Source organism: Nuphar pumila, chromosome 4 (genome assembly GCF_984573655.1).
Source record: "Nuphar pumila chromosome 4, dmNupPumi1.hap1.1, whole genome shotgun sequence".
NCBI lineage: Eukaryota > Viridiplantae > Streptophyta > Magnoliopsida > Nymphaeales > Nymphaeaceae > Nuphar > Nuphar pumila.
The window spans coordinates 143,837,614-143,981,792 of record NC_143252.1 but is presented as its reverse complement, the minus strand read 5'-3'; the positions used below and the strand labels follow the sequence as shown (position 1 = coordinate 143,981,792).

Below are 144,179 nucleotides of genomic sequence, written 5' to 3'. Positions count from 1 at the left end.
TGTTCTATTTTTTTTGGATCAGGTATTGCTAGATGTATTTTGGATTTGGATTCAATCTAGCCTCCTGGATCTGATTTGTATTCTGATCTATTGTTTGAATTTTGAATTTGGATTCAGATCTAACAGGATTCAATCCAAATCTTACCCATTTGGGTCAATATTGTACTAGATTTGAGGCTTGGACCGAGCAAAAGAGTCGATCTTGATTGGCGTACTAAGATCGATAAGGCTCAGTTACGTTTTTTATGGCTTTCAGACCTACTCCACCATGCCTTTCTTCCTCTTTTTCCTTTCTTGCTCTCTCTTTCTTTTTCTTTTTTTTCCCTCTCTCTTCTCCTTTTCCGCTCAGGTAGGAGGACAAGGAAAATGAATAATATGAAGAAGCTAAAGAAGGAAGAAGAAGAAAAGGAAAGGCAACACCGTTGGCAGTGAGTATGCTCTCTCTCTTCCTGTTGAGCTCGAACTGAACACGGGCCAGCTCCATCCATTTTTGCTTAATGTGAAAACACTGATTGAGCTCGGTATGTACAAGCTCAGCTCCACCCGAATCGAGCTCGACTCGTGTGCATCCTGTAAAACATTAACCCAGGATGAGCTCAAGCCGAGCCTGAACACCAGTGGTTCAGACTCAAGTTGAGCCTATACACATGTTTGCTTGGGTGAGCTGAGCTTGTACATGCCCGTGTGCATCCCTAATGTTAACCTATTAGTAGAAAAACACTCTTTACTTTCACCCAAATGATGTCAGCCCCACACGACATTCGGCTAAGGCGACAATGAACATAAACAAAAATAGCAACTTATTGTACCCAAACTCACATATACACAAATCAAAGTGAAAATTTAACTATAGAAACATGATGAAATATTCACTCAGAGTATCTTGGATACTTGGGAAAAAAGTTAAGACTTCCTTTTATTTTTGTGACGAGTAACAACAACAACAACTACGCCTTCATCCCAAAACAATTGGGGTCGGCGATATGAACCAAAAAAGAAAATCATTCTAGGTCTTCCACATGAATCCTTCTCCTCCAATCATTTATATCCAATGCCATGTCCTCGGTGAGGTTCAAAGCATTCATATCATTTCCTATCATCTCCAACCAAGTCTTTTTAAGCCTACCCCGACCTCTTTTAACTAATATATTTTCCCATTTCTCCGTCCTTCTAACTGGAGTATCATTAGGCCTTCGCCGAATATGTCCAAACCACCGTAAACGATTCTCTCTCATCTTATTTTCAATGGATGCAACGCCTACCTTCTTACGTATCTCCTCGTTTTGAATCTTATCTTTTATTGTATTTCTACACATCCATCTAAGCATACGCATCTCAGCAACACTCTTTTTTTTAATATGACGTCTCTTGACAGCCCAACATTCCGTACCATATAGTAAAGTGGGCCTAATTGTCGTCTTATAAAACTTTTTTGTGAACCGCAATGGCATTCTAAGATCGCACAACACTCCAGTTGCACTTTTTTATTTAATCCACCCAACTTTTATCCTATGATTTACATCTTCATCAATTTCTCCATATTTTTGAATGATAGATCCCAAATATTTGAAATAATCATCCACCGATATTTCTTGCTCACCAAGCTTCACTACACTCCCATCACTACTCTGTTGCTTACTAAATTGACATTCCATATATTGTCTTACTCTTACTCAACTTAAAACATTTTGTTTCTAATGTCTGTCTCCATAATTCTAACTTAGCATTAACCCTAGCTCTAGACTTATCAATCAAAACAATATCATCAGCAAACAACATACACCACGACACATTTTCTTGAATTGATCTCGTAAGCTCATCTATTACTATAGCAAATAAGAAAGGGCTTAATGCAAATCCTTGATGTAACCCCTCCACAAGTGCGGACATTGGTTACTACTCCTTCGTACATATCTTTAATTATACTAATGTACTTGAGAGAAATACCTTTCTTCATCATTGTCCACCAGAGAACATCCCTAGGTACTCTATCATATGTCTTCTCCAAATCAATAAAAATTATATGCAAATCTTTGTTCCTCTCTCAATATCTCTCAATAAGTTGTCTAAGAAGATGTATAGCTTTCATAGGTTATCTTCTAGGCATAAAACCAAATTTGTGACCATTAACCCTCCTCAATAATCGCATCAATTAACGCCCCCTCCCCTCCTGCAAGGTAAAGCCTGAGTAAGGTTTCAGGTGTCCACTAATTAAAAGCACTCACACACCTAATGGGAGTTGAACTTGAGACTAAGGGGTCAGAACCTTCTCCTCAGGTCTGCTGCCACTGAGCGACCTGGGTGGGTGTGTTAAGTTGAGACTTCATTTGAATCAAACCAACCAATTTTGTTCACTTTTTAAAAAACCCTGGGTGCATTTGCCCTTGTGATTAAGCATACAAAGAACTCGAAGCAAACCAATGATTTGAGTTACTCATTCAATTTGATCACCAAGAAACCCTCACTAAGGACCACGTCACTTAATAGGCCCGCTCCACTACGAGGTAAAACCTTGAATGAACTCGATTCGGACTGTCTTACTATTTTTTTTTAATTTATAATTCAAAGAAACTGCATTCGGCACAAAGACCTGATTGCACTGACTCAGCCGGTCACACCTACTGTCATTGTGCATAAATTCTGAGGTTAGGACCTCTACCCTCAAAGCTTATGCTACGAGTTGACTTATGCAGAGTGGCGACACTTATGAGAATCGAACCTTGACTGCCCATTTAGCAGGCATGGCCTCACCCTACTATGCTAACCACACTTGGGGGCGACTGTCTTACTTAAACCGACTTTTCCTAACGCTTGATGGTGTGACAAACAAGCGAGTAATCTCGCCTGGGCTCATACCAACCCATCTGTCCACTAAGTTATCGCCATGCTGCTACGTGGATGAACCCGTATCAGGTGCCATAACATTACGCTTGCCGCTTCACCCGACAGCTCTTCCTCTGTAAAATACAGCCTGTCATCTGTGGGGCCCAACAAAAGATGAACGGCCAATAGTCTGATGTCCGTCTTACTCGGACACACCACGTGTAAGAGCGATCGGTCCCCTACGCCCCCCCTTGTGTAAGAACAAAGAACACGGAACGCCTTTGGACTATTCAATCTCCGGAATCGACGGTGCAACAGCAACACCACTAAGAAGCGAGCGGGCACGTTTTGGTCAGTCTTTACCCTCCCGTTCCATCCCTTTCCTTTGCTCAATAATTTCAGTATCACTATCATCCACGTAGGGATGGCAATGGATCGGGGAAAACGGGATTTTGTCTGGTTTTGCTTTTTTTGGATCCGAAATGAAGAACATAAAATGAGGATGGAGGTAGGGATGAAGGTTAAAATCAAAACTCGTGCCAAATGGAAGCCGGGATGGACTTACTCTTTTTTCTGCCTCACCCCAGCCCGATCCCATCCTCAATTCTTCTGAAGGATAGTAATGAACCGAAGGAAAATGAAGCTCACCCCGACTCACCACCGTTTCGATCTATGATGGAAGACATGAAACAAGCATTGAGGGAGGGAGGGAGGGTGGGTGGGTGGGTGGGTGGGGTGAGACGGGGCAAGAATGAAGACCTTGTCCCCTGCCCCAGTCCATTGCCATCCTTACATCCATGCGAGTAGGGATGGCAGTGGACTGAGGGAAAATGGGGCCCTGTCCCGCCTCGCATGGATCGGGGATAAAGGGCATGAAACGGGGATGAACTTACACTTTCTCCTGCCCCGCCCCGCCCCACCCCATCCCATCCTCACTAATAATATTACTAAAATACTTAAACTTAACTAATAAAATTACAAAAAAAAAACACAATAATATATACTAACTTACCAGAGCCGTACCTGTGTTTCATGGGGCCTGAGGCCGAGGGAAAAAATGGCCCCCCTATTAATAGTGAGTTCTGGGGCAGTGCCTTCGAATCAAAATAACAATAAAATTTGCATTCACGTTAAACAAATATAATATTTCAAATATTTATATTATATTAAATAAAAATATATAAAATATTTATATAAACTACCTAGACAATAGTCATTCGTCTTAAAAATGGGTCCCTAAATTTTTTTTGGGCCCTGAGGCCCAAGCCTCATTGGCCTCTTTACAGGTCCGGCTCTGTAACTTACTAATCCTAATACTAACCTTAAATCGTTCAGCACCACGTTCATCGGCCCTCGGCCTTCTTTCTCTGTCCATAACTCTTATTGTCGGTGTCAGATTCATCCACCAACGACGATAAAGGTTCCTCATCACCGTTGGTGACCATTATCATCGGCCCTCTCTCCATCCATCATCAATGCCAAACACTTTCATCGCACTTGTCTCTAAGAATAGATTGGGATCAGCCATCACCTTCATCGCACTCATCCACTATGGACGCCATCACCTTCTGATGACATTAAAATGAGGTAAAGGAGGTCTTACTGCGTAAACAAGTTTGGTAAAAACCTTTCTCTTGTTTTTTTATTTTTCTTATCTTATGTTTTTTTTCTAAATTTGTCTTTCCTTCCACCAAATTATCGCTTTTTTATGCATGTATAATGTCCTTCTTTCATCCATGTATTGACCTTTTCTATTACTCTTTATAAAAGCAACTCGTTATTATCCTTCGTTACTATTATTTTTTTTACTTCTGCTATTCTTAAAACTTTTTGTGTTTCTGTCACTTAAAAATAATAACATTAGCTCGGATATCATTCTTGAAATCATTGGGCAGCATCGGGGCAGAACAGGGCGGGAACAAGGACGGGGCGAAGGCGAGGGCAGGAATGAGAATAATTAGTTTGAGACGGGGCGGGGGTGAAGGTCCAAAGTCCTCTCACCAGAGGGATAGACCTGAGATGAAGGTTAACTTTTTGAGACGGGGCGGGGTGGAGACCTTGGCCCTGCCCCCACCCAGATCCACTGCCATCCCTACGCGCGAGCTCTGCTCTAGCCTCTCCCTCTCTCACTGAAACATAAGCAGCCAATTTAAGAGCCACCGCCATCGCCATTTCTTTAACACCTCCCCTTTTTATGCGTGCCCTTCGCCCCAGGCACACAGAAAAGCAACTCCTCCCCTTTTCTTCTTTTTGGGAGTGAAGGATCCGAGAGAGAGAGAGAGAATATGGTGCCTCTGTGCCTTATTTTCTTCTTCTTCTCAATGGTTCTGTCCGAACCATTCTCCCCTTCCACGCAGACCTTCCTACCGATCTCTCAGCCCACCACGGTGCCGGCATTGCCGGAGCAGTCGGACATGGAGGGGTGCCAGCTCGACCTGACGGAGGAGCTCTTCAAGGGGATCGGCGCGGCCTGCGGCGGCCAGCAGCCGGACCGGAGCCGGTGCTGCCCAGTGCTGGCGGCGTGGCTCTACGCGGCCTACGCGCGGACGGCGCTCTCGCCGGCCGTCCGGCAGCCGGAATCCGTCTTTGATATGCCAATCTTGCCGGACGACTCGGAGATGTGTGTGGACAACCTCCAGAAGGCGCTCAAGGGGCGCGGGTTGGAGATCCCGCAGCCCAATGCGACGTGCGACGCGTATTTCTGCTACTGCGGGATCAGGCTTCATAGGGCCAGCGCGGCGCCGGTTGGTTGTCCCGACGCCTTCGGGGCCTCGGAGAACGGGAAGCTCGTCCCGGCCCCGGCTGCCGTCCGGCTTGAGAAGGACTGCCTCGGCTCCGGCTTCGCCGGTTGCACCAAGTGCTTGCAGAGTCTCTACAAGGTAAGATGGAACTCGTCATCGATTGCTGAAACAGTGACAACTCTCTCTCTCTCTCTCTCTCTCTCTCTCTCTCTCTCTCTCTCTCTCTCTCTCTCTCTGAAACAGTGACAACTCTCTCTCCCTCTCAAAAATGTCTAGCTAATGGCTCATGGTGGTTGAGCCAATGACCGTTTCTCTCTCTCTCTCTCAAAATGTCTAGCTAATGGCTCATGGTGGCTTAATCAATGACCGCCTCTCTCTGTCTCTCTAAATGTCTAGTTAATGGCTCATGGTAGCTGAGCCAGTGACCATTTGTGACTCTCTCTCATTCTCGTCTTTAAATGTCTAGCTAATGGCTCATGGTTGCTGAGCCAATGGCTGTCTCTCTCCCTCTCCGAGAATGTGTAAGATAATGTCTCATCATAGCTGGGTGTGCGAGAGAGGAAGAAGTTCAAAATACAAGCAAATTTTAAAAATCAACATGGGGCAGCTTGTTCAGGCATTGTAACCACTACGTTCTAGAGTTAGAGTGGTCGCTGCTGTTGAGGTCTCATGGAGTAAGATAATGGCTCATGATCAGTAGGCCAATGACCCATGAGCCATTAGCTAGACATTTAAAGACAAAGAGAGAGAGTCACAAATGGTCACTGGCTTAGCTACCATGATCCATTAGAGAGAGAGAATGGGCACCTCAAGTGCTCAGTGACCCAGTAACTTGGGTTGACTGCTTGTGGTTACGGAAGGGGGGGCTTCTCCGTTTAGAATTTGAGCTAAAAGTTTTGCTGATCGGAAAACTTGATGGGGTGTTTCGTTCGGTTTCAGTTGAACGGGAACGGGAGCGCGACGGGTATGGACGTGGGCAGCGGCTTGAGGAAGGGCAAGATGCAGAGCAGGGAGTGCCAGATGATGGGGCTGACGTGGCTCCTCTCCAAGAACAAGACGGCCTACGTCCCGACGGTCGCGGCGGTGCTCCGGGCGTTCATGACCGATGTCTCCGGAGGAGGGCGGGACCCGCAGACCTGCAACTTGGACCAGGACGGGATGCCTCTGGCCGTCGATTCCGCTGAGCTGGGCGCATCGGACGCCTCCCACCTTCCGAGGCCAGCTGCGCACCCTTTGCTGGCCTTTCTCTGGTCCTGTAGTTTTCTCCTCGCGTGGAATCCTCTCTTTTATTACAACTCGTTTGTTTCTTTCTTTTGAGGTTGGGGGTGTTTTGGTCGTGGACATGATTAGACTTTGACCTTTTTATTGTAAATACAGATGAATCTAGCTTTTCGCCTTTCCCTTGGTCCTTGTTTGGCGTTTTGGTCGTGGGCATGAATTTTGAGAGCATTGGGAGTTGGTACAAGGGATGGCATTTGATAGGGGGCAAAACTAGCTCCGCGCCTCTATGCCTTTAAATGGTGGGCTTCTTAAGGGCTTGGGTGTCGGTGACTCCACCCCGGGTTTACCTTACAGGAGACGGGGCCCATTAACTGACTGGGCGAGGGTTCTTTGTCATATAAAAAAGAAAAAGAGATAAATTGATATTTAGGTTTTCTATAAAAACATAAACATAAAATATCTCTAATTTGATACCGAAATAATATTTGATAATAATGCCATTACTTACAAATGCCTCTGGATCTCCGTGGCGATGGTTGTTTTGATCCAATCCGACCTCATCAACGGATTCGGGAACTGCCTTTTTTACAAAAAAAAAAAGTGATTTTATAACCAGCGAAAGTATCACACATTGTAGGCCATTGATTTTTTTAAGCCTTATAAAAACCCATTTATGTAAGAGTCGGTTCTCCTCTAAAAAAAAACATGTATATCACATCCGTAAGGTTAGCTTCATGAAAAACAACAACAAAAAATTTAAACGGCATTTATACCTCGTGTCCATTGCCAAATATTATCCCTTTAATACCTGTTTTTCACTAAATAAATTATAGAAATCATATTTGTAAGTTTGATTTATAAAACATGCGATAAGGCATTGAAATTAAGTGGTCCAAACATTGACCATTGTGGTTAGTTCTTAAACTCCTTAGGAGGAAACAATTACTTGGTATTGGTACTTGGCCAATTTTGTCATTTAGGTAACAATCATACGGTGCCTAACTTTGTGTTCTTGGATTTTGAATTTCTTGGTAATACCTCTAAGAACAATACATAGACACATCTATGTGTCACTCACTTAACAACTGTATTAATAAAGCTGCACTATCTAAGACTTAGGTGTCTTGTGTACGAATAACAGTAGCAGCCTCTGCCTGCTTGTCAGAAAGAAGATCCAGTATCTTGTAGATAGCAGATACATCAGGATCATATCTGGCTTGGCACCCCCATACTTTTTTTTTTATAGGCATGCTGAGTTAGGCAGACCTCTACTAAATATCTCTTAAGCCCCATGTGGCAGAGGGATTCGAGCCTGGGCCTTCAGCTTGGCACAGGACTCGGCTTGATAACCGGGAACCCTGACCTAAAACCGGGTCACTTAATGGACCTGCATTCATGTCTAAGTAGAGCCGAAGTGAGATCACTCACACAACGAACCAAACAGGGCACGTTTGGGATCTGCTCGTTTACTAGTGAATTGAGCTTGTTGAGCGGCTTGTGTTTGTGTTTAGCAGAGCTGAGCTCAAGCTTGTTTCGTCCTTGAATAAGAAGAGCTGTGAGTTGGCTCGTGTAAAAATATTTTATGTTATTTATACATAGTATATATATATATATTAAGATTGAAAATATATATAGCTTTTTATAAAATATAATTAATAGTTCATATTTTGTGTATATATTTTTTAATTCATTCTTCTTTTTTATATATATTTTATGCATTCTTCTTTTTATATATTAGACAAAATATATATTATCCATAAATATATATTATCTATACGAGCACTATCGAGGCAAGCTGAACACCTTGCGTTCGGGTTTAAGCTAAACGAGCTGCTCATGGCTCGGGCTCACCAACTATACCAACAGATCACGAACTAGCTCGTGTCGAGCCGAGTCACTGACTGTTTGCTTCGTTTACCAGCCCTACTCACACCCAAGCCCTCACCGAGCCCAGCAGTTAAAGACATCCATTTGCAGGGTTTAAAATCTAATGATGAGGCTTAATTGAGTCCTGAATCTACGATGCCAATTATTGCTTTCCAAGTTTTAAATGTGCGAGACTAATTTTTGAGATTGCAAATATGCCGAATTGCTTTCCAAGTTTTTGTTGGCTTTTGTGTTATAAGGCTCTATTTGGGAGACGTGAAATTCACTGAATCCCATTCCCTTCTGCTGTTTGGGAGATGAGAATCAAGATGGCCTCACATCTCCTCCTTTAAACTACTACATCCTCAGTTTACGTCACCTTGTGTTGGAACATTGCAAGTTTCAATCCGAATGGTAAGGTTGTATCTACCTAACCCCAGCTTTTTCTGTCAAAAAAAAGAACTGAATCACATTGTTTTTTATGCGTCAGCTTGTTGATATTTGGCTAAATTGCTACCGAGACTTTTTTTAGTTTGAATTTTACTCGGACAAATCGCTCTTGGCGCATAGACCTAGCTGTGCTGACTCGGCCTGCTGTACTACGGTCTCTGTCCATGTCGGCGTAAAACTCTGAGGATTTACTTAAATGTGCCAATTCACAAGGCAACTGTGCAACCGTCATCGAGAGGGACGACCACGTTCTATTAATTGAACACCACCACCCTTTATTATCTGTCCAACAGGACAGGTTCATATGTGATCCATTAAATAATCAGGTACTGTTCACGTGAAAACCAAAGATAAATTGTGAATGAAAAAATTGGATCAGGAAAGCAATACAAACTTGGATCCCATGTATTGCTAACTCGATCTATCATTGGATATGGCAGCCAATTCTGACACGTAATTATGTGGGCCATATTTATTTAGCAACAAATCTATCTTGCAAATATGATAGGAAAAGTATAGGATGACTCTTCAATTGACACGGCCAATTTGCAGTATATTTAACTTCATTTGACTATCTAGTATTGGCTTTAAATATTGGCGCATGTGAGGGTAAGAGAGATTCTCTGCAACCTGCAAAAATACTAGACGATCCTTTAATATCTTGGCTTTGAATATGGGAGATTCTCTACATTATGAATATTATTTATTATTATTGATTTCATATTTTCATCATTAGGTAATTAGATAATATTTCTAGTTAAGGGGTCCACTGTTTAAATTTAGAGGAGGGTCTCCCGAGAGAGAGAGAGAGAGAGAGACTTGCCTATACAGCTGAAAAGACAAGAAGGAAAATGATGTTTCTTTTGATGAGATATTTTTTATATATACGTGCAATCTGTGACCACAGATATTTATCTCCTTTTTTTTGAGATGGAATTTACTAAAACACCACAATGCAAAACCCTAGCCTTAGAGTTTTACCATGTCGCACGAGGACCGTAGGTATGACAGGCTGAGCCAGTCTTCATGCCGGGTGCAGTTTCTTCGAGTTATAAATTAAAAAATAAAAGAAAAGAAGGCTTGGTCGAGAAGGTAAAGCCTTCAAGGAAAAATCAAAGGGCTTGTCATAATTAATTTCACGTATTAGACAGTGGAGACGTTATATCATAAACTTCACCTTCCTGGTTAGGGACGATCTTGGTTTGTTACCTAACATGGGGGCATCCTTTGCCGTAAGGTGGAAGCTGAGCTTAATCCCGACGGTCGGTGGACATCAAGAGTTTTACCAATTGAGAGTCTGCCAATATGTGGCCGGCTATTGAAGGGAGACTTAAGAGTTTTACCAATTGAAGGTCTGCCAATGTGTGAACAGTGATGTCTCCTTTGCTCTAGTTAAAAAAAAAATCGTGACTAAATTATAAGAGTTTAAATAGGCACAATATCATTTTCATTCTGGTTTCTACAGGAATCAATAACTGTTATCCAGCTTGATGATGAGAGTGTATATATATATATATTTTTGAATCATGTTGGCGTGCTTTTACCCATGTGGTGCCCATTTCAACTCTGAAAAAAGAAAATAACAGGAATTGGAATGAAGGACTCCTTGGGTTGGGTGTTACAAGGGTGGCAGTGTTTACAGTACACATGCATCGGATGCTTTTGTCAATGGTGTCCTTCAACATGCATTATTGTTGCTAGGCTTCACATGATTTCAAAATGAGAACTTTTCCCCAAGCAATGAGGACGGGCATGATGTTGAAAGCAAGTCTAGACTCCGGTCAGGTCACATGGCATTGGACTTCTCTAATGTATTGGTCCTACTCTAAGAAAGCTAAGTAAGCTAAGCAACCAAACACTTGAAATGGTTCTCAAAAAGGAACTTGTACTCTCTCTCTCTCTCTAACATGACATTTCAAAATAGGCAATAATTTGAAAAAATATCATTTTTTCAGCATTATATAGGCCATAAAAATATCACATTCAAATATTGATTATGTTTGTGATTTTCCCTTCACATATATGGCTGCTCCTACAAATCATTTTCTTACTATGTATTCCATATGCCACAAAAGTACATGTATGACAGGTTGGGATATGACTTGGTAAATTTTTTAAAAAGGGGGACACGAGGCATGGGTTGTTAATTTTTAATCAATAAAAACTTTTTTTGATATTTTAATGTATATAAAAATAGTGATAAGCTGAAAATATAAGAATAGTGAATAAGCTGACTCCAAAAGTTTACAAAATTCAAACCAAGCATTGTGGAGTTGCCAAGGGGTCCGGTTTGGGCATGGAAAGTGCCCGTCCAAATATGTTCACCCGAGCAATATGTGGGCCAGGTTTGAGTCATGATTTTTGCTGGGCACCTGACAATGCTGACATGATCTGACTTGAGTATTATATATATATATATATAATTTTAAAATTATACAAGTCTAAGTTTAGGATTCTATTTTCGTGAGAAAAACCCTAATCTGAACTTAAACCCGGTTATTAGTTATATGAGCGGGTCCGGCTCAACCATAACCCAGCCCTGACCCGGCTCGTTGATAGCCCTATAACAGAGACGTAGCATCTTTTGTCATTCACAATAAAGGAAACATTTTCCATACGAGTATTGGCATTTTAGGAGTTGGTGAAAAGATGCGGGAATTTGAAGTGTTATATTAATACTTTTAACTTTCACGTAGTATCCCTTCACACACAAGTTTGAATTAAAAAAACTGGTCACTCAATCATCTTCCTTATTTGAATGATATTATGAGATTGAGTTCTAGTGTTTATTATGGATTTGTTTGTCCTTCAAACACATCATTGCTAATGATGAAAAGCCCGTGCCCGGCAAATCTTTTATCCTCCAAAGAACAAAGTTAATATTGACTTTATTCGTATGATCACACTCTTAACAACCATGATTTGTTTTTAAATACTTGGGTAATAATACTGAGTTTTTCTTTGAGGATAACACCAAACCCACCTCACTCACGAGCTCATTAGTGTAAAATCTCCATGTTTTTCCTGTTTACCAAGGAGTACACTCAACTTCGTTATCGTGGCATGAAATATGCACCAATAGGTTTCGAACTTGTGACATTTCTTGAGCTTGATGATGTAGGGCTGGTAAATGGGCCAAATTGGCACAAACTGAATCAACTCTTGAAAAGGCTAAGGCTCCATCTTCAAGGAGCAACACAACAAACATCGGCCCGACTAAGAATTTCAAGTGAGGGATTATGTGCTACTAAAACCATCGCCCCATTGGCAGTTGACCTGCCGACGGGTCCACAATTAGAAACTATCCTCAAGATTCTATAGATCCTATTCAATTTTGGAGCATATCGGCAATGTGGCCTATAACCTTCAACTTCTCCTGAAGCCAAAAATACACCCGATATTTCACCTCTCTCTGCTCAAACCTTACGTGGGTACACCTCCTGAGGCCCCTCCAGTCCCACATGACCTAGGAGAGCTAGCAAAACCAATTCTTCTTTGCATCTTTAAAAAGAGACGGAGATGAATCAATGTCGTGTCACTATGGATGTTCTGGTGCAATGTAACGAGTCAGGGCCAACCAATGTCACACGGGAAATAAAAAAACCATATGCAAGAGTGCTTCCCTGTGTTTCTGATTTAAAAAGGGTGAGATTGATAGATGCTTATTTTGTTTACAATATTTGCTTTTGTTTATATCTAGATAATCTTCCTCACTGGGATTATGGATCTGATGATCCATTTAAAGGTGTAGTTGAAATAAGGGTTAGAATGTGGGGTATGCCTATCTTTCATACTCCAAGAGGTTTTCATGGGATAATTTGAATTGAAAAGGGCATCACAGACCTTCTCCAAGGCTAGCTCAATGCCCCCAGGGGTAAGGTGGTCTTTAGCCAAACCAAAATGCCTCCTCAAGGGCATTTTCATTTTTTGGCTGAGGAAAGAAATCCTCATCAAGATTCTAATGTCCAAGTGGTCCCCCTTTTTCTATTTAAGCATTGTAAATGTTTCATTTTAATTATGTTATGAATTTGATTTTGGATTGATTTCCTTCCATCTTGGCCTATTCTTTTGAGTATGATGGCTTATTTTTTGGAAGGAGATTTGACTTTGGTTTTTTGCCTAAAAGGATAACCACCCACCTCATTTCCCTACTCCTTGTCACTTTTCATAACCACTCAACGGTTATGACTATTGTCTATGGCCCAAACCATCCTTCCCTTCGACCCACAGTATGGTTCGATTTGAGTAGAATTATTGATTCTTTTGAGGAGCTGCACCTTTTTATGGGGGACTTTAACTGCTTGTTGTTTATTCATGACTCAAATCCTTCAGTTTCTCTAATTGTCTCTATGCGGGGTTTTCAGGATTTTGTCCAACAACAACAGCTTTACCCTGTTCCTCCTACTGACGAGCCTTTCTCTTGGTCGAATAAAAGGTCTCGCCCGTGCTACAGGTTGCTAGACCGAGTGCTCATCTCCCCTGATCTGCTGAAGATCCTCCCCGACATCACATGCTTCCTGCTTCCTCCTTCTGTCTTGGACCATAGCTAGGTTGTCACTCGTTGGGGGAAAGGTTTTACCACTGCAAGGACTTTCGTCTTTGAAAAGTGGTGGCTGAAGGAGCCCGACTTCGAATCTATGGTCCATCGTTCGTGGAGCAAGCCTTCTACTACGGTCAGGGCCGCCGTTCGGTGCAATAAGAAGCTTTTTCGCCGCAACCGCGACATCAAAGCTTGGCTTCTGAATCATAATATTAGTAAATTCCAGCAAATGGATATCTGGGAGCAAGAGATGTTGAACATTCATCATTCTATGTCTTACCCAAAATCCCTTTCCGATTCAACTATTCATAACTTAAAGGCCAGGTCCATTGAGCTTTCTTTGCTTCTGCAAACATGGCGGATCAATGATGAAATTAGATGGAAACAACGAGCGAGGGTGCATTGGCTTGCGGCTGGTGACAGCAATACTAACTTCTTCCACTCCTGCGCTTTGCACCGCCACAGAAGGAACATTATTCCCTCTATCTCTATTGGGGGAGTCAGTTACTCTGCTGATAATGTCCTTCCCACGATTTCTCAATATTTCAAGACCCTTTATACTGCCCAGACCTCCTCCAACAACACTATTAGTCATCTTCTCGTCCGGGCTATCGATCAATCTCAAGCTAGAACTATGCAATCTAAGTTCGCTGACGCTAAAATCATTTCAGCTATCAACGGTCTTTCAGGATGGAAAGCTCATGGCTACGACGACTTTTCCATGGATTTCTTTCGTATCTTTTGGTCTTGCATTTAGCATGACGTTATCAATGTCTTCGTTGAGTTTCATCGCAACTGTCGGTTGCCGGTTCACACGCACTTAGCCATTGTCTCTCTCATTCTGAAGGACGTGACAACCTCTGATATCTTGAGGTTTCGTTCGATTTCGATTATGAGTGCGCTTTACCGCATTATTGCTAAGGTTTTGGCCAATAGGCCTAGAGCCATAACTGCTCAAATCTTCTCAGACTCCCAGTTCGCTTTTATCCCCCACAGGCGGATTCAACACTTATTCATCTTGGCATCGAAAGTCCTTCACTCTTTGCATCTCAGCGGTCAGCATTTCTTCTCTCTCAAGCTCAACTTCCATAAAGCCTTCAACTCGGTCCATTGGCCTTTTTTATTCCACATGTTTACCAACTTCGGCATCGGTCACCATTTCTCTCGATGGGTGCATGAGCTGGTATCAAATACTCACTCTTTGATTAAGCTTAACGGAGCAAGAGGTAGGCAGTTCAAGCTTGGGCGCGGTATTCAGCAAGGTTGCCCTCTCTCCCCTTTGTTATTTAATGTCATCGCTGAGGGTCTTGTGGTCTTGTTCAAGAGGACAACGGATAAAGGCATAATCAATCACATCGGCATCCAGGAATTTCCCCATCATATTCTAACCTATGTTGACGACATGATCCTTTTCGACCATGCTTTCATGCAACAAATATTGAGATTTAAGCTTGTCCTTTAGTTTTTCTTCTCTCTTTCAGGTTTATCCCTTAATGACAGTAAATGTTGTTTGTCCATGTTCAATGCCCCATCTTCTTTGTTGGCCGCCGGACAACAAATTTTTTGTTGCGCAAGCCGCTTGGACTGCCACTATCCAAAAAGTTCAGACAAAACTTTCTTCCTGACAGGCATCCTACCAATCCATCGCTGGCCAGCTTACCATTATTAGGCACATCTTGTTCTCTATCCCAGAATTTTTTATGTCCATGTTTCTGATGCCCAAGGGTGTGGAGAAGAAGTTCTTCAGTTTGATGGTAGATTTTCTTTGGTCTGGTTGCCACATTCGGACGAAGCGCCACCTAGTTGGTTGGAACTCTTTGGTGTTACCAAGGCATATGGCGGTCTGGGGATCTCCGCTCCCAGACTAAGGAGTATTTCTCTTATCGTGAAACAATGCTAGATGACGCATCATTCAGGCAATCTGTGTGCTCCTCTGCTCCATGTTAAGTACGGTTCTCTTGAGTCGATCCATTATATCTGTCGTCCCTACAGGCTACATATCTTGCACTTGCATCGCATGTGGCTTAAGGCCATGTCTTTTGTCCTCATGACAGATGGTGATCCTGGTTCTGATGCACAGTTTTTATAATGGGCAATTACGCCTAGCAGTGTTTTGTGCACCAGAACTCTGTATCGGTCGCTTCTTCATCCTGGGGCTGACTGGCTTCCTGAGCATCTTTTATGGGTGAATGAGCCAACTCCCCACTCTCAGTTCTTAGCCTGGTTAATTTTACACGATAGGGTACAAACAAACAACTTTCTTAATAAGGTGGGTTTTCAGTATCCGAGTAGGTGCATCCTTTGCCAAGCGACGGAAGAATCAACCTACCATCTGTTTTGGGCATGCTCAATCTTTGTGAATCTCTTTAAAAGTACGTGGAATCAACTTGAAGTAATTGTGAGACATGAATCCTTCTCGCTCGACCTTCTGTGGGGTCCACTGCAGGTTCGCAGTTGCAAGCGGTGGCGGCTGATCTGGAGAACTTGGCTTCTTACTTCTTGGTGGGATGTGTGGATGACTCGCAACAATGCAATCTTTCGTCAAATTGTGGTTGCTTTCAATAAGCTCATCCATTGCATCTTGGCTGATGTGTACGCAATTTTGCGCTTCTCTTGAGATGTTATCAGTTGCCTTCTCTTCCTCAAGACCATGGTTGATCTCTGTGTTCTTCTATTTTTATGTTTTGCCTTCATGCATTCAGCCCCTTTTTTTTTTGGTCTGTTGTTTTTTGTTTTCGCGGGCTTAACTTTTTGTTGATCCCATGACTTAGTAATGTTGATGTTTCTTTCGTCTCTCTCTCTCTCTCTCTCTCTCTATATATATATATATATATATATATATATATATATATAACTCACCTTTGAGTAGGATGGTTTTTTCTTCTTGCAACTTTTGCCTTTTTTTCTTCGCGTTGTTCTTTCACTTTCACGAATACAATATTTCTTTTCTTGTCCCTTTCTTTTCTGCCTCTTTTTTATGGTATCCCAATGCTTATGATTCTGGACATCTTTCAAGGATGATTGTCTTTGATATTCTTTAATTTTTTTTTTAAATGGTGGATTTAGGCAAGGTGGGAGAGGAACCCTCTCATAAAAGTTTTCTAGCTAGTAGATTTTCTTCGATTGGCTTACATGGCCTACCTCTCTGGCTTTGTTTGGACTTGTGGGCTACCATTGGAAGACTTTTGGTCATTGGTTTTTGAGAATTATCTAGTGGTGCACCCTCGGTGATTCTCTTGGTGTTTTGGTCTAAGTAGATGACATTGATTCTGGTCGCATACCCTTGTTTAGGTTTCTAATTGGGACTATACCCAACTTCTATAATAAGGACTTGAGTCCATTTGAGAATGACTTTCGCTTGGTCCTTTGGGCCAACAAAAACTCTTATAATGATTTTGATGTTACTTGGATATACATTTTTTTTAAGGGACCTTTATTGGGCTCTTTCCCTTTGAGATCACCTCTTCATCTAAGTCTATCATTTCATCTTTATTGGAACCACACAACTTTGCCTAGATTGGTTGATGATTAACTAGGTAAGTTTGGACCTTTCTTGGGGATGGTGGTGGTGTATTTAAATGATAATAGGAGGAAGATGGCATGTTAGAGGGTTTTATGCATAAAATAAGATGTATGTGAAAAGGCTTTCCTCTTTTCCCAAGAAGTTTGTAGGGTTTCTTGAGAAGTGTGACTGAGAGAGTTTGGTTAGAGACTTCAATTATTTCAAAAGAGACTGCGATTGGTTGGAGGGACTTTATGAGAAGATGAGACCAATATTATTTCTTAGGGTTTCTCAAGTTAGGGCCAATTTTCAACCTTTTTAAGTGTCCCTGCATCTATCTATTGGACACTTTGTTGTTTATAGAATGGATCTTGGTAAATGCCTAGATCTTGATTTGAGGTAGAAATTTTACACCTCTCATTGTCAGGACCAATTCTCCCTTATCTAGATTGTCTTGGATAATGTGCTTCAAGATAATACATTTCTCAATATCGTGTCCAACCAGACTATGAAATTTATATAATTTAGTCAGATCTCTTCCTTTTATTACAGGTGGATCTGGACTGGGTGAGAATTTTAGAACTTCTGCTTAGATCACGATATTCATGACCTCTTCATAGCTTTGACAACTTTTTGTGAATTTCATGTCCTTTGTCCACTGAGTGTCGTAATACTTTTGTCCTAATTGTTGAAAATTGTTTGCCATCATTGGTACACTTTTATCTTTTTTTCGCATTGTGTCATATAGATGCCTAATAGTTGAAAGTGCCTCAACATTGTATATGAATTTGTCAAGAAATGCTTTTCTCAATTCTTGAAAGGTCTTGATTTTCTGCAGGTCAACTGTGAAAAACTATGTTAGGGCATCACCCTCTAGGCTAAGCAAAAACCATTTTATCATGAGTTGATCATTATCATATTACTCTAAGCATTCATTTATGAACATTATCACTTGAGAATGGATTCCCTTATTCTATTAAACTTGATAAAAAAAACAGAGCTTCTAATGGATCTTCTTCTCCATATAGGAGATAGTTTCAGAGATTGAATTTGTTCTTGGCATCTTGACTTTTTATTTAAAGAGTCAATTGTTTGATTGAGTTTTGTGTTTCCATCATTTGCTAACTTTGTTCACAAGCTTTTGTCAATTATGAAATTTCAAGGATTTTCTTTTATGAGATTTCTACTTTCTTCTCTTGTTCTTCTTCTTTCTTATGGAGAACAACCTCTTTTTTTTCTTCATCTCTTTCTCCTTCCTTTTAGAGGAACTCTCTCATCTCCTTCTTATATACTCTATCTTGGACTCTAGAGACCTTCTTTTGAGAATATATTTCTACCCTAACTCATATTATCGTACTTGGGCTTTTTCTTGGGTGCTTTGGCCTTATCTTCTCTCCTTCCATGGTACTTTCATTCCTTGATAATTGCCACATCATTGGAAGAATAGTTATGATATTTCATGTGCCTTTTTTCTTTCATTTCTCATGTATCCTTATTCATATTTTTGTCTTGGGTAATATTCTTCATTTCAGGATACATTATTCTCTCTTTCCATTTTTCTTTTGACTTTTTTAGTCATCTTGCTTATGATAAGATCTTAGATAAAACCTTTTCCCCTTTGGGCAATATTTTCCTTCATTGTCAGATGACTCTTGGCATTTCATGTATTCTTTGGTTCAGAGTTTAACCTCCTTGCTCCTCTTATATGAGGATTGAACTTTTTAAACGATATTTTCTTTCATCATCTGAGGATTTATAATATCCCTTGTTCTTGGTTTTCTAAAACTTTTTTCTTTGGTGATATTTTTTTCTTATGAGGGTAATCATTAGAAAAATCAGAGTACTTGTTGTATTCCTTATATCTAAACATAATTTCTTTCTCTTTCTTTCTTAAGAATTTTTCTTCCTTGGAGTGACATTCTGTAAAACCTATAAATTTTGGATATTATTAACAAATAAATAATTCATCTTTATCTTCAAGTTAGAAATGTATTTCTATCATTTAATTTTCATTTATTGGTGTTTAAATACTCAATTACTCATTTTTGACTAACAAGGGTAAAATTAATATTTTTAAAATTATTTCAGATATTTAACAATCAATTATATTACTTCTAATCAAAAACATGTTTTTAAGAGTTTTGTAAAATATTGGTGTGGTATCATTGAATTTTAGAATTTATTAGATAAATTTAGCAAGTTAAAAATCTTAATTTTTAACCAAGGGGTATTTTGGTTATTTAATCTATGTTTTGTAGTAACCAAATTCGGTGAGATGGAGATGTTGGTGTATGCATTGTTTTCTGCTCATCAATTAATATTTATTGGTGGTTCACCTTATCTTTCTGGATTTTTGGAGATTTTATATTTTTAGAGCTTTTGGCATTTTTGATAGTGCATCAAGTGTTCGGTGCATCGTTACATGAGCGGTCTATACAGATTTTAAAACCCTTCAGTCTTTTGAGTTTTGATTTATTGTTCTTCATATTATTAAAGTAAGTTTCTTTAATTAAACTTGTAGAGAGCATGTTTAGGCACTAATTATGTAAGCATGATGTTTTGCGCTAAATACTTTACTGAATTGCAAATAGAAGTTATACACACACACCGCACGTAGTTGTTGATATCTAGAGATGCTATGGTTGCCTATATATTTAACTGATTTGAGTGCATGATATATTAAAAATATGATACTTACACTAAGTATCAAAACAACTATAAGCCAGTGTGCATTGAATGCAATGCAATGCGAAATTCAATTTGGGTAAATGCTTGTGGTAAGTACGTGATGCAAATGCATCACCCAATAAATTTATTTTTATTGTACGCAACACTTTCTTGCTCATAAACACCACTTAGTTGTAGATATCTAGGACTTTTATGATTGTAGATTAGAGATCATGCTGAGCTGAGCATGATTTGAATGTATGAGAATATAAGTGTTCTTCTTATCGTAGTTCAGAGATCATGCTCGTCATGATTTTAGATAACGAAATATATAGTGTGTTTGTTGCAGGTACATGTTTGAGCATGCATTTGTGTAAATGAATGTTGCATAAATTAATGTGTTCAACATAAATATATTGAATGCTAGTGTGAAATAATAATTATGTAATCATGCACGAAAGCATAAGCGATAGAATCATGTTCATGATAGGATTATGCAAATACTGTTATGCATGGACTGTTATATCCCATGCTCTCATGAATGAATCATGATTTATGTGCATGCTATATATATATATATATATATATATATATATATTATGTGTGAGACACATTATGCATGAAATGCTTATTTTGTATATTGATTCATGTGGTGAACCAATGCATATATGACTTGAATCTTGTGTGCATAACTTGAACTATGTAGGAGTTACGTATGTTGAGGTTTAGTTGTTTCGTATTATGAAATGTGCATGTTCACGTCTGCATGCATAAAACTCATGTTTTGTTTACGCATGCTTCGATGCTCAATTTACGAAATGCAATGTTTCTTATGGTGATGATATGATACGTAGGATAATATGTTTTTGTATGACATGATTTAAATGCCACGTGATATGAAATTATGAATACATGCTATAAATATTTAAGTTTAATAGTAAACTATAGTTTATGTCACCTTATTGGTTAAATATGTGATTTTATGATTTAAGTGTCATATGAAGTGATGATATTGATTATATACATGCTTGTGCCTATGTTGGCGGCTATCGACTTTAAGAGTGGTCAATTATATTGATGCATGTATCACAATAATTTTCACTATATATGGTATTCATTGAGGAATTGTTCTCAAATGATTCTTTGTGAGGGTATGCATGACTAGATCAGGCAATCCAGCTAGAGCAGTAAATCTCTATGAGAAAGTGCATTGTTCAAGAGCAAGTAGCCCGCAAAGACAATATATTTTTGTGAAGAAGTGCATTGTCCAAGATCAGACATACCATCCGTCTAGAACGGTAACTCCTTGTGAGGTTATATATTTCTCTAACCAGGCGATCTGACGTGGATCTTGTGAATATTTATATAATTAAATAAAATGTTATGATGAATTGTGATAATTTTAGGAGTTGATTGAGATAACTAGTTATGAATATATAGATTTGACTTTTTTGTTATAGCATGATTATATATTGTACTCAGATGTGAGAATCAAGTCTTTACTGATTTTAGATTGTGATATGAGGTTATGATTGTGCTGCTTATGTTAGCGTATAGGTGAATGACAAATCATGCCTACAAATGACTAGTTTTGACTTATTAGGTGAATGATACATCACGCCTACATAGTTTCATTGAAAATGATTGCATTATGATTGTTTGAGTGAATATATCACATCTATCTATCATGATTGATGTGTATCATAATTGATGTGTATCATGAATATCTAACTAAATTAAGTATGTGCGTGTGTTTCACGTTAAAATGGTCAAATATGATTTGAATTATTGTTTATAAGAACTATGAATGCATATGAAAATAATGCAATGATCTAAAGGTCTTATATATATATATATATTTTTTATGCGATGACTTGTATGACTTGAATGCATATAGATTATACTTTATTATGTGAGTTAAGGTTGAATAAAGTATTAAGTGATAAAATGCTTTTAAATTCTTTATGTTCAAAAGCTTGAAATGAATGACTTATAGAATATTTGTTTTCTTGTCTATCACTTAATGATTGATGAATAATATATCATGTCTTTACCTTTGAATGCTTTATATGTTTTCTTTAAGTTTGAGTTTGGGTTGCTTTACTAGACCTTAGCGAGTCTGACATTGTTTTATGGAAGATAGGTAATGCAATTAAAGTACGATGACTAGTTGGAGCGAAGGACTGGTCGAGCTGCATTCTCGAGGGTTCACTCTTACCTTGCAGTCTTGGTAGACATGATCTTTTCGTTTTAAGTGCTTGGTCATGTAGAGACTGAACCATTATTTTTATACTTTGATTTGAAATAAAATTAAAATTCTTCATATTTCAGTCTTATATTGTACTTGGTTTGGAATGTATATATCTCGTATATTTTGATTTGATTGTTATCTTTGGTGTAACCCCGCCCAAAGTCTTAACCATTTTTTAAAATCGTTTCTACATTATAAGATCTGATTTACTTATACTTATAAAAAAAAAGTTGCTCTCAAAATTTCAATATTTGAACAATAATTAAGGTTAAAATTTTGAGAACATTACACATTCTCTTTCATTATTTTCTAAAGTCTCCCACTCCCCTCCTTAAATCCTTTTTCTTGAGTTTGTTTGATTTCTCTTTTCTTGATTTTCTTTTCTTTTCTCAGTCTTCTTTCTCATGTTCTATGATCCATTTTGCTCTTGATTCATTTATTCTCCCATTTTTTTGGTTATCACCATCGCTGGTAGCTTTTTTGGTGCTTCTTTTTTATTTTTCCTCGTCATCTTAGTTATCATAAACTTTTCTATGCTCTTGGGGAACTCTTGGACCTCATATCTTATCATCAGGGCCGACTGTCCTCTTTGAGATTTGAGACCGACTGACCTCTTTGAAATTTGAGGCCACCGCCTAGGGCCTCAAATGCAAAAAATATATAATGCTTATACTTCACATGTTGAGGGTCTCCAATGAAACATGAAATATGCTTGGGGCCTCTAATGAAAAAAAAATATGAAGAAATATGGGCCTCCAATGAAATATGCTTAGGGCCTAATTCTCTTGAGCCGATTGTGCTTATCACCTTTGTTTATGAGCCTTAGTAAGTATTGGTGAACAAGTCTAACATTCTCTATTCCAATCCAAATTCCTAATATATGTCACTCGTACCCTTCTTGGACATACTTATGGCTTAGTACAAAAAACAATGATGGAAACAAGGACACCTTTCACACATGCCAAAGTTTTAGAAAACAAGTTTTTTTAATTATTATTATAGTTGAGTAGGTCTTCTTCTTTGTTCCATAATACAATATTTTTCATTTTGGGGTTACTTACGATATACTCGAGCTAATACTCTTGGTACATGTAGGCAGGAGTCTGAGTCCTTGGTTCACCACCAATATTCCCAAGTTAATACTCCTGGTATGTGTAGGCAGGAGTCTGACTTATTGGTTCACTACCAATATACCCAAGTTAATACTTCGGGTAGCGAATCTGAATATCCAAACACTAGGATTTGGATAGGTTTTTTAAAAACTGTACACAAGAAAATTGAGGCTCTAAATGAAAGTCCTAAGAGTTGAAATAAAAAGATGAGAAGAAACAATCATGATGCAATCATTGTTTTCCACCGAGGCTGTTTCCTAGAACTTGGAGGCTGAAGGTTTTAGACCTAGATCTAGTGAGATTCAAAGGTCCAACAAGGGTTTCTACCTGGCTCATTCTCATTGGCTTGTATAGTGGGTGTGATATCTCATCACATTCACATCACTGCTCTCCTAATTTACTGTAATTGAGCCAATTATATATGAAATATACTTTTTTCAACAAAAGAAATTCAAAAATCAAGAAATTAAAAGTTATTCTAAGTAAGCTTGCACACAATAAAAAAGAAACTAACCAAGGGTTTCTACGAAAAACTATGTGGTGAAAGAAAATGGTCTTGAGATCAGGATCTCTAGACTCTAAAATAAGCCATTTTTAAAAAAATGGATTGAGCTTATGGATAATCTAAATCCAATCCAAGCACCACAATCAAAATTTTAAAAGTTTGAGGAGAGAGAGCGAAAGCTTATGCAAAGATGATCCAACATCTTAAAAAAGCTCAAATATGGATAGCTGGTCCTATCACAATCACCAAAAATATATGGTCTCCTGAGATGGAGAGAAATGGAGATCTCTCTAAAAAGGAAGGAGATCCCCCATCCACTTCTCTCTTTCTTGGTTTTCTTGTTTTTGAAAATGCTTTGAAAATAATGATTTTTAACTTGCCTTCGTTTTCAAAAGTGATGAGATCCCGCGTATACGAGTTGGGGTCGTTCCTCCTCCACTAACGAGGGATAACTTCAACAAGACTTGAGCTTCAATTATACCTGGATCTTCTTTGTGCTTCATGTGCCTCAAACTTTGAGTACCTAGGTGAGCCCCTGATGGTTTGAGATACACCACCGTTGCTCAAAAATGGAAAAACATAAAAGAGTGCGATTAATGAGAGATCTATGGTGGAAAAATATTAAGCAAGAGCTTAAAAATCAAGATCTTAAAAGAAATGACAGACACTCGAGTAAAGATTTAAGGAATCTTTAAAATGGGATGTTTGAGAGGCTAGAGAGAAGCCTAAGGAATCCCAAGCCTGCCTATAAACTCTATGTGTGTACCAATGTGTTGAGACGTTGTACGGTTGTATAACTGGTGGGGGTCTGCCTAACCCCAGCCTGCCTATAAAAAAAATGTTGTGTGGGGACTAAACATTTGTTGCAAGGTTGAAATTGGGTGTAATGTATGATGATGAAAGGGCTTAGTGTTTTACACGACTGAACTCGAGGGGGTGGTTTTTATTTGGTTATCAAAAAAGAAACAAAGAAAAAGCAGAGACACACTGATATAGCAAATCATATACTCACAAGTCCAGAAAATAGTCTAGGCCCAAGGGGTTTGGCTTAGTGAGAATGGGGACCTAGAGGCAGTCTAGGTTCAAATCCCATGACGGTTACTCCCCTGAGTAAGCCAAAGCGTGGCGGCGACTCCCTAAGGTCAAAGGATAAGCTTACCCATGGAGTTTTACGTTGAAATGGATAGAGGCAGTGTAAGTACGGCAGGTTGAGTCAGCGCAGCTAGGCCTCTCTGACTGGAGTGGTTTCTCGGAGTACAATTAAAAAAAGAAGTGCAGAAAATATTCTGCTGTTGTCTTCATAGTTATTATACAAAAAACATATTTTATATATCAAATTCTTATATTTTTTGGTGTTTATAGTTTTATAAATTATTTTATTTATCAATGTTTCTTGTGACCTTCTCAAAAACCAAAACTTCACATTTATCATTAGATTTTCCTTGCTCAGATTTTCCAAGAATGAGATTTGTGATGTGCATGTTCCGGTTCAAAATATCATGGCATCACGACATTAACACTCCTTTCGATTTTGACAATTCTTCCATTATAAGCCTATGCATTTTCTTCTTACAATTTTATGTACATGGACAATTTTCATATTTTCTTGAGAAAATCAGATTCTTTTCCAATGTTATCGCGGGATTTTCCTCTTCTAAAGAGGCAGGAGGCGTGTGTAAAACGCTGTTAGTATCATCATCCAAACGCAACTTCAAAATATCAGGGTCTGGTCAGAACGAGACAAGACCAAATCCCACCCACCGCTCATTTAAACGGGCGGGATAATACGTAGACCCCGCTTCCGCTTCAGAAGCGAGAGGAAGCGCGCCATCCTGAGGAGGGTGTTTTAAAAGAGCGGGAATCGGGATACTGGAAAACCCGCTTCGGAAGCGAAAGAAAGCGCGCCATCAGGTAAAAAAAAAGGCTGTTGGTCTTCCGATTCCCATCCCTCCTCCCTTCCCTCCTTTTCTACTTTTCCAACGAAAACCCAAAATACGAACCAGTTCACGAACAAACTGGCTTCGGGTGAACTCTCTCTCTCTCTCTCTCACGGCTATGGTTTTGCAGGGGATTGGTTGTATCGTTTAAATTAGGGCTCATGTGGGAGCCATGGCGTTTGCAGCTTCTCGTGCCCAAATTCGGAGTATGGTACGCTTTTTGTTGATTCATTTCTTCATTGAAACCCTAGTTCGCAGTGAATTTGAATATCGGTAGAGCCCGACGATTATTACGATAATCTTGATGTTCATGTACGGCGTATCGGGGCAAATAATGAACGGATTATTGATTCGATGCAATGCTTCGAGGACAAGCTTCTGGAGTGTCGTCGATTCGATGCTTGAACTCGTTCCAAGTCGACGGGAAATTTGTGTTTGTAAGTATTGAGGCGACGTCGGAGGAATTTCTGATTCTTTTTATGGAATCATGGTAATGCCTAGGCGGATTATGTGTTATCGTGTCCTTCCGTTGAAGTTCGTCGAGCGAATTGTGGTCGACTGGTCGCTGGCGGCGAGGACGGAGATTCCCCCATTCGACTAGGCGTTGCCGAGATTGGCTTTACAGTTCTTTGTGAGGTTTCGTTGAAGAATACAGCGAACATGGTTCATTTTATATCTGTTATGCATATAGACTATCCGTTTTACCATCTCAGAAGTTTTCGTTCGATGTTTGCAATGCAAAATTACGTAATCTCAGTGTATGAATGAGGAGATTTTGTCTTGATTGTGTTGATTAGCTCGGATCAGTAAAATTTTACCTCGTGCTTCAAAAAGAAGGGCCTTATTAGTAGAGCGTTGGTTGAACGATCTACTGAAATAGCTTGATGGCAATTGGAACCTCTTTCAGACGTTACCTTGGTCTTTTAGGTCTCTTATTCGTTCAGAGCCTGCTTGGCTTACTTCTGCTAGGAAAAATAGGAACTGCGTTATTAACCTGGAGGTTACCCCATTCAGACTGTCTCCTTAAGATAACCATCCATGCGGATTGTATTTTGGGCATCTTACTGTCTTACAAATCACTTGTGAATAACATCCAACACAAGAACAAGGTGAATAGCAGTGGGCGTCCTCCCTAAGCGGGCATTTGCATGCCACAGTAAATTTCTTCGCGGTGAGAAATTCTACAGAGAGAAAACGTTGCGTCCCCGTCCTTTCTCTCTAGTTTTTGAGGGGGATTACTCCTCAAAGCGGAAACCATGGGGAGAAATTTTTATGTGCGTTTGATGGTGCGTACGGAAAACGTAAGGTTTCTCCATGGCAGAGAAATTTACGCTGCAATCAAACATGCCCTAAAGGTAGAATTGAAAGAAAGACCTTCGAGTTGGTTGTAGCCTTTTGCAGTTAGTCTTGACTCTTGCCTTAATGCCACCACCTTTTAAATATTATGAGTTTGACATTGTTTGGCAAATTGCACGTGAAAATGACTTGCATATTTTCTCAGGTTTTTAGCGACATGCATTTGAAAAATACTATATATTGTGAAGCAAGAAGTGGATATAGAGGCACCATTGGTAGGAATATGAGGTAATTGCTTTACCTTCATCTCTAACATTTCTCCTATCATGATAATATAAATTCTGCATTTTTTTCCTCATATGAGGATATTTGATCACTTCAGGTTCAACAGGTATTTGTATTCAAGGCTTTTGAGCTGGTCTCGTAAATCCAAACACGAATCTGCGCAGAAGCTTTTGGAAGAGGTGAACAATTATGGCAATGCAAGCGTGCTGGATAGCTCAAACGTTCTTGATAAGGTAGGATTTTACGATGGTATGTTTAGAACTTATCCATATAAATGGGATAAGCTGATATATTGGCTTCTGGACCATGATGCAACATCCCAGCTTCCCTCACTTTTCATGATAATTGGGTGCATACAAAAATCCAGTATGGAGCTAGATTTGTTTTTCCAATTCCATGGACTTGGAGTACCACAAGATCAAGAATTATCTGGTTGGAACAGAACATACAATAGATTGTACATGTCTTTAGTACTTTGTCTTATATCCTTGGGGTCACAGGTTGTTGCTTATCATATATCTGTTTTCTCTTTTGCAATAAAAATTTCCTTTTTGTTTAGGAAAAGAAATAGATAAAAAATAGTCTTTTTTGTTTTTTGGTGTTTATCTGTGGCATCTTTTGATATACTAAAAAAGTGACATTTTGTTAACTTGGTGGGGCATCTGCCGACAAAGACTTCAATGTGTCATTATCATGCCTTTGACGTAACAAAATCTTCAGTTTTCCAACAAGTTGTTTATCTATTCATGTTCTTTTTTATTACACAATAATGTTTAGTTTCCATACCTTCTGTTCACACTTCACAGAACCATTTGGTCCTTTTGCTTTCAGCTTTGTCTGTCCTCACTTTGTTTGGTATCTTGAATATCGCTCTTTTATTTTATCCAGCAGTTGTGCTACAACTTGCAAGTGTTAGCCATATTCAAATGCGAGTAATATTACCTATGGAAGCTATATTTAGATGATTATTCAACTGGGGCAAAGATTATCCCTTTATGAACCAATCCAACAAACCTGCAACATGATGCTAAAATTACTTGTTTTAAGTGCTTCCTGCTTCCTATACCAGAGGCTGCTGTTTTCTATTTTTCCTGATGACCTCATCTAGCGTAGTTGGGGTTTGCTTGAAAGCCTGAGAGACAATATGAATGCAAATATGAACTCTTGAAATCCTGCTAGAGTTTCCACATCTTGGCTAAGCACTTGCAAGTTCACATCCCCACTTTTTCGTGAATCCTAATGTAAAATATGACCTTATTTACTAACTAAACTTGTTACACTTGTTTTGTTATTTCTTTAAAGTTACGGGATCTCAAGTTTGCTTTTCCCTTCTTTTGGGATTAGTTTTTCGTCCCTTTTCATGCATGATGGCATATTCCGTACTCCATAGTATCCACCTTGAAATGTTGGGCTTGTGTATGTATTATTATTTGACAATTTTTTTTCTTGCCGAATATATCAATTTCATCCCATGCATTAGATGCTTGGTTCCTTTACAGGTTTCTGTTTTGATGGGTTATGATAATTTGCATGACTTAATGGAGCATGAGAAGGTTAAACCCGATTCCAATGATGATCTGAAAGGGATATTGACTGAGTTTGACATCTTAGTGTCTTGCTCAAAGTTTCCATCTATCAAGCTGGGTAGCACATCAATTGTTGAATTGTACGGTGAGTTTCCAAGCCTTTCAGATGAAAAGAACCTTCTCTTAGCTGAAAGCTGTAAGGGATGCCTACCAAGCTCCGGAGGCAGTGATGGCATGGGACCTGAAAAGCTAGATACAGCACGGGACATTTTTGTTAATTCTCTTTCTAGTGTGACTGAATCATCATTGAATCACAGCGAGAAGTATACGTTCCCATGTGTTACTAAGATTCCTGCTCAAGGGGTCAAAGAAATTCCAGAATTGGCATGTGCTGTGAGTGTGACAGAAGACTCTGAGAAAATCATCACAGAGGATTTTTTGATTGATTCCATGGATAGACCGGAACATGCTGAAGCTGCTATCGACAATATCTTTGACAAACCCATCAATTCCATGCCTGGAATAAGCAGCAGGCATAGCCGCCAGCTTGAAAAAAATGGGTTTCATACGGTAAGATGCTTGTGTTAGTCACTCATTTTATTTCACCATTCTTCTACCTTAGGATGCAACCTGATTTATTCCCCGCTAAAAGATCAAGTGGTCTGGCAGTGATGAAAAGAATCTTTTCCAATAAAAAAGTTACTGATCTGACTCTAACACTCCCTGTTACTCTCACACATTTATCAGTTATGCTGCATTTTGCTCAATTTTTTTCTTCCTAGTCAAAATTTTGGAAAAACTAAGATGAGAGGATTAAATCATAGTGCTAATTGAGTCTTTTCCTCCACCTATCATTTGACAGATCCGGAAACTGCTAAAGCACTTTCCTCGAACATATGCTGATCTTCATAATGCCCAGGGTACAGTTGATGATGGCCGGTACTTGACTTTTGTTGGTAAAGTTTCATCTTCTAGGTAACAAGATAAAAACTTTTTCCTTTTTTCAGTATCCTACATACCTTCTTCCTTTTGTTTCCCTTGGACTTACTATCTTATAAAAAATTTTCCTCGTGGCGCGATGACAACATTGTTTGCCTTAAGACTTGATATTGACATCTTTGATATTCCAAATATGCTTGATGAATCATCTCTCGTTCACGTGGTTTGGAAAATATTTGATTTCTGGAATAAATCTACTCAGCAAGGGACGAGAACATATAGGAGCATGTTTTGTTAACTTGGGGAATTTTTTTTAGCTAAATCATTATCTGAAGCCGATCAGATTGGTTCACCTGCTTAAAGTAATGGCCATATTGGTGTATTTAACATCCTCCTCTCTACAAGTACTTGATGGATCAGGCTTACTCGTTTATATTGCACCTCCTGATATTACACAAAGAATTGGTAGTACATTCACTTTTCCCCTGTTCTTTTTGGGTGCTTTAATTGGTAGTGTATTCAAATTTTCACTGTTCTCTGGGGGTTTATATTGCTTATGTTTAGCAACTCCTACTGGGTGCTCTATATGTTATTTGTGTATGAAGTATGGTTACCAATATTGTTCTTGACAGTATCTTGGTGAGTTTTTTTTTTAAAGAAATTTGCAAATAAGTGAATTGCTTGGGAAAGTTTTGAGGCTTTTATAAATAAAAATAATGTAAATTGAGCAATACTAAATAATAAAAAAATAGAAAATGAATTTCTTTAAAATGATCACAAAATTATTGTATTTTTATTAAACAATATTTTTCTCATTGCCAATGGCTGTGACTACCATAAAAGGCACGTGTAAAAGCTTTATGATTATCCATTATTGTTGTGTATGTCCATCATATCTGGACAATGTTTTTATCTTCGTTAGAAAGATAAATGAATCAATGCCTCCACCTGTCACATTTGGGATAACTCTACAATTGAATATCTTTTACTTTTTAGGGGAATAAAGGCTAGTGCTCTTTCTTTCCTGGAGATCGTTGTAAGCTGTGAGATCCCTAATGGGGAAGAAATCTCTGAAGTGCAAAGTGGCTCTTATTCTGAGAAGAATATGAGAAAGATTCAGTTGCATTTAAAGAAGTTTTTCCGTGGTCCCCGGTTCACAAGTATGTCCTTTCTTAAAAGCCTTGAATCAAAGCATAAAGTGGGGGACATTGTTTCAGTTAGTGGCAAGGTACAATTTATGTTTATTCACTTTCTTACAGCAACATGGAATCCCTGTTTTTTTTCCTCTGAAGGATAAGGTTGGGACGGAGTCATTCTGTTAAAATTCGAGTGCTGCTGTTTTCATTTGAATTCTTGGTCATAGACTGCTATGAAGCTTTTCCCCTGGAATTGGGATTACCATTTGAAAGGTGGTATTGACAATTCCGAGAATTGTGGGAGCCACCTCTTTTTTTCCCTAAAGAGTTTTCTGTATATCTGAATTGAGTTTTACCTGTCACAAGAATTCATTATCACTGGAACCAACTCTTTCAGTTTTGTGCCTAAACGAAACTCCTTGCTTTATGTTTGCTAGCATTCCTGTAAAATAGACACATCTATCATTTCACCCATGCACGAGCTATCCTCATGGGATTTTGATATTTGGTAACCTTTTATGTTGCTTAGGACCATCTGCCTTATAAAGTTGAAAGGCTGTCTCAGCACCTTACATACTGGGATATGTAAATACTTTTAGGCTCTATTTGGGAGCTGGTGTTGGAGATGAGATGAGAGGGGTGATGGGAGTGGCGAAGAAGATGGGGGTTGAGGCTGGAGTTGTTAACTACATCCTTGTGAGGATGTAGTTGAAAATGACCCATCTCCACTCTCAACACCATTCTCATCTCCCAAAACAGGGTTCCCAAACACCTATGGATGTAGGTGGTATTAATTAGACCCTCATTAAATATCATCTCCCCTCCCATCTCCTGCTCTCAAACAGAACCTTAAGCTAAGGGTTAAGCTTCAAGTTCATGATTGTGTTGGATCTTCTCAGAAGTTGGTCTATTGACAGGTCAGTTGAATGATTATGATTTCTGAATTCCAGTGTTGCTGGAGTCTAGTGGGTCAAGATGAACTTGACCCCTCATGCTTTGCTGCTAACTTTCAAGAATTTATAATCTCTTATTGACTACTAAGCAGAAAGTGGTCGAGTCTATGGTTGTTAAATTACTAGAGGGGCCTTTGTTTCATTAGTTTGAAATTCTCTTGCCATCGCCAAAATTTACTTGTAGATTTTTCTTTTGATGATTTACGTTTAGGTGAGCACAATAATCATGAAAGGTCATTTTCAAGTTGTGATTAAATCTGTTTTTAATAGAATTTTCTTTTGACTATTTAGGTGAAAGCACTGAGCATGAAAAATCATTTTGAAATTCGTGAGTACAATATTGACGTGCTTGAAGAGGACACATTTGCAAAGCAAGGTGCTAAGGTAGAGGAGAGGCCTTATCCTATTTATCCTTCTAAGGGGGGCTTAAACTCCAACTTTCTCAAGGGTCATATAACAAGGTTTGTGGATGTCTGCTCATCATCCCTACCCTTCTTCCGCCTTGTACTTATTAACATATCTATCTATGAAATCAATTTTTTTTTCAGCATGGTCATATCTCTAAATAAATTTCCTGTGTAATCTTTTGTTCTTGATTGTCCAAGGGTGAGAGGATACCGTATTGATTTCTGTCCTTGTTCTATGGAGGTTCACTTTAAGCATTGTTACTAGTTGAGTTTTTGAAAGGGTTGGTTTCTGCCAGAGGTGGGGTCTATTTTCTTCTTCTTAATGCTAGCAGTATGATTATCTCTTGGAGAGCCAAAAGGAAGACTTTATCAAAAGCAGACAAAAAGTGTGACTAGGTCACACTTCAAAGAATAGAAAGTCTAGAACAAATCAATGCAGCAAAAGGCAAGGAGAGAAATTATTCCCTATTCAATGTGTGCATGTTAGGGGCTTGCCCATTGCTCGCCCTTTTAAATCTCACAAGTTCTAAGCTCATGCTTCTGAGATACTGTAATGGGAGGTAGTGGCTGGAGTTTAGGTGCTTCCTTGATGAATAGGCCATTTCTTTTGAAACTGCTGGCCATGTGGTACAAGTCCATGCCTCTAAATCATTTGCCAATCACAATACTTGAATAATTGTTTATTTTCCCATGTGTTTTAATGGGGTGGGGGAGAGAAGAGGTTCATTGAAGATCTTAAAATGTCATTGTATCATTGTCTGAATGAAAACCTGATGATACATGACTCAATCTGTTTGGTCTCAACTTTTGATTCAAGTGGGTCAGTCTTATTTTACTATAAAAATACTGATAAGAATACCCATAAAACTGAAATACTTTGTATATAATGTCCAATATGTCTGAGGGACTAAGTTTGTCTAAAAAATACATCGTCAACTAACAATGTGTAATTAATACAATGAAATGGAGCCTGAAAATTTGCGAAGCTAATAAGTAATAAAATTTTCATTATAAGTGAAACACCCCAAAATTTCGAGCTTGTAAAATTTTTAGAAGAGCTTAAAGGAAACTAGAAATCCTTATTTTTCATAGTTTTGACTTAGCGGATCAGCGGAAAAATGATTTTTGAAATAACAAGTCGGCAAACCTTGGGCGCATTACTGTGGACTTTCCGTTTCATAACGAATTTGCATTTTCGAAACAACATTTAAAACTATATGCATTAAAAGGAAATTTCAAGTTTATACAAAATGAAATTTCTCGAGGAAACCCTTATACAAAAGTTAAACCAAAGGGTTATATTCAAGATGCAGAATGCCTGAAGAAACAATGGGATCTTGATGCCATAATGCAATCGCGCCATCACTCCAACCTAATCATCACCTGTAGCTGTAAGATGGGTCAATTTGATGAAAAACTGGTAGGTGCACAAGTATAACAATTTAGAACAAAACTAACACATGCTTTATTTCATACATGATATGCAAATTAACATAAGTGAACAAGAATAACTTTGTTTCAATATTAACTGTCCCGAGGTTACGCACATGAGAAACGTAGAAACAATTGAGATTTGCCTAGGGGTTTATTATGCTTTGTATTTTGATACCTCGGGTAACTAGTTGAGTTCGCTCCTAAGGAGACGGTCGGTGACCGAGAGAGGATTCTCCAAAGGCATTCGTGGTAAAGGATGCATCCAACTTCTGCAGAAGTCTAGGGGGTCTATCACCTAAGATAATATTCGATAGCCCCATCCCCTTGTGAAAGTATCTCCAACAAGATACTACGAACAATATTACAATATTATTGAAAATAAATGCGTATACAAACGCCCAACAAGAACACTTGAAACACTTGTACACACAATGCACAACACAAAGTCATAAATGCACAAATACGAACCCAAAAGTCATAAGTTCCACTAACACAAGCTTGGGCTATAATCCCAAAGCCTTGCAAAATACAATGGAGGAGAGCCCTTTTTATAGGACTTGGAGAGACCCTTGGAGGGGCTCCCACATAGTCGTTGGAGCCCCTCCAACGGTCACAAATGTGACCGTTGGAGGGGCCCAACGACTAGTGGTGGCCCCCCCCAAGGTACAAAATACATTGATTATATAAAAAAGAAAAAAGGAAAAAAGAGAAAATAAAAAGGGAAAAATTACAATACATATTCAAGAAATGAATATGTGCAAAAATGAAAAAAGACTAAACTACCCCTACGACTAAATAATAGAAATATATATATTATATATATAATAAGTAGATACATATACATATATATTAATATATGTATATGTATTACCTTATATATATATAACATTACATGATTTGATTACATAATTTAACACCCCTAACTCCGATGACTGGGGATACCGAGTCAATTGCTACTCGAGGAGCATAATTGTTAACAACCTGTCCATCGGAGTTTTTGTAGCATCCTATCCTCTCTCTTGACGGAACCAAGAAGGCGAATGAGTGCGTCAGGTTCTATTTTAATTGACGACCTATTCTACATGCTCTGATTCGTTGAACCCATTCAAGCATCTTGCCTGTGAAGGCGATTATTACTGTTTGTGTGACCACTACATTGAATTCTTTACACGTTACGAGATTGACACAAATCTCTCATCCAATTATCGTACTATCAAGATGCGGTGCATGCCTAGCGATACTGCTTACGATAAATGGGATGCCAGTTTCTCAATAGAAACTCCCGACCTTAGCTAAGTTCAATTTAGCTTTTGAAAACTACGTGTGTCTGAACACCGGGTTTTTCACAAAAATCCCTTTTTTTCCTTAAAAGCCTTGATATGTATGCGCAAAATCTGCGACTTATACAAAGGGCAAACATGGTATAAGGTTAAACAAAGTACGCGAACAAGGTACCCTGCCAACATGTATGCACAGTACGTACATGTACGCCTTCCTGCCGGCCAAACCAGAGAGAGAGCGAGATCACCCGAGGGGGGAGGGGCCGGCTGCTCCCGGCGAAGGGGGCTCCGGCTCCAGTGAAGGGAGAGGGTGAAAGACGGGAGGGTCGAGGGGGAGAGAGAAAGAGTGGGGGGCTCTTGTGCGTAAAAGGGGAACACCCCCCCCCCCCCCCGTCTGTGTTTAAATAGAAAACAAGGGGGGGGGGTTGGATCTAGATCCAACCCGGATCTGATATATATATATATATATATATATATATATATATATTTAAAGTCGGGCTTTACAATAAGAATGATATCACAAATTTATAGTAACAAACTATAGTAATTGAAAAAAAAGAAAAACGTTCTAATAATTTGCCTTAATGAAATTTAGCATGAGAGGGCATTCATGCATAATTACAGCAAATATATTTCTATCTGCATAATCACATAAACGGTTTGAGTTCCAAGCAAGCACAACCTATTAAAAATAAATATGAAGCTAAATATATGTGTATAGATCCACCAGTGCTGTCAACCTTGTAGAGGGGTGATCTTGGTTGACTTGGCTGTCACAGGATTAACCCATTTGTAGACTTTGCCATGTATATAATGATTCCAATATTTGTCCTTTGTTACTTACAGGAGGCACAGTCTAATTTCTTTATATTGACAGGTATATGTTTTTGTGTTGAGAAGTTTCTTGCATGATTTGAGCATTATGGTAATCATTCTATACCCTCTTTCTCTCTCTCTCCCTATAAATCCATGAGACCAGGGTGATAATGGAATCATTTCATGGTTCACGTAGTAAATTTAGAAACATGGGCCCATGGAGGTGCATTTTAGGGTTTATTACTTTACTCAAGTATTGCTTAGGGATTTCTTTTGTTTAATATTTGGAGTGCGAAGATTGAGTTCAACCTGGGTGTAAAGTTAATAATTTTAGTTTCTTAGGTTCGTTATGACTGAACTCTGAATTTATCCATGTTATTGTTGACATTGAGAACAATGAGAGGCTTCTTTCTGAGTGCTGGTCTATTTATTTTGACTATAAATGGTGCACTGCCATGTTCACCATATCCTAAGCTATTTTATTTTCAAATTTCAAATTTCAATCTTTTTGCTGTCATTTTTCAAGTATAGAGTTTTGGATTGTATCTGTACCTGTGTTGAGGTTGCATCAGATCAGTGTCAAGGCTGTGCTCATCCTTAAACCTTCTGAGGGACTGGTGGCTGGTGGTTGTCGGCATGGTCGGTTTTAATGATTTCTTTTCTTTTCAAAATACAGAGCATTACAAGCCTTGTCACCAGATATAGATCCGATCCCCAATGACATATGCAAGGAGTTCTCTTTGTTAAATCTTTATGATGTAAGTTATCGCCTCCCTATAGGATTACCATCTTTTATTGGGAACTATGTTTTTAGTTTATTATTTTTAGCACTGATTATGTATGAAAACATATTTAATCTCATGATGATATCACTATACTTTTCGAATCTCAATATAGTAAGCTGATAAATGTATTCTTCAACTATCCATGGACTGTCGAGGATTTTGGATTGTGTTTTTGATGGATGAAAATTGAAAAGGGTAGATGGTAAGTGTTAGAATGTGGTGTGTGTGTGTGTATATATATATATATATATATATATATATATATATATATTATCCTACAGGGGTATTTTTTGTCTTCTTGACCTATGTAATTTTTGTAATAGGTGTAGCCCATTTTTATTTTTTTATTTTAAGTTGTAATATGTTATATTGTCAAGGGCATTTCTGCCCTTAACAAAAATAACAGCTATATAGCTGTTGGGGCTCCTCAACGACTAGAAATATAGCTGTTGGGAGCTCCAACGGCTATATTGGGGAGCCTCTCACTCCCCTCTTTGCCTATTTTCTAGCCGTTGGGGAGCTCCAACAGCTATATTGGGGAGCCTCTCACTCCCCTTTGTGCCTATAAATATGAGGCTTAGACCCTTATAATGCAATGCATTTTATATGCATTTGATCCTCAATAAAGACAATATTTTTTATATTGTGTGTTCATTTCTTTAAGCCCATAAGTGGTTAGTGTGCTTGTGCTTTTGCCCCTTTGTGTGAGTTTGTATTTGCCTCTTGTTTGAGGTGTGTGGAAAGTTCGTGATTTCATTACATGGTCTCGGAGTCATCAGTTGAAGATCTTGTTCATGTGAACGTGAGAGCGTGGATCGTGTGATCATGAGCTCGTGGTGTCCAAAGAATATCTTTGCTTCTATTCTATCTTCATTCTTTTCCCTCTCTCTCTTTCTCTCTTTCTATCTCTTCTTTGTAAAATGGAGAATGAACAGGAAGTGGTCATCTCCATTCTTGTAAGACTCAATGATACAAACTATGTGATGTGGTTTTCTTTTTAACAAAAATGATAAACTTTCCGCTAAAGCCATTCTTTGTGTTTTCCTAGGTTATGCCGAAAACCAAAAAGGATTTAGGTGTTATGATATTGAGAAAGACAAGTTTTATGTTTCAAGAAATATAGCTTTTCTTGAAAAGGAAAATGGTTTTAGAAAAATTGAGTATAAGAAACCATGTGAGTATTTATTTTTGTTTGATCTAATGAATGAACATAATAATGGTAAAATTAATGATGTTGATGTAAATGAAAGTAATGGTATGCATGAGTATCAATGGTAACACTCATGATCATGAAGGAGATATGCATATTGTTGAACCTCACAATGAACTTCAAACATATTCTCGTCGCACACGAAGCCATCCACCATGTGCATTAGAAAGGTATATTCAAAGTCAAGACATAGATCAATCTAGTATTAGGAAATCTACAAGGATATTCCAAACACCTATTAGGTTTGTATCCTATTAGTCTTTTGAACCCCACTACAGAGTGTGTCTTATGGCTATACATTCTTACGTAGAACCTTCTTCCTGTAATGAAGCCAGAGAACATCATGAATGGTCTGAAGCCATAAATAATGAATTAGAAACCTTAGAAAAGGGCAAAACTTAGGAGATTCAATAATTACCTATAGAAAAGAAAACCATAGGGTGTAGATTAGTTTATAAAATTAAAATAAAAAGTGATGAGACACTAGAAAGGTATAAAGCTAGGCTAGTAGCCAAAGTGTATAGTCAAGAATATGAGATATATTACGAGAAAACCTTTACCCTAGTAGCTAGGATGACGACAGTTTGAACTCTCATCACCATAATATATATTAGAAAATGACCTATCTTTCAAATGGACGTTAAAAATACATTTTTAAATGAAACCCTAAATAAAGAAGTCTATATGAAACCTCCACCTAGACTAGGTTTGGCACATGAAAAAGTTATTCGATTACAAAAATCTCTTTATGGTTTAAAACAAGCTCCTTAGGCTTGATATAATCATTTTAGTGATGTAATGGTTCAACTAGGATTCAAATCTTCTTATATTGATACTGCCTTGTTTGTTAAGTCCTCTAATGTAGATATAGTTATCTTGTTCCTCTATGTGGACGATATGATTATCACATGAAGTGATAAACAGGGAGTTAGTCATATCAAGGATGTTCTCAAAAAACACTTTGATATGACAAATCTTGACTTTCTTCGATATTTTCTTGGGATAGAAGTTGCTTACTCACGTCAAGGGTATTTTTTCTCTCATACTAAATATGCAACTGAGATAAACGAAAGGTCAGGTCTTATGGATGAAAAGAGAGTGGACACACCAAAGGTCATCAATGCAAAAATGAAAAAAGATAATGGAGAATCTTCCACAGAAGCCAAAACTCATGCAGTGACTACTACGACTTCTGAATTGGTGTCGTTGGGATAGTTACTCGAAGACTTGGGGGTTTTCATATCTGTACCCTAAAAATTATGTTGTAATAACAAGAATGCCGTCTATACTGCAAGCACTCATACATTTCATGAGCGAACGTTGCATATCAAAATGGATTGCCATTATGTCTGTGAAACATTCCTGAAGAAAACCATTACTTTACCATGTGTCATCTGAATATCAACTGGCGAACTTCTTCACTAAGGCGCTACCATGTCCTCGATTCCACTTTCTTCTTGGAAAACTCTCGGTTGTCATTCTGTGAGTTTGACGGGAGGTGTTAGAATGTGGGTTGTGTATATATATGTATGTATTACCTTACAAGGGCATTTTTGTCTTTTTGACCTATGCAATTTTTGTAATAGGTGTTGCCCAATAAGGGCCCTTTTTTATTTTTTATTTTAAGTTGTAATATGGTATATTGTTAAGGGCATTTTTGCCTTTGATAAATACAACAACTATATAGCTGTTGGGGCTCCCCAACAGCCCAACAGCTATATTGGGGAGCCTCTCACTCCCCTTTGTGCCTATAAATATGGGGCTTAGACCCCTTGTAATGCAATGCATTTTGTGTGCATCTGGTTTGTTAAAACATATGTAATAATACATCTATATATATATAAATATAGATGTATATATAAATATAGATGTATATTCACCATAATACCCGATAGGGGTATTATGGTCATTTTACAAGTACCCAATAGGGGTACTTGTTTTATTTATTTTATTTTGCTGATTTTTATTTTTGTTTTTTTATTTTTTAAAATGTATTTTGGATACCGAAAAGGGGCCCCACAATGGAGTCGTTGGGGCCCCCAACGGTCACAATTGTGACCGTTGGGGGCTCCCAACGACTCTATTGGGAGCCCCTTTGGTCTCCTTTTCTTATAAATAGGGGGAACCCCCCTTGTATGTGGTATTGCTCTTGAGAGCTCCTCTTCAATAATAGTGATATTATTTTTCATGTGTGTAGCCTTTTTATAAGGCCTTTCGTATATCCCTTAGTGGATTTCCTCTCTTATGCTTGTTGCATTTGTCCGTGTGGGACATAGTGAATGCTTTAGCATTCTTGGATTCTTTCGCATATTTCATTACATGGTATCAGAGCCATACGATCTTCTAAGGTAAAATCGTGTATCTCTCTACTTCTTTTTGTTTTCTTTTTCTCTCTCACCTCCATTTTGTAGCAATGGAAGTCAAGATCGATCTATCATTCAAGCTCAATGGGAAAAATTACATGATGTGGGCATCTGCAATGGAGAATAATCTCAAAGGGAAAAAGCTTTGGGGTTATGTAATGGGGACCATTCCGGAACCCCAACTTAAGCTCACAAAGATGGAAGAAGATCAAGAGAAAGCACTTGAAGGCGATGCTCGTCTCAAGGCTATTGAAGATTATCATCATCAAATGGAAGATTGGGAGAGTAACCATGCAAAAATCCTAGCATGGTTTATGAATAATGTTGAACTTAAGGTATGTGCAAATATTGCAAAATTCCGCCGGGCAAATGAAGTTTGGTTTTTTATGAAGGGTATGTTTACCCAAAAGGATCTTGCAAGAGCTTATTTTTTGCAAGAAAATGTGAGAACCACAAAACAAGGTGACATGAGCATACAAGACTATTATAGTGCTCTAAATTCTTTGTGGGATGAATTGGCTCTTTTGGAGCCTAAATGGGTGTCTATGGAGGATGTGGTTCTAAGACAAAAACAAATGGAACAAGATAGATTGTTTCAATTTTTATTTGGGCTTCGTCCCAAATTTGAACAAGTTAGATCCTCACTTCTCCATAGATCCACGTTTCCTCCCTTAGAAGAGGCTATTGCCGAGATTACTCAAGAAGAGACTAGGCATAATATGGGTAAAAGCATTGATGAAGTTCTTGCCGTATCTAAACCCGACAATCATGTCAAAACATACAAACCACCTCATTTTGGTAAGCAAGGGAGTGGTGGAAGAAAAATGATTATATGTCATCATTGTTATGAGCCGGGGCATATTAAACCCGTTTGCCCAAAGCTAAATGGAGCATTCAAGCCAAAGGTGGCTTCCGTTGAAGAATCATCCACCAAAGAAGATGACGGCAAGAACGAGGATCTCAAAGATACTCTTGGACAAATTTCCTTGGCTCTCCAACAAATTCTAAAGGCTACTTCTTCTACCTTCGGTGCCGCAATTGCCTCATCATCACCTCCCGGTACGTACTCTTGGATTTTAGATTCCGGAGCTTCTTTTCACATGACCCCTCAACGTGCACACCAATTCAAAAATGTCTTGTGTCTCTACGGCCGATGGAACTTTTCTCAAAATAAATGGTGTTGGAACTCTTGATTCTAAAAATGTTCAAAATTTCCTTGTTCTAAAAGTTAGAATAGTTCCAAAATTAAATCTTAACCTCTTTTCCGTTTCTCAAATAGCCGACCATGGATGTGAAATATCTTTCTCATCCCAAGGGTGCTTTGTGCAGGATCTCCGGTCCGGGAAGCGGATTGGGCAAGGCCATAGGAAGGGAGACCTTTATTTTATGGATAATTTAATGCTTCCAAATACCTCATTTTGTACTTATGTCCAAGACAAAAATATTGAAACTTGGCATAAAAGGCTTGGACATCCAAGTTACTCAAAAATGTATCTTTTTCCTTTTGGACACAAGTTTTGTAAAGAAAAATATATCAATTGCAAAGATTGCATTTTTGGCAAAATGAAGTCTACTCCTTTTCCTATTAGATCCTTTGTGACAACAAGACCTTTTGAATTGGTGCATTCCGATGTTTGGGGGCAATCTCCGGTTCTATCTAAAGGTGGTTATTCGTATTATGTTACTTTTATTGATGATTATATTAGATATGTATGGATTTATTTTCTTAACTTTAAATCGGAAGTTTTTAACTTCTTTAAAGAATTCCATGCAAAAGTTCAAAATCAATTTCAAAGTCAAATATCCATTCTTAGATCCGATTCGGGTGGAGAGTACTTATCAAATGATTTTCAATCCTATCTAAAACAACATGGCATTTGTCATAAAAAATCTTGCCCAAGAACTCCTCAACAAAACGGTCTAGCGGAAAGAAAACATAGGCATATTTTGGAAACCACTAGATCCTTACTCATTTCTAAAAATATTCCTAAAAAATTTTGGGCCGAAGCCGTGTTAACCTCCACCTATTTAATCAATAGGATGCCATCTTCAAAATTGAACAATATTTCTCCTTATGAAAAACTTTTTAATATGACACCCGACTACAATCGTCTTCGAATTTTTTGGTGTAAATGCTTTGTTCTTTTACATAAAAGAGATAAATTGTCACCTAAAGCAATAAAATGTGTATTTTTAGGATATGGTGAAAATAAAAAAGGTTATAGATGCTTTGATCATAAAAACAATAAGTTATTTGTCTCTAAAGATGTAACCTTTTTAGAAGATGAAAATGGATTTGACAACAACAACAACAACAACTACGCCTTCATCCCAAAACAATTGGGGTCAGCGATATGAACCAAAAAAGAAATTCATTTTGGGTCTTCCACATGAATCCTTTTCCTCCAATCATTTCTATCCAACGCCATGTCCTCGGTGAGGTTCAAAGCATTCATATCCTTTCCTATCATCTCCATCCAAGTCTTCCTAGGCCTACCCCGACCTCTTTTAACTAATATATTTTCCCATTTCTCCAACCTTCTAACTGGAGCATCATTAGGCCTTCGCCGAATATGTCCAAACCACCGTAAACGATTCTCTCGCATCTTATTTTCAATGGGTGCAACACCTACCTTCTTACGTATCTCTTTGTTCCGAATCTTATCTTTTATTGTATTTCCACACATCCATCTAAGCATCCGCATCTCAGCTACACTCATTTTTTGAATATGATGTCTCTTGGCAGCCCAACATTCCGTACCATATAGTAAAGCGGGTCTAATAGTCGTCCTATAAAACTTTTCCTTCAACCGCAATGGCATTCTACGATCGCACAGCACTCCAGTAGCACTTTTCCATTTCATCCACCCAACCTTTATCCTATGATTTACATCTCCATCAATTTCTCCATACTTTTGAATGATGGATCCCAAATATTTGAAATAATCATTCACCGGTATATCTTGCTCACCAAGCTTCACTACACTCCCATCACTACTTCGTTGCTTACTAAACCGACATTCCATATATTCAGTCTTACTCTTACTCAACTTAAAACCTCTAGCTTCCAATGTCTGTCTCCATAATTCTAACTTAACATTAACCCCAGCTCTAGACTCATCAATCAAAACAATATCATCAGCAAACAACATACACCATGGTACATTTTCTTGAATTGATCTCGTAAGCTCATCCATCACTATCGCAAATAGGAAAGGGCTTAAAGCAGATCCTTGATGTAACCCAACCGTTATCGGGAAATTGGTTGTCACCCCTCCACAAGTGCGGACATTGGTTACTACTCCTTCATACATATCTTTAATTATACTAATGTACTTGAGAGAAACACCTTTCTTCATCATTGTCCACCAGAGAACGTCCCTAGGTACTCTATCGTATGCCTTCTCTAAATCAATAAAAACCATATGCAAATCTTTGTTCCTCTCTCTATATCTTTCAATAAGTTGTCTAAGAAGATGTATAGCTTCCATAGTTGATCTTCCAGGCATAAAACCAAATTGATTCTCCGATATCATGACAACCTTCCTCAACCTAGACTCAATCACCCTCTCCCAAAGTTTCATAGTATGACTCATGAGTTTTATACCACGATAGTTTGTGCAATCTTGTATATCACCCTTATTCTTATATAAAGGCACCAAAGTACTCTTCCTCCACTCATTAGGCATCTTATTTGTTCGCCAAATCAAGTTAAAAAGATTTGTCAACCATTCTAAACCTTTCTCTCCCAAGCATTTCCAAGCCTCGATAGGTATACCATCTGGGCCAACTGCCCTTCTTGATTTCATTTTCTTCAAAGCCTCTGCAATTTCTTTCTTTTGAATCTTGCGCATGAAGTCACGATTTATCTCATGAAAAGGAATGGAGAAGTCTCCAAGATCTTGAGCATGACTATCATTAAATAGCTTATCAAAATAATCTTTCCATCTCTCCTTAATCTCCTCATCTTTGACTAAAACCCTTTGCGTTTCATCTTTGATACATCTAACCATACCAAAATCCATCGATTTCCTATCTCTCATCTTTGCAAGCCTATAAATATCCTTCTCGCCTTCTTTGGTATCCAACTTGTCATAAACCTCCTTATATACCTTAGCCCTCGCGTTTCGAACAACTTTTTTAGCTTCCTTCTTTGCTATCATATACTTCTCCAAATTCTCATTATCACGACTCTTACTTAGATTTCTATAACACTCTCTTTTAACCTTAATAGCTAATTTGACATCCTCGTTCCACCATGATGTATCCTTACCTAGTGGTGCACCGCCTTTAGACTCACCCAATACCTCCTTAGCTACTTTTCTCATACCACCCGCTATCTTATTCCACATTGATTCTGAATCCTCCTCGAGACACCAATCAACTTCCTTAACTACCTGCTCTACAAACATTCCTTGTTTAGCTCCTTTCAGTGCCCACCACTTAATTCTAGGATCTATCCTATGTCTATCCCTTTTGCGGCATTGTCTAATTCTAAGATCTAAAATTAAGACTCTATGTTGTGTAGCTACACTTTCTCCTGGTATAACCTTACAATCGATGCAACAACCCCTATCTCTCTTTCTAAGTAGGAAAAAATCTATCTGACTCGTATTAACCCCACTTTTAAATGTTACTAGGTGAGACTCCCTCTTCCTAAACCAAGTGTTTGCTAAGATCATATCATAGGACAAACAAAAATCTAAAATCCTTTCTCCACTTTCATTTCTTTCTCCTATACCATAGCCTCCATGGATATTCTCAAATCCATCCCTACTAATGCCTACATGTCCATTAAGGTCACCGCCGATGAAAAGCTTTTCTTCATAAGATGTCTCTTGTACTACTCCATCTAAATCTTCCCAAAATTGATGCTTAATGGAATCATCTAAACCTACTTGAGGTGCATAAACACTAATAATATTAATAATATCCGTACCTAATACTAATTTAATAAGTAAAATTCTATCACCCTTCCTACGGACCTCAACTACATTATCTATAAACTAACGACTCATAACAATCCCTACTCCATTCCTATTCCTATTTATTCCTGTATACCAAATCTTATATCCCCAAGGTTCTATCACTTTAGCTTTCTCACCTACCCATTTGGTCTCTTGAAGACATAAAATATCAATCTTTCTCCTACACATAACATCTACTAACTCTATCAACTTACCAGTTAAAGACCCTATGTTCCAAGTGGCTAACCTAATTTTATGGTCTTGGACTAACTTCTTTACCCCCACCCGTCCAACAAAGTGAGGGAACCCTTGCCTATTTGACACCACACCCGGGCGCCGGTGTGACGCGTCGCTTCTGGGCGACGACCTAGCAACCCTTGCACATTTATCACTGCCTCCGGGCCTAGAGAGTACAGCGCGTCGCTTAGTAGGGAACGCCCCAACGAAATTCTCATATTGGTTCATTTTCATAGGATATGACAAAGTTTTTATGCTGGCTGTCACAGGCCTACCGCAACCCTCCTCCTTTATCCGGGCTTGGGACCGGCAGTGTATAACTACACAGGCGGAGTTATGAAAATGGATTTGACATATTGGAAAAATCAAATGAAATTGATTATATGTTTATCAATGATCTTTTAGAAAATTCAAATGATGACTCTTTGAGTCATCCAGAAGTTTTAGAAAATACTCATGATTCTCATGATAATGATGTATCACCAACTAATGGTGACAATCTCCAAGTATACACTCGGCGTGAGGAAGCCCAACCTATTAGTGCTTTAGAAAAATTTTTGCGGCTTAATGAACCCCTAGAAGAGACCTCCCTTAGGCGTTCTTCTAGAGAATCAATTCCACCTAATAGGTTTGTCTCATATGAAAGTCTCTCACCTAAATATAGAGCTTGTCTAATAGCCTTGCATTCTTACTATGAACCTTCCCATTATAATCAAGCAAAAAGTATACCTCATTGGGTTGAAGCAATGAAAGTTGAACTAGATGCTTTAAATAAAGCTAAAACTTGGGAAATAGTTCACCTTCCTCCAAATAAGAAAGCTATAGGATGTCGATGGGTCTACAAAGTCAAAACAAAAAGTGATGGTTCCCTAGAGCGTTATAAAGCTAGATTAGTTGCTAAGGGATACTCACAAGAGTATGGCATCGATTATGAGGAGACTTTTGCTCCCGTGGCTCGCATGACAAGCGTTAGAACTTTAATTGCGGTAGCATCATCTAAGAAATGGCCTATATTCCAATTAGATGTTAAAAATGCCTTTCTTAATGGTCAGTTGAATGAAGAAGTATATATGGACCCTCCGCCGGGAATCAGTGTTAACCAAGGTCAAACCCTTCGGTTATTAAAAGCTTTATATGGTCTTAAACAAGCCCCTAAGGCTTGGTATGATAGATTTAGTGCTATCATGTTACAATTGGGATTTCACTCATGTTATACTGACACTGCTCTTTTTGTTAAACGTGCAGGTAATAGTATCATCATCCTTCTGCTTTATGTTGATGATATGATCATCACTGGCAATGATGAAAGTGGTATTCTTAAAGTTAAAAATATGTTAAAACATAATTTTGATATGTCTGATCTGGGTTTTCTCAGGTACTTTCTTGGTATAGAAGTTGCATACTCTCCTCGAGGGTATATATTGTCACAGATGAAGCTTGTTGCAGACATATGTTCCAAATCTGGGATTTCAGATGATAAAAAGGTGGAGACTCCCGAGGTTATCAATGCTAAACTACGATTGAAGGATGGAGTTCTGCTGGATGATCCTACGCCCTACAGGCAACTCATAGGCTCCCTCACCTATCTGACTATCACCAGGCCGGATATTGCTCATGTTGTGCACTCTGCAAGCCAATTTCAGCATGCTCCTACATCTGTGCATATGAGTGCTGTGCTCCGGATCATTCGATATATTAAAAATACTTTAACTAAAGGGCTATTCCTATCCTCAATCTCTTCCTTAGATTTACTAGCTTATACTGATGCTGACTGGGGAGGAAACCCAAATGATCGAATCTCAACTACTGGCTTTTGTGTTTTCCTAGGAGATTCGCTAATTGCTTGGAGGTGCAAGAAACGGCAGAAAGTCTCATTGTCTTCTACTGAAGCAGAATACAGGGCTATGACAACTACTATAATGGAGCTGGTGTGGCTTCGAAGTCTTCTTCAAGATATGGGAGTCAAAATTACCGGGGCTTCGAAGCTTTGTTGCGACAACAAAAGTGCCATCTACATTGCCAGCAACCACACTTTCCATGAGAGGACTAAACATATTGAAATGGACTGTCATTATATACGTGATGAATATCTTCGTGGGACAGTTACACTGCCATATGTCACTTCAGAATATCAACTTGCAGATTTCTTCACCAAAGCCCTGCCTGCTCCTCGCTTCTTGTTCCTCCTTGGCAAACTTTCGGTCATTCCCCCGTAAAGTTTGAGGGGGGGTGTTAAAACATATGTAATAATACATATATATATATATATATATATATATATATATATAAATATAGATGTATATATAAATATAGATGTATATTCACCATAATACCCGATAGGGGTATTATGGTCATTTCACAAGTACCCAATAGGGGTACTTGTTTTATTTCTTTTATTTTGCTGATTTTTATTTTTGTTTTTTTATTTTTTAAAATGTATTTTGGATACCGAAAAGGGGCCCCACAATGGAGTCGTTGGGGGCTCCCAACGACTCTATTGGGTGCCCCTTTGGTCTCCTCTTCAATAATAGTGATATTATTTTTCATGTGTGTAGCCTTTTTATAAGGCCTTTCGTATATCCCTTAGTGGATTTCCTCTCTTATGCTTGTCGCATTTGTCCGTGTGGGACATAGTGAATGCTTTAGCATTCTTGGATTCTTCCGCATATTTCATTACACTGGTCCTCAATAAAAACTATTTTTTATATTGTGTGTTCATTTCTTTAAGCCCATAAGTGGCTAGTGTGCTTGTGCTTTTGTCCCTTTGTGTGGGTTTGTATTTGCCTCTTGTTTGAGGTACGTGAAAAGTTTGTGATTTCATTACAGTAGGAACCATAATGCACAACCTGAAACTTTTTTCTGTGAAGATGAGCCTTGGGATTTGTGTACATCTGTAGAAGACAAGAAAGGAGAGAGAGAGTTTGAAGGCAAAGGTGTTAAATATATATATACATATATATTGTATATGTAAACTAATTTACCGAATAGGAGTATTTTGGTCATTTCACTCGTGATAGGTTGTGCCCAGTAGGGCCTCGGCAGTCTTTTTATGCTTTTGTAATAGACACAGTCTACTAGATACTGCACATGCCTTTTTTGTCTTTTATATTTTACATTTTGTCTTTATTAATGTTTTGTCTTTAGTCAATTAATGTTGGGACAATCCAACAACTAGTTGCACTGCTCTCAACGGTTATAAATATGACTGTTAGAAGCAGGTCAATGCCTCCCATATGTACCATTTGGCTCTATAAATAGATCTCTCACATATATTCTAAAATAAGCTTCTATTAAGGATTTTGCTCTCAATAAAATTATAACTTTTTACTCTTTGTGTTAGCCCTTAGTGGCCTCTCGTGTATGCACTTTAAGTGCTTAGGTTCCATAGTGAATCTTGATATATTGTGTATTGGAACACCATTGTTGTGACTTGTATGCTTCCGCCCATTGGTTCGTGACAAAAGGGACGTCCAACATAATGACTTAGGGCTAGCATCTTCTCTTTTATAATAAAGAATTAGTAAAATTACAAGTATGCCATTATACAAGAGGGTTATGACTTGAAAGGCTAAATTGCCCTCACTAAGTATTAAAAGTACATGCAAAATACATAATAGTACAACACTCCATTCCTTAACACGCCCCCTCAAACTGTGCATGGGTAAAGACCATGGACAATTTTTCCTTCAAGAACCAATGCCTTCTCATAGTAAGCGGCTTTGTGAGTAAGTCCACAATCTGATCTTCCTCGCGAATAAACCTAGGTTGTATTTCTTGATCTTCGACTTTCTCTCTCACATAGTGCTGGTCCAATTCTACATGCTTCATCTTGCCATGTTGAACAGGGTTACCGAAGATGACAACTGTACTTTTGTTATCGCAGTAAATAATTGATCTAGTGATTTTTCAATGCAGGCTAACCAATAGATGTCATATCCATGATACTTCAGCTTTAACTTCAGCCATTGCACGATTCTCTGCCTTCGTACTAGACCTGGCCACAGTTCTTTGCCTCTTATTTGCCCAAGAAACCAGATGAGAGACCAAGTAAACTCCATAGCCGGTGACTGACCTTCATTTGACTGGATCACCTTGTCAATCTGCATCGGAGTAGGCTACAATGGTGATGAGAATATTTGTGACAATCTGTGAAGGTCTCTTATAGACCAAACCATCCAACACTGTACCTTTGATATATCTCAAAATTCTCTTCACAACCTCTATATGCCTTTTTTTGCGGTGCATGCATATACTGGGAAACTTGGTTCACAACATAAACCAAGTTTCGATCCGTAAATCTCAAGTACTGAAGCACATCAACCAAACTCCTGGATTTTTTGGGGCTCTGCTAATGGAAAATCACTTTCTTCACTGCATTGCCCTAATTGTGAATTAAGAGCAATAGGCGTATATATGGGCTTGCACTGCAACATTCCACTCCGCTTCAATAAATCCATGTTATATTTTTCTTGGGTCAAAACGAGAGAGAGAGAGAGAGAGAGAGAGAGAGAGAGAGAGAGAGAGAGAGAGAGAGAGAGAGAGAGAGAGAGAGAGAGAGAGAGACCCTTTTATATTTTCCCCCTTTGGCATGGTTGACCAGGTCATCAACTAAGCTAAAAAAAAGACAAAGTTGGGTTTAAGCCTAGGCGGTAACAGCCTAGGTGAGCTAGGCAGCACCTAGGCAGTAAAAAAGGCCCCACCGCCCAAACTCAAAAGTCTAGGTGGTGGGGTTGCACCTAGGTCGCCTAGGCACCACCTTTGACAACCCAGATGGGTTATCTCCTTTATGCAATTCAGATACTCCAAGGCATTATTGCTGCCCCTCTTTGCCTCGGCAAATTTGGTCTTCAAATGGTAGATCTTTGGAGTTGATATCTATTCCAACCATTCATGTAAGATCTTCCATAAATCTGCAGCTGATACTCTAGTAGGAATGTGCAACAAGACCTCTCTGGACAACGTGGCAGTTATCAAGGCTACCACAAATTGAGCATTCTTCTTCCAAGTTGCATATTCTGGATTTGTTATCATTACAGTGGAAGTGCCTCTATCCTTTTTCTCTCCTGATTTGTCCACACTGGGAACGAACTTCTTAGGCGTTGGAATTGATCCATCGAGATGCCTCAAGCGAAGTTGGAAGAATCAAGTTTTTCAGTAACAAGTTGGCTAAAAAATGAGGAAGAAATAAGAGCAGAACCAGATGCCATAGTAAACAAGGGATAGGAAAAAAAAAACTGATCAAAGAATCTGATCCGAGTCTAACCACCTAAGAGATCTGATAAGGTATAGTGCTGATGTCAACAACAATCCTGTTTTTTTTAACGAGATCAGGTAGAGATCAGATCTGATATGAAATCAATGAGATAAAAATCAGATTTAAATACCTTTTCCTTTTTTTTGGAAGTGACATCAATTTCAGATCAGATTTGGGTGACGTCAAACTCAGATCTGATCTGATCTGATCGGATGATTAAACAGAAATAAAAGGGCGAGATTTCTTTGAATAATGATCCAAGAATGAGAATAAAGAAGTAAAAGAAAAGAGGGAAAATAAAAGTGTTAAGAAAAAAATGCTGGGATATAAAAGAAACGATTTAAAGAGAGCAAAGACTTGGAACCAATTTGAGAAGAGAACTTGGGGCAGATTTAGAAAAGAGAGATTGAAGAGGGATTTAAATAGGGAAAAGAGAGAAGAGGTTGGGATTTTAATAAGGAAAAGAGAGATTGAGGAAGGATTTAGATATAAGAATCAACTGTTAAGCTTTCATGGGACTTACCTCGCGTCCTGCTCTGATACCATGTGAAGACGAGCCTCGGGATTTGTCTACAGCTGTAGAAGACAAGAAAGGAGAAAGAGTTTGGAGGCAAAGGGACGTCCGGCGTAATGACTTAGGGCTGGTGTCTTCTCGTTTATAAAGAATGAGTAAAATTACAAGTATGCCATTATACAAGAGGGTTGTAACTTGAAAGACTAAAATGCCTTCACTGGGTAATAAAAGTACATGCAAATACATAACAGTACAACACTCCATTCCTTAACATTTTCTTCAACACCCCCAGCCCTTTACCTCATATACGTAGTTAAAAAAAAAAACTTGGGAAAGTCTGTCCCTGCACATGGGTGGGGACAAACTAATCCACAATTGGCATTTTTAGGTCAACTAGGCGCATTTTTAACTGTGTAGGTGACACACCCTATTATGTGAAAGGTGAAGGAAAGGGAGAATCATAAGATAGAGTAATCCAGTTTGTGATCTATATGCTATGTCACATGTACAGATGCGGGAATGAGACACGATGTGGACACACTTGGGCATGGCATTTCTAAAAAATTAGGATACAGGGACATGGCCATACACACATATACACATGCATATATGTGTCTGTGTGTGCATACACACATACATATATTACATAAAACTCTTAACCTAAAGCAATATAACATGAATATCATCTGAAGTGCAACCTTTTGAACAACAATTTTATATCACTATAATTAAAAATATCAAATAATAAACTATGTTGAAATTAAAATGTAATGTAATGTAATGATGACAAATTTAAAAAGAAAAAGAATTCAATGAATGCTAAATAAATAATCAAAGATTATTAAATTTAATGTTACAATGTTGGCTGTGTCCTTGAAGTTTCCTGGTGTGTCCAAGTGTCATGTTGTGTCGACAAGGGATGTACATGCTAAGTGAATTGTTTGTGTGACATAAACTATATGCTAGGGTCAATATATATAGTCTTTGACCTCGAATCACCCAAGAAAGGGATGACAAGCCTGAATTACTAAGGCATACTCTAGTGGTGAAAGGAGTATCTTGTGCTTTCTACATGTATGATATTGTTGTGACTGGGGATGACTTGAAGGAGATCTCAAGATAGAAACTCTATTTGAACCAAGTTTTTGATACAAAAGAGTTGGGCAGTTAGATGCTTTCTTAGAATAGAAGTGCTAAGGTCACCTAAGGGTATTTTGTTATCTCAAAGGAAATATGTGATTGAGTTGATGAAAGAGACCATAATGCTAGAGTAAACTCATAGATGCAACCGTTGAGCAAAATCACAGACTTTGCCAAGCTGATGGAAAGCTCTTTGAAGTCATCGGAGGATATCAAAGATTTGTTGACAAGCTCATCTATCTCACAAATCACAAGACCAGATATAATATATACAATGAAAATTTATATGGCTGCTGAAGATTTGTTGAGCTTCACCTTATCACACAAGTACCCATATGAGGGTATTAATTCTCTTGCTGATATATATGTAATGTTTGACTTTTTGTTTTTTGTTTTTTTGCTTTGGTCTGTTTTCTTGCAATAATTTTCTAGCAGCTTATATAGCAAGAGCAATTATTTATGTTACATTCTTTATGGTTTGTATGCCAAATCATATTCATTGGCACGATTTTTAAAGACATGTACATATTAGATGTAGAAGTACTGAAAAAGCATGCTAGATTATAGATAAGCCCTCTGGATTTTTTATATAAACATTTCAGTTTGAAATATGGAGACTAGACTGCTTGCTGCCTTTATCTTTTCTTTTAACTTTTTTTTCCCTCTTTTAGGCGTATATGGGGATTCATTGTCCAAAGGATTTGAAGGAAGCTGATTTGGCACGCAGAAGGCTAATATTTGATGAATTCTTTTATCTTCAGGTACTGTGCACAACTAAAATTGGATTATTTTCTTTTATAATCAACTAGGTTACCTAAACGTAGTTAGGGAGGCTAGTGTTGAACATGGTTAGTGAAAAGGAAATCAAATCAGAAGTGAAATGAGAATCAAACTGAAAGCAAACTAATGTCTGAGCACATGTTGCTCTATTGAAGATGGGGAACATATGCTTCCATAGAATTGGGATCATTCTGTTTTGACAACTCACCTCTCCTTGTGTTTCAGAAGCAACACACTCTGCATTATTGAAGTGTGCTTCCCTTGTATAGCAGTTTGTCGGTATCAGTAAACCTGGTACAAATGTTAGGCGCATTGAAATTTCAAAAAACTGGATAAGTATACATGGATATTTGAACTAGAAGCTCTGAAGAGAGGGTAAAGTATATCTGAATATCAAAGTGCAAAGAAAGAGGGTAATGCATGCTTGAACATTGAACTACAATTAGAGAGGGTGTCAAATTAGTAATGCAATGTTTAAGGCTAAAATTAAAGAAAAGTAGTTTGTTCAATGCTTCTTTTGATGAGTTGTAAAACCATGAGTTTGGTGATAGTGTTGCCAAGTGATGAACATGGACAAGTACACAGGTAGGATTGTCTAGGTAACATGGTCAACTTTATTGTTCTAATGCTTATGGCCATTTTCTAAATTCTGAGAGGGGTTATTGTTGATTCCGACCAATAAAACATCTTCAGCTGGCTCTCTGATCTATTTTTTGTCCTTTCTTGATGACATTTTTGATTTTTTTATTTTTTTTGACAACATGCAAATTGAACTCGAACTTGTACAACACATACCTCGGGTCATCTTATGACATCATGAAAATAATGGCTTTTTACTATCTCCATCAAGAAAACAAGATGAGTTGCTTATGGCTACTCGTTTTTTTTCTTTCTTTTGATAATATAACTAATTATTTATGGGCATAAAACTATTTTTGACTCTTATTTTTTGGAATGGAAATGTAACTTTCATCATAAGATAAGGTGACAAGCACTCATGAATCGTTTTTTCTTTAAGATTAATTTTTATCTTTATGTCCTCTAATTCTTCTTTTCTCAATAAAAGATCTCTTTGTTGTTGTTTGGATTGTTTTCACCTCCTAGTAAAAAATTTCCCCTTGTTGAGAAAATTTCTATATGTGGAGTTTAAGTAGGTTTCTTTGTGGAGAAGCGGAAGATTTACAAGTCCTCTTTTAGCTGGTGGATAGAAGTACACCATCTTGACCAAGGATCTCGGGTTTGAACCCCCCTGGGGAAACCCCTATCCTACCAATTGACAATGTTTCACAATTTTCTTTGAATATAACTTTTCTTGTGAATTCAAGTTGTGATTTTCTAATCTGAGGACATTGTTCTTCTTCCTTTGGTTTCTGCTACACCAAGAAATTATTGTAAACAGTTTAATTGGATAACTCCTAGTTTGGAGACTGTTTGGAACCATAGTATAGGTAGATTTCTTGTTTCAACTAAAAGTCTGCAAGTAAGCATTATTCAACATTTGAATGTTGATCAATCTCTTTCTTCTTTCTGTAATTTTCACGTTCTGTCCATATAATGGAATTCACTGTTGAAATTGGAAGATTCTCTTGGGTATTGCAGCATTAGAGATTCTTTTTCATATGCTCTTTTCAGTGAGCAATCAAGTTACTTATTAGAAGTCAGTTTGTACTGTTGGAAAGAACTACAGCTGCAAAATGGAGTATTTTTATCATTATAATGCTGCAGCTTTAGGGCAGAGTTTATGCCCATGGAGATTTGAAGGAGTTCTGTCAGTGGTTTTGGAGGTGGAACATTGAATCTCCCTGGTTACGTGTAGATGGCATCATCTTTTAATTTCATTTTCTCTTGTTTGTAGAATGTACATGGTTTTCTACTGTTATTTCACTGAAATGTGGTATCCAAATGACATTATTGGCTCATAAAAAGTTTAATTTTATGACTGTTAATTTCTAGTAACCGTATCATGCTTTTTTTTAAAATTTAATATATACTTTTTCTTCTTACAGTTGGCAAGATTATTTCAAATGTATGATGCACTTGGAACACCAATTGAAAAGACTCAATTCTTGGATAAATTCAGAGATAATCAATCATGTTTTCTTCTCTCTGTGGAAGAATTTTCCAGTCTTACCAAAAAAATTTTGAGGGCTCTTCCATATGCCCTCACTCAAAGTCAAGCACTTGCTGCTTCAGAGATCATATCAGACCTAAGGAGACCTGTTCCTATGAACCGTCTTTTACAGGTACTGGGACTCTCGTAAGGTTGCTCTTTTGGGGTGCTTGTCGCGTATTCTTTATATTTCATTTACTGTAGTTATGCTAGTTGATACTTTGAAAGAGGTACTTTTTGTCATTTATGCCCCATTAAATGTTGATTGCATGTGTTTTTGAGTTTTTTGTTAGTGTAACTGTGAATAGCTTATTACCATGCATGGAGTCTTACTAGGGTGGTGCCATAGCAATAGTGAGGTTTAAGTTGGATATATGTGGATGCTGACCTGCACATGATAATAGTCTCTCATACAATTTTAGTCCAAAATGGTCTTTCATATGACATGCGGGAATGGGACATGATTCAAATGCGCTTGGTATGATATGGTAGTTCTCAAAAATTAAGACACAGGGACATGGTGTACACACACAGATGTACATATGCATGTGTGTATGTGGAAAACAGAGATTTTAAATCACTGTAATTAGGAACATCAAATAACGAAACTACGTTGAAATTGAAATGTAATGTAATTAATGACAATTTAAAGGAAAAATAATGCAAGTGAAAAAAATATGTAAATAAGATCTAAAGGAAATAGATAAAGTTGACAAAATGTTGGCTATGCACATGAAGTGTCTTGGAGTGTCTGAGTGTCATGACGTGTCAACACAGGATACCCATGCTAAGTGAGGTATCTACGTGACAAAGAAAATGGTGCACCATTCTGGTCCATATTTGGAGGCCATCAAGATAACCTTACCACAATCAGTCCCTTAACAATTTTGAACTTGATGTGTTGACATGGTTTTTAACATGTGTTTATATATATATATGTATGTATGTATATGTGTATTATACACATATGTATATATATTAGAAATGATAGGGTGCTCCCGGAGCACCTACTCCCACCTAATAGAAAGCTTCAAATTTTCAAAATTCTTGAACTTTTTTGTTGACCAGACTGTTAAGAATATGTTTGTTGGAGCGGATCTGGGTCCATGAGATCGTGATGTAATATATATTGTAAATACCCAATTAAGTGGAGGGTATTACTGTATTTTCAGGATTCAAATATAAATAGAGAAACACACCACCCACATTAGGTGACGTCTCCTTTGGGAACTCCATCTTTTCTCTCTTCTTCTTTCTCTCTTGTCTGTCAATTGTATAGGAAAACCTATTCCCGAGGCATTCTCACATGGTATCAGAGCCGGTAAAAGGTAAGTTCCATTAAATCTTGGCTGCACAATTTCTTTTTGTCCCTAGATTCCTTGTTTCTCTATTTTTTGAATCAGATGATTTCTAAATCAGATCAGCCCTTCTTCTTTTTCATTGTGTTTTCTATATCGAATCTGATGCACATTCACCAGATCAATCCATTTTTATTTTAGATCTGATAAGAATAATATCAGATCTAACTTTTTTCTCTCCAATCGTCAAGATATGTCATTTTTTCTTACAGATCTAATCAAAATCAGATCAGATCTACCTTTTTCTCCACATCAATCATTGAGATCTATTGTTTCTCTCTAAAGACCTGATCGAAAATGTATCAGATCTAGTTTTCTGCACCTCAGATTATTCTCTCACAATTTTCCCCTTTCTGTCTATGCATCAAATCATACCATATTGAGATCTGATTTCGTCTCAGAAAAAAAGGGAGAAAATATATATCCCTATTCCTTAAAAAAAATGAACATTTTGGTGATGTCGCTATGCTGACAGACATCACTGCCTACCCTTGATTTAAAAAAAAGCTGTTACTGTTTCTCTGCTACATTTTCTTTCTCCTGCTCTCGGTTTTCAGTTTGCAGTCTTTCTTTGCAGCTAGTCAACCTATGGTTGGTTCACAACTACGCGTCTCAGCTAATTTTATACAGAGTCCTTTCACTACAACAACTCTATCAGTTACATCTTCCTATGATATGGATACACCTAATGCTTGTTTTAGACAGATAAATATTCAGCAACCTCATAATCCTTTAGGGAACCCTTGGGCAACGCATTCTAGCATGTCACATTCATCATGGTCTCATTAAGGCTGGTTCTTGGACTCCAGGTCCAACAGATCCAAATAAAAAAAAGGACGAAATATAATAAAAAAGGACATCCTTTCGAAAAAAAGGAAAAGTTTTAAAAGTCGAAGCTTATCAAAGAAGCAACAGGAAAATCATCCTTCCTCTCACAATCTGATTTTTCTGGTCGTTCCTGCAACGACAGCAACAAAAAAATGCTGCGAACGTCATATTTGGTTATCTGCATTTCTGGTTCTTTTTCTTGCTTTTGTTCTTTTCATATTTGATCCTAGTAAAACCCCTTATTCTTCTTGCCATGGCCTCCTCTAGCCCAATTAACTCCTCTTTCCTAAGCCAACTAGTCACTCATAAATTGAATGAGACCAATTTTATCACCTAGAAAAAGCAAATCATACCCTTCATCAGCAGTCATGATCTGATGGGGCATCTCGATGGATCTGAAGTTCCTCCTGAATTTGTGTTTGAAATGCAAGTGAGAGCCAAAGAAGGTGAAGGTGTGAAAACAATCTTGCCGAAGAACCCAATCTATTCTGCGTGGCGAAAAAATGATCAGGCTGTGGTTGCATACATCACAACAACGTTGTTGCATGAGGTTTTACTGCACGTCCCTACAAGAGTTTCTGCTCGTTATTTGTGGAAGATTCTTCACGAGTGGTTTGAACAGATATCAACACTAAAGATCTATTATCTCAGGACAGAATTTGGCTCATTGCAGAGAGGAGACTCAAGTGTTGTTGAGTTCTTGAATAAAGTTAAAGTTGATTTCCGATCAGTTGGCAGCAATAGGCAGTCCCTTGGAGGATCTCGATATATGCATTTAGGCTTTAAGAGGTCTAGGTTCGGAATACAATACCTTCATTGCCATGTACATGAGTCAGAAACCTAGACCACCATTTGATGAACTTAGATCTTCAGTTCTTGAATATGAATCCATGTTCAATATATCTGGGAAGTGCGATAATCAATCCATGCATCATGAAGTAATGGTGGCTGCTAATGCTGGTCATGGCTTCAATAATTCGGTTAGAGGTGGCCGAGGCAGAGGACGTGGCAGTTACATAGGTCAAGGAAGAGGCATACTTCCTAACTCAGCGAGTAGGCAACACTCAAATACCACATGTCAGATGTGTGGTAAGAAGGGTCACACATGTACAAATTGTTATTGGCACTATGTTCCAACTTTTAAACTGCCAACCGTATCATATCCTGCACGTTTCAAGCCTTATCTGCCTTCAGCGAATTCCAGGCCAAGCACCCAACCATCTTATCAAGGCAATTCTTTATTTCAAGGTAGTTATCCAGCTTCTGTGGCTAATATCCACAATCCCATGCAAGCTGGTCATAATACCTTTATACCAGGACAGCCGCGTGATATAGACTCTCTCAACTTAGCATTCGGCCAAAAAGGACTACATGGTTTTGGCATAAATGCAGGGCAGCATTTACCTAGGACAACATCATTCTTTTGGATAAAATATTCAAGCTTGGGCGACATCATCAAGTGTGCAAGGAACTCCTCAAACTACATGGCTGATTGACTCAGGGGGCAACACACCATGTCATAGGTGATTCAAGTAAACTCACAAACATTGTACCTCATCATGGACATGGTAGTATAATTACGGGTGATGGGAAACATCATCTCCATCATCCCTATTAGTCGTGGTAATCCATATCTACCTAATACCCTTCCTTGTTCTTAACATCCGTCATAATCTCATTTATGTTTCTTAGTTGATAAATCAAATAAAATCTGATGTTGTCTTTTCTGCTCTTTTTGTTTCTGTTAAGGACCCTCTTACGAAGGAGATCCTCGTTAAAGGAGAAAGAGTTGGAGGTCTTTATGTTATTAACGAAGCTCTAACAAGTCCAGTTCATAGTTCGTGTCGAAGTCTTGCCGTGTTTGTGTCTGAAGCTGATGAAATCTCTCCTGAAGTCAAACTCTGGCATCATAGACTAGGTCATTGAAATTTTAGTTTTGTCAAAACTTTATGTAATAAATGTCTTATTCCTTTGAAGAATAAGATATCTAAAGTTCCTCTTTCATGTTCTACTTGTCGTTTATGTAAGAGCCATGCTCTACCTTTTGATTTTGTTAATAAAAGAGCTTTGTTTCCATTTGAGTTGATTCATTCTGATGTTTGGGGCAAAGTTATCGGAAGCTTCTTAGGTAGGTGGGAAGCTCGCTTCTCGGAAACTCGCTTCGAAAGCGCGATACTTCTCGCTTCCAAAACTTCATGGGAAGCTCGATTCCCTCACGCTTCTTCTATGTTTCTCATACACATGGTCTATGCATACTATATGCTTTTCTCACGTTTCTTTTCATCTTTTTCATGTATTTTCTCTCATGATTTCACTCACTTTTCATGTACTTTCTTTAAATTGGTAACCATCATTGTTATATTTTAACAAAAAATGAACTCTTTTACAGAAAAATCATGAAATATAAGAATGATCAATTTTATTTTAGTTTTTATTTGTTTCTTGTTTGATTCCATATTACTTCATTTTTTATTCATATTTCGCTTTTAAATTGAAACTTCGCTTCTCGCTTCGTATAAATTTTAAATGCCTCGCTTTTCGCTTCCGCTTCCCATATCGTTTCCCGCTTCCGCTTCCTAGTTTGGCAACCTTGGTTTGGGGGCCCGCTCAATATGTGTCTATGTTTAATTCTCGGTACTATGTTCTCTTTATTGATGGCTTCATTAAGTATACCTAGATCTATTATTTGAAAAGCAAAGACCAAGTGTTTGAAACCTTTAAAAGATTGAAGACCTATGTTGAAACCCAATTTAGTTGAAAAATCATATGTTTGGTTAGTGATGGTGGCAGTGAATATATGTCAGTAACTTTTACTAAATTGTTTCATGAAATTGGTATTTTGTGTGAGATATCTTGTCAAAAAACATCTTAATAGAATGAGACAGCTGAAAGGAAGCACATGCACATAGTAGAGACTGCTTTAACTATGTTAACAGAGTCAAAAGTAAGAAAGGACTTGTGGGGAGAAGCCCTTCATACAACTGTGTATTGCATTAACCATATGCCTCTCTCTAATCTTGAAGGATGGTCACCATACTATCTACTATTTGGCAAATAACCTGATTATTCCCTAAATGTTTTGCGCATATCGATAACTCTTTGGGTAATAAGTTGTCTCTAAGAGCGTAAGAATGCCAATTTATGGGTCTTGATTATGAATGTTTAGGATACATGCTTCAATCCAACCACTCAAAAGCTGGTCATACCCAAAGATGTCTTTCATGAGAATGATTCATTATCAGAGGTGGTTCCTCAAACAAATCAAATAAGCAGCCACAAGTTCTATTGGCCAGCTACCAAGTCAGTTACATCGGATCAAAATCAATTGATAGGCGCTGACCTTGAATCAGCCAAATCATTGTCCTCCATTATCTTTCAAGCAAATATCCTGACAATTTTCAGTTCTTTCCACATGTTTATGTCAGGAGAAGAAGAATGAGTGATAAGCAGCCCATGTCTAATCAAGAAGTGCAGCAGCCCTTTGCAATTTTAGAGTCAGAATCTTCCTCAGATCATGTAACAACAAGTGGTATAATAACATCAACTACTCATGATCAACTCAGAAGGTCTACGTATTCCAGGCATCCTCCAGAAAAATGGGTGAGTTATGATTCATTTTCAGCAGAATTTTAGCTTTTTGCTGCAAATTTACTGTCTTAAGCTGAGCCCAAAACTTACCATGAAGCTACCCAAACTACCCATTGGATTGAGGTCATGAACAAAGAGATTTGTGCTCTCCATGTATGTGATACTTGGGAAGTTGTCCCAAGTCTAAAGAATAAAAATATTGTTGGATGTCGTTGGGTATATAAGATCAAATATAAGACAGATGGAAGCATAGAGATATACAAAGCACGACTTGTTGCAAAAGGATACACCCAAGAACATGATTTAGATTTTGGCAAAACATTCAGTCCAGTCATGAGAATGGGTACCGTCCATGTTGTTTTATCCCTTGCGGCCATGAATAGATGAAAGATTGGCCAGTTAGGTGTAAAGAATGCCTTCCTGCATGGTGTCCTTAATGATGAAGTTCACATGGAGCATCCACCTGGATATTTGGAAGCGGATCCACCAACTACACTCCTTAGATTGAAGAAAGCACTATATGGTCTAAAACAAGCATCAAGGGCCTGGTTTGAAACATTCAGTAAGAATCTTCATGCCTTGGGATTCTCTCCTAGTCAATGTGATTACTCGCTATTTTTGCATTATGATCAAGTGCATATTACTATTGTTTTAGTATATGTTGATGACATTACCATTACGGGCAATGATGTGTCACATATTGAGGTGTTTAAGAGTGTTCTTGGCTTGAAGTTTCATATGAAAGACTTGGGTGATGAGATACTTCCTGGGTGTGGAGATAGACTATACTGAAAAGTGTATGACTCTTGTACAACAAAAGTATGCACTTGATCTACTCACCAAATTTGGAATGGACTGTAAACCGGTTTCAATGCCAATCTCCACCAGTACCAAATTGGTGGATAACATGCCTAATGATAAAGAACTTAAAGAGCCACGAATGTTCAAAAGCCTAGTGGGTGCCTTGCGATACTTAATGTTTACACGTCCAGATTTGATTTTTGCAGTAAATAAAATATCCCAATTTATGCATGCACCTAAACAAAGTCATGGAGGCAGCCAAGAGGATTTTGCGCTATATCGAAGGCACTATTAGAGATGGATTAGTTTATCAATGTGGTGTCAAATCCTTTGATATACCATTAACTGTGCTGGCTTATTCCGATTCAGATTGGGCAGGAGATCCTTCTACTAGAAGGGTCAGTTACGGGTTATGGAGTTTTCCTTGGTGAACATTTGATTTCTTGAACTAGTAGAAAACAACATACAATAGCAAGATCAAGTACCAAGGCTGAGTATAGATCCACGGCGGCAGTAACCCCTGAAGTCTTATGGATTAGACATCTCCTTACAACATTACATCAGCACATTAGTAAATCTTTGCTTTTTTGTGACAATCGAAGTGCAGTTGCAATTGCTTCCAATCCTGTTCAACATGGTAAGATGAAACATGTTGAATTGGATCAACATTTTGTTCGAGAGAAGATTGAGAGTCAAGTGATTCAATCTCTATTTATTAAAGGCGAAGATCAAATAGCGGATCTCTTTATGAAGCCACTCTCAGTTGCTCGGTATTGGCATCTCAAAAGCAAACTGTCCATGGTGATTTCTACCCCAAGTATAGTTTGACTAGGCATTTTAGAAATATGAGCACGTTAACAGGTATTTCTATCCATGTATAAATCTGTATATGTATTTGTTATATACCCATTATCATTAAGGGTATTTATGTTTCAACACATTTAATTATATAAAGGAGAAGGGCGTGACCTAAGAAAATCATGGCCCATTCAGTTTTCAGTTCTTGTCCTTCTTTTAGTTTTTGGCTTTCTTTTGTTTTCTCCTTGACATGGCACAATTCTCGATGCTGGTTCTATCAGAGTCCCTTCATATGCTAGTCTTATAGCTACGTCTTCAACTCATGATAATCCAGATTTAGGACCTTCAAGAGATGCTCCCACTCGTATGAGTACTCGAGTGAGAAATCTGCCATCTAGATGGCTAAGCTATGAATCTTTTTCAATAGATCTCTGCACATGCTTTAGCCCCTTGAACATGTTCAAGAACCCAAGTCTTTTGCTGAGGCAATCCTCGATTCTCGTTGGACATAGGCTATGAATAATGAAATCGCTGGACTCTATGAGTGTCATGCATGGGAAGTGGTTCCGAGACCACCAGACAAGAATGTTGTTGGGTGCTGATGGGTATATAAAGTTAAACGGAGGTCAGATGACAACATTGAACGTTTTAAAGCTAGACTCGTGGCAAAGGGGTATACATAGAAGCATGGCTTGGACTTTGATGAAACCTTCAGTCCTGTGGTCAGGATGAAAACTATTCGAGTTGTCTTATCATTGACCGTATTACATGGATGGAGTTTATTTCAGTTAGATGTTAAAAATGTGTTCTCACATGTCTGCCTGTGTAAAGAAGTGTATATGGAGCATCTACTTGGGTATTCAGAAGGAGACCCAAACACCTTTGTGCTGAGACTAAGAAAGGTTAGTTACGGTCTTAAGCATGCTTCTTGAGCATAGATTGACACTTTTAGTACTCTTGTGAAAACTTTTGGATTTGAAAGAAGTCATTGTGACTATTTTTTATTCGTGCAAAAGGTACAGTCGGACATCATTATCATTTTGGTCTATGTCGATGGCATCACCATCACGAGAAACAACATTGAAAGATTTAATGAGAAAGTCACTATTGTATAAGGCTTTTCATATGAAGGACTTAGGACCTCTTTGATTCTTTCTTGGAGTGCAGGTAGACCAGCAGTCCGATCGTCTTATTCTTTCCCAGCAAAAGTATGCTTGTGATATTCTATAACGCAATGGGATGTTATAATGTAAGCCCGTGGATACTCTGATGGCTGCTCACATGCATTTGAGTGAAAACTCAACATATGATACCTATGTGGAAGACCCCGAAAAACACTATAGCGTAGTTGGATCTCTTCAGCACTTAACTTTCATTAGACCTGATTTAATCTTTGCTGTAAATCAGGTGTCTCAGCATATGCATAGGCCCCTAACAAAGCATATTGGAAGCAGTGAAGCTAATTCTTCAGTATACCCAGGATACTCTTTATGATGGACTTGTTTATATGAAACCGACTCGTGTGAATACCCGTCATTCCATCAAAGTGATTGCATACTTTGATGCTGATTGGGCTCATGACCCAACTACTCAAATCAATGTCTAGGATGGTGTAAATAATGATGACATAGGTAACAAACCCATATTGCTCCAATATTGTTGACGAGAAAAAGATAGACAACCTAGTGCCTTAGAAAAATTCCCTGAAATAGAAAAACAAGTCATATAACCTTAGACGTTTTGATAGAACCTCTAAGCCTCCAGATAGATTTGTGTCCTATGAGTCATTTTTTCTACAATATAGAGCTTGCTTAGCTAAGATTCATTATTATTTTGAGCTCTCTACCTATAATCAAGCCAAGGACTACCCAGAATGAATAGAAACAATGAAACTAGAGTTTGAAGCCCTTGAAAAATCCAAAGCCTGAGAGATATAAAGCCTACCTTGTGGTAAGATACCAATAGGTTATAGGTAAGTTAAAACTAAGAGTGACTAGACGTTAGAAAGATACAAGGCTAGGTTAGTTGCCAAATGATACTCCCAAGAATATAATATAGATTACGAAGAGACATTTGCTCCTACAATTAAGATGACCTTCGTTAGAACCCTCATAGATGTAGTTGCAATAAGATGATGACCTATTTATGAAATGGATGTCAAGAATGCTTTCTTAAATGAAAAGTTAAAAGAGAGTTTATATTGGCCCACAAGCAGAACTTGAAATACCTAGTATAACCTCTTCACCTTAATAAATCATTATATGGATTAAAACAGGTCCCTAAGGCCTGATATGACAAGTTCAATAATGTTATGATAAAACTTGGATACAAATCTTGTTATTATTGGCACTGCGCTATTTGTTAAGTCTTTTGATGCATGTATCGTAATCTTACTACTTTATGTTGATGACATGATTATAACTGGAGGATATAAACATGAAGTTAATTATATTAAGAATGTTCTTAAAGAAAATTTTGAAATGAATGATCTTGGATTTCTTATATTTTTTCTTGGGATTGAACCCGCCTATTCTCCTCGTGGATATTTGCTAACTCAAATTAAGTTTGCTTATGAGATTATTAATAAGTCTAAAATTTCAGATGAAAAGAAAGTGTACACTCCAAAAATCATTAATGTAAAGATGAAAGTTGATGATGGAACGCCTTTGAAAGATCCTACACCCTATCGCCAAATGATTGAAGCTCTTACTTGTCCATTACCTGACTTGATATATCTCATGCAGTTCATATGGTGAGTCAATTCCAACATTCTCTTACCACAATACATATGAGTGTTATGATGAGCAATGTTGTAAGTATCGTACTATATCGTACGATACAATACAATACAATACAATACATATTGTTACTATCAGAAATATCGATATGATACACACTCATATCGTGATACGAGTGTGTATCGTACGATACAACCCTATATCGTACCACATCATATGATACATGGCATATCATACAATACACCTTCGATGCACTTTAAAAAAGGGCCGAATCGTAATTTTTTTTTTTAGTTTTAAAGACCTCTTGAGGGTTGACTCTCTTATTTGTGTAGAGGCCATTAGAGGGGTATCCATGCACCATAGGAGTTGTGAGAGCGATTTTGGGGCCGATTCATGTGCAAGGAAGAGACTTTTGTGGTTTGCTCTAATTTAGAGTGCATTTTCACCATTTTTTCACTCAAAGAAATGGATTAAGGTAAAAACCTCTATTATGAATAAAATTACAAAACTACCTTCCAAAAAAATTCTGCAACAAGAATGGCATCGAATGATCCATCTTGACAATGGGGCACTCAAGTAATGAGTGAAAACCGATGAAAAATAAAGTGCAACTATTGCCATAATATTTTTATTTATGTAATATGAATGTATGAGTTTTGTGACATGTTCTTAATTGCAAGATATTTAATATTTTGCATTGTTCTTGTGAGATAGTTGATGTTTGATGATGTCTTATGCAACTTATAGAGACATAAATGCTTCATGTGTGATTTTATGGCTGTATTTTATGCATTTTTTCTGATTTTTTATGTTTTTATGGATTTTTTGAAAAGTTTAATTAAAAATCATGACTTTTTATGATACATTACAATATGATACAATACGATATGATACATATCTCATTTTGGTCCCAATCAATAAGGGTAACAATACGATACTTACAACCTTGGTGATGAGAGTAGTTAGATATATTCAAAATTCTATTTCTATCAGACTTTTGATATCTTCATCTTTTTATTTAGATCTAATTGCTTATTTTGATTTAAATTGGGGAGGAGATCTTAATGGTCGTCGTTCAACCACGATTTTTTGTGTCTTTTTAGGTGACTCTCTGGTCTCATAGAAGTGTAAGAAGCAACAAGTGTCCTTGTTATCTACTGAAGATGAATATTGAGCTATGACCACCACGACATCGGAGATTGTGTGGTTGATGAGTTTGCTTGAAGATATGGTGTGCACTTAGTATCACTGTCTAAGTTGTGTTATGACAAAAACACTATTTATATTGCTGACAATCGTACGTTTTATGAAAGGATCATGCATATTGAGATGGATTGCCACTATGTTCACGAAGAGCACTTGAGGAAAACTGTATCCTTGCCATATGTTTCTTTCGAATATCAATTGGCTGGCTTTTTCATTAAGGCGCTCCCTTCTCCTCGGTTTCACTTTTTTCTTGACAAACTTTCGGTGATGTCACCATAAGTTCGAGGGGGAGTGTTAACATGTATATGTATATATATATATATTGTATAATGTAATATTTTAATTTTTGTATTTCTAGGTTTGACTGCCCATTAGGGGCAGTCTGGTCATTAGAACAAGCTAACTGTTAGGATCTCCTAACAGCCAGCTAATCTGGCCGTTAGAGCTCCCTACTGGCCAGTTAGGCTCTCTCCATTTTGTATATATTGGGACTGAAGTCCCCTTATATTGTAAGCATATTTTGTGCATAATATCATTAATGAATTTATTATTTTTTATGTGCTTGTAAGTGCGTTTTTATGGCTTTATGAGTGAACTATTTATTCTTCAATGGTTGATGTGATTTTGCCTTTGTGGCTTTGTGCTATTGCTCTCTTAATGTGTATTTCATTACAACGAGATACATGCTAAATGAAGTATCCGTGTGACAAAAGAAAAAATGGTGCACCATTCTGGTTCATATTTAGAGGTCATCAAGATAACCTTACCACAGTCAGTTCCGCAACAATTTTAAACTTGGAAGTAATTAAAGTGATCACATATTTCATTAAAGATGCATATGCTTTTCGAAGGCTGTATGAAGTCCATTTGGGGAAAAAGAAAGCAAAAATCACAAAGAGATATGTTGTGAATGTAAAAATCACAGAGATGATGGTGATGCTCCAACGGATGTAATTTTTGGCTATGCAGCTATGTAACATTCTACAACTGGATCCAAAGAAGAACAATGAATGGGTTTGTCTGATGGTAGCAGGATTTGTTCCTTATGCTCTTGAAGACTAGGTATTGGAATCCTCCAGATACATGATGAAGATTAATCTTAGAAAAGACATTTATATTGGATGTGGATCGAAGAATAGAAAAATACCTGAAATGGGATGATCATCATTAACCTCAAAACAGAAAATGCACAAGATAATTTGTTAGGATGAATACTTTGAAGATTGAAGCATGGCTGACAAAAATTGTTTGGACAACAACCATGTGTTAGAAATTGTGAGAGTGAACCTCACATATGGTAATTTGGCCATTCATGACAAAAGTTGGCCAGACTTAATGTGATCAATCCCAAGGTTGTAAAAAGCGTATTGTAACCTGTATTCGGCTGGGCTCAAAATAAGATACATATTTTATCGTATCATATGATAAAATCATATGTTTTAGATCAAACATCCAAAAAATCCCAAAAGTCAGGAATTTTTCTAAAAAAAATCATAACGCAAGAAACAATGATGAATTGTACAAGATTAAAATATAATATCATATATCAAAACAATTATATGCAATGAATGGCATACATAAGACATAAATAATCAAGATAATATGCTATGAATAGCATGCATATCTCACAAGAAAAATGCAAACTATAACATAATATACATATTAAACAACAAAAACTAAGCTAACAAGTTACACGGTTCATAATAGTGTGTTTTATATAGACAAAAGCAATATCATAAAGTTTTTTCAATGCTTACAAATTTTACATAATGAAGCTTTTTCAAAATTCAAACAAAAATGAACTAGATAATGTCAATCATGATTATCATCATCATTTTTTTGTAAGAAATGTCTCCCAAATCACTCTCAAGCCCTTTATGAATGAGCTTAAACTGGCCCCAAGGGGCCTTATATGAAAAAAATATCGAAATAAGTGCAACTCAAATTGTACTTATTGCATATCGTAAGATACATCCCTTATCAGAGCATATCGTAAGATACACATGATGTGGGTACGATCAATAGGGGGTTGTGTCGTATCATAACACCTCTTAGATATGATACATATCATAGCGTATAGTACGATCTGCTACAATACTTACAACACTAATCAATCCTCTCATCTTTGGCACTCAGTAATAATACTAGCTTTTCTCTTAGTTTGGAATGTATGATGATTCATGTATTCTGCCTCATGTTTCTGAAGAAATGGATTTTGTGTTCTCTTCAAGGCATTCAAAACTCATTTTGTAAACAGCAAGGGTGATGTCTGAATTGTCTTGGTGCCAATATTGTCTTTCATCTTGGGCAGCAAGATCAACTACTCTATTTATGCTTTGAAACTGAGAGAGAGAAACAGGCTTGTTATGTTATGGAGTGTTTTTTTTCCTAAATATCTTGGATGAATTTAAATAATACAAAGCATGTAAAATTGCATTTTTCAACACTTGAAGATATGCATCATTATTAGATGTGCATTTTTTTATAAAATACATATTTTATGACAAGTTGCTTTAATTTATCCTTTATTTTTGGAATACTATCTAGATTTTACCTTCCCACTTCACAGGATTGAGTTTCCAATTGGTCATGGTGACATGCCTGGTGTAAAAATTGCTTGCATTAGTAATAAATGTCAGAGAAATGATGAGTGATTTATAGCACGTTCTTATGCTCCTACCTGTAAGCTTGGACAGTTTCTTATTCATGCGAACCGATCTTAAAGATAGAGTGCTTGAGTGACACTTTAGATTTTTTTTCTTCTTCCTTTCCACTTTTTCTGTTTTCTTCCATTGTAAAACTTATGGAGGTCACGTTTCTTCACAGGGTGATGTTGGATGTGGAAAAACTATTGTTGCTTTTATGGCATGTATGGAGGTCATTGACTCTGGCTATCAGGTGTGTTGTTGACTTGTAGTAGTTATGTTTTCGTAGAGTAATGTCTATTTCCATTTTAACATTGTCAATAGCATGTGTTATCGACTATAATTACAACAAATATATGTTGGGTGCAAGGGTGCCTACTGAACAAACAAGATAATAGTTATATTCACTGTTTTACCAAGAGTTGATGTGGTAGAATTCCTTCTTATCATTAAATTCTGTTGCCCTACCTGTAGGCAGCATTCATGGTTCCAACTGAGCTGCTTGCGATCCAGCATTACGGGCAAATTGTTTCTTTGCTAGAGAATGTAGAGGATGCACGAAAACCATCTGTTTCTCTTCTGACTGGTTCAATGCCTACAAAGCAGTCACGGTTTATTCGTAAGGCATGTATGACATTTGAGTACTCTTGTGCTTTGTAACTGAGGGGGTGTTTGATTGGCTGGATAAATTCTGCATGGACATGCTGGGCAGAGTTCGTCCAAGATGCAGGAGTTGCACTCCTAGGGGTGCGACTTCCGTGTCCAGCAGTGCAACATTGAAAACACCCCATGGGACACACTTTGTCCCATGGTGCCGTGTTGTCCCGGTGTATCAAACACAGGACAATGCCACATGGGGACTGCAGTGTCCCTGCATGGCATTTGTCCCATGTATTAAACGCCCCTAAGGGTTTATGTTTCTCATTATTGTTGTCTTGCAGGGCCTCCAGAATGGTGATATAGATCTAATCATTGGTACCCACAGCCTAATATCTGAGAACATAGAGTTTTCTGCACTACGTTTGGCTGTAATAGATGAACAACATCGGTTTGGTGTTGTTCAGAGAGGAAGATTCAACAGCAAGGTTGTTGCCTTTGTTCCTTGCTTTAAGTTGAACATATCTTCATATTGCTATCTGCTGGCATTTGATTACTTATATTCTAGTAAATTTCTGGACTCTCTTCCTCAAGCTTTATTATGTACTATGGTAGGTATTGGATATGTTAAGAGTTTTGTACAATATTGTATTTCTATTTGTGTGCAACCCCTCTCATGTATTCTTTTGTACATTGTATTTTTTATTAGGGGTATTTTTATCCATGTAAATTAGCTTAGAAGTCAATCGTTTTTGTCTGGTAGTGTAGGAGAGAGGTCAACACCCTTATATGGATGTACTTGCTTCCTTTTGAAGTGAATGAAGTTCTTCTAAAGGTTTTCTCCCTTATTGCTTGTCTTTCTTCTTCTAATGTTGCTCTCATCTAGGTTCAATATGGCATCAGATTATCAGAGCCATATTGGAGCTAGGAGAAGAAGATTGAAGGGAGACTGTTCTGCTGCTCAAGGCTTCATTCAGGCTCTCACGGGAACCCGCATGAAGGAGGGTGCTGATGTCAGCATCCATTGCTCGATTTCAAGTTTTTGGGGGCATGAAGGTATCTAATCGGTAGCTCTGGATTTTAGGAGTCTTTGGAATCAAAGATTTCAGGCATTGGCCTCAGATTGGATTTTTGGGTGAATTTCAAAATATTTTTTGTGGGGCGAGTTTTTGGACCAGTTTTGGTTAGTTTGCTCACAGTGGATGAATTAGGGGTTATCGATGCCTCTAGTTTGTTTCTGTTGGGTCGTTTTTATGCCAGCTGAGTGTTGGGTGTGACTTGCTGCTATTGTTTTGCTTGCATAAAGATTAGAGACTTTACTTGCTGGCAGTGACTGAGTTTCTCTTAATTTCTCTATCGATTTTCTGTTGGGTGTATTCCTATCTGTTTATTTATGATTAGGAATGATTGAATGGTGCTGTGTATTGGGTATCCACATGATTCAAGTCCTATCCTTGGGTATTCAACGTGAATAGGTCATATTCTTTGGATACCGATAGTGTCCTCTTTGATATATTGGCAGTATTGGCAGGCAGAGTTTATTGTTGCGTCTGGTGAAGTTGTGTTGGGTTCAGCATATATAGTGTTGCTTGTGCTGTTGATTTGGAGTGTGCTACTCGTATTGTATTGTCGATATTAGGCTGCATACTTGTCTTTATATTTCAACATATTTGGTATTGCCTGCTCTGTTGATTTTGTGTGTACAACACATATTGTAGTTTGGGGGTTGTGTGTGAAGAATGGAAAAATGAGAAGGGATTTAGATTATCCCGGTGAAATTGTATAGGGCAAATTATGCATATTGGGCTGACTACATGACGGCGATTATTGTTGGAAAGGGCCTTGGTGGCTATCTAAATGGGACCAAAGCCAAACCAAAGCCCACAAATGTCAATTATGGGAAGTTGGAAGAATGGATAGTGAATAAAGCAAGAGTGAAGGCCTGGATATTAGGCTCTGTGGAATAGAGAATATCAATGAATCTCTCAAAGTTTCAGGAGGCCAAAGAAACATGGGCATACCTAAAACAAGTTTACAAGAAAGAAAATTGGGTCAGGCTATATCAACTTGTCCAAGAATTAAGGGCCATGCATCAAGGAAAAAAGTTAGTTGAAGAGTTTATTCTGATATGCAAAGAGTTTGGGATGCGCTTGTACTCATGGAAGGCCAAACAAAATGCGAAAAATGTGCTAAGTGTAAGAAGTGTATCATATGCCAAACTTGTATGGGGCTACTTGATCAACATAAGTCGACAACTAGACTTACTCAGTTTCTTGTGGCACTTCGATCGAAGTTTGATGGTGTGAGTGCCATATTGCATCATCCCCTCTTGCCCTCAGTTATTAATGCTCTAGCTAAGTTGATTGCAGTAGAGACCGGGATAATGTCTCTCGAAGCTTATCCTTCCAGTGACAGTGTCATGGCCACTCTTCGACAGTTGGGTGGCAAAGGAGATGGCAAGATTGGGAGGTAGAGGTGATGTGAGCTCTGTCCAATGTTATTATTATAAGGGATATGTCCCAGAGTTATCGGAAGCGCCTAGGCAAAAGGGGAAGCGCGCTTCAGAAGCGTGAAACGTCGTGCTTCCGAAGCTTGAGGGTGTAAACACCCCAAATTTTCCACATCCATTCTCAAATAACCCTCCTTGTGCAGTGCCAACCCTGTTAGGTCAGTGTAGGAGTCAAACCCTGAGTCAGTTTTAGAAAATCACCATTTTACCCATTTTTATTAGGAAAATTACCATTTTACCCCTAGGTCATCCCGGACCCCAGTCAGTCGGAGTCAACCAAGCTCATTGGTCAGTTCAAGACAGTTAGAATATCAGTCATCTCAAGCTCATCTGAGCTCACAATGAACAGACCATTTTCATTTCTGACCATTCCTGCCAAAATGGGATCATTTCTTCAAAAATGAGCTCATTTCTCACTTGAATCCAAGCCAATTGTCTCTAAGTCAGTCATTCTCAGTCAGTCATGTTCCCCAGAGTCTAACTTGAGCTCACCAGGAGTTCAAGTGCTCCAGTTTCAGTTCAAAACCATTTCCAAGTGTCTAGGAGCCCATTTTAGTCCATTTTAGCTCTTTCAGCTGAAATTGAGCTGAGTTCAGTCAATTGAGCTAGTGTTCAAGCTTTGATTTTAGTTCATATCAGTATTACTGACCTTTGTTCTAGCTCAAACTCAGTTCAGGTTCGTAATTCACTTCACTCTAGTGATCATTCCGTACCATTTCTCTAAAAATGGCAGCTTTTCTTGAAAATTCAGTCGGAAAGGTCAGTTGAGTCAGTGCCTGGTCTGTTCATTTGAGTTCTGAAACTCTAAAACCCAGCTCAATCCATCTCACTTCAGTTCAATCCAGCTCGAACCCCAATTTTCAGTGTCACTCTGACCCAGTAGAGTCCCGAAAACCATTTCTTGAGCTATTTTGCAAATTTTATCAATTTTAATGCTTTTTAAACTGGTACAAGTGTCAATCGGGGTCTGACATCCAAAATTCTTTATTCAAGGTTAGCATTTCGCATAACATTTCATGTCATTTCTCATCATTTCATATCATTTCTCAGCATTTCATAACATTTCATCACATTTCATTTCATTTTCGAAGTCCAGAACTCTAGCTTTATAAATTTCAATCCAGATTGAGTTTTAAAAGTTTTCAAAAATCAATTTCAAACCTCGGGTTTCCAAAATTGACATTTTCACCCCGGGAGTCTAAATTTGGAAATATTTTCTCAAGAAAAATAATCTGGATTTCTTTCAAAATCAAATTTTCAAGTTTTACATTGGATTTTCTTCGCAACGAGCTATTAAACTTCAAAATCTGAGCTCGTTTCAAAAACTGCCAAAAATAGCTCATTTTGTTGGAAGCATTTTCTCGAGAAAAACAAAATGGATTTCTTTCAAAATTACATTTTTAAATTCTACATTGGATTTGCTTCGCAACGGGGTATTGAACTTCAAAATCCAAGCTCGTTTCAAAAACTACCAAAAATAGCTCATTTTTTTGAAAATATTTTCTCGAGAAAAACAATCTGGATTTCTTTCAAAATCAAATTTTTAAATTCTACACTAGATTTGCTTCGCGATGGGGTATTGAACTTCAAAATCCGAGCTCGTTTTAAAAACTGCCAAAAATAGCTCGTTTCGCGTAGAAATTTTCTGAAAAGACTATTTTACCCCTCTAATCTTCAAAATGAATTTCAAAATTGAAATTTGGACCCGCTCTGAGATGGCCCATTCATTTACATTTCTGTTTTATTAAAAAAAAACAAAAAAAAAGATTTTTTTTATTTGTTTGTTTTGTTTTTATTAATTTTTATTTATTTATTTTATTTTAGAGAGGTGGGACCCACAAGATGGTCACCCAAACCTCCAGCCCCTCTTTTCTTCTTCTTTCCTTTCTTCCCTTTTCTTTCCCTTTCTTCTTTTTCTTTTCTCTTTTCTTTCTTTTTCCCTTCTTCTTCCTCTTTCCTTTTCTTTTTCTTCTTCCCTTCTTTCTTTCCCCTTTCTTCCTTACCTCCTTTCCATCTTTTTCAAAGGGAGAAGGCTACAGCCAATTCACGTAGGCTGTTTCATGAAACAATATTAGAAACTTAGGTTTTGATTTTTATCAAAACCTAAGTTGTCATAAGAAAAAAAAGGGATCCATACGGCTGGCTGAATTCTCTCTCTCTCTCTCTCTCTCTATTCTTCCCACCTTGGCTGCTCCAGCCACAACACCCTTTCTCCTTCATCACAGCCTTCTTTGGTGGCAGCAAGAGCCCATCCAGCCAGCAGCATAGAAGCTCCACCACAGCAACTCTCCTCTTGGCTGCAACTTCCAGCCATTGATGCCATCGCCAAGCTCCATCTCCAGCAAGCTTCAACATCTACCAACGTCAAGGCAGCCTCCTTCATCCCATTGATCCCACAGCTCCATCATCCAACCACCACCATTGATCCAGCTGGTGCAGCTATTCCAGCCACCTGCAGGCCTTCTTGCATCCAAAGCAGCCAGCCACTTCAACACTGCAGCCACCTCTTCCAAAGCAGCCAGCCACTTCAACACTGCAGCCACCTCTTCCAAGGGATGCCCAGCTGCTTCCCTACTTGCTCCAACCTTCATCGCTAATTGAAGCCTTAGTGAAGCTCTAGCCGAGCCTCCTCCTACGCCACACCATTGCAGCTCCTTTACCTTCAACTTCCCTCAAACAAGTGTAGCAGATCTACAACCTTCCTTCCATCATCACCACAGCCACTACTCATTTCACCAAGGTACCAAGGTAAGATCCATTCTTATGTTATTGAAGCTTTCATCAAATTTTGCTAATATCGGGTGATTGAAAGAGAATGTTAAAAGGCTATGTTCATGTGAATGCTGGGCAGTTAGTTCAAAAAAAAAGAAAAGAAAATGAGTCTATAATGATGTGGGAGCTTCTTTCATGATTATAAGTGTTAGGAAGTAAGAAAAACACATACTGCATGTATATGGGCTAAGATAAAGAAAGATTCATCTAATCGATAGATTGAATCTTTTGTTTCATAAGCCAACATCAAGAAAATGAATCATGTCCCCCATTGAATTTCGTTTAGTCTTATATTTTATGAAATTTTTCAGTTTATTAGCCTTTTCATTCATGCCATATAGATTTCATTACTACTTAACTTAGAATGTTTAAATTGTCATTTTGGTATGAAATCCATGCACTATTTCACGTGCATTTATTCATTAATAAATTTTGTAAATTGTATGGCTATTAGATCTACGTGTCTTTGATCTTCTGAAAAAAACCCAAGTCTAATCTGGTTTTGTAACTCCATTTAGAAAATCAAACTCTAAATCGGGTTTTCTGTCTCTCTGAGATTTCAATTTCTGCTTTAACAGAAAAGAACCTCCGGCACCACCCTCATGGGAAATTCAAATCGTCCTCCAAAAATCATAGTAGATTCATCATTGAATCTACTAATGATCTGGAAATTTTGAGGTTTTTCCAGTCAGTTTTGATCTCTGTAAAAAATCGGATTTCTCAGACCTCTGGGAAAATCTCGATTTTCTTTTGTCAGGATATAGACAGATCTTAATGCACCGACTCCTCCAAATCTGTAGTCTGTCTGCAAAAACTTTAAACATGAAAGTTGTTCCTAACATAATTTCCTGTCATTTCCCAAAATTTGGAAATTTTTGGATCTGTTTCATTATTTTTCCCGGATTTTATCTTTCTGTCTAACAGATTCCAATGTCCAGAAATTCCAGAGATTTAGGTCTCTGATAGCAGTGTGTCCTTTTCCAAACCGTAACCCTAATCCCAATAGTGTCAAAAGATAAAATCTTACTCTATTTGTCAGGGACATTTTCCCACAATTTCAGCCATTTTCCCATCTGTCTGCCATTTTTCCCACATTTTCTACCGAAACCTATCTGTTTCCTTCATTTACTAGAGTCGCCGGATTCCGATCCGACTTGCCGGAGTGGTACAGCTCCGACCATAGGTCAAAACCAGAAAGTGTAAAAGGCAAAAATCTTTGCCTTACTGTCCTCTGTCATCCCATAAAAGTTTGGAAATTTTAATGGAAGTTTGATATCCTAAATCCCCTTTAGAATCAATATTTTAGGCAAAAATCATGAAATTTAGGGTTTTTATTTGAATTTCCATATTTAAAAATACAAAAAAATTAGATTTTCGAGCTTCATTCTGTTTTTAGGGTTATTTTAGGTGTCCATGCCAAATTTGGTTTAATTCCAAGTTCATTTGCTCTATGTGTTAGTTTATCTTTAAATTCAGAAGCGAAAATCAAGCGAAATCAGGTTAAATTCGATATTTTATGATATTTTTGCCATTTTAGGGTTTTTATCATGTACATAAGCATGTAGATTCATATTAGGGTTAATTTCAATCTCATTTTCATTTCATATTTTTCAATTTTGCAAAATTTATTTCAGAAAACCCTGGTTTCAAGGCCATAGTCTTGTTATCGGGGGTATTTTGGTCATTTTGACCTAAATTTCGAAATTTCAATTTCTAATTCTCTAAAATTTCATGCATATCATCATATTTCATCATATTATGTTTGATTTATTTCATTTAATTTTCAAATTTCCAAAATTTACAAAAAATTCTTTCAAAAAACCCTGATTTCAAGGTCATCAGGGGTATTTTGGTCATTTTGACCCCAATTTCGAATTTTCAAGTTTATTTTCGAAATTTATTCATTATTCATCATGTTTATATCAAAGGGGGTATGATTTTGGGTTTATATCTTAATAATATCCGATAATTTCCCATATTTTCGGATAAATTCAGAAAAACCTACATTTTTGTGCTAACCTTGTTTTCTAGTTTTGCAGGAATATTCAAGAAGAAGATTTTATTTTCTTATTTTATTTCAATTCAATGTAACATCAAATGTAATAATTTGGAATAAGAGTTACATTTCTGCTTAGAATAGGGTTGCATTGCATATAGTTTAATTTATGCAAATTTTAATATGTGATGTATGATTCATGCACATTATTTCAAATCCACTATGGTTTACACGAATGGCACGTGCACAAGCTTTTATGGAGTTTATAAACTCGGTGGGATTCGTATTTATGGCCATAGTCAGAATACGAAAAAAACCAAGATTTATGATCTTCATATTAGCCACATTCAGCCTACACACTTAGGCTAACTTCAAAAATGCACTGCATTTTTCAAAACTTTAAAAGGATTTCTCAATTTCTTAATTGAAATTCCCTTTTCAAATTCATATTCATTCATTCATATCATTTAAATTGTATTATTCTCAAATTCATTTTCCAATTTCAATTTCAGAAAATTCAATTTTCTCAAGAATTTCCAAGTCTTTGTCAGGATCTGATTTTCTCAAAATCCTAAGTTTTCAAATGACATTTCAAAGCATTTCCCAAGTTCAAATCAAGATTTTCCTATGTTTTCAAATTCTCAAATTTCAAAATCCCAAGTTTTCAGAAATCGATTTTCTCATATTTTCCAATTTTCCTGAGAATTCATTTTCCATTTCAAAAGTCATTTTCCAATAAATTTCTTAGATTTTCTCAAGATTCTCAAATCCATTTTCTCATAAAAGCAATTCCAAGTTTCCAATCTCAAAACCAATTTTCTCAGTTTTTCAAGCTTTCCTGAGAAATCACTTTTCAATGCAAATTTCTGATTTCCAATGAAATTCAATGATTTTCCCAAAAACTCCAATTTCAAGCACTTTTCCAATCATTTTTCCAAATGCATTTCAATTTTCCAAAGCAAACATCATAGTTTCTCAAACTTGCATTTTTTAAAATTTCATAGCACAAGCCTGATTCTTTGTGCATTCTAGGAAAAATAGAGCATAATTTAGCTATTTGAGTCAAATTAAAGCACGTAATTGATCCTTGGTTCAATTACCCCTGGTAAAGGCGCCAGGAACGGTTGAACCTCGTACCGACAGGCGGATCCCATTCCACGGAATTTTCCCGTAAATTTTAAAAACGGAGGCGAGTAATTTTTAAAACCAATTTCAAAACTTTGGTCGAGTTTGACTCGCGAAATTCGTTTCTCTCTCGCAAGGGAGGGGAAAAATTTTGCGATGATAACAGAGGGGAAGCGTCCCCCTTTTTGGGAAGCGTGCTTCCCATTTATGGGAAGCACGCTTCCCCATTTTTTTTCATTTTTTCCGCTTCTCTCTCGCTTCTGGTTCACTTCCTAGGTCGCTTCCGGTTCGCTTGCGAGACGGTTCAAAATTTTCTTCTAAGTGGTCCCACGCTTCCCCGCTTCCTAAATTTTTGAAAGTGCCTCGCTTCCTGCTCCCGCTTCCTCGACTGGTAACTCTAATATGTCCACATGAAGCGCTCATGTCTGGTGTTGAGAAAGAAAAGAGGTGGAGCTCTTATAGCTGCATCAGATGGAGAGGGTGTTAAGTCTAAATTTCTAATGATGCCCTTGCTGATAGTAACACTCAAAGTGTCTCTTGCAGAAGATGCAACAACAGATTCAACAATTGCAACTTCTTGCTCAATCAATCGTAACCTCTTCTTCTGCTACTCCTTCCTCTGGTACTGCATTTGCATGTATTTTAGATTATTTTTCTAGTTGGTTAATATACTCATAAGTTTTCTGTCATATGACAACTCATGAGCCTCTTTTAACAAATTGTCGTCCTTGCAGTGGTATTTTCACATTGCATATGGTTCCTCTATGTCCATTTCAAAAGTCGGTTCCATTACTTCTAGCTCTTGTTGTTCCTTTTAAAATGTATATATATAGTTATATATATTCACATATATATATATATATATATATGTATATATAACTATTTTTATTAATGTTTTTTGTATTGCCCATTAGGGGCATTTTTATGAGACATTCAGTCTCGTGGTTTGGATGGAGATTACTCGCGTTGTCCTATCTTTGGCAGTGTTACGTGGGTGACACATCTTTCAGTTAGATGTTAAAAATGCTTTCCTACATGGAGACTTATACGAGGAAGTGTATATGAAACATCCTCTTGGGTACTCGGAAGGAGATCCAAAGACCTCAATGCTTAGATTGAGAAAGGCTATCTACAGTCTCAAGCAGGCTTCTCGGGCACAGTTCGAAACCTTCAGTTAAGTAGTAAAAACTCTGGGTTTTGAAAGGATTCACTGCGACCACTCTTTATTCGTGCAAAAGGTATATTCGAATATCACAATTATCCTTGTTTATGTTGATGACATTATCATTACAGAAAATAAGTCATTGTTGCACAAAGCCTTTCACACGAAAGATTTGGGACCTCTTTGGTTTTTCCTTGGCCTGCAAGTGGACCAACAATCAGATAGACTCATTCTTTTCCAGCAAAAATATGCCATAGATATTTTGCATCGAAATGGTATGCTGCAATGTAAACCCATAGACACTCTAATGGCTGCTCATACTCTTCTCATTGCAGATTTAGTTGATGATACCGATTTGCTGAAAAAGGCTTAGTGAATAAATCTACTACTTGATCTTCGCCACGAACGAACATGGGACAAGTTTCCTTCAATTTGACTCTCTCTAACAAATGATGATCAATTTTCACATGCTTCATTTTGCCATGTTGAACGGGATTAGTGAAAATAGAAACCGCACTTCGATTGTCACAATAGACTAGGGTCCTGAAAATGACCTGGTGTAAGCCACATAAAATGTGCTTAATCCAAGTGACTTCAGCGGTCACGACCACCATAGCTCGATATTCTGCCTCAGTGCTAGATCTTGCAACCGTTTTTTATTTTCTGTTTGCCCAAGAAAAAAGGTGGGAGTCTAAATAAATCTCATAACCTGTAACATATCTTCTTGTAGTTGGATCATGGGCCCAATCAGCATCCGAATATGCAATCGCCTTGATTGAATGGTGGGTAGGCATATGATGTGATTTAATATAGACTATCCCATCATAAATAGTACCTTTAATGTACCAGAGGATACGCTTAACTGCTTCTAGGTGCTTTGTTTGATGTCTATGCATGAACTGAGAAACCTGATCTGTCCATGGTTCTCCATCATGTTCAGTTTGAGGGGGCATGTTAGAATATGTACAATAATGGATTTGGTCGGTTTAGATCTAGATCTATATACCCATTATGTACTTTTAACATAATAGTCATATAAATAGAAAAACACGCCACCCACCTAGGGTGACACCTCTTTTGGGATTTCTCACTTTCTCTTCCATCTTCTTTCTTCTTGTTTTGTTGTTTGTACAAAGAATCGTATTCCGAAGGCGTTCTTACAAATAGATTCATCAAGATTTCCTGAAACGTCATGCTACATATGAAAGGAACAATCTAACACTTCCATGTCAAGAAATTTGAATGATTTAGCTTTTCAAAGACAAGTTGAGGAAGAAAATTTGAAGAAAAAATGGATTGAGAAGCGGTCAAATCCATAACGAAATACAACTAGAAGAATAGAGGATAAAATTGAAGGAAAACAGGCAAAGCAAGACAGATCACGGGAAGACCCGAATTCACGAGCATGGGACAAAAATATTTTATTTTCACCCCAAAACAAGATATATGATCGAGAATAAATAAGATTGCAAAATTAGATGATCACCAAAACCAATATGCAGTGAAGAAGGATGAAGAGACACAATAAAGGGGCAACAAGAACACGATTCCCAATGTGGGAACTCGTGCGGTATTACTTTCCATTATATTGAAACAATTACATATTTGCCCAGAACTAAATCACTACTATACATTTAACATAAGGGCAAATGAGGAAACAATAAAAATAAACAAATATGTACATCTTCCCACAGTTTGGATCTTGATGCAACGAGGGTACGATGCTTTCACGAAACAGATGCTGTCACTGCTAATCTTCAACGCGGTGACAAAAAAAATGAACGACCTTGTAATAGGTTTGACGTTGACAGTGAACTTTGTGTGCACGTTCAGTCGTGCGGTAGCAAAACAGTCAATGGGAATACAGAGTAAAGGATCTGATCAATCGATCAGATCTATAATGTATTTAATGGATTGATAAAGATTACAACGAATAAAGGTAAATGACAAATCAAACTGATAAATAATGGCTGAGTGCAAGATATAATGAATTCAACGTGAAAGAAAGGACGCTGCAGTAAAAGCCAACAGAAAAGGAAACGCTGATAGAAGAAGACAAAGAGGGGAATACGAATAAACTAAAACAATGAACGACTGCTGGAATGAAAGAAATAACCCAATAAAGAAAATGAATGGAAGTAAAGATGCTGCAACATAATAAGGGACATAAATGCAGTTAGCCAAAAGGTTGTTATGGGCTGAACGTGACAGAGAAAGAAAAATAAAGAAACAGAAAGAAAGTAAAGACTGTTGCAACCAAAACTGACAGTTCATTAAACAAATGAAAAGGCTGACAAAAGTAAAGGTTGTTGCAAACAACTGACAGAGCAATAATAACAAAAGGAAAACAACAAAGGCGTCAGACTGTAAAAGAAAACAATAAAAAAATAAGGAAAAGAAAACTGCTGAAGAAAGGAAAGCTGCGGCTGTGATTTTTGAAATTTTCTGTGCGCATGCAACCCTAAGAGGGTCTATTTAAAAGTGTTTGGCGGCAGTTGGATCCGGGTCTCGGGTCCGGTCCCGAACCCCAGACGACTTCTGAGTGTTGCTGGATATGGGGGCGTCCCGGCGTGTACTTTCTATGCTCGTGGACATCTCGAACCTGCTCTGCATCAGATCTGGATCCAAAGTGGGTCAGGCCTAGCGTCATCTCTCAATATTTTGCACTTTAAGGGCTCTAAGGCTCATAGACTATTGATCTTGCTGCAATGCGGAAGCAAGCAGCGATGAATTGATTTTAAAGTGAAATAAGAATTCAAAAGCGATATGAGAATCAAATTGGAAGCAAGCAAAATGAGAATCAAAATGGAAGGTGAATAAAAGCTAAAATAAAAATTTCTTAATTTCATGATTTTTTAGTTTTAACAATTATTCTTTTGTCAAGATCTAAAAATGATAGTTACCAATTTAGAGAAAGCACATGAGAAGTGAGTGGGAAGCATGAGAGAAAGTAGATAACATGAAAATAAATGCGAGAGGACGTATAGGAAGCATAGACAAAGCATAATAGAAGCGTGGGAGAATCGAGATTCCCCATCAAATTTTGGAAGTGAGGAGTGTCGCGCTTCCAAAATGAGCTTCCGAGAAGCGTGTCTTCCACCTATCTAAGAAGCTTCTGGTAACTTTGGTCCTATCTTAAAATCATTTAAAGTTCTCTCTCTCTCTCTCTCTCCATCAGTGTTGTATCACAGCGTACCATACGATATGATACACATCATATATTTTGGGATTTCTGATACAATACACCTCCATATCTCAATACGGGCATCACACTGATACAGCGTGTATCTTACGATATGCCCCGGTATGGGCATATCTTATGATACACAATTAGTGCAATTTAAGTTGAACTGATTCCAATTATTATTATTATTTTTTTTAAACATATAAGGCTACTTAGGGCCAATTCATAATTTCATACTCATTCCTAAACATCTTGAGAGTGATTTGAAGGTGATTTCTCACAAGAAAAAGATGAAAATGATGATAATAATTATGTTTGACATTATCTAGTTTGTTTTTATTTGAATTTTAAAAAACTTATTCATGTAATTTTTAAGTATTGAAAAACACTGTGATTTTGTTTTTTTATGTAAACACGCTCTATTATGAGTCTCATGATTTATTAGCTTTGCTTAGTTGTTTAATATGAATATTATTTCATAGTTTACATTTTTCTTGTGAGATATGCATGCTATTCATAGCAATATTATCTTGATTATTGAGTGTTTGATGTCTCATGCAACTCATAATTGTTTGATATGTGATATTATGGTTGTATCCTGTGTAATTCATCAATGTTTCGTGTTGTGAATTTTTTAGAAATGTCCTGATTCTTTTTAGTTTTTTGGATTTTTTTATCAAAAAATGCAATTTTTTATGATATGATACTAATCTTATTTTGGGCCCGGCCAATATGGGTTACTGTATGCTTTTTACAACCTTGCTCTCCACATTAAATGTGCGTGTGTTTTGGTGTTAGGATGGGAAGGGTTTATAATCATCACTATCAATAAGTTGCAAGAGTTATTTGCTTAATGAGCGCCTGTAGATGTGGCTATCATTGTTTATATATTAGGAAGAATGCTTTGGACGAAATTGTTTCAGTGTAACTGCTGTATGAGCTATTGTTTTGAAACTTAAAAAACTGTCCAAGCTTTAGATACAAAAATTCCTAATGTAAAGCACATTTTCCACTAAATGAACAAAAAATTCAATGAACATTTAAAAACTAATATATAACTTGTCTGTTTGATAGTATGGTACTACTGCTGATTTTGAATAAATAAATAGATAGTGTGTGTGAGATGTGTAACTTCCTAGCTATCTTTACACCCGTACCTCCTTTATCAATGATCTGTCATTAGGGGCCTTAGCTGGTGATCCAAGCTGTTCCTCTTTTGATCACGAAGCTTATTTCATTGGCCAGCCTTGACTTTTGTAGGTGCCTGTTCAAGGCAAGGGGAATTTCTGGTGGAGTGGTGACATGCATAGAGATTAAAAAGAGCACTATCGGCTAAAGCACTCTGCTGGACCGTGCGCGCGCGTGTGTGTGTGTGTGTGGGGGGGGTGCATGCGAGCACTATTAGTGTTGCACTGTCAGATGACAAAGTTGAATGCCACTTGAAAATTGCCAATAGCTAGCAGCCCTTTTCACCCAGCAAGGAGCTTTAATGGTTCCTGTGGACATGAATAACGACTGTTGGTTATGTCTCATTTGTCCCATGCTGAAAAAGTGGCTCCATCTGTCTTTTCTCCATTGGTGATTGTGGTATGTTCTGGAACAAGTATGGTGATAATTGATTTACAGAATAGTGGCACCCATTGAATTTCTTTTCAAATAACAAAGTCATGAGTGCAGTATTGTCTAAAATGCAGCAATTTCAAATTTCTCCTTTTGGTAGAAATTCCATATATTGAGTTACACCAGGGTTATGGATATCTTCTTGTTTCATTCTAAGATGTTGAAAATTATTCAGATTTGCTTGTCTTTTTGGTCTTTCTCTTCCTTGATATACTCTCATGTATCTCAAAAGTATGTTTCACTTATACACCATTTCAGACATCAATTTATATTCTTGTGCATCTCAATGGTAACTTTATAAATCTTGCAGTTATACAGCAATTCAGACAGCTTAAATAATATGTCAAAAAAAGCAGAAAATGAATTATCTGCAGAGAAAGCTTTTATGGCACCCCATGTACTTGCCATCTCTGCAACTCCTATTCCACGAACGCTAGCCCTGCTTTTGTATGGAGATATGTCTCTAAGCCAAGTATGTGGCACTTTCTTTGTTCATTTTCAAGTTTTGGTTCCATTCTTTTAGATTTGTTGCGATTACTTTAGTATACTGAGTATATTATTTATCTCTTTTTAATAAAATTTCTTTATTTTCTTGTTATCTGCATGTAGTATTTAGATACACAGCAAATTTCAATACTATTTATGACCTGGGATTTCTTAGGTTCATCTTTTCTACAGACTGGAATATTGAACATCCATTTATTCTCTTATCCTGCATTTACTTTCTTGCACCCAAGTATTCAGAGTATTTGTTTATCCAGGTTGTAAAGTGCATTCATAATGAATTGTAAACAATTGTGAACAAGCTTGATTGTAAATGTAAAAGAATAAAATAACTTAAGGAAACTAAGAGAAATGAAAATGTTCAAAAATAACTAATGGGAAAAAAATAATGACAGCTGATCAACATTGCACTAATGCATGAATAGAGAAATAAAAGAGGAGAAATTAATTAATGAAAAGATCAAGGCTGCAAGTTACCAGCACATGAACTGATAAATGACTATATATATAGGAACTTAAAATGTTAGATACACTAATAGCATATATATACTGCCATATTCATAATGGGCTTCAAAACTAAGTTGTCAAAAGATTGTAAGGCTGCAATGACAACCTTGCACCTTGAAGTGCGGTATGTGTACTTGCACAAGCAGCTCTCTTCTCAAATAATATGCTATAAGCCTTTAAGTTAGTGGACAGTAATGCCCCTGGCATCACTTCTTATTACTTGGAGTCTTGTGTGTCTATAGACAATATGATAAGTTGTTGAATGGATCTTCACTATATAGATGGAAGGATGTGAATTGTGAGCCCTCTGAAAATCAGTTGTCTGATTTTTGAAGTTCCAAGGGCTGATGTATTGCAACAGATTTGGCGGTTGTTACTAAACAATCATACCTCCTGGAGATTTTGTGAACAGCCTATACACATGAATTTTGTCGCAATAGTAGATTTACTACAGCTGTTGTGAGATGTGGCAAATATTTTTCCTTTTCTTTTACTAACTTATCTTTTCCCTTTGCTTTTTTTTCTCTTGTCACTCAGATTACTGATTTACCGCCTGGCAGGCTGCCAGTAGAGACATATGCTTTTGAAGGAAATCAGGTTGGATTAGAAAAAATGTACCAGGTGATAATTTTTATTTCACTATTGAACAGTTCTCTTGCCTTATTTTAAGGTGGCATATGAATGTATATCTATGTAACAGGGATTCGGCTAGCAGGGTGCTGCACCCGCGTCGACACGACTCGACACGGGTGCAGGTGCGGCACCGGGTGCGGTCAACCCAACCCTGGGTGCGTTGACCGCACCCAGGGTCATTTTTGTTCATTTTTTTTATTAATTGGACCCCCCTTTCTGCAAGGGCAAAAACTATGAATCAGGCTCTACAACTCATCAGCTTGACCCCTCCCCTACACAAATTTTAAATTATATATATATATATATATATATATATATTGCCGCACCCCCGCACCCAAGTTTTTTTAAAGTGACGCACCCGCACCCATGTGACATAGATGTATATCTAAGTCTGATTAGCTGGGTCTTAGCAATTTTTTGGTGTTAGAGTGTGGACAGAAACCTGGTAAGGTTCTAGCAGAGTATCAACTAGTGACGTGGAGGGTCGAAGGTGGAAAACCTTTAAGCATAGATGCTTCAGAACTTCATTCAATCTTGTTCTTTTACTAATTCCAATTTAACCTGTTCCATTGAACTCAATATCAAGTTTTTGGTAGCACTGTAGTGGAATGGTTTACCTATCAGTGCTTGGTATCATTCTTACTATAAAGCGGCAGTGGGAAAGGACCATGTCCGCCAAATTGATTTAGGCATTTTTTATTATTTTCTTAACTTAAAATTTCATAATAAAAGTATTTTTTATCAATGTTGTTGATTTTCTCGTGTGAAACTGTTTTTTGTTACATAATAAGAGTTGTCATTACTATTTTATTCAAGGTTTCTTTTAGACCTTATTTTATGGATCTTGGCTTTACTCAGATGATGCAGAATGAGTTGCAAACAGGTGGAAAAGTCTATCTTGTGTATCCAGTGATAGAAGAATCTGAGCATCTGCCTCAGCTCCGTGCAGCTGCTGCAGACCTTGCATCGATATGTACTAAGTTCCAGGTTTATCAGTGTGGGCTTCTGCATGGTCGCATGAAGAGTGATGAGAAGGAAGCAGCATTGCGAAAGTTCCGATCTGGGGAAATTCAAATACTTCTTTCAACTCTTGTGATTGAGATAGGGGTTGATGTTCCTGATGCATCTATGATGGTTGTGATGAATGCAGAGAGGTTTGGAATAGCTCAGTTGCACCAACTGAGAGGTCGTGTTGGGCGTGGATCACGGAAGTCTACATGTATCTTTTTATCATCATCTGGTGGGACTTTGGGTCGTCTAAAGGTATTAGAAGAGTCATCTGATGGTTTTTATCTGGCAAATATGGACCTTCTTCATCGTGGACCAGGTGATTTGCTTGGAAAGAAGCAGTCTGGGCATCTTCCTGATTTTCCTATTGCTAGATTAGAGTTTGATGGAAATATCCTAAAAGAAGCTCAGCTTGCTGCATTGGTAATCTTCTTACTATAGTCACGCATTCTTTTGCATAAACAGGACTTGATTTTGGAGACTGACGGATATCACCAGCTCTCATGGGATGAGGGACCTGGTTGTCCCTCCACAGTTTGTTGCCTTATGTGTTCGAATGGTTCTAAACATGTTTTCAGTTTGGCAATTGTTATTTTCATGTCAGAAAAATTTTCCATTACTAGCTTATCTGCTGAAATGTTGCTTACCGAAGTCTTTGCTTGTGTATACAAGACCCATATCAGGTGTTATGCAGTTTATTACATATATAAGACTACCTACCACACTAGCATATTTCAATTGTTAGACACTTACATCATCATTATGAACTGATTTTATATTTGAATCATATGGAGTGCATGCAGGTGAACAATTATAAATATCTCTATTTTTTAATAATTTTTTTGATGTATTGTGATTGGCTTAATCCAATGCCATTGCTATTTCTCACAATTTTGATTCCTAAAACAACACCTTCAGCACCCAAATCTTTCATACAAAGCATAGAAGATAGAAAACTTTTTGTTTGGTTCACTCATTCATTAGAACACAAAACAAGCATGCCGTCCATATATAAACAAATTATAATAACAGAATATGATGTACTTTAGTGTAAACACTTTTATAAGCATCGTGAAGTTTTAAACCATGATTTACCTGAGCACTATCAAAATTTTCATTTTTCAAGCTTGTAACTTTGACCGTAGGGACCAAAGTATTCATATCTCTTATTTAGTTTAACTTAATTGATCCTAAGGCATTGCAGACAATTCTATCAAACATTAGTTTTAGCTGTGGCTGTAGTTTATACCATTGCAAATCATGTTTGATCGGAATATAACCGGTAGCTCTATAAAATGCAGAAAATTTTGGGTTCTCATTGTGGACTAGATGATTTGCCAAAGCTAAAAGCGGAGCTTAGCATGCGGCATCCTCTTTGCTTGCTGGGAGATTGATCCCATCTGCCTATTGAAGATGAAGTGAAGGTGGAGCTGCTGTAAAGATTTAGCCGAGCCTCTAGGCGAGCTGGTAAGCTTGGGAACCATTTTATGAGACCCTCTTTAAAAAATTGTTAGTCTACTCAAGTCTTTTGTTTTCTTTCTTTTTCCCTCTCCTGGAGAACGTGTTTCTTTTAATCTATGCTTTTAGAGGTTTCAAATGCTGGGGACTAAAATTTAACCCTCCTTTTTTTCCCCTCTCCTGCATGGGATATAGTTTTTGGTTAATCTCATGTACACATCTGGGGCCCTTTGCTAAACCTAATTGTAGGGGTGATCATTAATTGCAATTTTCATTTTTGGTGGATGAAATTTTTTATTTTTAAAGTTTGCATTCAAATTGTCCAAGATTATAGTTATTCAATCTACAACTTAAACGATGGCTTTACATTATTTCTGGCATGTTCTTCAGTTGATTTCACTTTCGGAGTGTCGTTTCAAACTCCCAAGTTACTGTGACATGCACTGGGTCTGTACTTTGGAAGTGTATCAGATGCATCTACTTTAAAATCATTGAGCATAATGCAGCTAATCTTGTCGTATTAGATCCTGTTGAGTTATTTACTAAAGTACTATCTCTAAAAGGTATTTATTATCTAAATTATATTTTTATTGGCCAGTAACATCTGTACATGTGTACTTCAAATTGTCCAAGACTGCTTGCGCATTTGTACTTCTGTGCATGACTGTGTGGTAATTTAATTTGCAAATACATTCCTAAAAGTCTGATAACCTATTAGTTATATTTGAGATCTATAAACTATTCAGGTTCTTTAACCTTCAATTCAAGTAACTACTGGTTATTAGGGCAATATCATAATCAGAGGAGTGTGTTTTTTAGTTCCTTCTTGCTACCGTTTTCATATTAGAGGGCATTTTATATGCATATGATGTGAACACTTCATATTATAGTTTTTCCCCCTCTTCAAGGCCTCATGCGTTTCACTTGGCAAATGTAAGGAATATATCAATGGAAAAGATGTGAGGCCTTCTTGTCCGTCCATCTATAGGTGCATGTGTGTACACAGATTAATGATGTGCCCTAACAAATCTAGTTTTTGCGCGTGCACATGTGTGTATGATGATGGTACAGAAGGCATACCACGCTTGATTTGCATAGATCTAATCTTCAGAAGTAAAAACTAACATTTGGATCATGTAAAGTATGTGTTTTATTATTTTCATGTGTTGGTTCCTGATGTTGTCAGCCATTTTTAAACCATCCTGCGTGAATTGTAAACCGTCAATTTTTCATCATATTTGAAAATTAAATTATATGGTATATTGGATATGATTAAACCTAATAATCTAGTAAATAAACCATGGTAAACACCTGTACTACTAGATCTAACGTGTGTGCATGTGTTCATGTGGACGCTGAACTTGGATGTCCCATTTTCTGAAAGCAATGTCTATCATTGAGGGGAGCACCGGTTGTCACCGTATCAGGTCAGAGATTATCGTCAGAGGTGTCTTGGATGCCGTTAATCCATGAGATGCAGCCCAAACATCGCTATTTTTTGTGTTTCTCAACTCTTTTTTAACTTTTGGCCTTTTGATGCCGTTGATCTACGAGAGGAATGGCTGTGAAAAATTTTGTGGGATCCATCTGAGAGGTAAACTATCCAACCATGGTATTTGGGTTGCCTTTAGTCATATGGATAACCTGATCTGTCTCGCATCCCATGCGACGTTGGAATTACGTGACAAATGCATCCACTCCCAGCTGACTTCACACGCTACCCTTCCCCCCATTCACTTGACATCATCGGATTTATGTAGCCTTTTCAGGCGAAATGGTGTATTACACATGGATGTGCTTTTGTCTTTGCAGGTGCATACATTACGGTCCATGTGCAAGTGCAACCCCCTTTGGGTAACACCGTCCGTTACCATTCAGAGGAGTGTAACGGCGATGCATTTTTTTTAATGAAGGATACCTAGTCGTGCTGACTAAGCCTGTCGTACTTACTGTTGCTTTTCATGCAGTATAAACCTCATGATCAAACACAGCTCAGTGAGATGTGGGGTTAGGGATTGCAGTAGACCGGCGGGGGGGGGGGACAAGGTCTCCACTCTCATCCTGTCTCAAAATCCTATCCTCCATCCTCACCTTCATTCCTGTACTGATTTTAACCTCCATCCCCAGTCCAAATGGGGTGGGGCCTTGTTTTCTCTCGGTTCACTGCCATCCCTAAAGAAGGCTTGGGAATGAAGCGGGATGGGGGCAAGGTGGGGTGAGAAAAAGTGTAAGTCCATCCCCTCCTTCATCCCTGCACGGGTTTTGATTTTAAGTTTCATCCTCACCTCCATCACCGCTTCATGTCCTCCATCCCCGATCCAAATGGGGTGAGGTGGGGCAGGGCCCCGTTTTCTCCCGTCCATTGCTATACCTATGAGGTCACCATGGCTGTCGGTTTTGTAATAGGTTCTGATTTGCAGTTTGGGCTGGGGTGAGCCCATTCAGACAAATGTTGTCATTATGGGTATTAGCCCTGAATTGTTAGGCCAACGATTCAGGTAAATTGGCCGATACCGATTCTCAAGTGAATTGTTCTGAATTGTCTAAAAAATATTTTGTGTCAATCAGAGCTTAAAACCATTAAAACAATATTAACAAAATTAATTTTAGGCGTTTTTTATATTTATTAAAAAATCACTGTTTCAGGTGATTATAGCATCGATTTTCTGCCTGAGGCACCGATACTGACAACATTGCTTCGTCAAAGCGCCATCAAAGTATCTGTTTTTTTTTTTGTTCTCGCCTTTTTGGCTTTTGTAAATGCGCATGGGTTATAAAGATGTACGGATGGTAGGGAAATATGGTAGTGGGAGTTTTACCTGATGTGACCAACTAACCGCTTCAACTCACTCTCCACCATCCACTTGAACCAAACAACTTAGACTGTTGCCTAAAACCTTCTCATTTTATACCCCCATTCTTCTAAGTTTTATGCACACGATGTGTTCTCAAAATGGTCGAATATTCCGTTATTCTTTACTTTAAAAGATATTTCAATTCTTTATACCATCAAAATTTTTGCATAGTGGGACGTTGCATGTTCAAAACCCAATGGTATAGGTAGGGATCTGCCTAACCACAGCTTGCCGTCAAAAAAAAAAAGTGCAAGATCGAGTGAATAATGACCACATGAAACTGAAAGCAACTTACTCGTACTCTTATGCCCTCTATCTCTTTGAATGTATCGATTCATTATCCGCAAACAGAGTATATATTTGATATATACATAGTAATAGTAACATAGGTACCTGAGAGATTTTTTTATGGGTGCCAACGGGTTTGGTTTGGTTCGGATCCAGGTGAAGCTAGACCTGGCCTGTTTTTTTTGGGTATGGTATTAGGTTTGGACCTGGGTCTAATCCGACCCACTATAAAAAAAACCATACCCGGACCTGATGATAACTACATGAACCAGACCGGGGCCACATCCTGTAAAACAATTTTTTTATTATTTTTACATTGAAAATTTGCTGGTGTTAATCGGAACTCGGGTCGGGCCTGAGTCTGGTATAAAATTTCATAAATTATACTCTGTTCCATGTATTAATCAAACTTTTGGATTCGAACCCGAATCTTAATCAGGTCTTCTTATTTATCACCATACCCGGATTCTATAAGGTTTAGTAGCGGTTGGATCCGGGAATATCCGACCCGTTGACACCCCTAGATTTTTTACTAGTGTTTAACAAATGGGATTGTAGATAAACCTACGAAATGGTTCAGATATTTGAGAAGCTGGTGGGACATTTCACTTTGGAGAAAAGGTCGAAAAGAGGGCATGGTAATGGTGAAGGGGGAGTATCGGCCCCATGTTTTTGTGTCCTCAGTTAAGCACCATGTGTCCACTAGGCAAGGCCCCCTAGTTAAAGCCCCTGCCGTTACCTTGAACCACGTGGTGTGATGTGCAGTAGACGTGACTGCTCACGCCTATGCATGTCCATTCCCTCTCATCATCTTTACCTTTGGTTTATATAAAACCCAATTCTCTACCTCTGCATCAGTGCAGCAACCACCTTCCCATTTGAAAGTTGGAGCACCCCTTCCTTCTTCTTATTTGTTGTGTTGTTGTAGAACAATGGCTTCGTCTGTGGATCCATTGGTGGTGGGAGGGGTTGTTGGAGAAGTCATCAATATGTTCATGCCTAGTGTGTCCATGTCGGTTTGCTATGGCAACAAACAGGTTACCAATGGCGGTGACATCAAACCCTCACTCACTGTTAACCCACCAACTGTCAACATAGCTGGTCGAGTTGACGACCTCTACACTCTGGTACGTGGCTACTTCTTTCTTTCTTTTCTTTATTTCAACTGCATGTATTGTGTTTGTGTTTAAAGTTCTAACATGTCATTCTTGGCAAAACCATGGCTAACTTTTACTTTTATGTTTGTTGCTAGGTCATGACAGACCCGGATGCTCCTAGCCCTAGTGAGCCTACCATGCGTGAGTGGGTTCACTGGTATGAGTTGTTTTTCTTCTCTTTTCCTTCACCCTCTTCTCTTTTGGTAGCTTATCTGTTTATGGAATATTACTGTTTGAGTTTGTAATGTTATGTATGCAGGATTGTGGTAGACATCCCTGGAGCTACTGATCCTTCTCAAGGTATGTGTTTATTTATCTCGTGATCTTTTGTAGGAGCTAGATGACATAATGGGGAGTTGGGCAACAAAACACCTTCAGATTGGCACCTGTTAGTTATTTTGCATGTTTATTATTTCATATGCACTGGTACTTGTCACCAATGCAATGCAAGAAGCATGTATATATATAATACTAAAAGTAAGAATAAATCACTTTTTTCTTAAAAAAAATTTAAGTTTTTTAGATCGGATGTGATCTACATGGTTTGTTTAGTAGAAAATTTGTTTTGAATCATGTTATGTTAATATGACAAGTAATTAGGTTTTTAAAGTGGTCCAAAAATCAACTGTAAGCAATGTGCCAAAATTTTATAACTTAAAAGATCACATTTTTATATTAGAAAAGCACGATCCAAGCTTGCACCTATGAATTTCTAGCTCATTAATTCCTTACCTTAATTAGTAACAAATATTTTTTCATATATATATATATATATATGGGGGGCTCCTATCACTTTTTTTGGCATACCGCCAACCTACCACTAGCGAATGGGTATTTTTCAGATTTTTAGCAAATCTAACCTTACAGTCAATTTGCTAAGAATGATATTTGGATCATATTTTTTTGATAAAAAAAATGATTTTTTTAAGCTTTGAATATTTATATAAATTTTAGATCGATGAATTTTAAACCTTATAAAAACCGACTAGCATGTCAAAATCTGACTATCTTAGAGTCAATTCTCATAAAATCAAGTACGTAGAACACGTGTACAGACAAATTTATAAAAATCATGAAAAAGCTCTCAAAAGCACATAAAGCTTGCAGTTAGCAAGAAAGTGACAGCTACCACTTTCTCTCTCTCATTGTGTAGTTAATAGAACACGTTAAGCGTGATCAAAATGTTAGATTTTGCATTTGGAGCACAGATCTATCAAAATCAAGTGTCTACCACCATATGTTTCTACCACATCCATACCACACTATCTTATGTGTTTACACTTGATTTTGATAGATCTAATCTTCAAATACAAAATCTAACCTTTGGATCACGTTTTAAAGTTGATTCAAACGTAATGTTTTATACCATTAATTGTTAATCGTCTGAAAAATAAAATCTTATGGTGTATCAAACATGATAAAACCTTTTGTTATTGTAAATAAACTTTGCTAAACACATCCGTATGGGGGCAGGTTATATGTGCCCCCGGAACATGTACTGTAGCTACAGTACATGTTCCGGTTTCGATTGAGCACTGTGTGGCGCTCAGTCGAATGTATGGGTGCACCATAAACCACCGTACATCCTGGAGGCAGGTGTACGGCACACCGTCGTCGCTCAGTCGGGACCCCGAAACATGCACTGTAGCTACAGTGTGTTAAGGCAACACCCTCTCTGTTCTGTATGGTGGTTAGATCTACCATTTGACGGCTAGATCCATCCACACAAATAAGAGTCTGTACCACTGTATGTTATCATGTTACAGAACCACTGTATATATATATCAGAGAGAGAGAGAGAGAGAGAGAGAGAGAGAGAGAGAGAGAGAGAGAGTTTTCTCTAAAGTTTTGTTGTGATTGTTGGTTATAGCAGGAAGGGAGATCCTTCCGTACATGAGCCCTCGGCCACCGATTGGCATACACAGGTATGTGTTCGTGCTGTTCCAGCAGCACGCTCCGGCAACGATGGTGACTTCGCCTCCCACAAGAGCAAACTTCAGCACGAGGGGGTTCGCTGCAAAGTATGGGTTGGGTCTCCCAGTTGCTGCGCTTTACTTCAATGCCCAGAAAGAGCCAGCAACCAAGAAGCACTGAAACTGTTACTATCATATATATGGGCTCTCCCGTGTCCGTGCTTGCGTCTTGTGTTCATTTTCGCTTCTTCTTGTGTTCGTTTTGCTTATTTCGGGGGATACTTGTTCTTGTATTTTCTTTTCTTTTTTTCGTTTCCTGTAGCAAGAACTCTGTTTGGACTGGAGTGTTTATTTTGTTTTTTAGTTGATGGTGGTGTACCTCTCCATACTTGTCTGCAGCTCAAACGAGAGAGAGAGAGAGAGAGAGAGGAGACCCTTTTTTTTTAAATGCATGCGCTACGGTCGACCATCCATCTCAACATTTGGACAGGGATGCCAGGATGGATGGTTGTCAGGCAGGTTATCGCATGCCCACCATGCAAAGCTGCATGTAACGTGAAGCCTTTCTGAAAAAAGCCATTCTTGAATTCTTTCTTGCAGTGAAACTGTCGAGTAGGGGACCTCAGTCTCTGGTTAACCCATATTAACTGCAGTGTAACTTTTTGTTGGGGTTGCAAATTGTACCATTCACATATCCAATTTTCAAATTAGTCCCTGCCTTATGACATTTTTCTAATCAGTGTCGCCTTTCTCTCCCTTATTACAAACTAGTCCTTCTGTGGTCTGATCAGGGAAGGTCACCAAAATGCCATTCATCAGATAGTTGTTAGTGTAAAACTTGTTGCAAATTAGTCCTTACTTTATTCACCTTTTGTAAATTGGATCTCCTATAAAGGCAGAACCATTAGCAGTTAGGCTCAGTAAAGCTAACAGCTGTTAACCTCCTGAGATTAATGAAAAGGTAGGGACCGATTTGTAAAATGGCATAAAGCCGGGATTATTTTGTGAATCGCTTATAAGGCGGGGACCAATTTGCAAAATACCCTTTTTTATAGAAAAAAAAAGAAAAATCATGTGCATTTTAACCATTCAAATGACTTTCAGTTTCGAAAATTTTTATGTTTATCAGGCAAAAGATGGATCTCTAATTTTTTAAAAAGGAAAAAAAAGTTCAATCCATCCGTAGCTTCGAGGTCTCTAATTAGCTGTTTGAAGAAACAGAGGTCGATCAGGTGCAGTGTGATTGCACACTTTTAGTGAGCTGCTGCAGATCACCTACCATCTTTGAGATACAGCCTGTCAGCTGTGCCAGGTGATCAGGTGCAGCAGCACACTTAAAGTGTGCAATCACATTGCACCTGATCTCAATGCCCCCAATAACCTATTTGGATCTTGACGGGTTCAACTAATGTGGATCCCAATCTCCCAGACCCAATAACCTAGAAATAAGTGAAACTGCAAGAAAATTGTTAGATAATGAAAACATGATTAAAAGGAATGAAAAAACGGTATGTTAAACAGCAGTATACATGCGCTAATTCAGCTTTATAGTTTCAGAGAATGATGTAATCAATAGTACAGGATTGTATGTGATGCAATTTCCAGATTGTGTGAAAGTGGATTTATAAATGAATAGTTTTGAACGTATTCTTTTATTATGTTTTTTCATGTCCTAGGCATTTTTTTTGCAAAAAAGAAAAAGACAGTTTTTTATTTTCAGAAAAATAGTTTCCTTTTTTTTTCAGGATTTTCAAAGTGTTATTGGAAAAGACATGTTTTAAATGGAGTTTTGTTAACTTCCAGCTCTTGATCTAAGAGAAGATTAGGTGATATGTTAATCATCAATTTTCGTTGCTTCAGCGATCAACAACCACCACTAGGGGTGGCTGATAATTAAGGATGTAAACTGTTCGGATTCAGATTGGATGCGGCTAAAACCAGATTCAACTTATCAGATGTTGGCTAATGGAATTTGGATTTGGATTCAAATGGTGACAAGCTCATACCAGATATGCTCTTTAATATGTACACGGATTCGGGTATCCATCAAATTCAAATATTTTATGGATTCCTAGCAAAAAAGTCAAAACCATATCCACATTCGATTATAATCCGATATTGTCTTGGCTTATCAAATGCAACTAGGGGTGCACACTAGCCGAGCCGAGCAGGATTTGAATTCAAGTCCTCACACAGACAACAAACACCCTACCCACTTGGTTGAAACCTGTTTTTGGGATTATTATATATTCAACAAAAACTTTACATATCCTAAAAGTAGCTCCCATATGACTCTATTAGCCAAGCTTAATCGGGCTAATCGAGCTAGGTTTTAACGAGTCAAGCTCGAGCCAAGAGCTAGCACGGCTTGTTGTGCAGCCCTAAATGCAAATAAATAATATATATTTATTATTTTTACTTATTATATAGATAAAAAATAAAAATAATATAAAATATATTTTTTAATATTTTTAAAATTTTGAAAAATAAGTAGAATCAGCCCCGTACCATATTGTTTATGGCCGATGTGATATGAATCGGCCTATTCAGGAGGATTCAAACCGATACTGACAACACAGGTCCACCGTGATAGCATACGAAAATGACTGCATGACTGCCTAATTGAGTTTGGAGAAGCTGCCACAGTCACAAACATCGTGATATTTTCAGGACATCGTGAAAATATCATGATTTTTTTTTAAATATTGCTTGTCGGCAGTTTTGAATGTTGAAAATAACATGATAATTATCATGATATTTTTTTAATATTTACATTTTTATTGGCAATGTCTTGGGAAATGGGCTTTTACATATTCTGTATTTTATTCCTTTTTACTTATATCCTCCTTGATTTTTTGAATTTCTTTTTTTGCTGATATTTCCAGTTAAAAATGTAAGAAGTACAATTTTTTAAAAATTTCTTAAAAGAACCGACTGCCGCATTGTTTCCATTTAAAACTTTTTGTCAACAAAAGTTTGGTGCCACATTTAAAGGTTTCTTCCAGAACCTTCCTTCATTTTTTCATCAATTTGGATGGCAACCCCAACTTTATTCACAAATGGAGTAAAAGACTAAAGGGAATGTTGGCTTGATTACGAGGAATCCTTGCTGAGAACCCGATCCGGTCACTTAATGGACGCGCCCCTTGCGATATCACAGACACCTAAGCCCTTACGAAGCTCACCAGTTAAAGGCACCTGTAAATCTGATGGGAGTCGAACTTGGGATGAAGGGGTCTGCACCTTCTCCCTATGCTCACTACCACTCAGGCGACCTAGGCTCAGGGGATAGTAATTGCTACCCTTGTGGGTACCCCCTTGTTGGTACTTACAAAAGAAGGTTGGTTTGATCAAATCTGAACCTATGAATGAGTTCAGCATGGGTCAGAATAGTAGAAATCGGCTTGCTCACCATATTTTTTAATGTAAAAAAAAAAAAATATTATTGAAAATTTGGCACATTGTAAGCCTTAATTTGCTTTTCAATTCCTGAAAAAATCCAATATATATGTCAGAAAATCATGATCTAAAACCAAACCATTAGATTATCTCTGGAGGGTCAGATGTATAAAAAAGAATTAAAATTTTAAAAATAAAAAAATTCACTAGGGGATTCTTTACCCATAATGGTAGCAAACATTGTTCCTACTTTCTTGACCATCGACCATAATTTAACATCATAAGGGAGTGCAAATGTAAGTCAAGCAGCTCCCATTTCCAGTGTAAGGCTGATGGCATTAATGAGTAGCACAGGCCCTCCTAGCCTTCGGGTTTTCGGCGAGCCAGCGCGACCAGGTCTTCGTGCTGGGTGCGGTTTCTTAGGTTTATATATTAAAAAAAAAGGCCGATGGCATTTCCCCTAAAAATATCCTCTAATTAGTTATGACTCTTTTCAGAATGCAACTGATATGCTTTGTGCAAGGGGTGCAAATGGGTCAGCTACGGGTTGGATCATAGCAGATCTGATCCAAATATGAATATTCACCAGCAAGTCCTAACAAAAAATTCCTAACACTTGACCAGATCGTGTATAGGGCTCAATCTGGACTCAAAAGTGCGAATGGATCATATCCGATTCAGATTCGAGTCTAGGATCCCACAGAAGAGACTGATCTAAATCAGAAAATATGTCTGATAGCATAGATCCTAATCGGATTTGAATGTGTTTTGAGCTTATACTAACATCCATATCCAAGAATGATGCGGCAGAATCTGATGGGAGGTTTGATCAAATCCAATCCATTTTTACCTCTATTTCTACCACGACTAAAGATCAGGTGCAATGACATTGCACACTGAGTGTACCGATGCACCTGACAGCCCTCCATCTCATTGTTGGGTTGTATCCAGATATGGAGGGTGGTCAGGTCACTACAAGAAAAATACAGATTAGCGACGGACGCTATCCATCGCTAACGTGTTTAGCGATACATTAGCGACAGAAAGCGGTCGTCGCATAATCTTGATCGCTAAAATACAACAAAATTTATCTGTCATCAATCCGTCGCTAATTAGCGATGGATTAACGACAGATCATATTCGGCGCTCAATAAGGACTAATTTGGTTTTGCGAAGAAATGTATTTCGTCTCTAAAATTTAATGACGAATACATATCTGTCGCTAATGTCCATCGTCAATTTAGCGGCGGATTAAATTTCATCGAAAAACGTCGATTGATTTAAATTGACGATGGATAATATCCGTCATAAATTTATTTATTTTTTTGAAATATGAATATCAAGAAAAATTTCTCGCTATACAATTTATATAACTTGTGTATAAAAAACAAAGTACACATAAAAAATACATATACAAAGCAAGTGAAACAAATTTAACACAAGTTATAAGTTAAACAAATTTAACAACCCAATACAGTCATTGCCAAGTTCTAATTAGTTACAAGTACGTGAAACAAATTAAATACATGAATCTAATCCTCGCCAAGATTTGGAGCATCATCCTTTTCATTGTCTCGATCTGCCCCTCCATCCATGCCTCCATCAGCTCCTCTACGTTGATCATCTCCAGCATCCTCTAAGAGAACTGAAATATTAGTACTGATAAATAAAATATAATAAAATAAATTATATGCAATGCACCTAATCTAATGCAATCAAAGTAAATGACTGAATGACACATAGACTAGCAATAAAGTGAAGGACAATAACAAAATTCAGATATGTGTTATAAGACTGACAAATTTTTTTTTATAGTGATTCAATCATGTAGAAATGTGTTCTAAGGTTGTCAAAAAAATGTCACAGTGATTCATGTACGCATATAATGTTTATAAGGTTGTCAAATAAATGTGTTATGTATCACAATCATGCATATATATGTTATAAGGCAGTCAAAAAACTTTCATAGTGATGAAATCATGCTTATATGTGTTCTAAGGTTGTCAAAAAACTTCCATAGTGATTCAATCATGTATATATGTGTTCTAAGGCAGTAAAAAAAATTCATAGTGACTTAATCATGCATATATGTGTTTTAAGACAGTAAAACAATTTCATAGTGATAAAATCATGCTTATATCTGTGCTAAGGTTGTAAAAAAACTTTCATAATGATTCAATCATGCACATATGTGTTCTAAGGTTGTCAAAAAACTTTCATATTGATTCAATCATGCATATATGTGTTATAGGGTAGTAAAAAAACTTTCATATATGCTAATATCATGCTCATATGTGTTCTAAGGTTGTCAAAAAACTTTCATAGTGATTCAATCATGCTCATATGTGTTCTAAGGCAGTAAAAAAACTTTCATAGTTATTCAATCATGCATATATGTGTTTTAAGGTTGACAAAAAACTTTCATATTGATTCAATCATGCATATATATATATATATATATATATATATATTATAAGGCAGTAAAAAAAGTTTCATATGTGCTAATATCATGCTCATATGTGTTCTAAAGTTGTCATAGTGATGAAAGAATGTTTGTATGTGTTTAAGGTTGTCAAAAAACTTTCATAGTGATTCAATCATGCATATATGTGTTATAAGGTACTAAAAAATTTTATAATGATGGAATCATGCTTATATGTATTGTAAGGTTGTGAAAAAAAAATCATAGTGATTCAATCATGCGTATATGTGTTAAAAGGGTGTCATAAAAATTGTATAGTGATTTAATCATGCATATATGTGTTCTAAAGGTGTCGAAAAAATTCATAGTGATTCAATCATGCATGTATGTATTCAATCATGCATGTATGTATTCAATCATGCATATACTAGTTTTAAATTTAATGGCATGAAACACATTACATGAATCATTATACCTGATGGGCACCGGAGTTCATGTTGAATGCAGACGAAGTTCTCCTGTCCTGAAAAAAGTTGCACAACTTATTATGGACAAGGTTGAGAATGTCATCATGTAAAAAGTCATGCATTTTGTCCTCAAGACGCTGACAGACACCATCCCAAGACATAGCAGGGTCAATCGAACGATGAGAGTTGATGCTGGCGAGAGAACTCTGAGAGTCTTAGCTACAAGAGGCAACGACTTGTGTGGTGTTCTCAAACTCGAACACACGACCCTTTTCGGGTTCACCGGTTGCAGTCACCCATGTTGCATGATCAAAAGGCAGATGCTGAGTGGAGTCATCGTCATATCGCTCTACCATCTGCTGCTCGTATGACTCCTACAAAGTAATGATTATAATATGAATTAATAATTAATAATTATAATGTTTATGATAATGCAATTCATAGTAACTTGTATATTACAATATTTATTAATACAATAAATACAAACTATTCCATGCTCTTACGTTTATGTGTTTCAAAAAATACATCCTTTTAAGGCACAATGTATCCTTTTTCTGCTTCCTACAAGGTTAAAGGATAAAAAAATCAATTAAAAAATATGCAAAAATATTTATAAATTTGACAATATATATTGATGAGTTACCATTTTCTTCTTGTGGCTCCCAAAAGTTCTAGATCCACCTGTGTGTAGATGGGCATCGAGCATCTTCGCTCAGTTTTGTGTTGCATTTGCTGAGCAGTTTTGAAATTCATTGCTCGCCCACTTGTCGCACATTCCATCCCAATAATCTCTCATGATAGTAGAAGGGTCATGGCTCTTCCATTGCAGTGAATCATTTATCCCACCAGCTGCTTTTATTATTGCAGTCTTCATATTGTGAAGCATGTCGGAAACTCGATTGACAGCCACCTTCTGCCACACTACCCTCGCGTCCTTCTCCTCGTTCGCAGTCGCGAAGCGATGCGAAGCCTACAAATATTTTCAGAAAGTTAACAGATATGACTATAACAAAAAATTAAATATAAAACACCTTAGTTATGATAAACTATTTCATACCATAAATGAGGATAATAATTTGTCCAACACCTCATTCGGGTACTCTTTTCATTAAGCGGCCGATCCTGAAAGATGCTGAAGTAGTGACTTTCTAATTTTTTTTATTACTTCTTATGGCTCGAACCTCGCATTGTACATGAATTGATACACAATAATAACCGACTGTCGATATACACTATTTATAAGATAAGTATTGGACAAGTGACAATAAAATACTTACGGTCAACTATCGATATACACTATTTGAATGAGTCGTCATGTGTCAGACTGAGAAGACCCTGCATCCGGCGTTGTCTCGTGATCTGTATGAGTAGCTGGTGTAGGTGGGTCATGTGTAGGCAAAACATCACCTACAGAACAATGAGTTAAAAATTTACACAATGCACATTTAAACTAATCAAGTATATAATTATTTAAATGATATACTTATCGAAGCATTACGTGAAAACGAAGACTGAGACCAGCTATCACTGAGCTGGGATCCTATAAAGACGATTAACAAGTAACAAATTTTATATCAACATATACGCAAAAACATAATGAATGCCTATATTTAAATATAACACAAAGACATCTACCTAAGGATGTCTCACGACCTCCACTTGATCCTCGACCACTGTTACCTTCACAAACCATATTCTAACAAATAAAAATGTTATTTTGATCAGTTACATGATATGCAATTCCATGGATACATAATCAAATCGAAAATAACTTGATGCAAGAATGAATACAGTCACATCAAACATAACAATACATTCAAATCATTTATATCACATCAATGTCAAACATGTACTTGCAGCAAATACACTCAAATATCCTGCTAACTACTACCATGACTAGCATGGTCTCCGAACTACAAAAATAAGAGCATATGAGAAACTGATGTGGTATGTATTATAAAATGTATTTCACTAGCTCGAGTATACTTCATCATCACTTGTTTGACTTTCATATTTTTTTTCCTCCTCTTCGTCTTCTTCTTTATTGGGTGCTCATTCACTTGGTATATTATTTGTATCACATTCTTCCATACGTGTGTCATCGGACAATGGGGATGTGACATGCATACCATGTGTGACATCGTGACCATAAGAGAAGTCATACATATCATTTGATTGATAGTAATCACCCTCTTCAACAATCTTGTCTTCCTGTAACTGATCATACCCAGGGTATAGTTTAGACTTCACCTTGCAAACCGCCCACCATTCATTTCTATCTGACTTCCTTGTCGAATATGAAGTATAGTAAACTTGTTGAGTTTGCGACACTAATATGAATGGTTCATATGTCCCAAACCTTGATTTATGATTCACCTCTACAATGCCTGAGGCTTTATCGACTCTTGTTGCTGTGGGATCAAAACAATGACACTTGAATAAAGTTACCCTGTTATATAAGCCTAAGTAAGTCAACTCCATTATTTCTTCAATAACACCATAGTAGTCAAGTTCATTTTCACCGTAGTTGCTACTCTTGATACACGCGTCACTATTCATCGTTGACTTATTTACACCATAGTCTTTTTTATGGAATCGATAACCATTTACGATGTATCCGTTGTAACATTGCACAACTTTGGTCGAATCATTTTGTAAATCGCACATTCCTTGGTCATTAACATCACCATGGCAGACCTACAAGCATAAACAATGACTGTAAATACGACCAATTAAGTAACATATTGTTGTTTACATGTAAAGAATGCATGTCATCATTCTTACCAACTCTTTTAACCATGCCACAAACTTATTTTCACGTTCTTTTTGTAATTCTAAATCAGTGAGATGAGAAAGTTCTCTTCGCAACTCCAGATCAAATCGTCTGCACTTAACAAATAATTATATTACCGAACCATCTATGTAGAGAACTTGGTATAACATATTATGTATACTTACTCAATGTAGGGGTCGATCTCTGAGCAATTAAAAATGATATAGATTTGTGTTGCGTCTTGCTCTCGATCTTCTAAGAGTCTTGACCGGCAACTGCCAAAGGCATTCCTAAGTGGTTTAAATATCGATAGTTTGACAGACACAATAACTTGTTCTCAATCATCGTTATGAGATGGTTAAGTACAACGTTTTGGAATATGAGGCTCAAAGTACATAGATGAGAAATTTGAAATCTCTTCTAAAGTGTACGCCTCACAAATTGAACCCTCCACTCTTGGTTTATTCTAAACCTTTTTTTTGAGGTCAAACATGTATCTGTCAATAATATACATCTCGTAATACAATAAATTTTTAATAGCATTAGAGAGAAAAATATAAAAAAAATTACCTTTCAAATGGGTACATCCATCGATATTGCACAGGACCACCAACCCTAAGTTCATATGGCAAGCTTATGATCACATATTCCATAATGTCGAAAAATGCTGGAAGAAATATCTTCTCTAGCTGACAAATAGTGGTAACGACAAAATCCTCTCGATTCTTTACCTCACTTACTACAACTTTCGATACATACAATGTTCTAAAAAATCGATTGAACTCCGATAATACCTCCCATATAGGTTTGTTTAACATATTATGGAATGCTAAGGAAATCAACCGTTGCATGATAACATGACAATCATGGCTCTTCAACCCATATAATTGTCCCTCGTCTATCTTCACAGCCTGAGCAATGTTAGAGACATATCTATCTGAAAATCTCAACAGTTGCAACCATTGACATAACTGCTTTACTTGATCTGGTCCAAGCACATACCTTGCTTTTGATTTCAGTATTTTGCCATTATACACTTTGAGTTCCAATTTTGGTCTTTTATATATTACTTTTAAATTCATACGGGCCTTCGAATTATCCTTATTTTCTCTTTGACATTCATTACCGTATTGAACACATTATCAAACACATTTTTCTTGGCATGCATCACATCCAAATTATGTCGTATCAATAAGGTTGACAAATATAGTAGTTCCCAAAATATAGATTTCTTTGTCCAATTGTGATCTTTTCCAAATCTAAGGAAGGGTCTCGCACTACGGGCATCTATCAGTCCATATGAAAAATATCACAATCGTCTTAAAATGTATATGCTAAACAATCGTGTAGGTGGACTTTCTATTTCAGTTGTGCCTGCTTTGAACGCATTCCTTTGTCATCGGAACATATAATCGCTGGGTAGAAATCGACAATGACAATTAAACCAACACGACTTCCTTCCATGCGTCAATCTAAAAGATTTTGTATCCTTCATATAGTACGGACATGTCAATCTCTCATGTGTGCTCAAATCAGATAACATATCATATGCAGGGAAGTCACTAATTGTTCATAAAACAACAACCTTCATATTGAAGTTTTGTTTTTTATGGGCATCGTACGTGAGAACATCGTCATCCTACAATATTTTCAGTTCATTAATCAATGACCTTAAATATACATCAAGATTTTGGCTCGAAGATGTCGGGTTAGGGATCAATAGAGATAAGAAAAGATTTTGATGCTTCATATATACACAAGCTTGAAGAAATGTTATATGAGGTGACAAATACTGACCAACACGAGTATGTAGTTGATCTACCACCAAATGGATTAAATCCATCTGTACATAAATCGAGACTAACATTTCTCACTTCCATTGCGAAGGTCTGATGAGTACGATCAAAGTGCTTCCAAACTTTCCCATCAACAGGATTCGTGATCTTGTCTTCATCGTGTTGAACTTTATTTGCATGTCATCTCATGTGTGTAGCTGTTCTTGAAGAGATATACAATCATTGTAATCTAGAGGTGAGAGGAAAATAGCAAAACGACTTGTATGACACTTCTTTGGTAGCAGCTGTTAGTCTAGGTCACCTTGTGTTAAGACGTTGCAAGTTCAAATCCCAATGGTATGATATATAACTGGTGAGGGGTCTGCATAAGAAACCGCAGATTGCCTATAAAAAAAAAATATCACTCATCACAAACCAAGACTAGAAACGGGACCCATGTTTTGGGTGGTATGGTGCAAAAGAAAACGACAGTGTCCCCTTGTGAGGAGGGCGCAAGTGAACCCACATGTTGACACTCAATGATTCTGGGTAGGTCCCACGTCCAAGCGTTCCTCCACTGCTCTCATTTGGTATGCCTAGTGAGCTACCCCCTACGCATGATTGAACGCCACCGCGCTGCTGAGCTTTTGCTTGAAAAAATTGTGATAGACATGGCGATATTTACAAAAAAAAAAATCTTGAGAAATCACGTGACAGTGTTAAACGGAGATATTTTCAAAATATCATGATTTTTTTTCATAAAAACACAAATATCACATTTTTAATGTGATATTTATGTTTTTTAATGGCTATTTATATTAAAAAATGTGTGTATTTTTGTTTTTAAATACATTTTATTTGTATTTCTTCCTAAAACGTATTTTAAAAATGCTTAAATTGTTTATTATTGCCAGTATTTTGCCAAAAAAACAAGTTTTTTTCCCAAAAATTTATATTTCACGTAAGTACCGACATTTTGCCTTTTAAACCTTTTGTCACCGTGCTCGCTAGTGGCTACCACAGTGACAAATATCCCATGATTTATAATATCGTGAGAAATTGCTTAACAGTTTAAAACTGTAATTTCTCACAAGATTTTCAAAATATCGTGAGATTTATGAAAAAACATAAATACTGTGATTTAAACAATAAAAATTTATTTTTTTTATTGCCAAAAAAAAGGAGAGATTTATGCAAAATTTTCAATTTCTAGCTAGTTTTTGAAAAAAGAGATTTTGCAAAAAAAACGTTTGTCACTATGGTGGCTACCAGCTAGTGAAGGAAAAAGGTAGTAGGGCAAGGAGTTGTTGAGAAAAAAAAAGAAAAAGTAGGGGAAGTGAATGTTCCTAGATCACTTCCTGAAACTATGTTGCAGAATGAAAGCAAATTTTAGGGGATCCTTCCACTTTTGGACAGGATGACACAGGCCACCATCAACTTGTCCCCGCGTTTAGTGATCCTATTGTCCCAACAAGGTCTAGAAATGGTTGACAAGGACACTCAAGTGAAGAATTACAAAACTGCGGCCTGCCTTCCTTTCCTTTCCCCTTTCATCATTGTCCTTAATTAATGCTTCCAACTGGTCTAAGGTGGTCTCCACCATTTTTTTTCTTAGGATTCCAGGAAATAGTGAAATCTTTAAATTTTTACCCATGTCGATGCACTTTTATTTTGAAGACAAGCTCCCACCACCATAGGGAGAGTGCACTGACTGCTCCTACCAACCACGCGGACTCGCCTTTGGTATTGGTTCCCATGTCAATGCACTTGGGTTGGGCCTGATAAAAGGTGGAAAATATTGGCTAAACGGGCCTAGTTTACCCGAAGCTGACCCGGATCAAACCCTATAAGACCTGGGTCTGGCTATTATGACAAATAAGAAAACCCGATTAAGACCTGGGTCCAGTCCTGAAGGTCTAATTAATACATGAACCCATGTATAGTTTGTGTAATTTTATACCAGACCTGGGCCTGACCCGAGTTTCGATTAAGACCCGTAATTTTTAATGTAAAAATGATAAAAAAACATTATTTTACCGGGTATGGTTCATGTAGTCCTTATTGGATTTGAGTATGGTTTCTCTTATACTGGACCCAATTAAACCCAGGTCCGGATCCAAGACCATACCCAAAAATCTGGTCCAAGTCTGGTTCCCCAAGGACCCGAACCAAACCCGACACATTGATACCCCTAGCTACACCTATTTGTATTGTTTTTTTTTTTTTTTCTGATCAAGCCCTGTCAATATGATCGTCATGTTTTGTTTTGTTTAGTCAAAAACCTACTTTGGTTTGTCAGGTTGCATTGCATAAGTGGATTTTGTAAGAGCCCGCAAAGTTCTAAAATTTTATAATGAATAAATAAATAATATATATACTAAAATGTGTTAACTGGAAATATGTAAATCGGAGTGCGAACTAGGTGTTTCTGACACATTTTTTTGCAAATCCAATCTTGCAAATGCATTAATCATGGATCATGTATTTTTGATTAAAAAATGTGATTTTTAGATGCTTGAATATTTAAGAAAATTATGAGTCATTGCTACTACTCATACGTCAGTTTCTTCTTTTGGCCCAATTTTAAAACTAGTTCTACTCTACGTGAAAGAGTTGTCAAACACTTAAATGGGTCAACTTGGTTGCTTCAAATTGAAAACCAAATCATATTTTTTTATAATTTAATTTTTTTTATTGCATGGAGTTCATAAAGAATGACCATGGTGGGATGAAATAGTTATTTGATAGACTACAACACTCACATAAACAAATGAATTGTCATGGAAGCAAAGCGAAAAAATAGGACCCCTTGAATAGTCATTACAAACCTTTTTTTTTTTGCAAGGCAAGCTGGGGTTAGGCACACCGCTACCAGATATCTCTTAAGCCCCATGTGGCAGAGGGATTCGAACCTGGGCGTTCAGCTTGGCATAGGACTCCCCTAAACACATGGATACCACCTCGGTCATTATAAACCTTCTCTAATATCACCATGTATTGAGTGAGTAATGACAATGTCTTCTAGTAGACTAATAGAATCATGATTTGGCCGTTGATGCCTTAGGCTGAATGTTGTGGCAGAAAATCGATAGGATACTAACCTTTTCTTTTAAGAGAAAATTCAAACAAAAAAAGATTCTTGATTTCCCATGGCATCCACATAGCACCGTAGCATAAAACCCAAGAAATCGCATATTGACAGTGCCATCACAATACTTCATATCTTGCTAATTTCCATGTTCTTTCTTGCAGTAAGAATATACCTAAGTATATATATATAGATATATATAGAGAGAGAGAGAGCATATTGATGATTTGTACCAAATAATTTCTGGGTCATTCTTGACAAGAATCAGATGGTTTAATTATTATGTGAACATTTAATATTGCTTTAAAGAAAGAAAAAAATTGGAAGAGCATAAAAAGACAATTTTATCTTTACAATACAATAGTAGAATGCGAAAGAAAGGGACAAAAAAGAGAGCAAAGGCCTTTGTGGGTGTGTCCCTGTCCTGATCCCAATGATTACAGAGGTCAACCTGTAAGCCGACAAGGCGACGGGAGGATTGCCCGATCGGGAAACCTGCCCGGCCATTGCCCCACAGGAAAGCAGGCTTTGGTCTCTGGGAGAAGATGAAGCGGCCCACGCCTCACATGTCTGGCAATTCAGAAAAGCGAAACTTTGACGTATTTACTTTGGTTAATAAAATTCAATCATCTAAGTTAATGGCACTTGTTTTGTTGTGTCATTAGAAGTAGAACCACCTCATTTCCTAGGAAACTGCACCATTCCCCAACAATTTCTTTTTAGTTCCTATCCATTCCCCCATTCCCTATTTCTGTCTATCCTCCTCCCCTCATAATAGTGTACTCTTCCTCTTGTCTTGTCTTGCTCTTTTTCTTGGCTCTCTTCCTTTCCTTTTTCCCTTACAAAGCCTTTTCATCTCTCTTTCGACTGCTTGTGTTCTAACTCAAGAACTTCCGTCTTCTTCAGGAAAGTGAGAAAAAAAAAGAAACAAACAATTATGTCAGCTTATGCCTCTACTCCTTCTTCCTTGGACTTATCCATGGCAGTTGTCAGCTTGAGTTCGAGCCCTTTTCCAGGTAAATCTCTCTTTTCTTCCCTTTTTCACTCCTCCCTTTTCTCTCTCTCTCTTGTTTTTTTTTTTCTTTGCATGTATGTGGTTGGGTTATTTTATTGATTTTTTTAATGGTTTCAACAATCTTAAATGAAGTTTATGGTTTCTCTCTTCTTCTTCTTTTGTTGTAATGCTTGTTTTTTCCTTTTTTGGTTCTCTGATTTGGGTTTTTCTCTTTGTGGGGAGTTAGATAATGGGCTTAGCATGAGGGACTTCGACATGAACCGGCTGCCCTCCGAGATGGAGGAAGATGGACCAACAGACAGCGTGGAGGATGATGATGAAGGGTGTGCACTACCAAGGAAGAAGCTTCGTCTCACCAAGGAGCAATCACGCTTGCTTGAGGCGAGTTTTAGAGAGAATCAAACCCTAAACCCCGTAAGCACTGAACCCAACATAGGATCTCTAACTTTTTCCTTTTTTCTCTCTGTATGGTGTATCTCATATGATGGTGTTGTATAAAACAGAAGCAGAAGGAAGCCTTGGCCCTCAAGTTGAATCTCAGGTCGCGCCAAGTCGAAGTTTGGTTCCAAAATCGCCGAGCAAGGTGCCCAAATCTTATTCTTAATGTTTTATTCTTCTTGTTAATTGCCATCATATCACGCCAGCCTTATATTTCAACCAATCCTTTGGATTCCTCTTCTGCTGCAGTATATCGGTCCCTTACCTTGATGCCTACAGATCGTTTTTTTTAGTAATGGTCCTTCAAATACTGCTTTTTCTTTTTGTTATCTTAAAACTATTGTTTGTGGGTGTGGATGGTTTGATGATCTACAGGACCAAGCTGAAGCAAACAGAGATGGAATGTGAATACTTGAAGCGCTGCTTCGGCTCGCTTACAGAGGAGAACAGGCGCCTGCAGAGAGAGGTGGAAGAGCTGAGGGCTCTGAGGGTGGCTCCCCCGACAGTCATATCCCCTCACACATGCGAGCCTCTGCCTGCTGCGACCCTCACCATGTGCCCTTGCTGTGAGCGCGTCAGCAGCAGCGCCATGGAGAAAACAGCACCGCCTCTCAACTTCTCCAAGCCTTCTCTCTTCCCCTCCAGGCAGTCAGCCGCATGCTAGCTAGCTAGCTCTCTCTCTCTCTCTCACTTCTAGGCAACAACACAATCAAGGAATATCATAGATGGTAGGAATGATTCATCTACATTAGCTTAGATTTGACACCACCATTTGCAATAGGATTTACCAACATTGTCCCTCCTCTTTTTTTTTGTTGTTGGTGATTGTGTTTTTTCTTTTTGGTATTTCCAATGTGTTCTTTGGTGGATGCATAGATGGTGGTCGGGACTCTCTCTCTCTCTATATATAAGTTTGTGTGGTTTGAATCATTTTTTGATGGACGATGGTGAAAAGTGATGATGAATGGACCTAACTTGGCTTGGCAACTCGGGTTTTGTTTGCCGTGCAGAGCAATAAATGGGAGTAGCAAAGTTTGCTAAGGCGTTTGGTTTGATATGCGCGTCTGCATTAGGTGCGTTGATAGTAAACGTGTACAGTGGCGTCCATTCACAGGACGCGGGGCGTTTAATGCCACCCTGAAGAGAGCGCTCTTTTGCCTCTCTAATCTACCGTATCTTTCTTTACTTGACTCGCTCACTAGAATGGGGATTCCCTATGTCCTTTCTCAAATGACTTCAATGCCCTATTTTTGAACAGTGTTCCAGCCCTTGTAAGAGACTAGTGGATCTCTTGTGACTTTTTTAAAAGGTGTCTTTGAGGCAAATTGCTTCCACTCATCTCCAAAGTCATCCCACCCTTTGTTGGGATTTCGATAATACAAGTTGCTTTAATCAAACCAGACTGTATTGTTGTGATCTACATCATTCATTTAGTAAAGATCTACTTTTAAATTGTCAAAATCTAACTTTTATGCTGGTGATTTAAAAAATCAACTGTTTTTTGATAGAGAAAGCTGGGGTTAGGCCAGTGGGGGGATTCAGGATTTTGCTTAAAAGGGGGCAAAAAAATTTTGGTATCTAATATTTAAAAATTTTGAAACTTTTTAAAAGGGGCATCACTTATTTGGTTGAAAATTTTCAATTTTTTTTGTTTAAAGTGGGGCAAAAAAATTTTGGTTTCTAATATTTAAAATTTTAAAAACTTTTCAAATGGGTCATCACTTACTCGGTTGAAAATTCTCAAAAAATTTCAAACATTTTTGCTTAAAGGGGGGAAAATTTTTTTGGTTTCTAATATTTAAAATTTCATTTTTTTTTTAAATATGGCATCACTTACTCGATGAAAAATGTCAAAAATTTTTGCTTAAAGGCGGGGCAAAAAAATTTGGTTTATAATAATTAAAAATTTCAAAACTTTTCAAAGGGGGCATCACTATTCGGTAGAAAATTTGCAAAATTTTTTGCTTAAAGTGGGACAAAAAATATTTGGTTTCTAATATTTAAAATTTTCAAAACTTTTCAAACGGGGGCATCACTTACTCAGGATGAAAATTTTCAAAAATTTGGTTTTTATACTCTTGAGCCCTTCCTCACCCCCTGGATCCGCCCCTACCAGTTATACAACACCCCCAACATAAGGTGATGTGCGCTAACTGCTCCTGCCAGACAAGCGCAGCCTCCATTGGTTTTAAAAAGTCAATGGTTGACAAACACAAGATTTTATGACTTAAAAATCATATTTTTTTGTTGAAAAAATATGGTTCAACGGTCCATTCTTATTAAATCGACCATGCTAGACTCATCTATAGGGTCAGATTTGATCAAAACAACTTAAATCATATGATTTAGGAAGGGTATGAAAATGGAGGATGACATAAGGGATGGGTAGAACCGAACTCGTCCTTAGTCACCCAAAGTCTTCAAGATGATGTGCTAAAAATCATCTCTAGTTTAACAGGATTAATTAGCAGGTTTTTATCGAGTTTGGTTGTGTTAGATGTGCAATATGTAGGGAGGCAGGTGAGTTTAGTCTATGCCTATTTAAGGCGGTCATATAACTCCATTTTGGCATTTAGGACATGGAAATTTCTTGTTACGCGCACGCGCACATCACTCAGTGTTGTCACAATCATATCAAATCATCCCAAAATGGAATCTAAAGTGTTATTTTTTTATAGTTTTCATATTTTCAAGGAGATTTAAAGATTTTTCATATTCAATATTATTATTTTATTTTTAATGACACGTGTTATCTGCTGGCTTGATTTGCTTCACAGTCTAGTCAATTCTCTTAATTGTTTTGCAAAATTTTTTTTAAGCCATGTTGAGGTTAGGGATGGTAATGGACAGAGGAGGTGGTGGAGAGACAGAGGCAAGGGCCGGGGGACAAGGTCTCCACCCCTGCCCCGTCTCAAAATCCTGCCCTTCATCCCCGTATGGGTTTTGATTTTAACCTCGACAACTATACCATTGGGTTTTGCTTAATTGGCTGGGATGTGTAATTTGGATAAAAAGGTCATTGCGTGTTCAATTCTTATTATTGTTATTACTTTTATTAAATTATTATTATTATTATTTAAAAATATGATTTTTTTAAGGAGCTAGCTTAATCTCAGCTTCTTACAAGCTCAAGTTCGACTCAGTTCATCGCTAGAGCTTGAGTTTACTAACTGAGTCAATCTCAAATTAGTTTTTTTTTTTTCGAATAAGAATAAAAAAAAAGTTATAAGCTGGTTTACTCCTGAGTGACAATATCAACCTCTTTCAACTTCCACTTCAATGGACGCTTTGGGCCGGAAACTAATAGGAACCTCTAAGAATATCCGGGCTTGGGCAAGCCAGGGGATTTCTCTGGTATTGAAATTAGGGGTGTCAACGGGTCGGGTTTACCCAGACCCGACCCCGACCCCGACCAAACCCTATAGGGTCCGGCTATGGTGACAAATAAGAAGACCCGAGTCCGGACCTGATGGTCCGATTAATACATGGACCTGGGTATAGTTTGTGAAATTTTAAACCAGACCTGGGCCCAACCGGAGTCCCGATTAAGACTCACAAATTTTAAATGTAAAAATGATAAAAAATTTATTTTACCGGGTTTGGTTCATTTAGTTCTTATTGGGTCCAGGTATGGTTTCTTTTATATTAGACCTGATTAGACCCAGGTCCAGACCTGATACCATACCCGGAAATCTGGTCTAAGTCTGGTTTCACATGGGTCCGAAGCAAACCGGACCGGTTGACACCCCTAATTAGAATCGATTGAGATGAGGCGTCCGTTTAGGTATTCAACTACAAGTTGCAAAAACTCAGAGTTCCGAAACTCTCCAAAAAGTCCCGAATGATTCAGGTGAATCCGGCTTGTACCGATTCTCAAATGAATCGTTTGAAACTTGTAGCTGAATACTTAAAGGGATCCCTCATCTCAAATGATTTTCTGGCGATATGATACCGATTCAGGTCCGTATCCGTATCGTATCAATTTTCTGGCGATATGATACGTATTGGCCCATGCGCACCGATAGGTTATGAGAACCAGCCAGGCACTTCAACCTAAGTATGGGAGGGAGCCTATGAGTCCACCAGGTTTTGTTTTTGGGCTCAACACCCCAAGCAGCAAAAAAGGAAAAGGAGCAAAAGGCAGCCATGTCCACAGATCCTTTCCAACCGGTAGATCCAAACACGAATTCGGCTAAAAAAGAAGTTGGGTGCTCCAGAAAATGCATGAAGGAACTACCACTAGTGAAATGGAAGAAGCCAAGGGGGCCAACCGATCGTGCCGAATGGTACCCTCTCATTATAAGTAGGAAATTAGCCTATTAAAAAGTAGGCGTGTCAACGGGTCGGGTTTGGTTCAGAGCCAGGTGTAACTAGACTTGGACCTGATTTTCGAGTATGGTATCGGGTCTTAACTTGGGTTTAATCGGGTCCATTATAAGAGAAACCATACCCCAACCTGATAAGAACTACATGAACCATACCCAGTAAAATAATATTTTTTTTTAACTTTTTTACATTGAAAAATTCCGGGTCTTAATCGAAACTCAGATTGGGCCTGGGTTTGGTATCCATGTATTAATCAGACCTTTGGGTCAGGGTAAACCTGACCTGTTGATACTCCTAGTCTGAAGCAATGAAAATGAGTGCTCCAGCACTGGGGGTGGGGTGGGGGCTCAGCCATACGGATCCCATCATTTGAAATAGGATGGGCTTCATCATACATTCAATCCTAGCCATCTAGCAGAACCATCTAACCGTTGATTCAATCATCCCATCTTGGAAGCTCTCAGGCTACTACTGTATCATTCAGAATGTTGGTGAATGGATGTTCAGGTGAAGCATTCAGTAACTCGAGGGGCCTGCGGCAGGAGGATCCTATGTCCCCCTACCTGTTTGTGGTGGTCATGGAGATGCTTACAGGAACACTTTATCATGCAGTTGGTACAGGGGAAGTTGATCTCTCAATTATCTAGAGGTAGAATGAACCAGTTACGGCTCTCTTGTATGCTGATGATGCCCTGATCATTTCTAAGGCGTCGATTCAGTTAGTCAAAAAATCTCAAAATCATCTTGAAGGACTTTAGGGTATGTTGGATGGCTTGTCAGAGAATGGAATGAAAGAATAAACAAAACACATGTTTTGTCTATTCTGTAACAATTGTAATCCGTCTAAGGTTTGTTTCGACTTTATATGAAATCAGTGTTTCTTATGTTCATTATTTGATTTATGCTATGCAGACAACTTGGACTCACATGAATAATGAGTAGGATAACTTTGTTTTGGATAATATGACCCGATCCAACCAACCATACGAGTGTTTTAATATGCTTACTATAGATTTTAACTTGGGATACAGATATCAGATTATATCTAAAAACTAAAAAAAATGTTTAAAATATGGATAATTTGAGAAAAAATAAGATTTACTATTTTTTTAATATATAAATTCTTTAAATTGGATCCATGAACGAAAACAGTGTTTACATTTTGGGTAATTTGAGAAAATATAAGAATTCTTATTTTTTATATACAAATAAAAAATCATAAATAAATTATAAAATCCGAAAATGCTATCTCCTATGTGTCCCCCTACCTACGTGTTTGTGGCGGTCATGGATATGCTTAGAATAAGACTTCATCATCCAATTGGCACATGGGAAGTTGATCTCTCAATTATCTTGAGGTAGAATGAATCAGTTGCGCTCTCTTGTAAAATCATCGGGTATGTTGGATGGCTTGTCAGAGATTGGACAGAATGAACAAACAAAACACATGTTTTGTCTATTATGTAACAATTGTACTCCGTCTAAGGCATGTTTCAACTTTATATGAAATCTGTATTTTTTATGTTCATTATTTGATTTATGCTATGCGGACAACTTGGACACACATGAATAATGAGTCACATAACTTCGTTTTGGATAATATGACCCGGTCTGATCCACCATACGAGTGTTTTAATATGCGTATTATGGATTTTAACTTCGGATATAGATCTCAGATTATATCTAAAATCTAAAAAACATTTAAAATTTGGATAATTTGAGAAAAAAAATAATATTTGATATTTTTATATATAAATGCTTTAAATTGGATCCATGAACGAAAAAAATGTTTACATTTTGGGTAGTTTGAGAAAATATAAGAATTCATATTTTTTATATACAAATAAAAAATTATAAATAAATTATAAAATCCTAAAATACAAGAAAATAAATCATAAATAAAACAAAAAACCCTAAGCTATAAGAAAAATAACTAGAAACAATCCATAAAAAAAACAATAAATAAATCATAATAAAAAATATATATAACTAATAAAATAAATTCAAAGAAAAACAACACTAATCAAATACAAAAATTTTGAGAAAAAAAAGAATTCATATTTTTTATATATAAATGCAAAAACCATAAAAAAATTATAAAGCCCTAAAATACAAGAAAATAATTCATAAATAAACCAAAACCTTAAACTATAAGAAAATAAACTATAAATAAGTCATAAAATCAAAGAAACCATAAATAAATCACAAAAAAATATAAAAATCCTAATTAAAACTCTAATAAAAGAAAATCAAAGAAAAATAATCAAATACAAGGAAAGCCTTAATAAAATTAACTATAAAAATCAATCCAAAAACGTGGCAGACGGCCTTCCGGGGGATCAAAAAATCCCTTAGGGCATGTTTGATGGCTTGTTCCGTGCATCGCACGGGAGGAAAAAGATGTTTTGAATGTCTTTTTTAACAAACATTGGACGCAACGGATGGCGTTCCGGGCATTCGCCACGTTCAATATACATTGTAATTATCGATCCACCTCCCCCCTATTACAAAAATGAATAGGAACGGAGGGAACAAAAAAAAATTTGTGCATCGACGGGCGCGCCAAAAATGAATAGGAACATTACTCTCTCTCCTCTGAAGTGCTTTAACTCGAAGATGGGCGTCGTATTCACCCTCTGTGAGCGATCGTTCTTCTCCTCCAGAGTGCTCAAACTAGAAAAAAATTGGGAATCGACGGACGTATTCACCCTCTGTGAGCGATCGTTCTTCTCCTCCGGACATTGGTTTCTGATCCCATTCATCTCTTTCTTACTGAGGTATTCTCTCTCTCTCTCTTATGATTTCTTCATCAATTTTTTTTCCTTTTGTAATTTTTAGTCTTCGTTTGACAATAATGTGGGTTCCGATTCTTGGTGATCCCCTCGTTAAAATCTCTCTCTCGTGATTGGTTGTTTTCTCAAAACCCTAGTAGGTGCTTTTCTTGAAACCCTAGCAGGTTCAGTTGTAGGTAGCGTGAATCACTCTCAGATAAGGTGGTTTGCTTCTGTTGAAATGGAGTTGAAGAAGCGAATGAAACACACAAACACTAGTGCCCATGATCTCATCTACAAATTCTGCGCTTTCTAGGCGTCGATGTGACCAACTTTCCCAGGTTTCAGTTAATATGCATCTAATACAACCTGGTAAGCTGACTGTTGTGTTTGAACCTGGAGGGGGGTCGGTGTGGTATGGTGGTCACAGACACATCATACACAATGAGTTCAGTTCACCAGTCCAACCAATTGCACTTGTATATTGGTTGTTCAAGAAAGCTGCATCCCAAGTATTTGAGGAAATGACTCCATTAAGATGCAATTCAGCAATAAGCAACATGAATATTCTTGATTACATGCGAACTGACTTGATCAAATGCAAGTTGCAAGATCAAATAGTGTTGAGTGTTGTTGCACCTTGGTCGGATCACAACTTCCTGGCAACTACATACCAAGTATTCAAGACAATGCTTCACGGAGGCTGTAAGACGCATATATTGTATAAAAGGTCTGGATCTAAGGCAAGATGAATCAATGCATTTTCTTTATCAGCATGGTGTCACTACAAGATTCAGAATGTATAGATGGCCCTATGTAGTGGTATTTGATATGGGAGACAATGATTATCTACAATAATTCCAATTTGGGAGTAGTTGAATTCTTATACAAGTGGATTCTTCTAAATTCAAACTTCATAGAGTTCACAACCGACATGTTTGATGGCTTGTTTCACCAACTTAGATGCTCACTGAATACGACAATGAATCTCGTAGCACCTTAACTAGGAGAACACTGATGTGGTTAGCCTTATCTGCATACTGCCTGATTGTGTATCACTTGAAGCTCAGAGCATCTGGTTTTTAGGAGATGTCCAAAAGCTAGCCTTCTACTCATAATATGAAAATTGCAGGATTAAAATGAATGTATACTTTCAAGGAACAAAAGAAATCTGATTTCAAAAATTGGTAGTGAGCATATCCCTCCAGTAAGTGTTGGCTAACTTAGTATTTTTGGTCGAACTGTTTCCAGTATAGATTTTTATCTTTCCACAAGTTTCTCAATTGGTGGTTTCTCATCCTTGGCGGAGTTTTTGTTCTTGCTTTTTGTCAATTGTACTTAACGACCATCTGCTGTTACGAGGAAACTACAGAAGACCCAATGCATTCTGAAGTTGGTGTTGGATGTACTCTCTTTTTTATCCATAAATTGGTTTGGAACACATGCTTGTTTTATGTTTGTGTAGACTGCTTACTGTGATATGTTTTGCCTGCTTTTCCTTTTTTTTTCTTTCCTTCTAACAGAGTGCTACCAACACCTTGTGTACCCATATCCACTATGAAATTGGATGCGCTTTGTGTAGCAGATTGTCTGGGGTAAAGCCCGGCCTTAATTTAGTTGGGTGTATGCTTTGCACTTGGTTTCTTGTTATGACGTCTGATTGTGTTCCAGGGTTGAACCTATGCATTAGCAAATGAGGGGCTCTCTAATTTTTGTGCGGAGAATATTGAAGGTGCATGTTGCTTGTGCAACATGGATTCTAGTGGACAACTTTGTGAGTCAAATTTAACAGTCTCTGTCTCTTGAGTTGTTAGTTTTTATTTTTGATGCATATATTTCTTACTCTGTGTATGACTGTTCGGATGACGGGAGTTATTTGTATCATGTGCTTCACAGTACTTCTGGACATATTTAACAATGATTTGCATAGTGAGCCAAATAGTAGATTGTCATCTGAACAGGTAAACATTCTCACGGCTAAATAATGCTACATGATTCTGCTTTTTCTCAACTATTGTAACAGTCAAATGGTTATGATTTGGTTAAGTGATCATATAAATTGTCTGTTTCCTGTTACTATCTGCCATTCAATATGTTTACCTTGGTTGTGGTCTATAGTTGGTTTAATGTACCAGACAATTTTTGATGACTATCTTCACAATGTGCATGATAGAAAGCTAGTGATTAATGCCTAATTCATTTTAGATGTTGAAAAGTCTCAAGTTTTGCTTATAGCATGCACCGTCATGATATGGTGGCATCTTTCCACTGCGAATATGCAACTTTGTGCATTCTTTTTGGCATTGATATAAGACATGTGATGGTCTTCTTGATAATTACACTACAAGAAAAACTCTAATTAGCGACGAAAATTTGTGGTGGATTTTTTTCGTTGAAAATTTGTGATGGATTAGCTAGAGAAAACTATCCGTCGCTAACATTCGAATTATTTGCCGAATTAGCGACGGAAAAAATTTCATCGTGAATCCATCGCTGATTAGCGATGGATTCGCGACGAAAAAATTCAGTTTCAAACTCCATCGCAACTTCACGACGAATCAGCGACAGCTGATGGGATAGATGATCCACTGCAGTGGAAGGGCCATGGCCTTCTACTATCAAGAGAGATTATTGGGAGGGAATGCGCGACAAGTGGGCAGTTTCGAAACCGCTCAGCAAAGGCTGCACAAAACCGAGCGAAGATGCCCGATGCCCATCTACAAACAGGTGAATCTAGGACTTTTGGGAGCCACCAGAAGAAAATGGTAACTCATCAATATATATATATATATATATTGTCAAATTTATAAGTATTTATACATACTTTTTAATTATTATTTTTTATCATTTAACCTTGCAGGAAGCAGAAAAAAAGGCATTGTGCCTTACAAGGATGTGTTTGTTGAAACACATAAACGTAAGAGCATGAGAGAGTTTGTATCAGAGAAGGTGAGAGCGACATCGGTATGTATTTATTGTATTAATAAATATTGTAATATACAAGTTACTATAAATTACATTAACATAAACATTATAATTCTTAATTATTAATCCATATTGTAATCATTACTTTGTAGGAGTCATACGAGTGACAGATGGTAGAGCGATATGACGATGACTCCACTCAGCATCCGTCTTTTGATCTTGCAGCATGGGTGACTGCAACCGGTGAACCCAAAAATGGTCGTGTGTTCAGGTTTGGCCGTAACATGAACACTACACCAATCGTTGCCTCCTGCAGCCAGGGCTCTCAGAGTTCTCCTGCCAGCATCAACTCCTTCCGTCCGATTGACCCTGTTATGTCTTGGGATGGTGTTTGTCAGCATCTTGAGGACAAAATGCATGACTTTTTACATGAAGCCATTTCTAACCTTGTCTATAATGAGTTGTGCAACTTTTTTCGAGACAGGGAAACTTTGTTTGAATTCAGCATGAGCTCTGGTGCCCGTTAGGTATAAAAATTCATGTAATTTGTTTTATGTCGTTAGATTTCAAGCTAGTATATATATGATTGAACACATATAAACATGATTTCATCACTATAATTTTTTTGACTGCCTTATAACACATATATGCATGATTGAATCACTATGAAAGTTTTTTTACAACCTTAAAACACATACATTATTCTTTCATCACTATGACAACTTTAGAATACATATGAGCATGATATTAGCATATATGAAAGTCTTTTGACCACCTTATAACACATATATGCATGATTGAATCAATATGAAAGTTTTTTGACAACCTTAAAATACATATATGCATGATTGAATAACTATGAAAGTTTTTTGACTACCTTAGAACACATATGAGCATGATTAAATCACTATGAAAGTTTTTTGACAACCTTAGAACACATATGAGCATAATATTAGCATATATGAAAGTTTTTTTGATTGCCTTATAACACATACATGCATGATTGAATCAATATGAAAGTTTTTTGACAACCTTAGAACACATATATACATGATTGAATCACTATGAAAGTTTTTTAACAACCTTAGCACAAATATAAGCATGATTTCATCACTATAAAATTGTTTTACTGCTTTAGAATACATATATGCATGATTGAATCACTATGAAAAATTTTTACTGCCTTAGAACACATATATGCATAATTGGATCACTATGAAAGTTTTTTGACAACCGTAGAATACATATAAGCACGATTTCATCACTATGAAAGTTTTTTGACTGCCTTATAACACATATATGCATGATTGTGATACATAACACATTTATTTGATAGTCTTATAAACATTATATGCATGCGTGAATCACTGACATTTTTTTGACAACCTTAGAACACATATTTGCATAATTGAATCACTATGATTTTTTTTTGTCAATCTTAGAACACATATATGAATTTTGTTATTATCCTTCACTTTATTGCTAGTCTATGTGTCATTCGGCCATTTACTTTGATTGCATTAGACTAGGTGCATTGCATATAATTTATTTCATTATATTTTGTTTATCAATATTAACATTTCGGTTCTCTTGTAGGATGCTGGAGATGATCAGCGTAGAGAAGCTGATGGAGGCATGGATGGAGGGGCAGATCGAGACAATGAAGATGATGATGCCCTGAATCTTGACGAGGATTAGATTCATCTGTTTAGTTTGTTTCACGTACTTGTAACTAATTAAAACGTGGCAAAGACTGTACTACAACTTATAACTTGTGTTAAATTTGTTTCACCTGCTTTGTATATGTATTTTTTATGTGTACTTTGTTTTTTATACACATGTTATATAAATTGTATAACAAATTTTTTTCTCGATATTCATATTTCAATTTTTTTTTATTTTTTTAAAAATTTGCGATGGATTAGTGATGGATATTATCCGTCACTAATATCTGTAGCCAATTTAAATTAGTCGATGTTTTGCGACTGAATTTAATTCCTCGCTAATCTCTCACTCAATTGGTGACAGACATTAGCGATAGATACGTATTTGTCATTAAATTTTAGCAACATACATTCCTTCGCAAAACCAAATCAGTCCTTATTTAGTGATGGATTAACGACAAACATTATCCGTCGCTAATTAGCGATGGATTGGCGACATACAAATTCTATCGCATTTTAGTGATCAGGATTATGCGACAGCCGATTTTCATCGTTAATTCGTCGCTAAACACGTTAGCGATGGATTAACAATGGACTATGATTAACTACGGATAGAGTCTGTCGCTAATCCACATTTTTCTTGTAATGTTAGGATCATTGCAATTTGTAATTCAAACAAGAATGCTATCATAATCTTGATTGCTGAAATTTCCATGCCATGGTTTTTCAAGTTCAGTTCATATTGTATGTTAACTTTTCAGGGCTCTTATATCCTCCCATCGAATTTTAAAGAAGTGGCTACTGCAGTATTGAAGGTGCTAAATAACCTGGCTCTTATGGATACAACGCTTCTACAAACTATGCTTGTAAGCTTTCCTTTTAATTTGATAAAGGACTCGTTATTTGTCCAGTCCCATTTTATTATTATGCTGTTAATACATAAAGCTGAAGAATTTGACCAAAAAATTATGTACATCACTTACAGCCTATACCTGATTTGCAAATGGAGTTTTTTCCACCTAATGAGCTTCCTTCTTTCTCATTGCTTGTCACTGATCAGGTAATCATTTCCCTTTGATTTCAGTTTTTTTAAAAGCCTTTTACTGGCGCTAAATTAGCGCCAGTAAATCCATCTTAACATCGAAGCAGATTTTCACCGGCGCTTGGTTTACGCCAGTAAAGATTTTTACTGGCATAAAAGTTGTACCAGTAATAATAGAATTTCTTGTAGTGATGTTTCATTTTAGCACCATGTCCATTTAGCTTGGATGTATTACCCTATATTTATATGTCTTGGAGTTGGAGCATGTGCAACAACTTATCTCATGGACATGGTTCACGGAAGGCTAACTGTCCAGATCCTTTATTTGTCATTCCTTTCAAGTTCCTCCCTTTGTTAAAATTTGGTTTCTCCGTTAGCCAACACTTACTGATAATTGTCTTATTGCTTGAATTGTCATGAAAAGATGAGTTTTACTCTAGTGCCAAGGTTTCTGAACTTCACTAGCTGGGGCCAAAAGATGAGTTTTACTGTCAACTTCAAAGTGGTTGCACCATCTAATGGCTACTTATTTGGATCGCTAACATGGAGGAAGAAGAATTGGTCTATAAGCAGTCATCTGGTGGTCAGATACTTGTCTGAAAGATCCGGCCTTGCTACTTAAAATTTGAACACACATTACATGACTGAAATCTCATCAACAAGTGTTAACTTGAAAGCAAACATTTACAGAAATTCTTTGAAGAAGTTTGCATTTGGTGTAAAACATTCACAACCCCTTGTAACTTCTTTGTTTAAAAAAGTTGTTGCTATATCTTCCATACTCTTTTGTATCTAGTTTAATTTTTGCAGATGAATAAAGGCCATGTTACAAATAATCCTTATTTGTTTGTTGAAATACTGAATAGCAAAGCAAACTGTCTTCTTTAATTTTTTTTGATAAAATTTTGTTTTAAACTCTCAAAGCAATTTCTGGTCATCATCAGATCTAAAACTAAACTTATTCCAGTTCGGATCATAGTAGCCAAAATCCAATTCGAGATCCATATTCGAGGCAAAAATTCATATTTGGGGCAAAAATTCAATTTGAGATCCATATTCGGGGCAAAATTTCAATTTGAGATTCTTATTTGGAGCAAAACTTCAGATTCGGGGCAAAAATGCCATTGGAGATCCATATTTGGGGCAAAAATCCGATTTCAAATCCATATTCTGGGCAAAAAATCATGTTTTTAGATATAATTTCATAATTGGATCCATATTCGGGCAAAAAGCCATAATAAACTTGTTAAAACATGTAAAATAGTGGATGGATCAGGTCATATGATCCAAAATGCTGTAATTCGACCCATTATCCAAGATTGTCCAAGTTGTCCGCACATCGTCGTCAAACAACGAACATTTGGAACATAGCATTTGAGTATGGTCTAAACAAACGTTGGACTTGGAACAGTTGTTACGGAACGAACAGAACCAATGTTCTGTTCCATTCTTTTTGTTGATTTCGTCCAATCCTGGACAAGCCATCAAACATGCCCTTAGAACATGATGGACTAGATCTTGGCGAACCCAAGGAAGTCTTAGGTTATTCCCATAAATTTGACAAAGCAGAGGGTAGATTAGCCATGAGACATTCTAAGCTGGGTGAAGGGCTCCTTCCCAGTCAAATACCTGGGCCTCCCATTGTTCGTAGGAAGACTTTGCACTGCGTATTTTCAGGAGATTCTCTTGAAGATACTGAAGAAACTGGTTGGGTGGAAGATCCGACTTTTGTCTGTCTTACCCAGGTAAGTTGTGTTTGATTTCTTATATCCCTCCGTTATGGATACTTTCCTTCATGATGCCAAAAGGGGTTGCTGGATGCCTTAGAATGCTGTCAGTATCGGTATCGGGCCTGAATTGTTTGGCCAACGATTCAAGTGAATCGGCCGATACCCATTCTCAAGTGAATTGTTCTGAAACGGCTAAAAAATATTTCATGTCAATCAAAACATGATATGTGTTAAAACCACTAAAATAATATTAAAAAATATTAAAATTTTAATTTTAAGTATTTTTATATTTATTAAAAAATAACAGATTCAGGTTAGTATCATATCGATTTTCTGCCGATACGATAGGTATCGGCCGATACTGACAACATTTAGAGAAATGGTTAATGGAGTTTTTATGGAGTGCGGGTTGTGAGTCAAAACTTCATCTAATCAGGTGGGAAGGGAAGCCCTATGTAAACCTATTTAGGAGGGTGGGGTGAACCTAAGACATCTCGGTGAACGGAATAAATCTAAAGTAGGCTACCTGGGGTGTGATCTCTCTGGACTAACCTCATTCAGGCAAAATACCTATATGGAGTAGGGATGGCAGTGGACAGGGGCGGATGCGGGGGACAAGGTCTCCACCCCCGCCCTGTCTCAAAATTCTGCCCTCCATCCTTATATTCGTTCACGCACGGGTTTTGATTTTAACCTCCATCCCCGCCTTCATCCCTGTTTCATGTCGTCTATCCCCGGCGCAAACGGGGGCGACGCGGGCCCTGTTTCTCCCTAGTCTACTGCCATCCCTAATCTAGAGTCTCAATCTGGACCTCTAAAGTGAGAACTCAACATTCATGGGGGGTGGAGAGGTATATCTTATGGGCATGGAGTAAGGTCTGGGGCAATATCTATCCTGGGAAATAGGCAAACGGAAAAAGGTGTAGGTTCTGGGTTGAAATGTGGTGAGACAGCATATTGTGTAACCTTGTGAGAATAGGGGAGGACAAGAACTAGATGCGGATGGACACCATTCAGTTTGTATCTAAAACCTAATAGATTAGCATGGAAGGAAAACCCCAGGGCCACCATCACTAGGCATAGCATATGGGAACAGTGCAGATCCAAGAACTCCGTGGAAGAGTTGCAGAAACTGATAGGGGTGTCAACGGGCCTAGAAACTCGGACCCGACAGGAACCAAACCCTGTAGGGTCCAGGTATGGTGATAAATAAGAAGACCCTATTAAGATTCGGGTCCTAACCTGAAGGTCCGATTAATACATGGACCTGAGTATAGTTTGTAAAATTTTATACCAGACCCGGTCAACAGGTCCTAACTAGTTTTATCTCCTAAAAGAAAATATAGTTGCAGGTGTTTTTTTGCTTAATCTAAACATGTAAACGTGTTTATGATGTTTATTTACAGGTAAATGTACAGTGGTGTGGAGTTAGGTCTTCCGGTTTTCATAATCTAAGGTGAAGCGACTGTAGCTCAAGTTGCTTGGTGAACGACTTGAGTGAAAGCTAGAAAATTTAATTATTTTAGTGCAATGAGTCATTTTACTTTGATTACTCTTACCATATTTAGTACATGTTTTCCACTAAATAAGTCCTATAGAATCTAGGGGTGGCAATCGGGTCGGGTCGGGTCGGCGGATTGGTGGGTCGGGTTAACGGGTTGGCAGGTCAGAATACATCAACACGAACACGACCCGTTTATTAAACGGGTAACCCGATACAGTTAACCCGTTTAATAAACGGGTCGGGTCGACACAACACAATTACATGACACGGAGACCCGTTTATTAAATGGCTCGGCCCGATAACATAGACACGATAACCGACCCGAGTAACCATAATAACCTGTCAAATTACACAATTAGAAACACACAAAAAAAAAAAATACATATACTTTTTTTCTGCAAATCTCAATATGAAATTGTACTACCAACGTTAGCATAAAACATCAACATACAGTCATAAACATAAAGACAACATCAACATAATTGTCTTACAAGTTACAACCATACGACAAACATATCCACCAAGTTATCTTACAATCATCAAGATAAACATAAATAATTAAACTTTTCTTAGAAATGACCTGCCCGCTTGTCCCGTTTATTAAACGGGTCAAACGGGTTGGTGGGTTGGCATACTCCTAACACGAGCATGACCCGTTTAATAAACGGGTTAGGTGGGTCGACCCATTTACGACATTAAACCGTTTAAGCCAAACCCTAATCCGGCTAAGAAGCGGGTTGGCGGGTCGGGTCGGGTCAGGTTTTGCCACCCCTAATAGAATCATCCTTAGGTTCAAATAAATCAAACACCTGTGAAAAAGTTTATTTTGGAAATTGAAATAATTTTGGAAAAATCTATTTAGCGTTTCACCTTTCGCCTGATCCCCTAAAAAGTTGGGTCCCATATTTTGACTAAATTTTACTGAAATTGTCAAATAGAAACCCGAAGTTTGTGATATGGTTGTCATAAAAAAACATTATTTTTGACCTTTGGTATAAAAAAGTGTGTTTGGTTATTTTAATATGAAATAGGGGCAGCTAAGTAAATTGATAAAATACTTACTATTAAGTATTAACCCGAGTTACTCTAACTGAAGTCTCTGTTTGACAAAATTCAGTGAAAACTTTAGGCTCTAAAATGTCAATTTCATACAACATGAGGTGGGTCTCTAAAGCAACCTTGTAATTTTTTTGGGGGGTCGTTTTCGTCCCTGACGAACAATCGAAGCCCAATTTTGTAATTTGGCGTTACACAAAGAATTGTGTGAACGGCACGATATCCATGAAAAGGAGGGCAATGACCGTTCGATTTGGTTGGCAGATTGATGCCGTACACTCACAGGGGTACCTAAATTAATCACCCACTTTGGGATTATTTCAGCTTTATCCTTTTCAAAATGACTGAACACCCTTGTACTTCTTTTTTCGCAAAACATCAAAGACGCTAAATGTGAAGTATCGGCGGGTCTGAGTCGCAAGTGATGTTATCGCACCGGGCACGAAGACCTGGTCATGCTGGCTCAGCATGCCCCCTATGTTACACATTGGCTTGCACAGAAGGGTGCCGCCCATGAAAATTGAACATTGACTGCCAGTCTAACAGTCAAGGCCCCACCCCACTACGCCAACCCCCCCTTAGGAGGTCGCAAGTGATGTTTGCTACATGTATCAAATATCGTGATATTTTGAAGATATCGGTGAGCAAATATAGCCACAAAATAGCTCTTTAAGTTGGTCTCGGTGCCTTTCAAAATGTATAGTTTCTTGGAATTGCAATTTGTTACCACGAGAAGGAATGTCATTAACTTGAAAATTTCAGATATTTATAGGAAGGAGATGAACCATTTCCTTGCTAAAGCCAACAATAAAAAAAAAAAAAAACTTTTACATAGGTTTTGAAGCTTTATTTTGATCGACAAAGATTCCAAATCATGAAAGACTGTTCTATTGGCAACCTAACCTGTCATGTCAATTCTTAGTTTGTAATAAGTCCTTATTGTGGAGAGCAGATCGAATCATATTGTATATAACTGATCGTCGGTTATATTCAATCACTGCAATACATGCATCTCACTGGGAAACTGTGGATCTCACTTGGGAACTGCAAGAGTGGGGTTGATGAGAGAGTGGAGTGAGACGCTATCGGGTCCATAAGTGTCAAATTAGATCCATTTGTATTTTGAATTTCTGTTTTATTACTTTGGTTTTTCTTATATTTTATTCACATTTTAGGATAAGTTTCATCTTTTTAGAAGGATATCTTTTTTTTTTTTTTTGAAAGGCAAGCTGGGGTTAGGCAGACCCCCACCAGTTATTTTTCAATGTACCACTGGGGTTTGAACCTACAACGTCCCACCACAAGAAGACGTGCACTGACAGCTCCTACCAACCACCCGGAGCCCCATTGGTATTTTAGAAGGATATCTTACTTGGTAATTTGATTTGATTGTAATTAGTGAACTCTTATTTATAAACAAGATGACAAATTTGCAGAGCTTTACTCATGAGATGATTTTTAGTTTTTAAAATTTCTAGTTAGTTTCATGTTATCTTCGGCATTTTCTTTTCCATTTTCTATTTTTAAAATATTTTTATAAATTCCTAGTTTATCTAGTGGTAGTTGCCTGTTCAGGTACCAAATCTATAGGTTTGAGTAACAACATTCTTTTTTTTTAAGAAAAAAGGAAAAATTTATTAATAAAGACGAAGAGAAATCGTCCTACATCAAAAGATTGAGGAACAACATTCTTGAATCACTACATCAGGTTCACACTCATTTTCCATCAAATCAGATGTGCAGCAGGGATATTGAGTATAACCAAGGAGTCAGTTATATAAAATATGCACCTCATCTACTCTCCTTATTACTCCTTTTCAGTATGAAATCACCCTCAGTGCTATTCATGAGATTTAGTACACTCCGAGCCAATTACTTAGTAAAATACTTTGGGCCCAATGGAATGGTGCCTAGGGGTGTCAACGGGTCGGGTTTGGTTGGGAGCCAAGTAAAACTAAACTTGGATCAGATTTTCGGGTATGGTATCAGGTACGGACCTGAACCTAATCGGGTCCACTATAAGAAAAATCATACCTAGACCCCATAAGAACTACATGAACCAAACCCGGACCATACCAACATGGGCTGTCCCTTTCACAATGAGAGAGTAAAGTACGCGCAAGTCTTTGATCAAAGAGTGCATGACTTCTGAGGCTAGGATGAAGGAGTGATGAATCTGCCTAAGGGGGATAAAAGTGAACTGGGAATCCAAGAAAATCCAAGAAGTGACGACTCCGAGCGTGTTAGCCAAAACCTTAGCAATAATGCGGTAGATCCCCCCAAAACTGAAATAGAACAAAATCTCGAGATATCAGAAGATGTCATGTCCTTAGTGATGAGAGAGACAATGGCTAAGTGCGTGTGGACCGACAACCGACAATTACGATGAAACTCAGTGAAGACTTTGATAACGTCATTCTTAGTGCATGACCAAAAGATACAGAAGAAGTCCATGGGAAAGTCATCGAAGCCAGGAGCTTTCCAACTTGACAGGTCCTTAATAGTCGAAAAGATCTCATCGTCAGCGAACAGAGTTTGCATGGATCTGGATTGGGCTAGGTCAATAGTTCGAATAAGGAGAGGACCAATAGAGTCATCGGCGGAGGGCTAAGCAGCATAAAGAGCCTTGAAGTAGAGAGAAACTGCAGGGATGACTTTGTCGACAGAATAGGTTACTTCCTCAATAGAGATAGAAGGGATAACGTGCCTCCTATGCTGGTGCGAAGCGAAGGAGTGAAAAAATCTGATGTTGCTGTCACCAGCAGCAAGCTAATGCACTCTCAATCGCTGCTTCCATCGAATTTCATCCTTGATCCGCCAGGTTTGCAAAAACAGAAAAAGCTCAACAGATCTTTCTTTTAAGCTTTGAATAGAGGAATCGAAAAGGAAGTCCAGGAGCGATAAAGAGTGATGAACGATAGATAGCTTTTGTTCCTAGGCGTTCAGTTGCTGGAATTTGTTGATACTATTAGATCGAAGCCAAGCTTTAATATCACGGGACAGACGGAAGAGCTTCACAAGGCAATGGGCGGCAGCTCTAACCGCATTGGAAAGCCTATTCCACAAACAAATGACTACAGATTCGAAAACCGGCTCCTTCAACCACCATTGTTCAAAGATGAAAGACATAGTAGAGGAAAACCCTTCTCCCCAACGAGTAATGACCTGACTATGGTCAGAGACAAAAGGAGGAAGAAGAAAGCAGGTGATGTCGGCAAGGATCACCAGAAGATCTGGGAAGATGAGCACATGGTTTAGCAGTCTGCAGCACAAACGAGATCATCTATTAGACCATGAGAAGGCCTCACCGACTGAAGGAACATAGTAGAGCTGGTGCAGTTGGATGAAATCCTGAAAACTCCGCATAGATGTCGATGAAGAAACGAAAAAGTTGAAATCAAGGATGGACAACAAGCAGTTAAAGTCCCCCATAAGAAAGTGCAACTCCCCCAAAGAACTAAGAACCCTGCTTAAATCAGTCTAAAAAATGGAGCGAAGGTGGGGACAGTTGGGACCGTAGACAAAAGTGACCACAACATGGGAGGCCCCTGCTTTCAAGGAGAAAGCAAACGATAGGGAGAACAAGCCTTCGTCAAATTGGGAGATGCCCAGAGAAGGCTTATCGTGGATAAGAAGACCACCAGCGTAGTGGACTGCGGGCTTAAAAAAGAAATTTCCCCCTCTCCATATTTTGAAAACAACAGAGTGAGAAACCATGACCATTTTGATTTTGCATAGGGCAATGAGATCTGATTTTTATTGACGAATCTAGCTTGCCAAGAACAGATGCTTGTCGGGATAGTTCAGTCCCATGATATTCTAGCGCAATACCTTCATAGCTGAAAGCCAGCAAAACTCCAAGGGGTGCGATCTCTGACAGAACGCCTAGGTGAATAATTAGCAAGGGAGGCTGAGCATTACGGGAAGCGACGACTCCCACAGTAGGCAGAACAACAGCGCCTCAGGAAGGAAACAGTTCCAGCACCTGATGAAGGGGTCGAGGAGGCAGTCGAGCGACCAAGAACGGTCTTCGCTTGGAGAGCCACATAGGAAGGTAGAAGGTCAGAGATCGCAGCAACAGAAGCTAGCATGACGTCAGAAATATGAATGAGCCGCAGATGAGGAAGAGAGACTTCGAGCAGTCGGGCAGCGTTATCCACATCGATGCCTAGAGGAGAGAAGGGATGACTGAGCCCTACAGGTGGGTGAGCATCTGCAAGGGGAGAAACACCAGCGAAAGCGATGTCGGGCTTGCAAGGCGAACCTTGGTCGACTGACATAAACAAAGAAGGGCAACAAAAAATGGAAACCGCAAGTGGGGGGGAGGGGGAGAAGAACCTGCATGGGAATGACCATGCTAATGGAGGCGTGACATGAAATGGTATTGAAAATCATCACATGAACCAAAGGGTCATCAAAACGCCTGCATGTGAAAGGGATCAAGAGTGAATCCCCACACTGAGACTTACAAAGGCTGCACACGACTCCAGAAGCAACCAAAAAACCTTCCAAAATGGTGGCCTGGGGGAGAGCACGGGCTAATGATGGCTCAATGGCTCTGAGAGGAGAGAATAAGGAGACTTGAGCCTGGGGGAGCGAGCAGTTGATAGAATGCTGAGCATAAGAGCCATAATCAAAGGGCAGGAATCCAAAAGCCTTGAGAATGACAACCACGAATACTCTTGGTGGCTGAGAAGAGCGATAACCAAGAAACTTCTAGAGCGAGAAAAGGAGCGAGGGGTGCCAGGAGATAAATGCGAAGAGGATTGAGGATGCCAAGAGATCCCTTGCAAACCATGAGCATTGGGAGACTAAAGGAGAGAAGACGGCTTCCCAGAAAAGCAATCATCAATGGGAGGAATTCCAATGCACTTGGGAGAATCAATTCGAAATAAAGATGGTGACTGAGAGGAGCAGGAACCGAGGAGACCACCAAGCAAGCAGAAGCAACGACCGAAAAGAGTTGCTGGCAGAGAAGGACCCTCCAAAGATCGCACGAAAGATTTTCCAGTGAACGACATTGGCAATGTAGGCGACTGGCCGGTCAAAACCCAGAAAGAACCGATTTTGATAGCCAAAAAAGATGACTTGGGTTCAAGCAACTTGCCAACCTGCACCCAAGGCGAAAAAGAGGTGCGACGCTGAGGCTTCTGAGAATGCCCAAGACCCTGGCTGGATATCGGCTTCTGCCACAAGGAGAGAGAGGGAAGACTATTGGCATGATGACGCTTCCAGACAGGATGCCATCGAGAGAAGAAAGAGGAGGCACAACGGTGACAGGCGGCGCACTTTCGAAAGTTAAGGGAGAAACACTTGACACACCACCAATCGCCAGGCTTCGCGCGATGCAGCTTAGCCTGAGAGAGAACACCTGAGAAAGAGCGTTGCCAGAAGGGCTTAACATCATGCCAACCCCGAGCATTGCCCCAGCAAGGAGAAACCCAAAAGAAAAATGGTTGACACAACAAAGCTCCCACCGAGCAACTCTGAAGAGACTTCCTCCTGATGGCACAAATGAAGTACCAGATGTCTAGGAGGAGGAGAGAGCTGGAGGCCAGACAAGAAGAGAACACGACCGAAAGGGATGAGAATAGCTTGAATGATAGACAGAACAAAAGGGCAACATCAAAACCCCATCGTCGTAGGATAAAAGCAGCACCTCAGTCATTCAAAGCATCCTGAATGGATAGGAGGGCTTGCTAGTTGATGTGCAGAGGATGGTTGGAGCCGATACTCCAGAAGAAACATGGAGAGAGGCTTAGAACAAGGGAGTTGGCAGAGAGAGAGGGGGTGGGGGTGGATGGGGAAGGCAGAGAGGAAGGTTAACAGACATGGCCGAGAGAGAGAGAGAGAGAGAGAGAGAGAGAGAGAGAGAGAGAGAGAGAGAGAGAGAGAGAGAGAGTATGTCTCTGAAACCGTCGAAGAAAGGAGTAGTGGCGACAGTTGTGGTCTCTCAGAAATTAGGGTTTTGAGTTGGAGGATGAGAAGATCGTCTCACAAAACTAGAGATAGAGAGAGAGAGGGAGAGGGAGAAGGGTTTATTCACCTGGGTTTTTCGGTCGATGAATCTGATTCTTTGTCAATCTTCCAGCCATGGAGTTCACGGATGAGCAGAGGAAGCGAGTGGAGGTGAACCAGCTGGTCGCGCTCGCGAAGAGAAGCCAATCTACGTCCGACAACAGAGATCTCTGGAACCTCTTCAAGTGCCATAAATCCCTCAAATCTTCATCGCAGGAGGGTGACTCCCTGCCGAAGAAGCCATTGGATGCCCTCAAAACTGATCAATCTTTGTAGTTGCTGGAAGAGGTGAGGCATAGGTGAGGATGACCTCTGGTTAGTGTCGGTTTGTTCAGCCACAGAATGTCGACCGGTCTTTGGCCGCCGTTCTATCTTCGTTAGGGTCTCCAGGATGAGAGATAGTCGGGATTCGAGAGAGAGAGAGAGAGAGAGAGAGAGAGAGAGAGAGAGAGAGAGAGAGAGAGAGAGAGAGAGATCAAAATAAAGGGTATGTAAATTATTTGCAAAACTGGTTCAGTCCTTCATTTGCTTTGTGCTTATTAAAGCGCTGCTTCTATAAAAGCTATTTCCTAAGGCCATAGATATTGTCGGTGGAGTTTTTTCTTCATCAAATTTATTTGAAAAAGTTTGAATCAGAAATCTACGTACACTATTGGAAGGATTTGCTGAGGGCCAGCAAAAACTACATGACGTGCATTATTTGGAGAAGTTTCTTCTGTACAGGGCCTACAGGCCCTTGTCCTCCATGGTCGTAAGGGACATCCCTGTATTATTGGCAGGGTCCCAAATTTTCATAGTGTAATTGATAGGTTGGGAAATTCACCAATAGAGAACTAGAGATGTTAAATGTCAACCATGTAGGGAAACAATACTAAAACTACTGATAGATTGAAGAAACAAAAATGAAGAAAACAACTACACACGAAAAACAAAGATTTCATGTGGTTCAGTAAGAATTGCCTTCACACGAAGAACAAAAAATTAGGTTAGGAAAAACCATGCTCTTCCTTTCAGTAGTTTGACTCAAAGTTTCTGCACCATTAAATCTTATTTATTCATATGTATGGGGTTCAACCTCAATTGTTTCATTTTGTTGATGTTTTTTCAAGATTTAATTGGATTTATATGATTGTACAAATATGCGATGTAACTAATGTTTATGGTCAATTTAAGCTAAAGTTGAAACTCTTTTTGAACAAAAATAAAAGCCTTGCAATCAGATGGAGGTGGTGAATATAAAGTGTTAGAACCCTTCTTGCATGAATGTGAAAGAAAGCACCGCTACATAGTGGACACAAGCCTAAGTTAGCCATCCCTACCAGGCCATACGCCTTTAGTACAACAACCTATCTGATAAATAGGTTACCATCACATGTTACTGTAATAAATGTCCAATTGGAATTTTTTTTAAGCATCCATCTGACTATAAGATCTTAAATTTTTTTTGAAGTGCCTGCTACCCATGCCTTAGACCACACTGTTCCAATAAGTTGGATTTCAAATCAAATAGTCATGCATTTTTTGGATATTTGTGTCTAAACCCTTCTACATGCAAAATCCTTATTTCTCTAAATGACATTTTTGACAAAAAACAGTTTCCTTTTTCAGATCTAGCAATGTCAAAACCCTCTAATCTAGTACCAAATTTGATTCATGTTTCATGGTCCACAACCATTCTGCCAAACTTATTGGATTCGGTACCATCCAACTCATCGACTTTATCAGCCAACTCTCCAAATTCACCCATTCAGAGCTAGAACCTGGATCCACCTAGTCCTATTGATCCATCAAATCCCACACTGACTGAACCCCCTACCCCAAAACTAGTTTCCTTACCTCAACCCGATGTTGTGGCTGCCCCTCTTCGCACTCATGCTATGGTCACTCGGTCCCAAGATGGGACCCGGATTCCAAAAATCTATTTAGCCACCTCTTATCTGCTACCCATAGCTCTTTTGGCCCAGGTTACTGATGTCCTTTTGAAGAAGTTGTATTTTTGAAAAGATTTTTAAATGAAAGCAATGTGAAAATCAGACATCAAATAATAAAAACCGGTTCTCACTAGTGGTAGAGACCGGGTCGAACTCAGAAAATGGGAATACTTTGTATTCAAACAAGCAACTAAACTACTCTTTATTGTCAAAATGAAAAATTATGAGAAAAGTAAATCTAATTAACTATTACAACAAATGAATACCCTATGCAGAGGGCTTAAAATGGTTTTATTACAACCCAAATTTAAATTCCTAAATTCTAAAAGAAAAGCAGAAAGTCTTATTTGCTTATACTTTTGTGTCACTTGTTCGCTTATGCTCCACTCTGTGCTATCCTGCACAATCCAAAAACACACGAGCAGTACAAGAGCAATACTATAGCTCTACTATTTGAATTGTAAAACTGTAAAAAATACACCCAATGAATGCTAATGCTAAAAGCTAATGCAAATAAATCGAATGCTTCAACAACTAACAACAAACACTAAACAACACTGTGAAAATAGATAATGAATGACATACACACGAGTAAACAACAAGCAGTAAACATGTGCCAATGCAAGTAGCAGCAAATGCTATGCAACTAGTGATGCCGATAGATGAAACAAAGAGAGACAAGGCTGCAATGACAAGGATATAGGTATAGCGTGATATATGAGGTGATATGAACACAACAGTAAATGCATGACATTGTAACACTCTTACACATCACTCATATTAGCACTTTTGCACTCTTGCAACACTCACATTTCTGTAAACAACATTGTTCACACTATTACACAACACTCATATGTAACTCACCTTCAGCATTACTCACGACAGCACTTTTGCTACTTTCATTCACTCAACATACTCACACTTTTGCAACACTCATATTACACTCACTGTTACAGCACATACTTATAGCAGTTTGCAAATGCTAATGAAAATGCAAAAAATTAAATGTAAAACAGGAAATGCAAACAGCTACTAAGTGAAAACAACAAATGTAAAACAAGCCATTGTGCTGCTTGTGAATTGCAGATTATTACAGGTACACAATACAAGGAAACACAACAGATTTAAATGCGATAACAGAGGATCGTGATGCGAAATGATGGATGCTAAAATCACATGGATGCTGTGAAATCATTTACTTTAAGTGCCGACGAAAGTGCGGCTTCTGTGATAGTCAAAATGTTAATCAGATTGCTGCTCAAACCTTACAGAAGACTCGGATTGATGTATCTATTAAATTCACTGTGAAATTTATGTTGCCGACGATGTTATGCTAAGATTGCTTACTAAAGCAAATGCATATGATATGCAATGCAAAAACAACTAAATGGATAATGATGGAGATAATGATGAGGTGCAATGAAACAAATTATGCAAGTGATGTAATGCAATGAAAATGAAACTAATTAGGGAAACATGAACACTTATGCAGAGGAAAAACAAAGACTGAACAAGAAATTGCGAGAATGAGACAAAGAATTAACAAAACAGGAAATACATAACAGGGAATTAATGAATGAATATAAAATCAAAGAAATGAAAGACAGAAAAATACAGCACATGTAAAACAAGAAATTATAGAAAATAAAAAACAGGAAAATACATGTAAAAGAAAAAACAGGAAATTCATATGAAAAAAAGGAAATTGTGATGAATAAAAAACAGGAAAAACTGGATGCAAAACAGGAAATTAAAGAATGCAAAAAATCAAAGAATAACAGAAAATGCAATGAATGAGAATCAGAAAATGCACTCAAAGAAAATCAGAAAATGCGATGAATAAATAACAGAAAATGCAATGAATGAGAATCAGAAAATTACTGAATGCAAAACAAGAAATCGGAAACAACAAAACAGGAAATCAGAGAATGAAGAAGAATAGGAAATTACTAAATGTAAAACAGTAAATCGGAAGAAAAAGAAAAATAGGAAATCAGAGATGCAAAACAAGACATTAGAGCATGCCGAAAATAGAAAATGGCGATGAATGAGAAACAGAAAATTGCGATAAAATGAAAACAAACAGGAAATGCGATGAAACTAAAAATGCAAAGAATCAAAATGCAATTAAAAACAAAATATCATAAAAAAAAAGATTTACAACAGATCTATACATTGAAATCAAAGAAACTAAAAACGATGCACAGAAAATGAGGATGCATAGTTTCAAGAATGAAAAAAAAATGCAGAAATCAAAATCCGATGTATATATTTTTTTTGTTTTTCTGAAAACAAAATTAACTAATCTAAAATGCACACAGAAAGGAGAAGAGGTAGAGAAGAAGAAAGAAGGAGAAAAAAGAAAGAAGAAAAGAAGAAGAATAGGAAGAAGAAGAAGAATACATGTGCCTTGGTTGGGAAAAGAGATTGACCTTCACGCTTGTTGCCGCCGGGCTGAGTGTCTCCACCAGAAAGAAGGAAGAGGAAAGATGAGAGAAAGAGGGAGAAAGAGAAGAGGAGGAGGAAGAGGTGGAGAGGAAGGGGAAAAAGAGAGGGCAACATGCAAATCCTGAAAGGCCCTTTTCTCAAACCCTACGTATGGGATTTAAAGAAAAAAATTGTTTCACGAGAGTCCTATACTTTTCTGAAAATTCTATTTAAAACCTCTCCTACAAAAAGTTATTTACAAAACACTTCATTTTGACTATGTTTTGAAAAAATCTAAACTAACTTTATTTTAACTCAATTTTTTTATTATTTTTTAAAAACTAAAACTACTACATTAATGACAATCACTAAAATATACACTAAATTGCAAAATAAAACTAATTTTCAAGCATTTTCTATTTTTAATCATTTTAGCATATTTACTCAAAACTAGCATAAAATTGGGTTTTTAATACGTTTTCTCATGAAATCAAGCATATTTTAATATGAAATATACCCTAAAATATATGCATGATCAGTTACTAAAGATATTGAACCTAAATCCTTTCGACCAACCAACTCAAGTCCGCATTGGCATGCTCTTATGACTAAAGAATTTGATGTTCTTCTTTAGAATACAACTTGGACTCTTGAACCTCCTTATTCATCTTATTATGTGATTGGTTGTAAAATGGGTGTTTAAATGCCTCTTTGTTTTTACACATTTGCTTGTGACTATATATATACCCCTTCTTCTTCTTCTTTTTTCCTCCGAGAAATTTCCCAAAGATCATAGACCTAATAGCGCTGGCTCTGGCTGTTGTACTTATGGTGATTGTCCTGAGAACACAAAACTTTGAGGGCTTACCTTCTTCCCTTGTCAAACCAAAACTAGCAAACTTTTACGCCATTTGCTGGTTCATTAATTTCTGATAATCAGTTTCCTATATTATTTATCCATTTTTTGAGATTAGAACATTCTATAGTGATACTTTAATAGGATTTTTGGATCTATGTAAGGCTACGGTTCCCTGAACTTTTCTACATATATCCATACGTGGGTTGTGCGTTGTCTGATAGGCATAGACTGTTGGGTTTGCGCACAAAACAAAGCATACATGGAGAGCATACCGGAGGTGGCCATCGAAGAACCAGATGATGACTGGTGGTTGGCGCTGGTGGTTGGAACATGATGAGCTTCTCTCCTCAGCTGGACTGCAGCCCTCCAATGAGTGTAGACTCCCTTTAGCAGTCGATGAGCAGGATCTCTCTTCCCTCACTAAATGGAAAAACACTCGGGCGAAGGGTAAATATTTTCTGATCTTCTTCCCGTTTTTCCTCTTGATTTTTTTTCCATGCATGGGTTGCTCATTGATACCCGACTTTATAGCCACAACAGAGAATCAGTTAGCGTAACCGTTCCCTCCCTAATTTTCCGTATGTTTATCGAAAGGAACACTAAAAGGGGGGTTACCATATCGTGGGTAACTGCCACACATCGTGGCTTATCTCAACATTCTTCCACTTGTTCTGACGATAAACCCTTAAGCAGAAAACTTTAAGAGAATGACTTGATAAATAGATTGGCCTTTACAATCTATTCTATAGATCCTTAGCTGAATCTCTAATCCTTATGAGATTGACAACAAACAAAAAATAACGAGAATCAATGAACTGAATGTGATTACTTTATTTATATGCATATGTCAAAAAGAGTTTAACAAGTCCATCCTCAATACATGTTTGGAATATAATCCCGGTGCTAGCCCTTTAGTAAGAGGATCAACAATCATCTCTTTTGTACCAATATTAAAAATATGCACTAGATGATTCTTTGTCCTTTCTTTAACAACAAAATACTTTAGCTCCATATGCTTGCATGACGTAGTACTTTTGTTGTTGTTCTAAAAGAACACCGCAACTTCATTATCGCAGTAGACCTTCAGTGGTTTCTCAATAGAATCAATCACCTTTAACTGTGATATGAAAATCTTCAACCATATGACCTACGAGGTAGTCTCATACAATGCTATGAATTCTGCCTTCATGGTGTGAGCAGTAGTGGTCATCTGTTTCCCACTCCTCCAAGAGATCGTTCTCCTAGCAAGTAAGAAGACATAACCAGTAGTAGACTTTTTACTATCAAGGCATCCTCTTAAGTTCACATCTGAGTAGCCAATGATCTCGAGGTGATTAACCTTATGATACGTCAACATATAGTCTTTTGTTCCTTGCAAATATCGCAAGACTTTCTTAGCAGCCTTTCAATGGGATATGCCTGAGTTAGACTGAAATTTACCAAGCATATCTACTGTAAAAGACATATCTGGTCGAGAACAAGTTTGTGCATATTGCAAGCTACCAACAACTGATGCATATGGATAAGCACTCATCTATGCTTTGTTAATATCGTCCTATGGACAATCCTTTAGGTTCAGTTTGCCACCTTTTGATATGAGTGTTAAACTAAGAGAATAGTTTTCCATCCCATATCGCTTTAACACCTTATTTATGTAGGATCTTTGGGAGAGGCCTAGAAAATGTTTTGCTTTGTCTCGACAGATCTTTATGCCAAGTACATAAGCAGCCTCACTCATATCTTTCATATCAAAATGTGATGCAAGAAACTATTTTGTCTCTGAAAGTAACTTTATATCGTTGGTTGCAAGCAAAATGTCATCCATATATAACATCAATATAATGAACTTACTCCCACTTTTCTTAAGGTATATACATTGATCAATAATGTTTTTTGTAAACTCGAAAGTCACAATGACTTGAGAAATTTTAATATACAAAATATGGTCGATAGGCGTAGTGGTTACGCGTATTGGAACTCTTACCAAAGTAAGGCTTCAATGACCCCCTACACTAGCATGAAAATAAGCATATCAAGGGCTTTTTTCATTTATTTCTTTTTCTATTAAGTTTGTTTCATATAAATGCTCTTTTGATACATGTCTTTTGTCATGCAGTTTTTAGTTTTGTGATTCTATATGACTTTGGTTTTATTCTATTTGTTGATGGATCTAATTTTAGTGACTGAAAAGAAATTGTTCTCTTTACATTAGGGTATATAGATTTAGATCTGGCCCTTACTAATCAACAAAAAGAATGGTAGATGAACCCGCTGCCCTGACTAATCAAAGCACTGCTGATTAAAAGAGTGCTTTTGAAAAGTGAGAGCACTCGAATAGGCTTAGACTGTTGCTTTTGCAATCTAAAGTGACTAAGAATATTTGCAGTGCTATCCCATAATGCAAGACAGTGAGAGAATTTTTTAGTGCTATTAAAGTATAAATCGTGAGTTCAAATAAGGCCAGAGCCAGTATCCTGATGTTAAGAGAATAGTTTCTTTTCAGTCACTAAAATTAGATTCATCAAGAAAATGAATATAACTAGAGCCATCTAGAATCACATGATTAAAAATTGCATGACAAAAGACATATATTAAAAGAGCATTAATACGAGACAAACTTAATAAAAAAATTAATAAATGAAAAAAGGCCCTTGATATGATTATTTCCAAGCAAGTGTAGGGAGTCATTGAAGCCTTACTTTGGTAAGAGCTCCAATACGCGTAATCGCTACGCCTATCGACCATATTTGGTAAAACTAAGACTCTTGTAAAGCTAGACCATCTACACAAGGTACTTTTGGAAACACATGTGTGATGTATCTTAACATATTTACCTTATTTTATCCTACCTAAATTTCAAACACAATAAAAACTTCCTTTGGGTCACTTATTATTTCATGAATCTAAGTACATCATTTATATTGGCTAAAGTTGTATGATAGTACTAAATTTTTTGACAACATACGTGTATTCGGTCACTTTGGTGACATGAATTTACTAAATTATCTAATTATCCTTAATGCCAATATTGAACATTCATAAAATGATGAAATAAAGTTTTAATCATGCTGTAACTTAATGCTTATGCCCGCAAACCAAAGAAAAAACATCTATTCATATCAAAAAATTGATAAATTGATGAAACAAAGGCTTGAAACGATCATCAATTAATTGAACCGGTTCTCAATCCTTATGAATCGATGATAAAACCTCTGAACTGGTGACATATTCCCTTGAACCGGTCCTAAAACCAAAAGAACCGGTCAAAAGGCACCTAAACCGGTCTCAAAACTGAAAGAACTGATCAAAAAGACCCTTGAACTGGTCTCAAAACTCATTGAACTGGGTCTGTAATAGTCTTAACCGGTCTCTGCTATAATGAACCGGTCTCAGGTGACTGAGAATTAGTTCCAGAGAGACCCAGATCGGTCTAGAAACAAGCTGAACTGGTTGAGACAGTTCGGGCACTATTACAGTGCATTGGATCCAGTTCTATCATGCTGACGGATCCAGAACCATATAATCCAGTTTTAACCAAATTCTGGATCTATCACTGAAAGAACCATATCCAACTTACTCAGATTCGATCTAGATATCAATTGATTTTCGTATTCAGATTCTGAGACCCGCAGCTCCATATCCGGATCCAACCCAGTAGACATTATGGGTTGGTATGGGTCAACTGATTCGGATCTGAACCATAACCCGATCCAAAAGAACATAGTGGATCAGGCATGAATCCAGAAACCCAAAAGCGGGTTTCACAAAACCCGACTCAAATCCAAAATCAAAGCGGGTCTGGGTCACAAGGATTTTGGATCCCTTATCCGAGAACCAAATCTGATCCAAATAACTTTTATGGATCAGTACAGGTAAGTTGGATTCAGATCCAATTATGGACCTGATTTGGATCCAAATCGACATGGGTCAGGGTTTCTTACGAAACTGGATCCCTCACCCAAAACCCGGATCTGATCCAGTTGTGCCTTATGGATCGGTTCGGGTGGGGCGGGTTCAGATCCAAAAATAGACCCGACCTGAATCAATAAGAAAGCCCGATTTGTGAAATAGGGTTTCAGAAACCCTATTTCTCAATCTTCTTCTCTCTCCCTTCCTCAGACGGTCTGACAACCCAATGGTTTTCGATGACCCCATTGGCATGGATGTGGCACCCTCCACCATTAGTGGCTCGACGGCCAACTCCTTCGACGGGGGGAGAGGCGACATCGCCGACAGCCTGGTACACTGCAGAGATCCGGCAACTCGACAGTCACTGGTTATAATGCTAACACCTCTGCAGTGCTTCGCAAGGGAGAAACGACAGGTAAGAATGACCAACGACTCTCGTTCTTGATTGATGCCCAAAACAGAGGTAAAAATTTTTTGGGGGGCATTTTTGGGAAGAAGCCGGCTCATCGACGGGCATCATCGAAAATGACAATAGATCACCGACTTGGGTCCATATATGGCGATTGTCCCTTCTTCCTTAAAAAAAAAAAATCGACCCTGATGAGGTCGAGAAAGAGGAAGAAAGGGGGTAGTCATCCAGGCGGCGATTCTGCCAGGAAAAACTCCAGTTGGAAGGGCATAAGCGCAACAGAGGTGTAGGCCCATAACCCAATGTTGGGCTTGTGCACAAAATAAAGCATACATGGAGAGTGTACCTGAGGCAGCCATCGAAGAACCAGATGATGGCTGGTGGTTGGCGCTGGTGGCTAGAACAAGATGAGCTTCTCTCCTCAGCCGGACCGCAGCCCTCCAATGAGCGCAAGATCCCTCTTCCTTCACTGAATGGAAAAACACTCGGGCGAAGTGTAAATATTTCTTGATCTTCTTCCCGTTTTTCCTCTTGATTTTTTTTTCATGCATGGGTTGCTCATTGATACCCGACTTTATAGCCGCAACAGAAGATTGATTAGTGTAATCGTTCCCTCCCTAATTTTCCATATGTTTATAAGCTGATAAACCAATCAGACCACTGGGTGTGCTCATGTCGATCACATTGTATTGGTTTCCCATTTGGGTCAATCGCATTAACATCCATGTCCTAATTTTTTTAGATATATCTAACACTTGTAAAGTTTATCCAAGAATATTCTAGTGTACAACTTTTCTTTCTATTCAAAGCAACATAATCCTATTTACTATGGCATCCTTTTTGGGGTATTTGTATATATATGTTCTTCGTGGGACTATAATGTAACACATAAAGATAAAGATAGAGACAATCTAACTATTTTATCCTAATTGCAAGATTTTTTTTTCTTTTTGGATAGTTCAAGAGAAAAAAAACTACATCACTGGTCGCACATTGGCTAGCCTCTAGTTTGTAAAACCCTTGAAGCCCCCTGCTCACCGGGAAATACACTTAGCTTTGACCTTGTGGCAAGGAACGCAACTTGTGAGTTTCAAACTTGTAATGTCCTGTTAACTTGATGACATTCACAAGTTTCCCCTGCCAGATGAGCAGAGCCGTTGTGGACTAATTGTAAGGAAATACTTTTTCTTTTTTAATAAGATCCAAAAGTTAGCTTTGATGGTCAAACTTTAGTCACCTAAATCCACTACTAGGTAAACTTTTTTTTTATGTTTACATAGGGAAACAGTTTCGAAGAACATACACCTAGTCGCAATAGCTTTGCTTGTTGTACTTATAGTCACTGTCTTAGCAGCATAAAACTTTGTGGGCTTACCCCCTTGCCCCCAGGGAGTCTCCACGCTTCAGCTAGTGCAAGGAGTGACACCCATGAGACTTCAACCTAGACTACCTGCCTAGCGGCCTAGGCCCATCTCACTACACCAAACCCCTTTGGGGCCACTACTAGGAAAACTAGTCAGTTTTTCTAACACCCAAGTACCCTCCTTCTTTGATTAGGTTTTAGGGCTTAGGGACTGTTGTAACACCCCAGATTTTCAAACCCTTTATTTATATAATTATTTAATTAAATATGATTTTTTTCATTGAGATTTGCACTTAATATTGATGAATATTGGGTCATCATGAAAATCAAATCATAAAATGATAGAAATTGTGTTTGGATTAGACTTGTTTGGTTTATATTTTTGGCATGGAGATATATTTAGAATTTATTAAAAATGGGTTGGTTTTTAAAGGTTACAACAAAATTGTTATTTAGAATGCATATAAGGTTATTTTTTTTAGGTAAAAGATCTACCTGGGATTATTTTTTTTAAGGGCATTTTTGTCCTTTCTTAAGAACAGCTGGTGGAGGTGAAGAACAAGTGGCCCCC

The 144,179-nt window shown here is 37.7% G+C and overlaps 4 protein-coding genes across 9 annotated transcripts; all 4 read left to right on the top strand.

Moving 5' to 3' along the window:
• The first annotated feature begins 4,839 nt into the window (after window positions 1-4,839).
• Window positions 4,840-6,969, top strand: LOC149841460 (putative GPI-anchored protein At4g28100). The gene is made up of 2 exons (XM_090003853.1): window positions 4,840-5,702; window positions 6,504-6,969. Exons 1-2 carry the CDS (start codon window positions 5,109-5,111, stop codon window positions 6,879-6,881), a joined length of 972 nt encoding a protein of 323 aa, XP_089859979.1. The 5' UTR covers window positions 4,840-5,108; the 3' UTR covers window positions 6,882-6,969.
• An 18,513-nt stretch (window positions 6,970-25,482) lies between these two features.
• On the top strand, window positions 25,483-88,374 carry LOC149841459 (DEAD/DEAH box RNA helicase family protein). Of its 6 annotated transcripts, none has more exons than XM_090003850.1 (18): window positions 25,483-25,589; window positions 25,746-25,826; window positions 27,117-27,199; window positions 27,303-27,429; window positions 28,696-29,292; window positions 29,585-29,697; window positions 30,658-30,889; window positions 32,042-32,211; window positions 36,364-36,445; window positions 52,829-52,918; window positions 54,944-55,180; window positions 69,191-69,262; window positions 69,484-69,633; window positions 69,951-70,094; window positions 84,285-84,446; window positions 85,523-85,606; window positions 86,477-87,049; window positions 87,928-88,374. In XM_090003850.1, the coding sequence occupies exons 2-18, from the start codon at window positions 25,788-25,790 to the stop codon at window positions 88,018-88,020; spliced, it is 3,048 nt and encodes a 1,015-aa protein (XP_089859976.1). In that variant the 5' UTR covers window positions 25,483-25,589; window positions 25,746-25,787; the 3' UTR covers window positions 88,021-88,374. The 6 variants fall into 6 exon arrangements, with proteins under 6 accessions (XP_089859976.1, XP_089859975.1, XP_089859974.1 ...); XM_090003849.1 differs by having other exon boundaries at window positions 69,951-70,097; XM_090003848.1 differs by having other exon boundaries at window positions 27,294-27,429.
• A 3,785-nt stretch (window positions 88,375-92,159) lies between these two features.
• Window positions 92,160-94,478, top strand: LOC149841458 (protein MOTHER of FT and TFL1-like). Its single transcript, XM_090005273.1, has 4 exons — window positions 92,160-92,354; window positions 92,480-92,541; window positions 92,644-92,684; window positions 94,258-94,478. Exons 1-4 carry the CDS (start codon window positions 92,160-92,162, stop codon window positions 94,476-94,478), a joined length of 519 nt encoding a protein of 172 aa, XP_089861399.1.
• Window positions 94,479-109,158: 14,680 nt separating this feature from the next.
• Window positions 109,159-110,338, top strand: LOC149841457 (homeobox-leucine zipper protein HOX3-like). Its single transcript, XM_090005272.1, has 4 exons — window positions 109,159-109,237; window positions 109,463-109,650; window positions 109,740-109,819; window positions 110,050-110,338. Exons 1-4 carry the CDS (start codon window positions 109,159-109,161, stop codon window positions 110,336-110,338), a joined length of 636 nt encoding a protein of 211 aa, XP_089861398.1.
• Window positions 110,339-144,179: the final 33,841 nt, after the last annotated feature.

Excerpts from the sequence above, each read along its gene's own strand:
- LOC149841460 (XM_090003853.1), top strand. The coding sequence starts at position 5,109 with ATGGTGCCTCTGTGCCTTATTTTCTTCTTCTTCTCAATGGTTCTGTCC. Across the intron at positions 5,703-6,503 it reads GCTTGCAGAGTCTCTACAAG|TTGAACGGGAACGGGAGCGC; the intron begins GTAAGATGGAAC and ends GTTCGGTTTCAG.
- LOC149841457 (XM_090005272.1), top strand. The coding sequence starts at position 109,159 with ATGTCAGCTTATGCCTCTACTCCTTCTTCCTTGGACTTATCCATGGCA. Across the intron at positions 109,238-109,462 it reads GAGTTCGAGCCCTTTTCCAG|ATAATGGGCTTAGCATGAGG; the intron begins GTAAATCTCTCT and ends GTGGGGAGTTAG. Across the intron at positions 109,820-110,049 it reads TTCCAAAATCGCCGAGCAAG|GACCAAGCTGAAGCAAACAG; the intron begins GTGCCCAAATCT and ends GATGATCTACAG.
- LOC149841458 (XM_090005273.1), top strand. The coding sequence starts at position 92,160 with ATGGCTTCGTCTGTGGATCCATTGGTGGTGGGAGGGGTTGTTGGAGAA. Across the intron at positions 92,355-92,479 it reads TTGACGACCTCTACACTCTG|GTCATGACAGACCCGGATGC; the intron begins GTACGTGGCTAC and ends GTTTGTTGCTAG. Across the intron at positions 92,685-94,257 it reads AGCTACTGATCCTTCTCAAG|GAAGGGAGATCCTTCCGTAC; the intron begins GTATGTGTTTAT and ends TGGTTATAGCAG.
- LOC149841459 (XM_090003846.1), top strand. The coding sequence starts at position 25,788 with ATGGCGTTTGCAGCTTCTCGTGCCCAAATTCGGAGTATG. Across the intron at positions 25,827-27,116 it reads GTGCCCAAATTCGGAGTATG|GTTTTTAGCGACATGCATTT; the intron begins GTACGCTTTTTG and ends ATATTTTCTCAG. Across the intron at positions 87,050-87,927 it reads AAGCTCAGCTTGCTGCATTG|AAAATTTTGGGTTCTCATTG; the intron begins GTAATCTTCTTA and ends TATAAAATGCAG.